This window comes from Tiliqua scincoides, chromosome 10, assembly GCF_035046505.1.
Source record: "Tiliqua scincoides isolate rTilSci1 chromosome 10, rTilSci1.hap2, whole genome shotgun sequence".
Classification (NCBI taxonomy): Eukaryota; Metazoa; Chordata; class Lepidosauria; order Squamata; family Scincidae; genus Tiliqua; species Tiliqua scincoides.
Genome location: NC_089830.1, coordinates 22,673,687 through 22,799,393, shown reverse-complemented (window position 1 = coordinate 22,799,393; position 125,707 = coordinate 22,673,687). Strand labels below are relative to the sequence as shown.

Sequence of the window (125,707 nt, the reverse complement as noted above, 5' to 3'; positions counted from 1 at the left end):
AAGAGGAATTTTGGCAGGTGCAGCTTTTTAAACTCTTCTATGTCGAGCTGCACCTGCCAAAATTCCCTCTCCTATACAATGGTTAAAGGTATGGGCACTCTGTCCCCTTTTGTGTCTGGTAAACCTAGGTATGTGCAGCCTCCTGGTTTTAGAAATAGGCTATCTCAGAATGCCAGATGCAAGGGAGTGGCACCAGGATGCAGGTCTTTTGTTTTCTTGCGTGCTCCCTGAGGCATCTGGGCCAGTGTGGGATACAGGAGGTTGGACTAGATGGGCCTTTGGCCTGATCCAGCAGGGCCCTTCTGATGTTCTTAGGATTCTGTAAAATCTCCCAGAGAGAATTTGCACACAAGATCTTTAGATGACCACCTTTGAACCTCTCTCTTGCGCGAAGCAAGCCAGGGCCCTCTTGCTGCTGCTGCTCCCCCTGTGGGATAAACTAGACTCTGTGGGGATGCTTCTTGCCTGTCGCAATAGCTGATTCCCACCATCACCCAATAAAGGGGACTGGACAAATTTCTGGAGGAAAAAATCCATTACAGGTTACAAGCCATGACATGTATGTGCAGCCTCCTGATTTTAGAAATGGGCTAAGTCAGATGCAAGGGAGGACACCAGGATGCAGGTCTCTTGTTATCTGGTGTGCTCCCTGGGGCATTTGGTGGGCCGCTGTGAGATACAGGAAGCTGGACTAGATGGGCCTATGGCCTGATCCAGTGGGGCTGTTCTTATGTTCTTAACTACAATTCCCAGAAAGCCTTGCAGGTCTCTTGTTATCTGGTGTGCTCCCTGGGGCATTTGGTGGGCCGCTGTGAGATACAGGAAGCTGGACTGGATGGGCCTATGGCCTGATCCAGTGGGGCTGTTCTTATGTTCTTAAACTACAATTCCCAGGAGGCCTTGCAGGTCTTGTCATCTGGTGTGCTCCCTGGGGCATTTGGTGGGCCGCTGTGAGATACAGGAAGCTGGACTAGATGGGCCTATAGCCTGATCCAGTGGGGCTGTTCTTAAACCAATGAGAAGGCTTAAGAGGAGGCAGGTGGAGCAAGGAACTGAAGGCCTCTTTTGCACATCCTCGCATGACCATAGCTATGCAAGGAAGGGGAATTCTCACATATCCGCTGCCCCGTAACCTTCTCCAGTTGGGTCCCGTTGGCAGCGCCCAGCCAAGAAAGCTAAATGGGAGCTGGGCAGTAATTGCACCACCATGACTGTAGTTGCAGGAGGACTTGGCTCTATGTGCTGCCCATTTCCCAATGCTACAGAAGGGAGTAGGCAGGCAGATGCATGCAGTTGCCAAAGCGGGGGGGAGGGGAGGGCAGGGAGCATGCCATTAGGGAACCCTCCCAGTCTTTCCCCCACTCCGCACAAAAAGTGCATGCCACTACTGTTAGCTGCACACATGTATCCAAAGTGCGAGGGAGACACTTTGAACTCAAATAGACCTCCTAGCTTGCCTGCAGCACTGCCATCATTTCTGTCACAGGCAGCAAAGCTTTGTGGCCGGGGAAGCCGGAAGGAAGACTGGGATCCAGATCTCTGGGCAATTTGCAAGTCGATTGGCAGGAATGTCTCTGCCTCTCAGTGGTTTAACAATAGCAATCATGAAAAGGCTTCTCCCCCCTGTCCTTTCTAAATGAGGTTGCTGAAATGAAGCAAGTTTGAAGGGTGGAAACGAGGAATGGATGAATCTGGAGGAAAGGATTGTGAACTTGGTTCTGTGACAGAAAATAAATTCCTAGACTGAGCACCAGTGGTGTAGCTAAAGGGGGCCATGGGGGGATATTGCCCTGGGCACCACACCTTGAGGTGTGTCTTAGGGCAGGGTTTCTCAACCAGTGGCACAGGTACCATCAGTGGTGCTTGAGGCGGTGTCTGGTGGTACTCACAGGGCCCCTGGATACCTGCCACATGGCAGTGAGACCAGCATTGTGATGCAATGAACAGCAATAGGAGGCTTGGCTTTGTGGGTGGAGCGCCAAAGCATGCTTTTCCATGCTCAAAAAGCACACTCCAGAGCCTCTTATTGGTGTTCATTGTGTTGAAATTATGAAAAGTTTAAACCAGTGCTTCTTAAGGTACCTCCTCCACTGTACCATTTCACATGGTCCGCCTATGCGACCTCCAAACCCAGAAGTAATTGGTGATGACATCATCACCAGTTACTTCCAGTCGCACTTCACATAGGTGGACCAAGTGAAGTGGTACAGTGGAGGACAAACCTTGAGAAACACTGTCTTAGAGACCTCCGAAAGGCAATTCCAGTTTTCAGTGTAAACCGGAAGTGCCTTTGGAGGCCTCTATGATGTCATAGGTGGTGTTAAAAATGGGGGAAGGGGTGTTATGAGGGGTTATGGGGTTGTGTTAAAAATTTTTATGCCTCCGGGTCCCAGATGCCTTAGCTATGCCATGCTGAGCATGTGCCCAGAGGAACCCTGGTCTTTGAATGGAGCAGTATACGCCCACTGTCCTGAGTGACTACTTTGAAACTGGCTCGAATGTAGAGGATCGTGGGATTCCAACAGAAAGCAGACCATAAGGCTCAAGTCTGCCCACCTGTGCTTCATGGTGTAACTGGGCAGGAGGAGAAATGTTTGTGGAGTTGGCTAGGAATAGTTGCCTTCTGGAGACTGATGCAGATTCTTGGACACTTGGCCAGTCCTGGAGGGCTGGCAACCCTAAATGTTAGAGAAGGGGCAAGCTAGTCACATAACTAATTACTATATTAGTTGCCCAGGAGATTGGGCTGCATCCTTCACTTTGAAGAAGCATGTGCTTGTTCCTTGTGCACTGTGTCCGCGAGACTCTCCAGATCAGTGATTTTCAACCTTTTTCATCTCACAGCACATTGGAAAAGTGCAAATTTGTCAAGGCACACCATTGGTTTTTGGACAATTGACAAGGCACACCGTGTTGCCAGTGGGGGGGGGGTGTCTCGCATCCCCCAATGGCCCTACTAATAAATGACCCTCCCCCACACTCCCGTGGCGCACCTGCAGACCATTCGTGGCACACCAGTATGCCACAGCCCAGTGGTTGAAAATCACTGCTCTCAGTTCTTTTAGGTGGAGGAGATGGTGGTGGTAGATGGTGTCATGCCCTTCTCCAGTCCTAGCATTGTGTTTGTTTTAGTGCCTTAACCCAAGTGGGTAAAGCTGTGACCTTTGTTGCCAACCTATTACCTTTGGAAAGATTAGCTGGGTAAGCCTTGGAGACACCATAAGGCTTAGGGAGTTAAGACTGGGGATTTGTAGCCCAGTCTCTGGATCCGGAAAATGAAATGGGGAGCGTTTGGAGAACAGGGCTATGTCACATTTTGAGATGATGGTCGCTTTGTTTCAGCAAACCGGGCACAGCTGCCTGGATATCTGTTTTTCCCCCGCTGAAGCAGAAAAAAAAAAGTTGCACAGTATAACAAAAAGTCCAAATCTGAGAGACTTCTGTTAAAAGACCGAACAATATGTTAAGCATGTTGTCCTGATGTCATGCTTGGGGTGCTTTCTAATATGGCCTCCAGCAATGAGTCAATCTGTTTCCGAGCTGTGACCAGGATGCTTTAAACCATTTATACCCATCATGGTCCAGATCTAGATCGGACCCCTGTTTGCTCCTAGGGCAGTCTAGATTAGAACTGTGGCGGGGGAAAGGGTTCAAGCACCCCACGTTGTAGCCCCAAGTGAGATGCCTGGTAACTCCATTTCAGAGGAAAAAACAAAAGCACACCTGCTGTAATGACACACTTAACATAAGTGTGTATTTTTGGCTCTTAGATGGTGCTATCTGACTACGTCGTTGTTTTGCAATGTAAGCTGCAGGAGAGGTTTGGCGTGAAGGAGCTTGCAAGGGAAAGTTTGGCAGTACAGAGAGGTTGGAGCGAGGGGGGGTCTGCTGCTTGAGGAGGGCATGGAGCATCTACAGATGGCCATGCCACTCCAGAGGGAAGCAGGGGATATCGGAAAGAGCCGGTGATGATGGGTTCGCAGTGGGTGCAGCGGCAGGTGGCTGGAAAAGGTTTCATGCAGTAACTTAGCAACCAAACTGTCCTCCCCCCACCCCAGCCCATACAGCTTTGCCACCAGGTCTAGACCTGAATTCTCATCTCTGTAGCATCATAAACTAGACTATCTGTTACTCTTAAACATCCCAGAACATGAAGTTCTGGCATTAGGAACCCAAGTATCAGACCCATGGGGTAGAATATTTTTGGCTCCTTTGTGGATCAGTGCATAGAGACCCCAAACCAGTGCCAGATTTAGGCACAAGTTAAACACACATTTTGGTGTGTTTTGTTTGTTTGTTTGTTTGAACAAGGGGCCTCCAAGCTTTATATAACTTAGGGCAGCAGTTCCCAAATTGTGCGACATGGCACCTGAGGGCACCATGGCAAATGTCCCCAGGGGTCCCTCCTTCCCCTCTCTCCCAGGTGCCACCATCTTGAATCACGCGCGATCCAAGATGGCAGTGCCTGGGAGAGCTTGGAAGAAAAGGCCAATGAGAAAGAAGAGCGCTGTGACCGTGGTAAATTTGAGAACCACTGGCTTAGGGCCTTACCACATCTAAATTCAGGACTGCCCAGAACTGAAGGAAGATGGGAGCAGAAACAGTTCGCAGCGGCGGCAGGGGGGTGTGTGTGTCTGGGGTGGGGAGGGGCAATGTCGATCAATGTGCAACCTGAACTTCCTTCCGATGCAGAGTTCTCTGGGCCTCGCAGAGAGCGTCCTGAAGACTTGTAGCTACCTCCATGGCTTCTATGCCTCTCCCAGCTCATCTCCTTTCGCTTTGAGGCTGATCAAAACGGCCAGCTAGAGGTTGTATAGGAGTATATCAATCGATGTAGGGCACTGAGCCAGAGAGTGCATCATCTTGGAGATAACAGGGAGGGCTAGGAGAATGGGGGCTAGGGGGAAATGGGACAGGCAACCTAGGCTTGGAGTGGCAAAGATGGTAGTGGGAAGAGGTCCAGAATCATTTATTCAAGTTTGCCAAAAATGACCCCGTTTCTCCAGTGTTTTTGTTGTTGTTGTTTTTACCTGCCTGGCAGTGAATAAGATGCCCAAGTTTCATGCAACATTTAGGATTATGGAATGATCTCCTTCTGTTGGAATCGTAGGTTATTTCTGTGTGCCAGGCAGACATTCTTCCTTCCTTTCTTTTCTACCCATCTCACACTCCCTTCGCCACTCTCCGTGAACTCTCACGCTCTTTATTGCTACTTTGGGGTTTGTCGAGCAGGAAAATACTGCCCTCGGTTCACTACTGTCGTTCTCCAGGAGCATGGAAGATCATCCACCAATAGCTCCCTGTTCTGCAGTTCTTTCTGCAAAATGGGCAGAAGGGCCACTGATTGAGCTTTGCCAGCGTGGGCACTCCACAAAGACAGGCTGTTTAGCTGATTCATAGCAACTCTTGAGTGCAGTGTGGTTTAACCATAGCAAGTGCTTCTGTTGTGAGCCCTGAAGGAGATCAAGGATGTACTCCCCACTATTCTTTCAGGGTTGTCTGTTTGCATAACAAAAGCACCATCTCAGAGGCTGCATCAGGGTGATGGCCTTCTCTGATGCATTTTTATCTCATGGCACACTGAGGAGGTGCTAAACCTCGCCCAGGCACACCATCTTTTGGGACCACTGACAAGGCCCATCACACTGCCAACAGGGGGCTCACATCCCCCAGTGGCCCCTACTAATGAATGACCCTCCCCTGAACTTCCACAGCACACCTGCAGACCATTCATGGCGCATCAATGTGCTGTGGCACAGTGGTTGAAAATCGCCCGTCTTACAGGCTCAGGACTGATTCAGGCAAAAAATGCTCATTTTTTGATGACTGCCACATCGAAAGAAGACTTCTCTGGGTGATAATTCAGACCTGACACCCGACCTTACCTTTTAGAGGTCTCTGATTGCCAGATGCAGGGGAGGGCACCAGGATGTAGGCTGTGTCTGTTGTCTTGTGTGCTCCCTGGGGCATTTGGTGGGCCACTGTGAGCTACAGGAAGCTGGACTAGATGGGCCTACGGCCTGATCCAGTAGGGCTCTTCTTATGTTCTTATGACACGACCAGTAGAATATTCTGACATAAGCTGAAAATGCATTGCTGTTTCTATGGAGTTCTCTCTCTCACGCACAGACACAGACACACGTTGAGCTGCACATGATCAAGGGATGCAGCTGTGACCCTCCTATTGACTCAAAGCCCTGAAATGTATTTTTCAGCAGTGTTATGAGTACCTTTGCTTTGGGCTGCCTTTAGAGGGCGGGGAAGCGGTTTAACACCCTCAAGAGGATCCGGCTCTTAAATATATGCAATGTTCACAGCTGTTTAATTGAAGCTGAATTTGAATTTTTAACCAGATTTCATTTTGGTTCTTCTTAATCTGTTGCTACCCCCTCTGAGCCCTCAGGAGAAGGTTGGCTGTACAAGCAGATGTGCCTGCATACAGGAAAAATACCACCACCACCACCCCCCGTGCAATAAATAACTAACAAAATGAGCATGAACCATCTCAAGCCCTGTCTTCTAGTGCCACTGAAATTGGGTGCCTAAATGTCTTGAGTGTCAATGTGGCTGATCAATGAGTAGTTAGTAGTAACACAGCACATGGTAAAGAATCATGCAAGGAGGGAAAAAAAGGAGGAGGGAGCATCCAGGTACTTGAGAGGGTGGAGATCACTGCTGGATGGAAGACTGACCTGCCTCAGGTGGTAGACTGGCAGAGGCCATCAGTCCACCTTCTCTACTCCCTGGATTTGAAAAGGAAGAGGAGAATAGACTGGATAAGAAAGTGTGGAGAAGAGGAGAATGGTGGGTTGGAGCGTCTCCACCTGAGACACTCTAGCCCCGCTGCTCTCTTCTCCTCCCCACTTCCTCATTCACTAGATTCCTGTCTCCCTTTATGGATCCAAGGAGCAGAAAAAGAGGTGTGACAGAGGTGGTTAGTGCACAACCGTGTAAAGGGGGGAGCAGCATTTGGTGTGCCTCCTCATGCACTGGGAGGTCATGGTCCAGCCCTGGGAACTGGTGTGCTCTGTGCTTTCTGTTGGCTGGTCAATCTGTCAGTGTTCATGAAACAATCCTGGCCTTAGCTACCAGTGTTACAAATAGCAGGCGGATTGTAAAGTGGATAGATTTTACATGAGTTTATGATTCTGTTTCACAGCCATACTGGAGATGTCTAAGGAATGCGTATTTGTTAAAGTCTCTGTGTCAACTACATGCAGTGAATTCTCAAAGAAAAAATAATCATTTATCCATGTGCACAAAGTGAGTATCAGCTTAGAGTAGGAGAAATGTCCACATTTGGCAGAGGTAATCAAGTGCTGAGTGATGGGAGCTCAAGTGATGAATGTGCATGTTTATTATTCATGCGTAAGCCATGTTTGAATACGTGGGTGAACAATTTGCAAGCCATTAGTAAATCGTGTGTAGAGCATGAGTCGGCCATGCGCCCGTCATGAGGAAGCCATGTTCCGTTCACGAGTGCATCATAAGCAACATAGTGTAAAGCATGAGGAACCAGTGAGTAAAGCAGGTGTTAACTATGTGTGACATGTAACTTCCTGAACAATTTCATGTAAAAAATGTGTTGATTGCGGTCACTCTCTTCCAAAAAAAAGTCTCATATAGATCACGTGCTACGCATGTGATTATCGGGTACAAATCACATTGAGTCCCTTGGACTGAACATATGTGTAAACCATGTGTCAACCCATGTGTACACCATGTGTAAGTCACATGAAAAATCACATGTAATACATGTCAGTGCTAATGAAAACATACATATGGACACGTGAGTCAGTATATACTCATGGTGTCATTTGAGAGAACACTTATTATGATCCTCTATATGCCTTGTTGTACTGGAACAGCATAGCTTGGCTAGTATCTTAAACCAATGAAAATATTTTAGTTTTCCAGTGTTTATGACAAGACATCCTCAGTCTCTGTGTGAAGCGTTAAGAACACATTATAAAGGTGTGTGGACTGTGCAAGCAACATGTAAAACTACTACTGCCCATGTAAACAAAGAATTGTTTGAGAACAGTTGCAAAACATGTATAAACTCTGTGTAAACAAGGCATAACTCTGTGTAAAGCACTTGTAAACTCTCTGTAAAGTGCATGCCGATGAAAGTGCAAAAACTCATTACTAAGCATATGCAAACTCATTGTAAAGCACAGGCAGAGCAAGGTGTGGACTCCATGTAAATCCTGTGAAAAGAAAAAAAAAAGCAATGTATACACTCTGCATAAAGCATGTGTAAGCAGGGTTGTAGTAACTATTTTCCAAAATGTCTTACACCATGTAAAGTATGTGCAAAAGGGGGGGGGGAGATGTAAATGATTCATGGAGCACACATAAGCCCAGTGTAAAATAGTTGTAGAATGTGTGTGTGCTGCAAGGAGCGGAGAAACTCTTTGCAAATCAGGTGTAAACAATTCATCAAGCATGTGGAAACAGAGTGTAAACTCTCTGAAAAGCATGTGGAAAGCCATTGTTAGCCAGGGTGTGAGAAGATGTTTAAATGTCACACAGGCAGGGATAGCAAGATTATTTTAACCATGTGGCAAAATCTGCATTGTGTGTGTGTGTGTGTGTGTGTGTGTGTGTGTGTAAAACAGGGTGTCCGTTTTGGAGCAAGGGAGCATGAGACCAGAACATACTATTTGCACACACCAAAACTGGATTGGAAGGGACCTCAAAAAATAAGAGGTCTGTCCAGGCTTTACACAGATTTTACACTTTGTCTGCACGTGCTATTCCTGCGCAAGCCAGTAATTAATATGCACCATGTCTGTATTGTAAAATTTGAAAGGGGGGGGGGAATTGATTACATTTTTGTTGGTTTATTTGCTTTCCTAAGGGTAGAGTGTGAGTGAGTTCTGATGGAGTGGGGGCTCTTGGGTTGAGGTCTGTACTACTATGTCATTACGCATGAGTCCGCGATAAAATGAGACATCAGAATAGGGAAGGACTGCTGGATCAGGCCAAAAGGCTCACATCTCGTTCCGCATCCTCTTTGCCACTGTGGAAGCTCACAAGCTGGAGAGAAAGGCAGGGCATTTCTCTTGCCATTGTAGTTCTGGATCTAGAGGCAGTACATGGTCATCGCACCCACTAGCCACCATGCCTTGTTTCATAAGTTCCAATTGTGTTCCCCACTGATTTTCTTTTTCCAAGTGCAAGAACACAGGCTGCTTCTCAGATGGGTGCTGGAGAAGAGACCTGATTTGGGGAAGTGCATCTGCTGCTCTCGGCAGAACGTCTCAACCCTTCAAACCACAGCGCAGGGCAGTTGCGGAATGAGACGCGTCCTCCCTTGGGGGTGGGAGGGAAAGGGCTGTCATTTCGCATCGAGGATGCTGGGCACTTAGCATCTGCCTCGTAGCCATTCAGCATTTCCATGTTCAGAAACAGTGTGTCAGTTGCTAGCTGTTGGGAAGAGACCATAGGAGAGGAGAATTTGCCTGCGAATTTTGCGTGTGGGTTTCCCAGCAAGGTGTGATTCATCCAGTGGCTTCACTAGGGGGGGTGCGGTGGGCGGGCCGCACTGGGTGTCATGCGTGAGGGTGTGACACCACTACTAGCCCAAATTTTTAAAATTTTGGTATTTTTGAATAATACCTTCATGTAATATACCAATCGATGTGTCATTTCATTCGGAATGCAATGAAATAAACCATGTGGAAATACCTCTATTCTATCAAAAGTCATAGCCAAAAAAACAGAGGGGGTGGCGATGGTATATCACCACACCCAATACCTGGGGAGTTACCCCACCTACTGCATGGGAGGAGGTCCATCACAGGGGGTGATATACTGGCCTCCTGCACCGGGGGGGGCGGCACAAACCCTAGTCACTGGCGTAGCTAGAGGGGGGAGGCACTAAGTTTTGCAGGGAGCCCCCCCGCATTGTGCAAGCCGTCCCTCCCCCTCGGGAGCCATTCGCCCCCATCTTGCCCCCTCCCTGCCCAAATGGCTCCAAAGGGGAGGAGAGGGAAGAAGCTGTTTGCACACTGTGGTGATGCTCCCTGCAAAATTTAGTGTGCCGCCCCCCCAGCTGCACCAGTGGCCCTAGTGACTCCACTGGATTCAGCCCTTTGAGAAACAGGATGTCAGAATTTCTAGACTCTTGACCCGATCCAGCAGGGTCTTCCTTACAGTGTTACCTATGTGGATAAAAGTCCAACAGGTTCATGGAGATTCAAAGAAGTCTGACCTGGGGCTACCAGGTCTTTCTGTTTTCCTTCCCACCACTGGCTGATCTCCTGTTCCCTTAATGTGATAGGAACAAACTGGACATGAAGCAGGTCTTATCACTGCACCTGTGGGTTGGAAAAAAGATTCCTCTGCTAGATTTCCTCTTGTCACACAAATGAGGAAAGCGTAGGAGCCTTGCCAGAAAAATCAATCTGGCAACCCTAGTTAGCAACTTCAAAGAAAGAGCACTGTAAGGGGGCATTTAAGCGTCAGGAGCTTGTATGTATGTCAGAAATAGAAGATAATAAAGAAAGAAACGCAGCTTAGAGCAGCATTTCTCAAAGAGTGAGTTGCGTCCTGCTGGTGGGTCGTAACCCAGTTTTGGGTGGGTCGTGGCCCCACCAAGGCCTGGAAGCTGCAGGATAAAATGGTGTATGACCTGCTTCATTGGCTGCCTTGCTGCTTTTCCCAGTCCAAAAATCGGGTCATGATTTGAAAACAGCAGGCGTGATGTGGCCAAGGAAGTGATTTGGTCACCGGAAAATTGGGAAGTGACTTCCGGTTGCACACCATCCTGGTCTTGGCGGGCCCTGGATTCACCTTGGCAGGTCTTGGATGATGCAGTGGGGCATCATGGTAAGAAGAACCCTGGCTTGGAGGGAGAGGAGGCGCAAAGGAGACTAAAACGAGGGTGTCACCTTTTTAACTGACCAAGGCGCTGTTCCTTAAAAATAGCAGCACAGGAAGCAATTGATTTCTGGGAATCCTTTCCCCAGCACAGCTATGCAACAACAAGAGTATGCTAGACTTTCATTCTGGTCAGTTGGCAACTCGAGCAGCCCCCTTTCCCCCCCCCCATTGCTGGCGTTTGCCATGGGACTAGAGAGGCGAAACATGGTTGCCCAGCCTGTTGGGGTCCCCTGTTGAAGGCACAGGTCTCCTTGCAAAGCAGGAGGTAGAATGAAGTGAGGGTTGCAGAAAAAATGGGCAGGATGAAACTAGCAGGCAGGGAGAAGCAGCAGCACCAAAGAGAAAAGGAGGCGGAAGGGAAGTATTAGAAAGTAAAAGGGACGGGGGGGGGGGCTGGTTCAGGTCATGACCACGCTCTCTGGCCAGTCTATGCAGGCAGCAGAATGAAGGGGCAGAGATTGGAGGTGGTAAAATTGCACCACTTTTGACCTCAGCAGGACGATGCCATTTCTGAATGCTCCCCTACGTGGACAATTCCTTGCAAGTAGAAAATATTCCTTGCAAGCAGAAAATAAGCTCCGCAGGGAGTAGGCTGGGCTAGAACCTCTCTCCAACGTGCCATCAGGCTTTTTGTTGTTGTCACGTCCACTGTTTAATTTGCAGGGTTTTCCCCACCTCCCCTGGCGCAAACCGGCCTGCCTCCACTCGCCACACAAAATGGTGTGGCACCTCACGCTGCACCCTCAGGATCTTGCCGCCTTGCTTCGCTGTGTAGATCGGCCCAGGCATTGGTTTCAAAGAAAGACTGGACAGATTCATGGAGACCAGGCCTGCTGCTATGATGAAGCAGCCTGATTTGTGAAAAATAGAGCCTCCATGTTCCAATGCAGGATATCTCAAGTCACCAGAACAGGGGGAGGGGGAGAGGAGATGGCTTTCACCTGCTTTGATGGGGGGGGGGGCTTGGTCTACACATGTGGCAGAATGAAAGAGTGGAATCCTGAGGTGGTCGAGTGGACTATGTACCACTGCAAACCCCGGGAAGGCAGAATGCCATTCTAGAAAGCCCTCCAGCATTAACAGCTTTCTCCAAAATGAAAAATGACAACAGCAACTGGCCATTCAGGGAGAAAAGGATCTAAGTAAACCTGTTCCTCTGGGAACACTTGCATTTCACTTACCAAATTTTGTTCTACGTGGGAGAGCATTCACACCTGCGGTTCCCCCCTCCTGCCCTTAAACCAGGGGCCTCCAAACCCCAGCCCACGGGCTAGATCTGGCATCTCCTGTTCACCCATCTGGGCATGTCGGTGGCAAAACCTGACCATTCGGCACCACAGCCTCCACTGTTCACAGTCACTCTTCATTGCAACATCCCCTACCCCAAATCAGGAGCAGAGCCTCCTGGGATGATAGGCAGTGGAAGAGGCTGCCTGGCGCCGGTTGCGATGAAGACTGGCTGTGACCAACGGAGGCTGCGGTGCCGGGGTCAGGTTTTGCCACTGCCATGCTGTGCCTGGACAGGTTAGTAAGGGACACTGCATGTCAAACCAGTCCTGGTACCATTGCCTGTAGGAAAATGTGTGCGCACGTATAGACTTCTGCCTACCTGTGTAGATGCGTAACAGAATCCATGAAGATGCTTCTTCTGAGGTGCCCAACAGAACCCATGAAGGTGCCCATAACAGATGGTGCCCATAAATTAACCCACGAAGATCTCTCTTTTGGGGTGCCCAGCGGGTGTCAGCACTGAGAGAACAGGGGCTGGAACACATAAGGAAGCCCAGTTCTTCTGGCCTTGTGCCCGTGTGCTAGATGCCACTCCCACAGTCCCAGTAGTGCAAAGGCAGGTACCCCCTCCATCCACCACCTGAGGCGACGGTCTCAGTCGACCTCATGGATGGGCTGGCCTTGGGAACTCACTCATCCGGAATGGGTGGTGGTTTGGGCAGGAGAGAGGTGAGAAAGGCAGAGTCAATGAAAAATAGGACCAGCAGAGAATGCAGAAGGCATAGAGAGAGCAATTGACAGACTAAAGCACACAAGCCGGGTCCTCCCGCTCCATCAATGGTTCCCCACTCCATTACTGTCGCAGAGGTTAGGGGGTGGGGTTGGAGGGCAGCCGGGCAAGGGAGGGGGGCATGTCTGTGGATGCTGTACCTCAACATTTTAAAAAATGACAAAAAAATTGTAAAAAAAAATACACTTTATTGCAAGCAAAACAAACCACCTTGTCTTCCATCTCATGCGGCCCATCAGGGTCACACCCATTGCAGGGGAGCCATGCCCCTCCCCCAAAGAGGTGGGAGGCGGGCTTGCGTCTCGAGGCGCTCAAAGCCCACCTCTGGGAGGAGGCCATGTTTGTGGCTGAATTCCTGATTCTTTGGGTTGTATCTTTTTTAATTTATTTATTGTTTTTTTTGCCAAATCCATGAGAAGAAAAAAAAAATTACAAATTAAAGTACTGAAAAAATAAAAAATAAAAAAATCTTTCTTTTTCCAATAAAATCAAATAAAACCACGAAACGGAGTCACGTGTCTTGTATCGCGTCGGGTGTAGTACCCAGTGACCGAAAACACCGACGGTATCGATTTTTTCAAGGCCCGATTCAAAGGTTCATATTGTGAACCTGACATGTGCCTAGTCTAATGTTACTCTACTCAGGCCCAGAGTGCTGAGAAATGCCCCATTTTTTAAATAGATGGGCCCACCTGGCTGGGCTAACCCTAAGCTGGACTAACTGGAGCCAGTTGGATGGTGGTTCAGGAATCGGACTTAGACCTGGAAGATCCAGGTTCAAATCCCCAACGAGCCATGAAACTTTTAGGGTGACCTTGGACCAGTTACTCTGTCTCAACTTCACCTACCTTGCACGGTTGTTGTGAGGGCAAAAGGAGGGGGAGGAACCATGTACATCACCCGGAGCTCCTTGGAGGAAGTGTGGTCTAAAAATGTGAAAAAATACAACTCCTGAACCCCCACCACAGGAAGGAGTGGTGTAACTAAGGCACATAAATTTTTAACACCCCTCCTGGAGTGTTAACACCCAGAACACCCCTGAAAATCGGAAGGGCCTTTTGCGAAAAATGGAAGTGCCTTTCTAAGGCCCCCAGCGGGCCGTCTGAACCTGAGGAGGCCACATGCTGCTTCCCTGTGCCACAGAAGGTCTCCTGTAGCCTCCTGCTTTCCTCAGGATCCTCCATTGGGCTGGGCAGGTTGGCACCTCCTCACTGCATGTTACATGGGGCAATGTACCCTCCTACCCCCCTTAGCTATGCCACTGAGAAGAAGTGATGGTCATGCCCAATGAACTATTGGGAGATAGATGGAGATGCCACATGAGGCCCAATGTGCCAAGCAACTGGGATGCAGGCCCAGCAAACAATGGGGTTTTGTCTTCTGATAGCAGAGCAATACCTTTGACAATCCCAAAGTTGGCATGATGTATAGCTGTGCTATACTTCTGTGTTGTACAACTGAAGAAGAAAAAAAAAACAATTGGGGGGGGTGGTTGGGGGGTGGTTATAAAGTATTTTATAAATACTGTGATCGAACCATTATTGTCCCCTTAGCAACTCCTGGGATCTGTTCAAGGTGTGTGTGTGTGTGTGTGTGGATACAGATATATCTTGTCTCAAGGCCTACCTAATAGAGCGATGATGGAATTTTCCCATTTATCATCAGGAAGGATCATTACATTTTACACCAAAAAAAGAAATCACACATAAAGCACTCAGCAAAATGAGTTTTTTAAAACTTCCCTTTTAAATCCCCTCCTTTTTTCCTATTAGCTGCTCATAAATTCCTTTTAAGGGGACAAATTAGTTTGGATCGGAAGATTAAGGGGTGGAATGGGATAGGTGGGGGGGGGGTTAAGCTTATGATGCCAACCAAAGGTGCCATTTAAGGGAGGTCACTGCCCCTGTGCCTGAAGGTATCAGACTATGAGTCCAATCCTATGCCTGTCTACTCAGAAGTAAGCCCCGTTATACTCAATGGAGCCTATTCTCAGTGTGGATAGGATTGCAGCCTGTGTGTCATGGAGCCATTCATTTTGATAGCATTTGGGCAGGAGAAACTCCACTTGGATGATATCTCCAGATGGCCCATCTTCTACTCTATGCAGGGCTGACTCCAAGACCACCCAGTACCTGAAGGGGGATCCTAATTGTCACCCTTCCTTACCCTGTGGTATGACAACTGCCACCTCCATTAACCATCCTCCTGGACCCACTCCATGGATTCAAAAACAGAGCCAGCAAGGAAGGCTGGAGGAGAGGGACGGGCTGTGCTGGAATGTCAGCCATGGACAGTGGCATAGCTAAGAGGGGGCAAGAAGGGTACATTGCCCCACATACCACATCTTGGGTCCCTTTTAGGGAGAAGGGCGGGATATAAATAAAGTTTATTATTATTTTATTATTATTTGAGGGGTGTCTTAGAGGCCTCCAAAAGGCACTTCTGGTTTTCACCAAAATCCAGAAGTGCCTTTCAGAGGCCTCTAAGAGACTTACAGGGGTGTCATATGGGGGGGGGGTGTTAATTTTCTTGTGCCCACAGTTCCCAGATGCCTTAGCTACACCACTGGCCCTGGGAGGTAGTGGTTATTCTGGATTTACTGTGTCAGAGTTACAGGGTAGTGTGCATTTATCTGCCTATTACTTCACACAAGGTCACCTTTCAACATGATTATGTCATCTGATCTCGGAAGCTAAGCAGGGTCGGGCCTGGTTAGTACGTGGATGGGAGACCGCCTGGGAATACCGGGTGCTGTAGGCTTCTACCATGATCTCGGAAGCTAAGCAGGGTCAGGCCTGGTTAGTACTTGGATGGGAGACCGCCTGGGAATACCGGGTGCTGCAGGCTTCTACCATAGTCTTTCGAGACTGAAGGTTGCCAACCAACCAGTAAAATGCAAGGCTGTGATTGTGTCTACACAGCGTGTGAGGTATGGCTGGAGCTGTGTGTGGAGAGGAAGAACCCAGGTAGAAGGGCAGGGGATGCCGGGGGTGTGTGTGTGTTTGGGCCTGAAGGCTTCCGAACAAAGCTGCAAGATGATTCCTGTCTAAACCCTATGGGCTCAGCTGCCCATTGTCAATTTCACTTAGTGGCACTGTGTGTGTGTGTTCAGATGCCCTGGGCCAATATTGCGGGGGGAGGGGGGCAAGGCAGTCAGGCAGAAAGGGTGTGAAGGGAATGGCAGCTTCACTCTATGGACAGGGGACAGGCGGGTGGCAGATGGGCGCCGACTGTCAGATCCCATCCCGTCAAACCTGCCTAGCTCTCTCCACTGTGCAGATTTGACCATCAGGAGTTTTGATGGCTCCGTCTGGCCATGAAACAGAACTGCCTATCAAGGAGGACCCACAGGTGGCTCCGATTCTGCCAGGCCCACTTTGGGGCTAGGAGCCATCCCGGGCTTCTGAATCGGTCTGCTGGAAGAAACAGCCTTGGGACTGGATTAATCATTGCCCTAAGCGTGCTGCAGTTTGAGGTCTTGTTATCCTACAAACAGGAAGGAGGGATCCATTGCAACTTTCAAGTGGGATCTTGCATGGGGAGCAGTGGCATAGCTCAGGGGGCCAGGGAGGTACATTGCCACAAGTACCACACCTTGAGGGGACGCAAACCTGCACCCCTGACGGCAGACCCAAGACAAAGAACACGGGTTTTTGAGGCTCGGGAAGATCACGTGCTGCCTCCCTGAGCCTCCTAGAGATCTTCAAAAGGCACTTACAGTTTTTGTGATAAATTTTGTGCCCCTGCGTGCCACAGGTCTTAGCTATGCATTGGTGAGGACCAATGGAAGGTTTTCCAGGAATGGTCTGAGGGGGAAAACCCAGAGTCGGTACATCCTTCAGGTTGACTGAGGCACTGCCTGTCATCCAACTCCACAGCTCCGGATTAGAAAAGGTAGAGGGAATAGTGAACAGGAAGTGTGAAGGAGAACATCTCCGACACTCAAGCCCACCGCTCTCTTCTCCTCCACACTTCCTGTACAGCTGTAGCCACCCTCTTCCTTTCCAAATCCAGGGAGCAGGAGGAGGGGAAGTAGTGGAGGCAGCAGCTAGTGGGTTGGAGCCGGGAAGTCCAAAACTGGGAAAATCCGAAGAAAAACCCTTCCACACTAGTCAGGATAGGGCACAATCTATCCAAAACTTCTGCCGAGTCAACCTCACTGGACTGAATGGGAGTGTTACAAGCCTGCTACAGTTCAGAGCTCGCTGGAGCAAAGGGAGGCAGTTTCCCTTTCTGCTGGGCTCCTGCAGGAGGTTGAGGCAACATCAGCAACACTTATTTTGGGAATGGAAACACGGGGTGTCTCTTGTCCCCCAGGAGTCTGCAGAAGGCACCAGCAAGGACCTCCTGGCACCTGAGCAAGGCGAAAGGTTGAAGGTGGAAGTATAATTTATCATCAAAACTTTTTAGATCAATAGACAAGGAGCAGGCCAAAAGAAAAATTATCAAAGACAAATTCCTTAAATTTATGGCCAATTTAAACCTGGCAAACACTCCAAATCTTGCAATTCCAAGATCGCTGCCTGCCACTGTAGTTTTGGGGTTTGCTGAAACATCCTTGAGAAATTTTTTTGCTGAGTTCTTGTGGGATAGGGCCCATACGTTTGGCGTTCTTTTAAAAATGTAAATAGAAGTTGCACAGGGCCTGATCTGGCTTGGATCGGGGGAGGAGGGGGTTTCAGCCCTTTCCTCTGCCATGGTCCCAATCCAGATCACCCCTCCTCCCCGTGTGGCTGGTATTCATTTCCATGGGGGTGGGGGAAGCTGTGACTGCTATTAAATATTTTGAGTCTGCTTCTTCACAGGACACTTCTGCAAAGAAGCAGACACAGCAATGTAAATGAAAAAGATCACAACTTCAAAGAGATGCTGGTAAATTGCCATTGGAAAAGACACAGTGCCTGGTTGAATAAGGATATCTGCTCTCCCCCTCCCCTCCTCCCAATAAATATTAGACAGATAAATATTCACCCAGTTAGCAGTGGGAAGCTTTCCTTAAGGGCAGATAGCAAATGTAGGGGGCCTGATCCACACCAGGATTGTGTGGCAGGGGGCAATTAACAACCTCCCGCCCATCACAGTCCAAGTCAGCCTCTCAGTCCAAGTCAGTTGCTGTGCAAGAGAAATCAACCTCATCAGGGTCATACTGCATGCTTGACAAAACCATCTGGGGGCACTGACTTGGGACGTCCCATTTGAGGCATTCACCTGGAGGTGAACCGGCGCAAGAAATGCAATCAGAAAACGCAGCCACTCTGAGGGATCTTGTACACAAGATCTCCCAGACTAGCATTCCATTCAAGCTTCATTATTATAATATTTTTTTTCACATATTTATACTGCTGTTCCTCCAAGGAACTCTGGGTGGTGTACATTGTTCTTTCCCTCCTTGTGTCCTCACAACAACCCAGTGAGGTAGGTGAGGTTGAAAGGTGCTAACTCGCCCAAGATCACCCAGGAAACTTGAGGCTGAGAAGGGATTTGAACCTGGATGTTCCAGGTCTAAGTCCAATTCTCAAACCACTTTAACCCCCTCTCCTTTCACCTCTCCTTTCCTTGGGATGTCTGAGGCACACTGGGCAGAGGGAAAATCCAGACCTAGATGCTGGTGAGAGCCTCTTTCCCCAGGGAAGAAAAACAAAGAAAAACAAAACAGGAACAAGCAAAGCCAACCCCCTCTGGAGCCCCAGAGCTGTCCTGTCCACGTGCCAGGGGTGAGCATGACTGTACCATAATATATTCGTTGGGCCCTGAGATATACTTTGAATTGTCACAGAATGTTGCCAGACCAAAACACCTCCTATTATATTCTGTGCTCAAAGCGCTCACGCCATCGTGACTTCCAAGTCCACGGAGGATAGTTAGTGCCGAGGAAATGAATGCATTAATGCCTAATTGGGGAGGGGGAGATGCTTTACAAGGATGTTACAAGATTCTTGGGGTGGGGGGAATAAGGATGTCACAAAGGTATCCTTGTTTCTACCTGTGAGATGTTAGGGAGAGAGAGAGAGAGAGAGCCTAAGAAGAGGTTTATTGATGATCTTACCACGAGTTACCAGACATTCCAGAGGCCGGCCCACAGGATGTGTCATCTTGTCGATGTGACCATCCCTGAAAAAGCAGACAGCTCTGTTGCGGAGGATCTTAGAACCCAGACGATGCACCGAGGCTTCCTGTGCCTTGCTCTGGTGATCAATCCATCTCATTGTGTTCCTTGCAACTGTGTTTTTCAACTTGCATATGCAAATGTCGTCCTCCTGCCACTCCAGAGGGAACGGCGCTGACCTTTGGCAGATGCCACGCAAAGTCTGATGGAGTGACTGACTGCTGGCATGAGGGCCAAGTAAATGCCTCTCCCTCTTCTCAAAATGCTCTCTGTGTGCCACAGGGTGGGAAGGAAAAAGGCCGGGGGAGGGGGCGGGCGAGCACAAACAATGCCAAGCTAGGAGCCATGTCAAAAATGGTGGATCCCCGCTTTAAAATCACATCTATACATAGGATGTTACCTTGTGCTGGGTATAAGAACCTTGGTATAAGAACTTGGTCCATTGCAGTGGTCTTCAACCTCTCTCGTACTACAGCCCACCCACCAAAATAAAGTATGAGTCTGGGGGCCCACCTCTTCCTGGGACCTGATCTGCCCACCCTCTGTCCCCGCTCACCCTGTTTCCCCCTACCTTTTCTCTTCACCACAACCCTGCGAGGTAACAACCTGGGCAGGGCTGGTCTTAGGAGCTGTAGGGCAAGACAGCGAGAAGAGCAAGATTCTATCAAGAATCCTGCTTTGAGAAGGCAGTACCATGACTGGAGTGGATTCAAACCCACTCTTGCACAGGCTTTGAAAGGCTGCTGTGCCCCCATTGGGTTTGTGACCCACCAGGTGAAGAACACTGGTCCGTGGTGCTGTCTGGACTCTTGAGGATTTCGGAAAGGGGTGTTTCACCACCTTTCCTAGAGGTGCCAGAGACTGGGGCTGTCTATTTGCCTGACAGGGACTCAGTCATCAAGCTACAACCCCTCTCCTCACAATTCATAAACACTGGAGATCTTGATTGGCAACCATCAGTCTCGAAAGACTATGGTATATAAGCCTACAGAACCCAGTATTCCCAGGCGGTCTCCCATCCAAGTACTAACCAGGCCTGACCCTGCTTAGCTTCCGAGATCAGACATGTGCAGGGTAACGGTTGCTGCTGGAGATCTTAGGATATTGTTTAATATGGGGGTGCCGCATCTAGCCTGATACGTCCTGGAAATAAATTACTGTGATTGTGAATGCCTCCCCCTGCCCCGTAGGTCTACCCCTCTAAGCCCACCCTTCCTCCCAGGAACACACAGGTTCCTATCAGTTTCCTTGCAGCCCCCCCCCCTCCCAGCTCATCTCCAACCTGACCATTTTTTTTCCCCCCCTGGGCTATCTCCAATCAGAAGAATTGCCCATCATGGAGCTGCTATTCATTTAGCTTTCATCACAGCTCCCATTTAAAGGCAACAAAAATGATTGAAGAGCCAGGAGGGAGCCGGCTATCAGGACAGATTAGCAGGGCTAAATACCAAAAGCTCATCCCAAGATCAAGGTGGAGGGAAAGGGGGGGTGGATATGTGTGGGGGGAGAAGTGAAGGATATACTGTGTTTTGTCATGTGTAGCCACTGTCTTTCTGCTGTTGCAGCAGGTGGATCCCACACCCCTTTGCAACTCTGCTAATACTGGAGAGAGATAAAAAAATATATACAGAAGAGATGGCTAAGAGATGAACAAAAAATCAAGGATGCGTCCTTGGGGATCCCTTATGGGGATCCTACAATCGCTGCCTTGAGCTGCAGGGAGGACAGGCAGGAGATCAACAGGGCAACCAAACCAGCAAGGAATGCATCAAGGGCCCATTCCAGGTCTGAAGGGGCAAAGTGAGATCCTATACAGGTGGGCCCTGGAGGTCGTTTTGACCATGGAGGTCATTTTCCCCCCTGGCTCTCCCACACTGCACCATCTCCATCTGACGAATGGGGACTCTCTCCCAGTGGAACCTGAAAGAATGCCCATTCTGGAGGAAGCTGCTTTGCAGAGAAGGAGTGTGGAAGGCCAAGGCAGAGAAGGCTGGCCTTAGGGCAATTTGGGCCCTGCACCTGGAGGGAACCCGCACTGGGGCAGCAAGCTGAGCCCACAGCCACACCTGGCATCTCGCTCTGTAGCTGGCCCTCTGGCATGAAATCTTCCACACTAAGGCATCAAGAGGAGAGTGCGGCAAGCAGAGCATTGCTGCTGGACAGCCCTCCCTCCAGCCCCCTGGGTCTGATAGGCTCGAAATCAGGGCCGCCAGAAGTAGTTGGTGGTGATGCTTCTTCTGGGTGCCTCAGCACTGTCGCTCATCCTGGTGAGTAGGGGGTCTGCACGGGTGGGGGTCCTTGCAAAAAATGTTCTGCGTTGGACCCCACAGTTCCTAAGGCTGGCCCTGAAGGCAGCTCAGAGCAGACTACAAACTCCATATACATGCACACACATCATGAAGCCCGAGTTAAGAATGGCAATTGACCCATAAAGACACTGCCCTCAAGTTCTCACTGATCAGAAACTGGTGGACAAAAGCTCTGCTGAAGTCAAGCATCACACCTCCCGTTTTCACATCAAGCATCATTTCCCATCTCCCACCTAAAGACTTGCTGCGCTTTACTGTGCATGAAACTAAAACTGCAAGCACAAGGTCAAAAAAAAGCAGCAGCTGCACCTCTCTGCCTGGCCTGCTGCCCTTGCTAAGCCTCTGAGCCACATGACATATGGCGCACTGATTTTGAAGACCGATACCCTGCTGGGCAATTCAGTGGTCTCCCAAAGCAGCTTATGAAGAATCACAACCGTTCAAAGCCCTACTCAGCAGCCCTTGTTCCTGGGCAGAGAATTCTCCCCAGCAGGGGAGGGAGAAGCAGTTTCCTTGCAAATCTTCCTACCGCAGCACTTCTCCAGTTGTCCATGTATCACCTTGCAACAGGCTTAACTAGTCCACAAGGACAGCATCATTTTAAATAACTGGCCATATATTGAATGTGTTTTGGTGCCTATTTTCTGTCGTCGTCCAGCTCGTGCCCTGGGCAAGGATCCCTGTTCCCTTTTAGAGCCAAAATACTTGAAAGCTCCACATTTGGAGCTCCCCAACCTTTCTCTGTGCTTCCAAAAACAGCTGCAGGGGATCCTGATTGGATTAGGTTCCAGGCGACCCAGCACACCAATGTCACACATCTAGCTTGACCCTACATTACATTACTGCAGAGAAAACTCATTAAAAGGGCCTTGCCTCTGCCGTCCAGGAACAAGAAACTCCCATTAACGTCAGCACAAAAGGGATTTGGCGTATGAAAATTAAAACGGTGTTAATATATATTTAATGCAGCTTTAATTTTCTTCCTTATATAGACCCCTTTGCTTTGGCCCTTGGGGTCGGGGGGGGGGAAGGATTCTCATTCGTTTCCAGAACAGCCACACACACACAGAGCATCGCCAGCGAGTTCATTGGATGTGCCACTTTTGTTCCGCGCCGTTTGCTCAAGGGGGTTTGGGTTGGCAATTTTTGACAATGCCGATGTCTTCCTAACAGAATAATTGATATGAATTATTCTGTTAGGAAGAAAATCAGCATTGTTCAAAATTACAGATGGGGGACCAAAAAAAACCGCTCCAACTCATTGTGCAAAGGGAAAATTTTCAACACAAGACACAAATGAACGAGCGGGGAGAACGGAAGGGGATATAATTGCAACGGAAAAGAATGGAAGGAGTCCACTGGACAGAAAGAGCCAGCAAATGTGTCATCCTTCCCATGTGATGGGAACAGAGCATGGTGTTACCCAGATGGGCAAACCCAGCATATATCCCACCCTCTTCCAAAGTTCTTTGGCTCAGGAAATGTTTTCCTTTCCTAACCATCTCCAGGACCTGTCGACTCTAGAAAGGAAGCATCTCTTCCTATACTCTGTCATGTCATCCCAAACCAGGAAGTCACACCTCTCCTTGACGCTACAAGTATTGCTTCCAAACCAGGAAATCAAACCCTTTTTGACTGGGGGGGGGCGGCGCGGGGGAAGCTCCTCTGTCCTTAAAGATCCCCAAAACAGAGGATCCTAGTAGGATTTCAGTCTTGAGTAGGGGGCCTGGTTCCAGTCCTATAGAGAACAGAAATGACTTCCGATAGAGGCATCACTGGGGACCAGGAAAGTGCAGAGGTACATGTGCTGAAAATGTGCTCAATATAAAAGGCACAAGTTGATTTGGCAAAGGAGTGATTTGGCAAAGGGAAACTTCCCTTCTTGGAGTTGCTTTCCAAACACATTTTACCCCCTTCAGCAATGTCCTCTGCTGAAAGGGTAAGCTTAAGAGTTCATAACACGACGTCCATTCAGCACCTTAGTCTCTTGATGCTTTCTTGTTGCGTGCCAAGAACTTGTACTTCAGCACCGATCTCTGTTCCAAGTGATCCCTGGTGCACCTCAGCAGAAATCTTCAAATTCCAGAAATCATTTTTCTTTACGCTATTGCAAATACCCATGTCTGTAAACCTCATAGCTGTGTCCACCCTACACCAAATCTATTCTGCAGGATGTCCATGTCATTTTAGTCCAGTGCTCCTTAAGAAGTCAGGCATCTGAGTCATTCATTGGACTCACATTCCCCATAGCTGTATGGGAAAATCAAGGTTCCCATTCCAGAAAGCCAGATCCCATAGTGCAGGTGCAGTCCCCTTATTGATGTGGCAGAGGGGGCGAAGTTCCCATTTCCAGATGCCTAGGTCCCACATCGATGGCCCCTCTTGGCCGACTGCTTGATTCCAAGTCAAAAGATTCAAGATAGCTCCTTGGAACATCAGACCTGAGTAGCAGTACGTATGTTCTTGGTGCCAGGCTGTGCTGCTGAGGGGCGAACGCCGCTGTTCATGGTACCAGTAGGCTGGAAGGAATGGAGAGGGAGAGAGAACGTGTCAGAAAACCAATCAGAGAGTTTGAGGAGGCTGTTTGGTCCAGTTCACTGCTGGATGGAAAGCATCCTGAGCTAGAGTATCCCCAACAGATAGCTACCCAGTTTCTGCTTGAAGACCTGCAGGGAAGGAGAATGCACCAACTCAGAGGGGAAGCAATGGCTTCCACTGTCAACCTGCCTTGTCATTGAGATGTTTCTCCTAATGTCCAGCTGAAACGTGCACCCCCCCCCCCCGTAACTTCTCAGCCCATTAGGTCTAGTCCTTCCCTCTGGGGTAGCAGAGAACAAGTCTTTGTCCCTGGAGATGCTCCTGGCATCTTCTGCCTGCAGCAGAGGTCACTACCACTGAGCTACAATCCTATATCTCAGAAGGACACCAGGAGGCACTGTAGAAGTGGTAGAACAGGGGAAGGTGCCCTCTGCAGGATTCTGTGCAAGTTGGTGTCTGTTCCAGAGCTTACCAAGGTGGTTGGGACCCCATATTTGGACAGGTGTTTATCATAGGTGATGGCATATATGTCCGAGTCTCCAGCTGACCAGCGAGGATTGCCCCAGGATGGGTCATTTGGCTCCAGCGTGTTGCCATTTGGGAACTGGAAGAGAGAATCAAGAGAGGAAATAACAGGTTCCACTCATGTCTTGCAGGGGCCAGTTCACACATGCACAGTCACGTGGCTCAATGACCATGCCTCTAAAGTGGTGTTATGCATGTGTGAATGAGCCCTCCAAAATCATCCACCTTGCACGGTCTCAAACCTTTTAGCAGCAAACTATGATTCCCGTGTAAACCAGACCCCAAGCCCCCAACAGGCAGGGTTGCCACCTTTTTGTCCCTGACAGAGCTGTATGGCTTTCTAAGAAATCAATAGGAGGCAAAAATTCAACTGGTGTGGCTTATTCTGGCATGGCAGTGCAATGCTGGAAAAGGAATTTCTGCCTGTGGAGAAGCAATTTAAGGCAGGATTTAAGTTGGGGGGAAAAATAGGTGGCAACCAAGCATAAAGGACAGGCAATATTTCTAAGCTGCAATTCCATTCCTTAGGATGTTTTAAATGGTTGGACATAAATACACCATATGATACATGCAGCAGAAACCAATGGTAAAGGTTTGCCTGGACTGTACCATTTCAGTCACAAGTCAAGGGTGGTATAGTTGAGTGAACTCATTCTCCCAATGCTGTATCATCACAAAACCTATGAAAACAGTCCCAGTTAATCCCCCTCCCTAATTCAAGATTGTCCATCCTTTCAGGGATAAACCTCATTCTTTATCAAGTGCCACAAACCTGGAAGGCACTATATGAATAATAATAAAACACATTTTTATTTTATTGGGAAATTAGCACATTTAGGAGAAAACTAGACTAAACCATTGACTTGCCACCAGCTCATAGAGTGCCTTCAGTTCTCTAACCAGAACCAAGCCACACATGATGTTCAAGGCAACAAAGTCCTGCTGGAGGCAGACCTCTGCTCATATATAGCAACCCTGCGAGGACTGCAAGTTGGATCAGGACCACAGTGTGGAGTTAAAAAGTTAAATATCTTCTCCATCCACACTGCAGTCGACCTTGTGGCTCACATAAGGTTTCCACCCATGTGAATGCTTAAGCCCCTGATGACACCACGATGCACTGGGCTCACAAGTACTTTGACTCTTGAGTTCACAATTGCATTTGCTCTCACCTGGCGAGACAGGTAATGTTGCCGATTCTCTGGTGGTGTCGGAGGGACTTTTGTGTCGCGTCCTGAAAGGGGCAAAGATGATATCATTATGTCTGTGCATCATCTTTGCACTCAGAACCAAGTCCTGTGAACCGAAACCAGGAAAGAAGGTGTCCGTTTTGCTTCCTGGGCAGGGAGACTGGAGATAAAAGCCTGTGTTTAATAACCTCTGAGTCTGCACCCAATTGGCAAGAAAATTGTCCCTTGGATGGTGGTGGGAGGGGGGGGGGGAGGATTTTCATTTGTTTCCAGAACTGCCACACACAGAGCATCACCAGTGAGTTCACTGGATGTGCCGTTGGATTGGCAGCTCAATCCTAGGTCTGTCTACTCAGAAATCAGGCTTGAGATCCATGGGACTTCCTCCCAGATAAGTATGTATAGGATTGCAGCCTGAGTGGACATGCATAAGATCACCTGCTCAATTTCTGTTGCACCAACACAAATGCATTAAAGTCTTGTAGCAATTCACTTTCTTGAAACTGGCCTTCCAGCAAAGGATTCTGGGCCTCATTTCGAGCATGGGTCACCTCTTGCTTTGGATCTAATTGCTTCAAGGGAGGCCAATCGCTCACTGTCATTTCTGATTTTATGCTCCTTCTGACTGGTCAGCCTCAGATTAGCAACTCAACCCTTTGGGTTTAGCTGGTTCACAGCAGGGCCTGCTCCTGATCTCTCTCCCCCAGCCTTTTCTCTCTGGTGCGCCACAAGAGGAAACCCCCACCATGCACAACTCACGTCTTAGAAAGCAGAAGATCAACAAGACCAGCAGTGCTATAAGCAGAAGAACCCCACAGATGGAGCCAATCACGATTCCCGCAATGGCACCTGCACTGAGCTGGGAATCTGTGGGGCAGAGAAGAAAATCAAGTTTAGAACTGCAGGAGTCTAATATCTCTTTTGTCTTGAACACAAAGGGCCTTTTGAAAGAGAACCAAGAATCCAAACAACCATTGAGCTACAGCAGCCATTTTCAACCACTGTGCCGTGGCACACTGGTGTGCCGCAAGTGGTCCACAGGTGTGCCACAGGAATTTGGGGGAAGATAATTATTTATTAGTAGGGCCAATGGGGAAGTGAGCCCCCCACTGGCAGCATGGTGTGCCTTGTCAAGTGTCAAAAACCTGACGGTGTGCGTTGACAATTTTAGTGCCTTGTCAGTGTGCCATGAGACAAAAAAGGTTGAAAATCACTGAGCTAGAGGCTTGACAAGCACCTGCTAGAGATGCTCTAGGACAGCTTTTCCCAGGGTTGGGACCCATCAGTGGGCAGCAACCCAATTTTTGGTGGGTTGTGAAACTGACAAGGTAGATTAGGCTATGTGCATCAAGGGTTAAACAACCTTGGGGGAGGGGGGAACTGCTGCCCAAACACCATTATAGCCACAGAGGCTTTGAGCAACTGGTCAAGTGAGACTGTTTTTTAGGTGGGTCTCGATGCCAAAAAGTTTGAGAACCACTGCTTTAGGAGAATTTCCTTCTACAGGCAAGGGGCTGGACTAGATGACCTTTTAGGTACCTTCCAACTCTGTGATTCTCTTATGACCAGGTCCATGTGCTGCCATACAGGGAATGGCATGCAAAATTTTGAGAATTTTTGCATTGGTTGGTCCCAGGTTGCTTCAACTGTAATTGTGGGCGCAACTCTGGATGTTGGGTCAGAGATACGTCAATAAGTTGGTCAGGCTCTGGTTAAATGTTTAAATTGATGCCACGAATTGCCCATTGGAAGGACAGGCTGTTAACAGCAGTGCAGATCTAATCTGAAAATCTTATCGATGTTAGCAGGCCCCACAAAATGGCTGGGGAAGACTAGAGTGGAGTCAAAGGTAATATCCATGGCATCAGAAGTTGAAGGAAGGATAGCTTTGCACCACTTTTTTTTATAAAGCAGGACTAACTTGAATGCGCAGAAAGTTGGGCTCGTCCAAAATGTAGTGCATATTGATGGATGTTGCGATTGTTGAACTGTCCCCCAATTCCCTACCCCTTCTCAAACCATCATCTCCTACGCCTCTTAATGTCAGGAATACACACCTGGTGGCTTGAGGATTTGTACAGAAGAGGAGTTGCCCATCTGGGGTCCTAAAAGAGGCACGATCCGGAAGGCGTATGATGTTTGCGGGTCCAATCCCACAAGGTTCGAGGAACGGTTGGTAGCCCCCGCCTCTTCTACTGTCTTCCATTCCTCGGCAGAATGGCTCTGCTTAGAGTCCTGCATCTGGATCCAGAAGCTGGTCACCGCTGATCCATTTGGAACAGTCCAGGTCACGTATGCAGAACCAGGAGAAGACCCGTGAGACAGAGTCCACTCGGCGATGGAGGGGCCTGCCAAGATAGGAAAGATGTAAAGTGGGTCCAGTGCTACGCAGAGCCTCTGAGAACAGGCCAAGCTATGAAGCCATCTGAGGTGGGGTGCCCACTGCTTTCCTTGGTGGGGGGTACCCGCTGCTTTCCTCAGACACCCTGCCTGCTTCCTCCACTCCTTCTCTTGCTCCCAAGGTTCAAAGAGGAAGTGAGGAGGAGGACAGAGTGGTGCGCTAAACTGCTTCTAAGATGCCTTTTGGTCAGAATTCCTTTAAAGCCTTAAAACCCCATACAGCTTGGGGCCAGAGAGACCACTACATCTGTACAATTCATCTCGTCCCTCAGGTCATCAGAGAAGGCTCTAAGTGCCATCGCCAATGGAGGTGGGAGAGGCGGCAGCAAGAAACAGGGTCTTCCCGGTAGCTGCACCAGCCTAATGGAACTCCCTCCCTCTCCCTCCTTAGATGCTTTCTGGTGGGGCCTGAAGACATTTCTTTTTTAAACAACCCTTCTGAGTTCTTTGCCCTTTAAACAAAGACTTCTGGATTTCACAGGTCCTGTTCTTTCTTACAAAGCTGTATGCTGTTGGTCTTGGGTTTTATTGTAATTGTTTTAAGCTTGATTTTAGGATGAACTATAATTGTTTTAATTGTGATTGTACGATTTTTGCATTTTTCGGTGATTTGACGATCTTTCTGTAAGCCTTTTATGGGAAGGAAAGCGGGACAAAAATCCAATCAATCAGTAAAATTAAAATAAAATTCAAAATGGCAGCTGCAGACAGCCTCAAGCTGGTTCCAACTTGCAGTATGGAGCAGGGAGCTTGCTGATGCTACAAGCCCATAGAAACCGATTTGATTTTCAGAACAGGGATATAGGTCTGTTTTGCACTGGGGAGTGGATCTCACCAATAACTGTGAGGTTGGAATGTTGGGATCCCAGTGGATTGGAACAGTTGACACTGTAGGTCCCCAAGTCCTGTGGGGCAGTGAAGTTCCAGATGGAGAGGTGCATCCCATCGAGGCTCAGCTGATAACGGCCTCCAACAGGAGCGGGGACCAAGGGCTGCCCATCTCGAAACCAGGCCACCTTCACAGGGTTGAAGGTGCCTTGGCAGTGCAGTTCCATGGTGACTGGCCCTCCGGTGACGTTGTAGGCCCTAAAGGAGAGAGAGACCCCTGAAGGGGCTTCTGTGGAAGGAGAGCAAGTTCTGTTTAGGAACCAAACCTTTACAAAATCTAAAAACAGGACAAACGTAGGGCTTGGATTGCACACCAAACAGCACATTACCGTGCCAGAATTTTGCACGGTCAGCTTTACCTAGGACAGTGGTTCCCAAACTTATTAGCACCAGGAGCTACTTTTTAAAACACTCTATCAGGACCCACTTAGGTTTACAAGACTTTCTTTTTTAAAAAAAAAAAAAAGAAAAAAGATCTAGAATTTTTTTAAAAATTATTTACAATAATAATCAGAAAAAAGATGCTCAAACATTTATCTCCCGGTATTTACACACGCATGCAAACTGCAGGAGCTGAGCTCACCTGGAGTGACACTGCAGTTGCCCTGCCCAGTCAAATGGCGTCCCAAACAGGTGATCCTGGTGCCATTGAGTCCAGCTGGGAGTGGAGAAGCAAGCAATCGCTGCAGGCTGGAGGCATTGACCCCCTCCTGGAGCCCCGGGAGCCCCTGGAAAGTCAAAGAGGGAACAGGGGAGCCCCCAAGCCAGGAACAAGAGAAAAACAAAGCCGTGCCATTGCTTGTTGCAGTCATGGAGCAGAGCGGGGCTCCGGCTGGTCGTTCTAAGAGAGGAGGAAAAAAAGGATGCAATTACTATTGTTTTTCAACAGGTAAAAGGAGCAGTGGAGGCAAGTAGGTTGACAGAGATGGGCACCCTCCACCAATCTGCTTCCTGAGGCACTTGCCTAAGTTGGCCTCATGGATGGGCCGGCCCTGCTCAAACCTACAGTTTTGTCCCTGCAGCTCAAAAGACCCGAATCCTGCCAAGTGGAGGACATAGATGCTGCAAATCTGCCCTCAGCCAAAGTCACAATAGCCTAATGCTCATTCCAGGGTTGGTGTGAGGATACGACTGGGAGACGGGGAGAAACTTCTGTGCTGCTTTGAGCCCTACGGAGGAAGGAAGGGGAAAATGCAATAAAATATTTTAAGGCAGAAGACTCAGCTGATGAACCAAGGGTTTTTTCCCCCATGTAATGGCGCAGATGCTCTGTGTACACCTTTGCACATTTTGTAAAGCACAATATAGATCTTATATTGATGTCATCCTTTCAATAACTCTACAAGGTATTGTTATACCCATCATGCAGCTGGGGAAGACTGAGGCAGAGAGGGAGCCAATTGCCTAAAGGCACCCAGTGAGTTCATGGCAGAGGCAAGGCTTGAACGGACTGGCAGCTCAGTCTGTCAGCCTCTGCCCTAGACTAGCTCAGAGGCTTGCAGCACTCTCTGGCATCTGTCATTAGTCAACCCCTGCAGCTCAGAAGCCTGGACCTTTGGCCAGGGCCCAACCTAATTAACCTCTGGCACCATGCCTGGGAGGGGCTGAATTCTCCTAGTGAAACTTGATCAATTTAAACGGATTTTATAGTCATTCCTTCTTCCACGGAACTCTGAGAACCTATAGACTAGCTCAGGGGTTCTCAAACTTCCCCCACTGTGACCCACCTGTTCTGCAATGGAGGGAGCTGTGACCCACCTTTTCTCCAGTGCTGGGTCTCCACAGGTCTCTGGAAACAACCAAAAATAACATTCACAGATATGGAAGTAAACTGGATGTGACTTGATGGTTGCTTCTGAAGGCCTGCGGATATCTGATGCAGCCTCCAATTGTGTCCAGAGGGCTACAATTTGGAGTCAACCAGATGCAAGGGCCCAACCCAGGGTCACAGCCCACAGTTTGAGAAACCCTGGACTAGCTGTTTAGTACCTTTACCAACTGTGCAAACTCACAAGAGCACCACGGGATGTGCACGGCAGCTTCTTACCAACACTCCAGGTGCCACTACCTTGAATCACGCAAGATCTTGTGCAATTCAAGATGGCAGCATCCGGGAGAGACAGGCAGTGTTGCGCCACAATAGGACTCTGTGACCGCTCTAAGTTTGGGAGCCATTGCCCAGGACTCTTTCGAGGAGGCCCCGACATTTCAGCTTATCCAGGCCTCTGTAATGACTTCCCCTTCTCCATTTGCTTGCCCCTGGATTGGAGAGGAGTGCCCCCTACTGGGGAAAGAGGAAGCCCACACCCTACTCAACTTACGCGCCACGACAAGATTGCGAGTGTTGCGGACACTTCGATGGGTGTGCTGGTTGATGGCCAGGCAGGAATATGTCCCAGCCTCGTTCAGTTGCACCCGCTGGAGCTGCAGGACAGGCAAAGAGGGCACGTTGGGGTTTTGGATGTCGGCCACATTCCAGTAGATCGCTGCTGGTGGCAGGGACGGGGCCAGACAGGTGAGGTTGACACTGCTGTTCACCAGGACAAAGTGCCCATCTTCTGGGTCCTGATCTGATGAGGAGGAGATGGTGATTGTCGGAGTCTCAGGGCCATCTGCAAGGAATTTAACCAGCATCCTCAAAGCACAACATAGCAAGTTTCTGGAGGAAAAATCCATTACGGGGTACAAGCCATGATTTTACAAGCACAACCTCCTGATTTTAGAAATGGGCTATGTCAGAATGCCAGATGCAAGGGAGGGCACCAGGATGAGGTCTCTTGTTATCTGGTGTGCCCCCTGGGGCATTTGGTGGGCCACTGTGAGATACAGGAAGCTGGACTAGATGGGCCTATGGCCTGATCCAGTGGGGCTGTTCTTATGTTCTTAGCAACACCTATGTTTCCTAACTCAAAAGCCATGCCTGTCTATTTACCACGTCTGAGTACAGGGACACCACCTCCTCCCACCAGCTTTATCCAGGCCATGACCTGCCTGATGAAGGGAGCCATTCAAATTGATGGAGTAGCCACTTAGTGACAGCACAGCGGCCTTACAGTCTGCTGTTCGGCCAGCCACCTGGAACGCGGAGACGACTCTCCAGGCCGGTTTGCATGACCGCTTCCATTTGTGGTTGGCATGCCATTTCCTTCCTCCCCCACCCTGCACTCATTAGGGGAGAAAGGTACATTGAAAATGCCAGCCACAAACGCTCTAAGGACCTGCTCAAAGCAGTCTGTGGTGTCCCCCTACAATTCTCCAACCCAGCAGCCTTGCTAAAGAATGTCCTCCAATCAGCTTTGATTGACCAAGGATTCAAACCCAGGTCTCTACCCTTCCAACACTCTAACCACTACCCAGCACTGCCTCAGGAAATAAAACAGCAACAAGAACTGCTTGCTTCTGTACTCACAATAGACGGTGAGCCGAGAGTCGGCAGTCCCATTGCCAAAAGGGTTGGAGACCGTGCAGCGGTAGACCCCAGTGTCATTCTGTAATGGCTGGTTGATCTTCAAGGAGCCACCAGAGGTCAGATACCGGGGATTCTCAGGCAGGATCTGCCCATCCTTGGTCCATGAGACAGTACCACGGATCGGGTGGCAGGTCAGGGTTATAGAACCAGTTCCTTCCGTCGCCTCCGCCGAGGGAGGGGACACAGAGACAAGGCCCACCTGCTCTGAGAAAGACACACAGGAATGGAACCCAGGAGTTGTTGTCCCACATACCACTGCTATAACCACTAGTTCCCACTCCCCCCGCTTGGGCAATGCAATCTGTAGGGCCCTGCCTTCTGGCCCCAACCAACACAGTACCATAAGGGAGCTATGCAAGGATCAAGGCAGAAGAGTGGCGGGGTCAAGGAGGCAGCCTCCAAACAGGTGCAAATAAGGTCAATGTTTATTGCAAAGTATTGCTCTTGGTCCAAAACATTTTGGGGTAATGCCTTCTTTTGGGGCACGTACACAAAACCCCTTTCCACAAAAGTGGATTCTTGTGAACGAGGAGGACAGAGTTATTGCGACACACCACAGTGGCAGAGACAGACCGGTCAGATCACTCTGGTGGGCTGGCCCCATGGTCTGGCCTCATTGGGTAACTGCTGAGGGACAAGGCCAATTCCTCTGGGCCCCATCAGCTTTGTGTGGTGGCGGTAATAGATTGACACTCTCAGGGCCCACCGTGGTCAGAGGAGGTCCGTGGAGGGCAATCTGCCAAGGAAAATAAATGCCTTCATTATGGCTGTGCTGACTGACCATTCTTTGCCCGATCAAGGGATTCAAACTCGGTACTCACCATATACCCTAAGAGTGATGTTTCCTGTCTGGAGGGTGCTACTGAGCTGGGACACCTCCACCACGTAGAAGCCAGAGTCGGAGAGATTCACTGCAGTGATATTGAGGTTCCCCCGCACAGGGTCCACGCTGAAGCGAGGCTTGTATTCAGGGGCTATCTCGATGGTGAAGTTGGAGTGTAAGTTGGGGCGTACGCCTTGCGCCACGCTGGTTCCATTCAGCCTCCAGGTAATGCTGGTTTGAAGCTGAGAGGAGGGTAAGGGGAACGGGACGGCGAGGGACACAGAACTTCCCACAAGCACAGGCAGTGGGGCTGGAGACAGAGCTGAGATCACAGGGGCTGGAAATGGAGAAGAAACAGACATGACCATTGTAATCTTGTTTGTCTCCATGGTGTGCAGACGGTCCTATCGTGAGGCAGGGTGGGATGATCTCATGCCGATCCCAAAAAGTGTACGTGACTTAACAAGGGCCGGAAGCAATGAGACAACATTTGGCCGATCACCTCCCATAGCTGGTGGGAAGGGGATAGCATAGCACCCTTACTTGTAGAGATGCCAGCCTCTGCTTCTCCCACTTCTTAGACTGGAAAAGCAGAGGAAGTGTGAAGGAGAGGGAAGGCTAGACTGTTCAAGATACTCTCTAGCTCACTACTTTTTCTCCTCCACCAGCAGTATAACTGGGGGGAGCAGGTACCCAGGCCTGGGTGATGCAATGAGGCCCCTGTGTTATTGCGTCACCCCCCCCCCCGTGCTTGTGACTCCACCTTCCTCCATGCATATGTGCCCCTGATCCCAGAAATAGCTCCGTTTGGAGCTGAACACAGACAAGGGGGACAGGAGGACCGATTTAGCGTTTGCCACATGAAGACAGTAAGCCTTTCACCTCTCCCCCCCCCCCCACCAGCAGAGACAGCGGAAAACTGCCATTCCATCATTGGAAGGCAATGAACCTACACTACTGACCTCCACACTTCTGCCCCGGCCGTTTTCCAATCCAGGAAATCAAAGGAGGTGAGTGGGAGGACAGAGCTGGCTGCCCCCTGCTAATTTGGTGCCTGAGGCGACTGCCTCACTAGACTTCATGGATGGGCCAGCTCTCCAGTGGAGGCTTCCAATCCAGTGAAACTATGTGTTTCCAGGTTGATCAGCCAGTGATCTGTCAAAGACACAGCAGGAGCCTCCCACTAGCCATTAAGGACAGTTAAGAGCCATAGGCTGTCTCACATGGTTGGCAACCTTCAGTCTCGAAAGACTATGGTATAAGCCTACAGCACCCGGTATTCCCAGGCGGTCTCCCATCCAAGTACTAACCAGGCCTGACCCTGCTTAGCTTCCAAGATCACGAGATCAGGCATCTGCAGGGTAACAGTTGCTATCTCACATAGTCTTAGCTTAACTCAAAGCTCACATTGTAGCCTGCAAGAGCAGCTGGTCTAACATCAGTCATAACCACAATATGTTCACCAGGATCATCCACACCTCAGTGGGAGATCACCGGCTTTGTATTCTTGCTTCTCAATGCTTCTCAGACTTTTAAGCGCCAGGACCCACTTTTTAGAATGACAATCTGTCAGGACCCATTGGAAGTGATGTCATTGACCTGGTAATGTCATGGCCAGAAGTGACATCATCAAGCATGCCCCCAATGACAAAATTGTTTATTTATTTATTTAAGTCAATCAAAAGTTTACAATAAGTATAAGTTGTAAAATGTATTTAAAATAAAAAAAAGAATCCTTCTAACCCTCCCATGAAGTTGCTGATCTGTTTAACCCATTCTGCCCAGCCCACAGGTGCACACATTTGCGTTGCATATATGCAATGCTGGGCAGAAATGGCTTTAAAAATTCCCCAAAGGCTGCAATCCTATCCACAGTAAGCCCATTGACTATCACTGTTAAAAGTGCATATATAGTAGCCTGTAAAAAGGACCCATCTGTAACATTTCCCTAAATGCATTCACACACCATGGGAGCATCAAGCCTAATAAAATACACATTGAAATGAATGGGGGGGACCCATCTGAAACTGGCTCATGACCCACTTAGTGGGTCCCAACCCATAGTTTGAAAAACACTGATTATACACACAAGACTCCATTTGGTATTTTCATGGGGTAGAGAAAGGCCTCTGTTTAGAACAGAATATTTCTTTACTCAGCGTTTGGTAAGTCTTGGAACTCCTTGCCGCAGGATGTGGTGACGGCATCTGGCCTGGATGCCTTTAAAAGGGGATTGGACAAGTTTCTGGAGGAAAAATCCATTACGGGTTACAAGCCATGATGTGTATGCGCAACCTCCTGATTTTAGAAATGGGCTATGTCAGAAGGCTAGATGCAAGGGAGGGCACCAGGATGAGGTCTCTTGTTATCTGGTGTGCTCCCTGGGGCATTTGGTGGGCCGCTGTGAGATACAGGAAGCTGTACTAGATGGGCCTATGGCCTGATCCAGTGGGGCTGTTCTTATGTTCTTATGAACACAGACAAGAGCTGCTGCCGGTTGGGTTTGGCAAGACTGACCTAGGCAGACCAACAGCCTGACTCGGACGGCAGTATCTTAAGCTCCATAAAATGCACAAGCTTCAGAGCTTGTTTTTGGGAGGCGGGTGACCTCAACATTCTAGCTTTGCCTTGGGGAAGCTCAAGGTGACGGCTCGACTGCCCCTCTTCCCCATTTAGTGGCTAACAGGGGAAGTGAGGAAGCAAGCAGGCCATTTCAATATTCCAGTCCTCCCCGCTATCATTTCCTGCCACCAGTCCCTTTATTGTCTGTCAACGCCTCTGAGGAGAGGCGACGTGATCAGATTTATTTGCCCAGCCTAATCCAGTCCCTTCCTTCCCATCTCCGGCTCTTTGAAACCATCCATATAACAAACCCCCAAGCCAGCAAGGCCTGTGGGTCTGAGCCCCTTGTAAATTAAAAGCCGAACAACGGCATCGGCCCCACGCCAGGGGCTGCATTAGCGGGAGGCTGAGCGAAGACAGCCAGGAGGCAGTGGGGACGCCGACAAGGGAAGACAGATGAAAATTGGCTCAGTGGGAGCCCAGCAGCCACCACAGGCTGTAATAGATGGGTCGGCTCCCTGCAGGGAAAGAGAGTGGGGCCTGGATGGGAGAGGGCCATAAATCTAACAGGAGGGAGGTGGGGTGGGTACCAAGGCTGCTCTGTTTGGGGCAGGAGGAGGCTGGTAGAAGGTGGCTATCAGGCCTGCTCTGCCTCTTTGGTTAACCCGCAGCGCCAGGCAGAAATCAACAGGTGAAGCTTTTCCTGGAATGGCCATAAGGGGCGTGGGTGGCAACCACAGTCCAGTGAGTCAAAGTGGAAAGTCATTAGAATATTATGCACACTGTTTCCACTGGGGGGGGGGGGAATCTGGTCACCCACTTGTATCCCACCCAGCCTCAGTGGCGTTGCCCTGATTGGGTGGGCTGTGATGTTTGACAAGCCGGGATGGGGGCACTAAGCAAACATTTAAAGCCTTCCCCCCTGCACTTTACAAAAGAGTGAAAAGACCTCGCCCCAAGGAGCTTACAGTCTCGCTAACACCCATCGCACCACGCTGCTACCTGTGCCCAGTAATACCAGCCTTTATAGAGACCGTTGAAAGCACTTCAAAACATTGGCACAGTAAGCTTTACAACAGCCCTTTAAGGTAGGCCAGCACCATTATCTCTTTACTGCCGATGGGAAGTGGAGGCGGAAAGACCAGTGGCTTTTCCAGCACAGGCCCTGAACCGAGACTTTGTGGCTCACACTCTTACAACGCTACCCGAGGCAGGTTTACTCAGAAGCAGGTCACACAGAGATGGATAGGACTCACACCTTAGAAAGCAGGCACTGGAGAGTGAAACCTGCATTTGGTTCTGGCCCAATCAGTATTCTTCACCCATTCACTTCTGGTTTAAGTTTTTTTAAAAAATTCTCTTCTACTTGCTCCTCCCCCTCCCCATTTCTCATTCATCTGCTACAGGGTTCCCCTAGTTGAGGTCATTCAGTAGGTTATCCGAGGGCTTGGCATCCACTTATTTCAGTATTTGTGGGTGTCAAGACTGCGCCGGAGGGCCTTAGAGGATCTCTCGGACACGACTGTTGTGCCTACCCACACCTCCCAGTTACAACTGGGAGGCACTTCTGGTTTGCCAAGTACCCCCCCCCCCCCAGCAATTTCATTATCCGTGGAATCTGAGATCCATGGGGGGGTCCAGGAATAGATACTCACAGACACCGAGGACCCACAGTACACAACAATTTGGCATAACTAGCCTCCATATTGTGATTCTGAGTTTCCCCTCTCTTGAACGTCAGGTTTGAGAACCTGCCGCTGACCTGCCAACTGGATCCTTGCAGGAAAAGAAAGCTACATGGAAACAGTCAGTACTTCCTGCTCTTCTTTCTCTCCCCTCCAATTTAGAATTGACTCCACGCTAGGACAAGTTTGTGGCACCGGAGGCTACAAAGGTCCATCCAAAAGCTTCACCCGAATGGATGCAGTCAGCATCCTTTTAGCCCAGCATTTTTTTAATTAGTGGGGGGGGGGGGGAACCCATCGCAATGCAGAGACAATTATGAAGTTGAAAAATCAGCAAGGTTTTTCATTTCCCCAAACTCAATTCCTTCTTTGAGGAAGGTTATTAGATACGTGTTCAAGGCTGCAAGCGCAGGGCCTCTGGGTGGGCATGCCCCCCCCGTCTCTGATCAGTGAATGCCGGCCCAAAAAGCAGCCCCCTCTCCTCTTCCTTGAGAAAGGAGAGGCTGAAACACAGCCCAAATCAGGAAAAACAGGATTTGCAAGACTTGTCAAGACCACTTGCAACCCACCAAGAGATTGGAAAGTCTTGCATTTTTATGGCCTGCTTAGAATTGTAAAAAAAGGGGGGACCCATTTGGCAGGTCATAAGGCATAGCTGGTGGGTTGCATTTGATCTGGGGAGGCCCTACAGGTCACACAGGTCTGAATGCATAAGGCTGTATAGAAACAAGAGTTTAAAGCGTGCTGCTTCTCCCTTCCTAGTGTTGCCACCAAGGGAGAACTTGCCACCCGACAAAATTTTCCTTCTCACACTAAAGTGCACAAGGTTTATCCCAGGTGGAATCTGACACTTGTAGAGGGACGGATCTGGCACTCTGTCATTTATTTTTTGTTGTCCTATGCTAAAAAAAAAGGGACACATTTTCAGATCAACAGATTTGCTCCTTAGCTCAACCCAGGGTTTCCAGTGCAAATATCAACAAGATTCAACTGGGGTAGGGGGAGAAAATAACCCCCAAAGTACATTTCTGCGACTCACCTAGCAGTAACAGCAGCCAGCCAACCAGGGTGGAAGAGAGACAGGTGCCCAGATGCCTGCAAGCCATGCCAGGCAGGCTCAAGGAGGGTGGTGCGGAGGCGAGATCGAGGCACTTGGCTTGAGGTTCTCCACTGTGTACACCGGGGAAAGGAAAGGGCTCTTGGTGTAGCCGGAAGGCAGGAGTGTCACCAGGTAGCGGAAGGAGCGACCAGGTTGAGGAAGCGACATGATCCTCCCTGGGGGAGTGACGATGACGAGGACAACAGTTATTCGAGTTATGCAGTAGGAGAACCTGTTGGGGAGGAACGCTGCCGGAAGCTGGCCTGAAAAGGTTTCGTGAGCGAGGTTGTGGAGTGGGTTGAGGCTGGCACAGCCTGGTGGGCTGCAGTGAGCTACACTGATGTTTAAAACTAAGTTCCAGTTGCCACTCCCCCACTGATGAAAATCGGAGATGCATTCCTTTGCAGGCAAACACAACTGGCATCAAAGGTTGGGCTCCAGTCTAGGGCTCGTCTCTCTGGGCCCAAGGTTCATGAGATGGGGTGCAGAGATTAATAGTATCTGGGTCCAGGGCTAAAAAAGGGGGCATGGGAGCCAAAGGATGGGAGCAGGAAATTTCCTGGGATCTCGGAAAATGTTTGTATATATTGTGTATACGTGTATATGAAGACCAGCATTCCCATTTGGGGTAGGCCTTCATAGTTCTATATGTCGTAATTCACAGAAATTATGATCCAACAATCGTATGAGATTGTGATCCAATGGAGAAGGAAAGGAGCCCAAAAGAAACTTTTAAACCCCAAATAAGCCCAACAGAAATGTCATAGCACCTGATAAAATTCCTCTCGGAGGTCATGTCCGGACCAATCCTGCCCTTCCCAACAATCTCCTTCTTATTTAAACTTCTCCTGTTAAACCACAACCCAATGGTTTGCCGACTCTGACCCAAAGCAGGACAATGCCTTTATTCAGTGCAATTCAAGCATAACATAGTAAGCAAACTCATAGCACTGCATCGAGATGGATGTTAGCCAAAACCAAAAAGACAGGGGATAGCTCAAGTCGGGTGTGATAGATAGGCTGCCTGGGATGGTTTCAGGCAGAGGTACAGATTGGCTACTGCTGGGTGGGGTCCTCCACTTGATTCCCCTCCCTGCAACAGTTTTCTGGGTATTGCAGGATGCACAGTAGGCTGAATCAACCCAGAACAGTTGTTGCTTATTAGGGACACAATTAGCTAAACTGACCACCAGAGAGCAGTTCTGTAGCAATTCAGCTCAGCTCCCAAGGAGTCTGCTGGGAAATGTAGTTCTTAGTGTGGAAGAGATAGAAGCTGGAGAAGCTTCCTAAAGCAGTTACTGAGATTGGAGTGACCTTATGATCCCCCAATATGTTTTAAAGTGTCATGAATTCAGACAGATACGGTCAACCAGTGGCTTCACTACTAGAGTTTGCGTCACCTGGTGTGGAAGGTCAACGTGTCATCCCCATCATGGACCTCCTCCCATGAAGTAGAAGAGGCAGCGCCCCAGGCAGTAAGCGTGGTGATGAACCATCACTCTGCCCTTACTGGCTTTTTGGCTATAACTTTTGATAGAATAGTTATATTAAAATACTTATTGTTTCATTGCATTTTCCATGAAATTACACATCAATTGATATATATGATGGTATTATTCAAAACTACCAAGAATTTTAAAATTTTTGGCAAGTAGTGGTGTCACCCCCCTCTCGCCCATGTGCGTCGCCTGGTGCGGCCCACACCCCTGTAGCGACGCCACTGTGGTCAACAGTTTTTCGCAACAAATTCAAAAATGTTTAGATCATTGAGAGTGAGGCAGAACATCCTGCTAGGTTTGGGAAAAAGAGGTAGCATTCTGAAAGGCTGATGACAACATCTAGGAAACATGAACCAGAGGCAGCAAGAAAGTCAAGCATCTCACAGAAGCTGCCTTTCATACACAGCTTGTAGCTGGCCTGTGGAATTCCCCACCACAAGACACGATGATGTCAGAGGAGGAAAATCCAAATCGCTCCCTTTAAGATTGTGACAAAACACAACAATGTAATACTCTTATTTGGTTCCCTCTAATATACTGCCTCACTTTCTAAGGATAGGGGCTCCTCCCAATGCCACACAAGAAGCACACCACATCTGGTGTGCACTCAAGTGCACAACTGTTCAAGAACTTTTGCAAAATGCAAGCCGTTAACAGACTGGAATCCAATGCTTACTTCTAAGTAGACATGCATAGGATTGGGCTGTAAGAAAGCTTGAGTATTCCCCCCACCTCTCTGAAACTGGGGGTGTCCCATTGCCTAAGAATCCCCCAAAAAATGAACCATAGAGTTATCATTGAAGCAAATAAATACTGTATTAAAAGGAAGCTTTTGATCTACTATGAATTGCACCTAGGGGTACACAGTTGGGATTGGAACAGCATAAGAACATAAGAACAGCCCCACTGGATCAGGCCATAGGCCCATCTAGTCCAGCTTCCTGTATCTCACAGAGGCCCACCAAATGCCCCAGGGAGCACACCAGATAACAAGAGACCTCATCCTGGTGCCCTCCCTTGCATCTGGCCTTCTGACATAGCCCATTTCTAAAATCAGGAGGTTGCACACACACATCATGGCTTGTACCCCATAATGGATTTTTCCTCCAGAAACTTGTCCAATCCCCTTTTAAAGGCGTCCAGGCCAGATGCCGTCACCACATCCTGTGGCAAGGAGTTCCACAGACCAACCACACGCTGAGTAAAGAAATATTTTCTCTTGTCTGTTCTAACTCTCCCAACACTCAATTTTAGTGGATGTCCCCTGGTTCTGTTGTTATGTGAGACTGTAAAGAGCATCTCCCTATCCGCTCTGTCCATCCCCTGCATAATTTTGTATGTCTCAGTCATGTCCCCCCTCAGGCGTCTCTTTTCTAGGCTGAAGAGGCCCAAAGACAGAAAGTCCCCCTAGCCTCTTTGGCAGTTCTTCCCCCATCCCCAGTTTTTAAAAAGGAACACACACACACCAGGTCAACGCACTCATTCTGTAGTTAGGCCCTCTGAACTGTGGATGGGTAAATTTGCACAATGGATCCACCCACCACACGATCACCATTTTCAGGGTGGAGGGGGTACAGTCCACGAACTGTGTGTGTGAACCAAGTGATGACAGCAGAAGTGGGAGCAATTCCCATGAACCAGCGACACGAGGATGGCTGTGTCACTCTTTGGTTATCATTATTTAAAGAGCGAGCCGAGTTGCACCTTCGAGACCAATTTGAATAGAGCATAAACTTTCATAGGCTGTAACCTACTTCCTCAGACGCTATTACTGCAAATGGCCTTCTGTTGCTTGCTGATAACAGCGAAGGAGCCCAGCTGCAAGCAGGGAGATGCTTGCCCAGGGCCGGCCCTAATGTGACGCTGACTGAGACAGTTGCCTCAGGTGACAGAGCAGTGATGGGGGGGGAGCTACTGTTGGTCTCTGCCGCTGCTCCAGCACTCTGAATTTGAAATGGAGGGGTGAAGAGAGACATTGAGACACTCCTGCCTATTCCTCCCTTCCCTACTCCTTCCGCTCAATTCTTTTTTTAATCCAGGTATGGGGAAGAAGAACAGAAACAGTAGCTGGTGCAGCATCAAGTAAGGAGAGGCAACATTTAACATAGCAAGGAGTGGGGTGGCAGTGGTAGTAAGTGGCATAGAACTTCAGGGCAGGGGTGGCCCTTGGGCAGACTCTGCACCATACGACCTCTGCCTATGAATGGCCTACAACAGTGGTTCCCAAACCTTTTAGGTCTGGGACCCATTTTTTAAAATGACATTCTATCAGGACCCTACCTAGCTTTCTGAGACTTAAAAAAAAAAAAGTTTCATCTGACCAGCTGCTCAAGCTTGTTTATACCTTTTTTATTATGGGGAGGGGCACCTTCTGGAGCATTTACTGAGCTCCACATTCATCAGACCAGATCATTCTTGTGGCCTAGACAGGAGTAGAGGCACATTTGCCTACTCATGAGTAAACATGTACCTGTAGCTTAATTTTGCTTTCTATAGGGCTCTTCTTTCTATTTTGCTTGTGGGGAGGGGACTTTCCTTCTCGAGTGTTTTTGGGACCTGCGTTCATCGCTCTGGAACCATTCTGGTGGCACTGAGTTCCTCTTGGCCTTCCCTTTGGGATGGACTACGTTCTCCTGCTTGCAAATAATTGTATGCACGTGACTCCGTTTCACTTTCCATAGGGATCAACACATTTTTCTTGCTAGTTATCAGCTTGTCAGTTTCATGACCTGCCAACAATCAGGTTGCGACCCACCGGTGGATCACGACTCACAATGGCCTACAAGAAACTCAAACGGAGCCTGAAAGTATGGAGCCTGCAGATCTTAAAAGTGATTTCACAAAGAAAAAAACTGTGCATCCAACTATGGTTGGCAGAACGGAGGAGTTATTCAGATGCCACTTCTACAAAGGATGAGCCATTATGGGCAAAAAATAGACCAACCCAGTGATGCCCAGGGCAGAGTCGTTTACAACAGCAGAGAGGACCAAAGCCATTAATTAGTGACACACAAAGAAAAGCTGGAGAACAAAGCTGGTTTGGAGCACCTCCAAAGATCACAGGACATTTATTGCAAACCGACCCATCATTAATACAGAAAAATAGAATTAGGTTCCCATCCAGCCTTCTCCGGCGGCCAGCTGGGGCTGGAAGGCAGCGTGGTTACAATCTCTGAGAGATCCGGTTCCAGTGAGGCAGGCCAGCACATGTAGGGAGGGGTGTCTCCTCCCTCACCAACCTCGATAGCAGCAGGAGGCCCTCAGCTGTAGATCTGGGTAAGGCTGAAAGGCAGAAGGAGTTCAAGCCCATTAGAATCTCAGATTTCTGAACAATATCGCCAATGACTGAGAAGCTCTTTAAAACTGCAAGCCTGTAAGCAGGGTTCTGTTGTCGTGGTTTAAACTTTTGTACAGCGTCTATGTTAAGAACATAAGAAAAGCCCTGCTGGATCGGGCCAAAGGTTCCACTAGTCCAGCTTCCTGTATCTCACTGTGGCCCATCATATGTCTCAGGGAGCACACAAGACAACAAGAGACCTGCATCCTAGTGCCCTCCCTTGCATCTGGCATTCTGAGGAATCCTACATCTAGAACCAGGAGGTTGCACGTACCCATCACGGCTTGCAACCTGTGATGGACTTTTCCTCCAGAAATTTGTCCAAGTCCCTTTTAAAAGGCATCCAGGTCAGACGCCATCACCACACCCTGCGGCAAGGAGTTCCACAGATTAATTACACATAGACACTTACTAAAAGATTATACTTAGGGCTACAGAATAGGGCATCAAACCATTGATTTGCACACCAGAAGAGCCCTGCTGGATCACGTCAAAGACAAAGTCCAAGTCCCTTTTTTCTACAGTGACTGATCAGATGCCTCTGAGCTGCCCCACAACTGAGCGCCGAAGGCCCCCCTCCCAACCACTGCTCCCCCAGCAAACGGTGCTCGGAGGCCTCTGAACTTGGGGGTATCTGAAATGCATTTTGGTTTCATTTCAGTCTCAAAAACCTCCCTTGCTTTGCTTCAGTCACCTTGAACCGGTTGAAACCAGCACAGATGATCATCATAAACTCTTAAGACTATACTCTACCTGTGTAAGAGTCAAGATTGCATAAAATCGTGTTTAATGCTGCAATATATATTTTATTTTCCTTTTGCACACAAGAACCCCATATCCTTCAGAGCTTTTGCCTCCTTCATACGAGCAAAGTAAGAGACTTAATCTCACCATTCTGAATCCCCCTCCCCCGGAAACTTCAGCTCAAGTTCAAAGCAACAGAAGTTGCTCAGTTTGGTTTCAGTTCTGGATGACTGACAAAAAAAATCTGAATAGGTTTTTGGGGTTCACATGGTTCAACTTCCTGCTCTGAAGAGAGCCCCAGCTGTAGCACCATGGAAGTGTAAATAAATTCCACATTCAGTTATTGGGTGCTTCCAGCAAATCTACACCTGTTTCCCAAAGTTTGGGTATCATTTGCTCTATTTCTGAACTTCAGTCTGCCAAAGAATTTGAAGTTATAATCAGCAGGAACCAGAAAAATGGAGACTAGGAGGGCTGGGAATACTGGCCAGGGAGAAGACAATTCCTTAGGGATAGGATTACAGCTCAGTGGTAAGTACCTGCTTCGTATGCTTGAAACTCTATGTTCAATTGCTGGCAGCAGCACTGAGTAGGGCTGGAAAGGACCCCCTTATGGGAAACTCTGACCAGCTGCTACCAGTCAATGATGACAACACTGAGTAAGAGGAATAGTGATCAGATTCAGCAGAAGCCACCATCCGGAAAAATTTCTGCTCATTTCAAAGCAAACATCAGGGACTTTGTGGCTGCAAAAATAGGTGCTAAGACATTTGTTAAGCAATGTCTGGTTAAATCTTAAAAACTGTGGCTCCTAATCTGTGCATCAAGATGCCCTAGGGTGTTGCAAGACACTTGCCGGGGTGTTGTGGGCCACATGCTGCCAGGCAGCGAGACTGCAACACGAGTCTCCAGACAGCGGCAAGAGCCTCAGTGTGTCGGCGGACAGAGCCTCAGTGTGTATAAACCGTGCGCTGCGAAAAAGCCCTCCAGCCTGCCCTGGCTCGCTTACCACTGTCTGGAGGCTTGCATTAGGCCTCCAAACTCGGAAGTGAATGGTGGTGATGTCACCGCATGATGCATTCTGTGTCACCACCACACACTTCTGGGTTCTGGCGTTACAGCAGTGGCAAGTTTGGGAACTGCTGTTTTAGAAGATTGGGGTGGCAAGGGTGCCATGGCACTGGGCAGCATCAGTGGTGGAGTTGCAGGGCGCTTCCTCACAGCACAAGAGAGGCAGTGTGTTGTGGTGATCAGGCCATACCACAGCTAGACCAAAACAACCTGGGTTCAAATCCCTACCCAAACTTTACTGAGTGGCTTTGGATCGGTCACTATCTCTCTGAGCCGAACCTCCTTACAGGGTTGTTAAGGGGATTAAATGGGGGAGAGGAGCCCCAACACCACCCTGGGCTCCTTCAAGGAAGAACAAATGTAAAACAAAGATATACAAAAGTAGAAGGAACTTTGCCTTTCATGACTTGGACCATCATCCTAAATGCACTTACCAGGGAATAAGTCACGTTGAACTCACTAGGACTTACTTCTGAAGAAACATGCACTGTTATATATGGGGCCGAGTTCATGCCCCATGATCAGCCTCCTTACCAGAACTCTCCAAAGGCTCAGATCCGTCCACTCTCCTTGAGCTTAGCAACCAGATCCTCAACAGTCTCCACCTTGACCCCTGCCTTGCGCTGGGGAGGGTCTTCCACGCTCAGCGTTTTCACCCGTGGGGTAAGGTCCACGCCAAGGTCGGAAGGCTTCACAACCTCAATCTTCTTCTTTTTGGCTTTCTGGGAGGGAACATGAAAAAGGAAGAGCAGACATGAAAGCTGAAAGCTGTACTACCCCCTCCCCCTCCCCCCCGCACTGGGACCAGGGTGGGGGCAACATGGTGGAAGATTTGCCCTTCTGCCAGTTTTCTTATCAGCAAAATGTCACATGGTTGGGGGTTTAAGCCATTTATGCAAATAATCACCAATGCCTGCTAGAGCCTAATGCTTCTAGTCCTCATGGAGGCAAAGGTCACACCCAGCAACTAATGCATTATTTCTCAAATAAAAACCCTGGAGGGGTTCTTAGCCCCAAGACAGTTGCCTGCAGTGACAGCAGAGCCCTGCTGTACTTCAGTTTAGAGCTGTACAGTGTCCAGCAATTAAGAGTTTGCTCTGCCAGTAAACCAACCATCCCAGGAAGCCGTTCGCACCATGATGTTGGGCAGAGTGGCATAGCGCGGCTCATTCAGGCGCAGGTCGGCAGTCACCACAGCGGGAAGCTTCAGGCGCACGGTTTCCAGACCCCCGTCGACTTCACGCTCAACCTTCAAGCAGTCCCCGTCCACGGTGACCTCTGAGGCAAACGTTCCCTGCAAAAGGGAGAGGACGAAAAGGATCAGATTAAAAGCAGGGAAAGGCAGGTATTAGAAGCCAACCAAGTAGAGCTCTGTGAGCAAAAGCGGAACTGTGCTGATCAGTGGAGCACTTTTGTCTCTCCAAAAAGTTGCTTTGGAGCTGTGAAGTTGGTTCTCTTGCAGCCTCAACTATTCCACAGAATCATTGCCAAGAATAAGCACACCCAGACGTTTTCTGTACGCCTTGAACCAAACTACCACGACCGTTGCGCAACTCAGTGCAACAAGAGAGTCAGATCAGATTCATTTCTGGAACCAGCAGTGAGCCAGTGACATCAGCTAGAGTGAGTTTGCAGATGCATGGTCCTCCAGGGAGCCACTAAAAGGACAGTGGCCTGAGATGCTGTCAAGAAGCCAGGGATATGCATGAATTTCTCTAGAAATCTGGCAACTTTCTGTTACTCAGACAGACAGCTCAGTTGCTTCTTTCTTTTTCTGTTGTTAAACAGGGGAGGGGGCATGCACGCATTAGGTATGCACTTGATCCTATGCAGGATTACAACAGATAGCCTAAAGAAGCAGTTCCCAAAGCCCTACTCAAACTCTGGAGCCCTGGTAAGTGTTTGTGGGGTGGGGAGAGCACTGCAGCAATCAAGGCACCAGAGGGACCCAGAGGCTTTCACAGTTACCTGGGGGGTTGTGCTGGCCTCTGTCAGGAGCTCCAATAGGAAACCAGAAATGAACTGCAAGCCTCCCAGAACCTCCCAGTGGCCAATGCAACCTCCTAGATAAGTTAAAGAAAACCTTACTCCCGGCAGTGCCACGATTACTGTGGCCCAGTCAGGGCACCCATTCTTGGGCCCTTAAGGGGGAATGGCCCATTTCAGGTTCCCCGGGTAGGTCACGACCCACCAGTTTGGGAAAGGCCCTAGAGGACTCTTTCCTTTCAATATGATACAGGTAACTGCACCTTACATTAATTTTATTTAAGATATTCCTATCCCACCTGCCCATCAAACTATCCAGCAAGGGGGCTTATATCAAAATTCAAACAAGCTACATTTAAACAAGCAGAACGTTAAAAGCCCAGAGTTAAGAAGCAGGACATTTGTGGTTTAGTTCACTGCCCTGGCTAATCTATTCTCATCTGCATTAAAAGCCACCCCAGAACCGACACCTAAAGAAACGAGGACTGATAATGAATACTGCATTGCCTTGTTGAGTTACTTATTGACTGGGGACGAGAAAACAGCTGTCTGTACGGAACAGGGCAGGAAGATATAGCGGGAAGCCTTAACCTCAGACTTTGTAACCGCACTCTTTGTACCCAGACTTGCTTTTCTCAGGTTACACCCTTGCTATGTATGGAAACGAAGCCCTGGTCTGATGATAACCCTGCCTTGTGGTTAGCCGATAATCTACGTGACAAGCTAGATTGTTTTACAAGCATGACCATGGGCAGTTTCTGAGGAGGTCCACCTCAGGAATCTCCCTTAAGTTATCTATGATGAATCTGCAGGATTGGGGGGGGGGGGGGCAAAGTGCGCCATAACCAATTTCATGCTTTTTTACATTATAGTACAATTTGATTTGTGATTTTATGATTTTTTGGGTATTTGTTTTTTTGTAAGCTACTTTGGGTGAAAGCCAGAGTGAAAGACAAGATAAAAGTGCTGCTAATAAAAAAATGTAGATTGAGAACGCATGCGGTGGTGCCATTTTTCCTCCACAGCAGTGCATGCAAATACCAGAATGATCAATCTTGGGAACACTACCTAGCCTGAAAAGGCTTTATGGTTCTCTCTGAAGGGTTGGTACCCTTTGAATGCCAGAGCTGTGTGTGCAAAGGCATCCTAAGAGCAAGTTATGCATCATGGGATATCTTCCATGGGGATCAAGGGCAAAAAAAAAACCTGCTTGGCAAGTTTACCTACCTCTAACGATTCACCTCAACTGCTATGGCCGCCGATATATTTGTGGTATGAGTAACATTTACACCAGGTCTGAGCTTGTCTATCTTCATTAGGAGGCCAACATCCATTTATTCCACATAACATGCACTCACGCTCCCATATTACCTGAGGCCAGTCAAGAAACGCTGCTGCCATCTGCCCTGTCTGGTTACAGTCGTCGTCAATGGCCTGAAAGATAAGCGAGGGCGATCAAGGGCAAGAAAGAAACAACTGTCTCCTTCAGGGCAAAGCGCACCAGAATGCAAAGAGAGCCAGGATGGTGCAGTGGTTTGGGAGACCTGGAAGACCCAGGTTCAAATCCCCGTTCAGCCATGAAACTTCCTGGGTGACCTTGGGCCAGTCACTGTTTGTCAGCTTCACCTACCTCACAGGGTTGTTGTGAGAAGAAAAGGAGGGAAGGAACCATGTATACCATCCCTGAGCTCAATTTAAAGGCAATTTAAAAATGTGAAAAAATAAATAATAAACCCCTGGCCTGTTGACACTGCAGAGCTTGCAAAGATCAAACCAAGCCTGCGGGAATCAGGCTTTCCAACAAAGACAACCGGAGGGGGGAAACAAAATGGGGTGGGTGGCCATGGCACAGAGCTCTAAAACGCTCTCTTGAGGATGGCCTTCTGGGAATACCTGTCCACAGAGAGGGAAATACGTGGCTCACAAGGGGACAACATGCAGTCAGTTCACCATAATGACACTTGAGCAAAGTTGGAGTTTTCAGGAAGACTCAACAGCGGAAGCATAATTCCAAAATTATGGCCAGCCCTTCACCTCTAGTCTTGCTCACCTGCTTGCCCAGCAGCAGAAGATTGATACCCTCCTTCTTGGCCAGTGCAGCCAGGATCTTTGAAACCTGGAAAGGGCCAAGGCTCTCGTAGTCCTTCGGGGAGATCTCCACGTGCAGCCCGCGGTCAGCCCCCATCGCTAGGGCCGTGCGGATTGTCTCCTGCAGGTATAACAAAGAGTTGAAGAACAACCCAGCTACAGGAGACTCTGGGCCCAATCCTATCCAACTTTCCAGCACTGGTGCAGCTGCAATGCAGCCTTGAGGTAAGGGGGGAAAAAATGTTCTCATACCTTCAAGAGGCCTCTGTGACTGCCTCCCCACCACAGGATGCAGAGCATGCCCCATGGGCACAGCTCCATAGGCAATGGAAAATTGGATAGGATTGGGTCCTCTTTCTGCCTCAGAACTTACAGAAATTCCAACGCAGCTTAGTCTCTGCTATCATTCAATCCCCTCTGCATTCTGATGCAGCTTCTGCAGTCAGTGGACCATGTGCTGTTTTGCTTATTTCATGGTATTTATGAGCTGCTTCATTACAAAAAGGGCATTCAATATTACTGCAAACAACCAATAAAATAGAGACTATCCATTAAATATTGAAACATCACTAAAAAGGCAGCTCCAAGACAGAGAAGATAAAATCAAAGCCCAAGTCTCTGTTGAAATTAATACACCTCAACGGCTCTCTTACAAGAATAGAGGGGGGAAAGTGCTGGATCTCCCCTTGAGGAGGCTGTTCCACAACTGAGGGGCCACCACCAAAAAAAACCATGAACCAAGACCACAACACCAATGGCTATGCAGCTGATCAGGCCAAGCACTGGGCCTCTAAAGGCAACTGAGGGATTTGGGTAGGATTGGATGGGTGAAGGCTATCCTTGGGATGCAGCACATCAAGCCTGGAATTTGGATTGGTAGATTTAGATACATTTGGTCTGTCTGTAAGCCAATGAACTAAACACACCACAGGAACATCAAACTTGTTTCATATAGAGGGCCAAAGTTAGCATTCATGGTGCCTGCTGAAGGCCGTAATTCACATCTTTAAGCAGAAAGTGGCATCATTAAGCAGATGATGGCCAGAAAAAAGCACTCTGAAACTCGTTAGCTGCAAATCAGAAGAGAAAATGTGCAAAACTTGTTTGTGTTTTCAAGATATGAGCCCAATTATCAAGCTGGGAGAGCCGAATTAGTATGGGGGGCAGATAAATTGCTTCCAGGGGCTACATCTGGCCTGTGGGACTTATGTTTTACATCCTGGGACTACCATGCCTGGGAATCCAGGGTGAACAATGAAAGTCGGCATTGTATGGGAGAAGTAGCCACCAGCACTGCTACTCTATCGAAAACAAGACCATTTGGTGGGCATTTTGCTCAAATGGAAGTATTTATTCAGCCCTATGCAGGTCAGGCAATGATAAAGCAACCAAGATAACACTATGTTTTGACAACATAGGATACTGGATGCAGCCATTTGAGATTTCTTTCTGGTTCCACTGATGACAACAGTAGAGTCTATGGGGAAGGGGATACCTGTCCCACTGGGAACAAAGCCAAGAACTCACAAACACCCCCACACACACCAGACATATCAACCATATTCCCATGCCAACTGACTTCCCCATATAACCAGAGGCAGTGATTGGCAGCATGGGGGGACAGGGACAGAAAAGCAACCACAGAGGAAAGTCCCATCTTTCCCCCCAATCACTGAGATTGAGGAATGCCAACTGCCGGCAGAGGGGAAGGAGGTGGAGGGCTGTAAAAAAAGGGGGATTCGTAAGAGCAACCCTGCGAGTGAAGGTCACCGGGAAGCGGGAGCAGCGGTGCAGAAAATAGCTGGTGACGGTGGGGCTGTCAAGAAGCCGCTGCTGACAGAAAATAGAGCAGAGGCAGATCTGGGGAGAGGGGGAGGCGAGAGAGGCATGTCTGGACCGGTTACTGGCACAGGCTAGAGAAGCTCAGGCACACGCACAGAGGGAGCCGGACCTTGAGAGATGCTGCAGCTTGGAGACTGCTCTGCATTGTCTGGATGGAATTCAAGACATCTCTAGGTAGGGCTGGGGAAGACACGCCCCCCCACCTCTCAAATCCCTGCAGTGCTGTCCTAGATGGATCAAGGATCTCACTCATGGTGAGGCAGTTTCCCATGTACGTGATAACTGAATGGAAAGGGTACACCTCGCTACAGGACTGCCACCTTACCAATGATGCTCCACAGGCATGGGGGGGGGGGAGGCTGAGGGCATATGAACAAAACCATGCTGAAGGTAAAAAGACCTTGGTAGCACCTGGACGGGAGACTGCCTGGGAGCCCCACACATACTACATTAAGCCCCACTGTGGAAGAATTAGAGCAACGGCTTTTTTAAGAGGCAGTATGGTTTAGCAGGTAGAGCAGCAATTTTCAACATTTTTCTTCTCATTGACCTCTATGATCTTCTCTATGGTCTTCGCCTCTTGGGATGTCACTGCCGGCGGCTTCCAGGACATTCTTCCAGGTTCTGAGGCTTTGTTTCTCGGCAGCTGTCTCTAGTAACAAATTGTCTGTCCTTCTTTCTCTGTCGGCCTTCAGCGGAACAGAGGGACAGACAATTCATTAGTACAGACAGCTGCCCGAGAAAACACAGAAACAAAGCCACGGAATCCCCAAAGAGTTTTCCAGCAATTTTTAACCGCTGTGCTCCAAACTCCAGCAGCACACCTGCGAGCCTTTCACGGCACCCCAACATGCACGGCACACAAGCTGAAAAGTGTTCAGATCCCACCTCCACCAGGAAGCTCACTAAGTAATCTTGGACCAACCACCATTTCTCAGGCTGACCTAACCTTACGACATTGAAAAGATGGAGGCAAAGAACCATGATTGGTGGTCCGAGTTTCTTGGAGGAAGTGTGGGATAAAAAAAAATGTTAGCAATAGTCCTAGCTTTGGTTGAAAGAGACCCAGATTCCAGCCTGTACTCAGCCCATGCACACTGCAGTCCTGGCTGTGAGCCCCATCGTGCACACTGGGGATTACTTCTGAGTAAACACACACTAGATGATACCATCAGCAGCCTTAAGCAAGTTGTTCTATCCTGGTCTTCTCTCCAACAGGTAGAGAGAATTTTAGCAGACAGATTCTCACCTCTTGAATGAAAAGTTACAACTGCCAACATTCACTTTACTGCAGAACTATTCAAGATGCTGAGAGTCCTTTCCTCCTTTGCCTTTGGTTACTCCAAAGCTACTCAATGGAGCCCCCCATTCTCCTTAAGTACCCAAGCTCTCTCTGAGTTGTGTGCATCAGGCCAGGTAGCCCCCTTCAGTGCATACAGACAAGCCACACAGCAGTGGTTTGTCCCCCAAGAGAGCCTGCACTGCTTCAAACCCCAACAGCTGGAAAGGAACTACGGCCCCTTCAACATGCTGCAACAACCCCCACCCCCTCCATGTCCTGCAGAAACTTCTCTTGCATGCAGCTGGTGCCACCTGGTGGGCAGCCTCCTAAGCAATGGTTAACCCAAACCTAGCACTGTAAAGCACTTGACTTAGTATTCCACGTTTTGAAAGCAAAGTCCGTTCCGTAAGCCAGCAGACAGGAAGGAGCCTCAGCATGTTAAACTTGTGCTTCCAACAGCAACAGAGAGGAGATCAGCAATACCATGAGACAGATTGCTAGCTGGAAGACACCTTGACAGCTCTCTTAAAAGGACAGAGAGGGATTGTGCTGGATTCCTCACCTCACCTCCCCCCCCCCCACCAGCTCTGCTCCTGGAGAGGGTGCTTCAGGGAAGGGCTGCACTTTGCCCTCCTACTGAGGCTGAAACAGTCATAGCCAGCACCTTATTGTAACCTGCTTGTCAGTCACCTTTTGCTACGTAAGCCAATCAGATAAGTTTTGGCTGAACCATGGTTTATTTCATATACCATAAACCATAAACTTGGGAGTTGATCCTGACTGAGAAGTAGAGTATACATAAAATTTAGAAAAGAATAAACTGTGTTCATTTGGTCAAAGCCATCTGCATGCTTCACTTGAAACCTGATTAATGTGGAGCAATTGGGAATCCTTAACGTGCTCATCTGTGCTCATCATGCTGCTAGGGAAGAGACATGGGAGAAGAGGATGAAGCTCAGATCCAGTTTCTCCAGACCAGGGGGGAGGTCTGTGGCTCAGTGGAAGAGGTTCAGTCTCTGCTATCTGCAGGTAGGGAAGAGCACAACCCCTACCTGACACCCTGGAGCACTGGCACACGCCAGCCTGCGCCAACACTACTGACTTGGATGAAATACTGGTCTAACTCCATATAAAGTGGCTTTTGAAGACTCCCTCCCCCTATTTGTGAAAGAACATTCTTAAAAATACATAACAGCCTTGCAGGTCAGGGGTAGTCTAGCATTCTGTTTTCAGCCAGGAATTAAGTTTTATCCTAGATGCCACATTCCTCCCCAAAAAACACCACACACACACACACACACACGCACGCACGAACACACCCCTTTGCATAAAACAAACCATCAAAGGGACTGAAATTGACCTAAGCAGGAGAGAGGTTACGGGTCAGGTGTAAATGCATGCCTGGGAAGAAAATATGGGGTAGGAGAAAGATTAAGTAGCAACAACTGACTGGGATAAAGCAGCAATGACAGAGGAACATATGGAATGATTGTGAGATATTATCAACAGGCAAGGCCACAGACAGATCCCAAGAGACAAAAAGATACTCCTAAACTCTAGTCCTGCTTGATAAGCTTCTCTCCTTTGCCCTGAATTTTAGCCCTGGGGGATAAGAATAGGCCCTCAGTTTGGCTGTACTTGTCGTAAGAGGCGACTAAACAGCCACCGGGTAGATGGGACTCCTCAGCCTGGAAAGGCAGCTCATCTTAGAGAAGGAAAACTCTGATCCCAAACCTCCACTGCCTTGTGGCTACATCCAGTTATGGAAAAGGCTTCAGGAGTCAACCTCAAGGCAAAATTCGGAGCTGGAGTCCCTGAGGCAGTTCATGGCTGAACACACTCACATTCTGGAAACTCCTGTGACGCCGCTGGAACCAACTGTATTGGCCTCTGCCTTTCCATTGGACCATTTCAGCGATGTGGAGAGGGGTGATTTGCTGCATGGGTAACAGTCTATCCTCCATATCTACTTTACCCAGGCTTCGCGTACTGGAGAGGACACTCTGTTCCAGAACCACTATTCAGAGACTGAAGGATGCCAACAGGATTTTCCTGAATGTCTTCTTCTCTCCTCTAGGAGGCAGCACCCTCACCTGACACTGCTGTGGCCCACAGCTGACAGCCACCACCTCGGAGACTATCTTCTTCTCCTTGAGGCGGACAGCCTCTTCCACGGCGATCTCGCAAAAGGGGTTCATAGAGTGCTTGACCCCATCCGTCACCACGCCTGACTTGTCCGGCTTCACCCGCACCTGTGAGAGAGACAGCTCTGTAAGGGAAGTTGCTCCTGGAATTGGGGCACAAACTTACACGGGCTGAAATTCCCACCCTTCTTTTGGGCATGTAAGGAAGTGGCTGGATGCACATAAAACCAGGAGAAGAGTCAATGCCAAGCCAATTGGATATATGAATGACACCAATATATAACTCCTGTAGGAATGAATCTCCTCCCAACACCTCTGTTTTTTGAACAGCCATGACGGTATTCCATGTTTCTGTCATCAGCACAAATGACTTGTCTAAGAGTTGCATTGTAGTAGCTAAGAGACAGAGACACAAATCAGGACTTTCTCAGTTTCAACCTTTCCTCTGCCATACTCAGTAGGTGGGCCATAGGTAAGCCCACCTTCACTGTTCTCCATCTGCAATACAGAGATAATAATGTTGCTTTACCCTGCAGTGTCGTTGTATAGACTGCATCAGGACAACACATGATAAGCACTTTGCGTACTCAGAAAATGGACTATACAACTGTTATGAACTGACAACAGAAAGAATTTTAAGGCTGTGTTATTATCCCCCTGTTGCAGTTGGGAACACTGAGGCCAAGAGAGAATGGCTTATCAAAGGCCACTAATGATTTCATAGCAGAGGTGACATGCAAAATGAGGAAACCCCAATTCACAGTTCAGTCTTACAGCCATTAATTTAGGCCAGCTCAATATATAACCAACACTAAAACCTACACTTCCCCTCACTCCCCCCCCCCAATTTTTAATGGCAATGCAAAAAAAAAAAAGTCAGGGAGGTAGAGCAGGATATAGGATAGAGCGTTGTTTCTCAAACTGTGAGCCAATTTCAGGTGGGTTTCATTCCAATATTTTATTTTAAATATATTAGACTTGATGCTTCCATGGTATGTAACTGCATTTGGGGAAACATTACAGATCTGTACTTTTAAAAGACTACTATGTATATACTTTTGATAGTAAATGGGACTTACTCCTGAGTAAGTGTGGGTAGCATTGCAGCCTAGGTTGGTTAAAAATTTTCCTGCTTGATGATGTCACTTCCAGTCATGACATCACTTCCGGTAGGTCCTTACAGTTTCTCATTCTAAAAACTGTGCCCTGGTGCTAAAAGTGTGAGAACCACTGGACTAGAGAAACCTTTACCCAGCACGTAATGAGTCTGTGGAACTCCTTGCCACAGGATGTAGTGATGGGGTCCGGCCTAGATGCTTTAAAAGGGGATTTGCCCACAGGATGTGGTGATGGGGTCTGGCCTGGATGCTATAAAAGTGGATTTACCCAGCGCGTAATGAGTCTGTGGAACTCCTTGCCACGGGATGTGGTAATGGGGTATGACCTGGATGCTTTTAAAGGGAATTTGCCAAGCATGTCGTGAGTCTGTGGAACCCCTTGCCACAGGATGTGGTGGTGGGGTCTGGCCTGGATGCTTTAAAAGGGGATTCACCCAGCATGTCATGAGTCTGTGGAACTCCTTGCCATGGGATGTGGTCTGACCTGGATGCCTTTAAAGGGGGATTAAAGGAGGGAAAATCCATCACAGGTGACAGGAAGCTGGACCAGATGGGCCCCCTTCGGCCTGCCCCAGCAGGGAGGGAGGGGGGCCCTTCTCAGGGCCTCATGCCACCTTCCCTCAGTGAACACAGCACCCAAGGTGCCACTCAAGGGCAGGTCGCTCCCCCTGCCGGGGCTGGCCAAGCACCTCCAAGGAGCCCACACAGCAGAGGGTTAAAGAAAGGCCATAAAACCCCAAGGTTTGGTGTTTCAAGGTAGACTGCTCCTGCACATGCAGGCTCAGGAGCCCACGTGGGCCCTCGGTGACGTCAGCACGCAGGAAGTGGACTGTGCGTCATGATGTCACTGTAACGTCAGGGGTCGAAAAGACCGCTGGGGGGGCGAGCGAGGATGAGAAGGGCAACAGGGAAGGAGCCTCAGGGTGGGAGGTGGGGAGGACCCAGTAGTCCGAGAGGGACGCACCTTCACCGCGTAGTCAATCACCCGCTTCACTCCCACCATCGCCCTCAGCCCGGCCGCCGCCATCTTGCGTCCCGTTCACGGTCACCCTTACCCAGCCAATCAGAAGCCGAGGAGAAGAGTCCAGCCAATCAGATGCCAAGCGGAAGAAGCCGTCTTCCAATCAGAGGGCAGAGTTCATCTAGAGAGGCGTGCCCGCATCGTCCAATCGGGAGCCGGCTTCCAATTTTCAACAGCCAATCACAACAGCGCAGGGGACGGGGCGTTCAGCAACAGGGCGGAGTGATGCTGGCATGTCTTTTTGTAGTTCATCGCATTGAAAGGCAGACTAAAAAAACGCTAGAGTCACGTAGCTGCTGTGGAAGGGGGATTCCGGGTTCGGTTTTGTAGTAATTTTTTCACTGCTTCCAAGTAATGGTAACAAGTTTAATAATGATAGGCATTTTTTTTTTAAGTGGGAGGGGGTGACAGCGACCCTTAGAAATCTATGGAGGGACTCAGGATTTTAGCACAGCTTCAATGAGCATTAAAATTGCATTGCACTTTGTTTCCCAAACTGTGGGTTGGGACACACCAGTGGGTCCTGAACCGATTTTTGGTGGGTCACAAAAACATTTAAAAAAACACTTTGCAAGCAGCCTTGCTTGGCCTGCAGAAGAAGCTGGAATGCTAACCTGTGGCATGTGGTCATCTTCATACCCCCAAATTAAAACATCACATTTTCCTATTTCTTTTCTAGTACAGTAATTCCCAAACTATGGATTGGGACCCACTGGTGGGTCGCAGCCTGATTTTTGGTGGATCGCCAAAGGGTGATGGAAAGATCACATAAGTAATTGCCTCAAGCCCTGAAGCTATTTCAGAAATCAGATGTTATAGTCTCTATAATTACCCTGCAAACAAGGATCTGTTTTTAAACAGGATTTGAACTGGATTCGTACCCTACATGGTATTTGCCAGGACTCAGTGTTTAAATGGGAGCTAGTATCTACCCCACAGTGCAATTGCGGGTTTTCCCACCAAACCATATACCACATTGTGTCTGGCTGCAAACTGAGGGCGTATACTGGCCCATGGCCTGACTTTTTCAATGAAGGTAACTATGTCCTTGAATGGCTGGACACACTGGACATTGATATTTGATCTAGTTTAATGGTTTTATAAGTCAATGTATAATATGCCATACGCTAAATAAATAAACCCTGCAAAGAGCTCAGCTTCTGCAGTTTGCAAGCATGTGTAAATATAGAGAGAGAAAGTTTGAGGGTCTTTTCCTGGTTATTATTACTTAATTAATAAATAAAAATATTTCTTTCTAGGCCTCCCTTTTTGAAGTCTGCTGAACCTAGGTGGGTCCTGATAAAGTGTCATTTTAAAAAGTGACATTTTCCCTGCCGTGCACTTTGGGCATCAGGATAAGAAAGGGGCAAGAATTCTCCAATAACTCTCCAGACAAATGAAAGACATAAGATGAGCATATCAGAAAAGTTTATTAAGGGGTAACAAAGAAAAGATGAAAAAAAGACAGTACACAAACCCAAGGAAACATCAGAGGCTGCATTCTCTACTGGGAGTTCTCTCCTTCCTCTTCTCCTGACGAGAACGACGCCACCATACTCTGATGTCATCGCTCGTCACTTTTCACCTGAGAAAAACAGACTGTGCCACCCGGTGCAGGAACCTGAACATAGAGTGATGTCTGACGTCTGATCTCTGCCAGGGAGATGAGCTGCGGCACCGAATCCTGTCGCTACATCTCTTTTATCCTGATTTCCAAGGCTGGCATCCCATTGGGTCTGGAGGGCACATACGGTGCGTACGTATTCGCTTGCCAATGCTTGTATATCCGGCTGCTGAATTCACACGACTGGAGTTGGCACTGGAACTTCTTTCTTCAATTTAGGGTGTCCATAGTTTGCTGAAGCCCCTGCCATGTCCTCTTCCAATGTGTACAGAGTCGTGCAGGTGGGAAATGTGTCTGCAAACATCTCCTCCTCCCATCTCTTTGCCACAAAGTGACATGCTCCTACAAAGCAAAAGAAAACTGGTTGTAGCTGGAGGGGGGAGCCCCCCCCATGTCCAAATAAATCAGTCTCCTAGGAGCTGCAGTGGGCTGAGTCATCAGAGGCCTGACCCTCCCTGTCTCTATTCCGTCACTCTGAAGCTGGGGGATGCTGTTTCCAGATAAAGGGTGAATTGATGTGCTTCAGCATTCCTGGATCCCAACGCTGATATTTTCCTTAGCCATGGCCCCCTGCTTTCCCTAGATTCAGCGCTTGACAGGGCTAGCCTAAGATCACCTGGCTCTCAAAGAGGTGTGCCAGACACCCACCCTCATCCTTCTCCTGCTCTTTGAAAAGAAAGGGGAGAACAGTGGAAGAGGATGTACAGAGTGGTGAGCCAGAGTGTCTCTGACACTGTAGCCCACAGTCTTCCCTCCTCCACACCTCCCCTTCTGCTTCATTCTTTTTCCTTTTGAAGTCAGAAGAAGGATGGGGATAGGGAACAGATGGTGATGGATAGCAGGTACCCCCTGCCAGTATACCACCCTGAAGCAAACATCTCAGTCAATCTCCTGGGCAGGTGGACCCTGGTAATTGTCAGAGAAGGACAACGCTAAACCTGGGGGCACTTCCTCATAATTTCTAAGTGAAGCATACTTGAGTATAGCTCTGCATTCCTCAGACAAAGTGCTAAGCCTGGGGCCAGCCCAAATGAAATTAGTGAGACTCTAATAGTCTCTAACATGGGTACAGTATTCAGCTGTCTGAGACCCTCAGTTTCATGTTAGGGAGCGTGGAAAGATAGTAAGTTTCTAGCCCAGAAGAAGACTGCATAAGACTAGCAGTAATTGAGGGTGAAGCTGCAGTGTCTTGCCTTTTCTCTGGGCCTTACACAACCAGAGTAACGGAGGTATGAAAATTAGGACAAAATTATGCAATGTTGTCTAATGGACACTGTGCCCAGGTAGCAGAATTCTGCTCTGTTTGGCTTGGAATTTGGGTCGTGACCTGTGCAGAAAATTTGATTTTCGGTTTTGTGTGGTATACACACTAAACACACACAATGGCAAGTTACACTGTTGTTGCGCTTCAAGGCTGGGTGTGTTGCTATTTTTGGGAAATTTGCTTTCAGCAGGGTCAACCTGTATGTGAGGCCAATTGAGGCTAGCGCCTCAGGTTGCAGATTGGGGAGGGGCTTGCCTGCCATATACCCAGTACTACTGCTGCGAAGATAGAGCTGACATGGAGCCCCATCCTTAGCCTTCCTCAACCTGGATTCAGGAAGGTCTCCCTTTTGTCAGTTTTGTTTGTACCCACCCCTCCATTGTGTTGAATGTTGCATCTCATACCTGCCAAAGAAACCACAAAGACAGAGAGCCACCCTGGTGCCAGAGACCACCCGAGGAACGTGCTGGGCTCCTGGGTCGCGGATCTCATGTAATTGAAGAGGCCCATCCCTCCTGAGAAGCCTGAAGGACAAGAGCCAGTGAGAGAGGGAGAGTGGGAAGGAGAAGGGGTTAGGTCTGTGTCCACTGGTTTCCAAAGAGGTCAGAGAGTTTCTCTTTTCCTTGACCCATCTTCTCCCCAGAATCTGGCGCAATGGCCAGCCATGCTTGAAGAGCAACAACAGTGTAAATGCACCTCAAAACAGGAGAGGGAGAAAAGCCTGGGAAGATGAGCATGGAAGGGGGGGGGCTCACATATATGTTTACACATACATCACCCAATCTCTCCTTGCTTCGTTACCCAAAGCTCATCTGAAACATTCATGCTGGGGCAGAAACGGGCAACCAAAATTATCAGGTTACTCGTCACAAAGGCCACAACGGATGGGGCTTTTTAGTTTGTCTGCATGTTGTCTAGTTACCTTGTGGTTTCTTCCTAGCCACACTTAGCAATGCCAGGGATTGAAGCTTTCCCCATGCAAACATGTGCTCTCTCCTTGAGCTGTGATCCCTCCCCTTCCTAGCAATCGAATGCAATCAAGTTGTCATGAATGGAGCACAAAAATATCCAATGTACAATGCCCTGTTTTGTGCTCATCATAAAGAAAGCAACCACAGATAAATGCTGTTTGGGCTGTGTTACTCTGAAGAGAGCTAGGTGGCCATGCTCCAAGGTGTTTTCAGCAAGAAATGGTAAGTCATATAAAAGGTCTTCTTACCCGAGATGAAACAGAAGGTAATGGTTAGATATGACCATGATGGCTTCCTTGGTTGTGGGAGGGGCGTGAGACTGAGTGTTCCAGTGATCACGGACCCATAGGCAGTCATAGCAGAAATCATCATGAAGATGATAGACCCAATGATGTAGACTGTGGAGGAGGAAGAGAAAGGCAATGACACATGAAAGCTCATCCTAGCTTCTCTTTCTGCTCATTGCCCCACTCCCTTACTTCTCATCTCAGCTTCTCCCCAAACCAGTTGTTCCCGAATCATTCTCCAAGATGCTCTCAAACATCTGAAGTTTACTATATGTGGCTCTTACATTAATTAAGCAAGTTTGGTCACCCCTGGCCTGGAGCAAACTTTGACTCTGGGCTGACAGCTGTGAAGATTTTATTGAAAAGTGGCAGAGACCCTATCTGTGCCAATCGAGAGCCATGGCCAACAGTAACCCACCCTGAAGCCCTGGAGTACCTCTACCAGTCAGTGCCAGCAATTCTGAGCTTGACAAACCAATGGCTTAACATGTTAGGAGGCAGCTCCCCTGTTTATATGGTCTTATGGCAGCTTTTGATTGAGTACCAGAAGCTCAGGCTATGAATGCCACTCTAGCCTTTGCAACTGGCCGAGGAGACCAAGGTCTACCTTGTGCTTGTCTTTTTATTTAGACAGTTCTACATGGAGCCACTGGAACTAAAATACACCAGATTTGTGTCATCACAGGGACAGTGGAGTCTTGTGGCTTTGTGCTGAGTTTCTTTGTACCCTTTAAGGCTGGTGATGTCCCAGAATCCTCTGCAAGGTGCAGGGGGTTTGGTGACAGATGCCCAGGCCGTCCCCATCAGAAAAGGCCATGTGAAAAAGTTTCCCTGAAGAATGAAAGTTTAAGAACATCAGACCCATAAGACTGACCTGCAAAAGGACTTATGGAACATTAACATCTGCAGTGACTCAAATCGTTGCTTTCTCTAGCCAACCACTATCTAATCCTCAAATGTGTATATACATATGGGTGCAAGGGACACATGGTCGTCCTTTCCCCTGATGAAGACTGGTCAAAATCTGGGGTCTTCTTCTATAGTCAAGTCTATTCCCTGAAATGTTATGCATTTGCCAGTAGATGGAGCAGAAGACTCATTCAAAATTAAGTAAGAACCTGGATTTGAATGCAGGGAACTAACTGTCCAAGGCTTGGTTCTGGGAAACTGAATGAACTGAAATGATATGAAGAGCAACCACAGTAGTTTGTCCACTGTTTGTCCACTGATGTGAGCCTAGTTTCGCACACTAAGGGCGCAATCCAAACCTGTGCTGGAGCAGGCAAGCCAGGAGGCATGTGCTGCATCCAACACAGGTTTGTTGGCTGCAGTGGCTCAGCCAGGGGCAAGGGGAAGCTCTTCCCCTTACCCCTGGGTAAGGGCTGCTCAACCCAATGGGTCTCCTCGGACCTGAGCCACCTCTGAAGGTGGCGCAAGTCTGAGGAGAGTGGAACGGCTTGAAGCCGCTCCGTTCTCCCTGGGGACGGGGGGGTTGGGATCTAGCATAACTGCCGGGTCCCAGCCCCACCCCCGGCTCCCCATGCGCCTGCCCCCAGGGCCGCCCATCACCCGCCCTCCCCCCGCCCAGAAACGTCTCCCTCCCGCCTCCTCCACGCTCCCCCCATGCCTACCTTTGCCACTTGTGTTGGCACGGGTGCACTGGCACAAGCGGCGGTGAGGAAGCCACTGCGGAGGCTTCCGCTGGCACCTGTGCACCGGCGCATCTAGATGCGCCAATGCAGCTTCCTCCCATGGAGGCTCAAACGTGCTTTATGGCACGTTTGCAACCTTCCCGGGGCACCCATGCTGGCATAAGTGCCGGTTAGGATTGCACCCTAATTCTAGATATGCATACAGCCAGAAACTTGAATGCCTGCTCTGTCCCTTCCCCTCCCCTTATATAACTGGAGTGCTGTCAGCTTTTCTATAAAGCAGCACATTATTCATGGGTAGGCGTACCCTTTACAACAGTTGTGAAAACCAGGTTCCGGTATCTGGGATGTGAGGAGTTTTGTTGATAGCATGGACTCTAGCCAATAGGTGACTTCCACCACCAGTTTTTCCCCCACACACACCATTCAAGAACTACTTTGAAACCTGCAGAACTGATTTGTTTGTTCGTTTTCCCCAGAGCTCATTGCCAGAAAGGGGGGGGGGAATATATTATTTACAGAAAAAACTATCAAATTGCCTTCGCCACTCCTGAAACGTTACATGGGTCTTCACTCTCACTGGGAGTAAATCCAGGGACTCCTCGCTACAGAAACTAAATCACGGCCTTGACAGTGCCTCTTGTTTGATGTTCTGAGGATTCTGTGGCCCTTACGTGGCACATTTGTAAGCTGGGTGCACTGCCCCAAGTGGCAGGCTCTCCACAGTCCCCGATACACAAAGGTTCCCCGGACAAATTGCTTGACCCAAAATTCCGTTGTGATCGTGATCATTGACAGACAAGTAGCTATGCAAGAGAGGATGACGCCACTCAGACGGAGCCTCCCAATCTGGCCTAGGCTGGTGAACCATTCGATCAGACTGAACTTGGCCATGGCAGACTTGAAGCGCTGCCAACACGTGGGTGACTTGGCGGGCTTGTCTGCCATCTTCTTCAAGATTTGGGACTCACTGCCCTTGGAAGAAATTGAATTGAATGTCTATGAGGCCTCCTGACTTTTCAGGCTGCTGGGATCTACCCCAAAGCTCTATTGATGAGGAACGGAAGGACAGTGCTCCCATAGTAACTCCAGCATTCCAGAACCCTGTGGATTCCTGGCCAGCCTCCCCTTCCATATAAAGAGGCCCCGGCCCCATTTTTTTATCAGTGTCATGTTCTCAGTCTAGGTCTGCTGAAATACAAGCAAGATCTCACCCAGAGTGGATTCCTTCATCCATAGTCCACACAATTGTGGTCTGTCAGCTTCTGTTTAAAGGCAATGTACGCATGCTTTGGACTAATAGTGCGTGAGTTCAAATAGCAGCATTTGAAATTCAAAAAGTCAAAGTTGGAGCCTAAAATATAGTTTCTCCTTTTTTTGGTCTTTTTTTCTTTGTTTTTAATTTGCACAAAATTGAATTTTGGTTTAAGTATAATACAGTTGAGACCTTGGTATCCACTGATTTGGCATCCACTGATTTGACTCACCACTGATACAGGGGTGCCCCTTTAAATGCCTTGTAACAAGGGGGGAAAAAAGCATCAAAATCCTATTTCCTGCCTTCATGCTGTTAAACCACATGGGTTGCAAGCTTGTCGGGGTTGAAGATAGCTTTAAAGATCCACTTCCAGGTTTCTTGCTACTCCACTGTTGCCCCGGAATGCATCAGTATGCACTGAGATATATGAGGACTGCCGCTGAAACCCTAAACCTCTTCAGATGTTCGCTCCCTGTGAACACGTGAGGGACTCCCGGGATGGGTTCACAGCCCCACTGTCTACCAATGATGCATGTGAGTTAGCTCTGCTGGTCAAACATTCATTAATTATCTGCAGGACAAATGTCAAGTGCAAGGAGGGTTAGAGCCCAATCCCAGCCTACTTCCCAGCACTGATACAGCTGTGCCAAGGGGTTTGTGCTGTATCCTGCAGTGGGGGAGCAGTCACAGAGGCCTCCTCTAGGTAAGGGAATGTTTGTTCTCTTACATCGGGGCTGCAATGCGGCTGCTTTGACACTGGAAATTTAGATAGGATTGGGCACTTAGTCATGCCACAATGTTCTAGAGCAAGGGTCTCCAAACCCTGGCCCAGGGGCCAGATGTGACCCACAGCAAGCATCTTTCAGTCCCAATCAGTCCATTGCCTCAGCCTCACCAGGACTAGACACTCAGTCATATAGTATTTAGGATAATTTTATTCTGTTTTTTTCAAAGCATTTGAAGGTTCTATTAAGCACGGTATAGGGTGAAAGAAGAGAATGGAGGACATAGAAAGATGTGGTGCCTGGTGGTGACTACAGGAAGAAGTGAATAGTGACCAAAAGAGAGAGCAATGGCACAGTTGAAATCCTAGTGGCCAAACCATTAACCAGTGAAGTCCTTTTCAAGACATCCCTACTTCTGAGCCTTTGCAGTGCAACAGCCAGTCACTCTCAAGGTCTTCTGTTATGGCCGAGAGGACCTCAAAGTTGCTTTAAAATAAAAAGCACGAGTAGAAATGCAGGTATAAAATTGTGTGTTAGATGACAGATTCTTTGTGGTCCATTTCAGGGTGACAGGGTATATACAAGACCCTCTGGATCTGTTCTGTCTGGGGGGTGCGAGGTCAGAGACCTGCATTCCCATCATCCTAGTGCTCCACCTGAGACAATCGCCTCAGTTGGCTTCATGAATTGAACCAGCCCCCAAAGCCTTCACTCTGCAATGTTAGTTTTCAAACTATGTGCCTGGGAGCTCTGGGGTTCTTAGAAGCTTATTAGGGGTCCTCAGTGAGAAGATCAGCAATGATAAACAGACTTTCAAGAAAGAAAGCTTGCCTAGCCTTTCCCTTCAGCAACAGAGATAAGTGCTAGGGGATCGTTTCAGCACTTGCAAGGTGAATGTGTCTGCTTGAACCCATGCATGTTAGTTCTAGCAGATATCCCAGAATCCTGTGCAGTCCACAGGGGTTCTGGGTGGAAAGGATTCCTTGAAAGCAGACAATCTCGGCATCATTGCCGAAAGTGCGTTTCGGAAGGGGCAGAACTGTTGTCGGCACAGCTGGGAGAGTGGTGGAGGGGGATTCCGTGTGCATGGGTGAATCGGGGAAGCTCCTTTTGGTGTGCAGTGTCCCCATGGTGAGACTTCCTGCTTCTTTGAATCCAGGGGCTCACACACTCTCATAGTCACGGCGTGGGGAGTACAGGTGGACCAGCAGGCTGAATATACCTGCAAGGGGGAGAAACAAACATAAGAGGGATGGCCTTATAAGAAGTGGTCTTATATTGATTTAAGCCATTGGTTCAGCTGGCCCAGTATTTTCTACATCCCAGGCTAGAAAGGCCAGCAATGCATGCCTCTAACATGGGACTACCTGGTACTGGAACCTTATGCATGCCCCTAACATGTAACTGTACCACTCCTCATGAAGTTAGAGCCCATTTTGTGTTACATTCACCCATTTTATTTTTTTCCTAGCTTCTGGCCTCTAGGGCTTGAATACCTCTGAGCCAAACAGAAATCTTTTTTTGAACAGGCAGAAATCTTTTTGTATTTAAAAAAAACTCATGAGAGACTTCCTAGACCCCCGTTCTTCACTCCTCTCCACTTTCTCTTCCACAACGTTCCCCTCTTTGATTCCAAGGAGAGGGAGGAGGAGGAACAGCAGTGAATATGCGGCTGGGCAAGAGGGATGGCATTTGGTAGTCATAGAACTCAGGGGAAGTTAGAAGAGGTTCCCAGGCAGTTGTCTTCCTTGCCATGTATCCTTCTCCATCACCCTGTGCACTCACCAGCCAACAAGAGCATTGGAAACGCTGCCCAGGCTAGGTAGAATGACCACTGGAAAGTGAGCTGGGTGTTTGATTCCTTATTCTTCCCCCAGGATTCAGCTGTGAACACAACTACAGCTACAAAAGTGCAGAGTCCTACAAGACAGGGCAGAAGACAATCAATTAAGGGGCTGGCTCACTTGCGTGCCTGTCACTTGCTGACTGTGGCCAGCACAACTGGGTAAGAGTTGGTGATGGGACATGGCACACTGAATCAAGGTCAGCCTTGTTTCTTACCCCCTCACTCAGGCCTCAGGCCACACCAGATCTCTTCAGCTGATGATACATGCTGGTCCCATTCTGCACCCTCCCCATGCAGCCAACCTCTTTCCCCTTTAACCAATGGACCCTTACCTCCTATGAAGGCGGCAACGGCAGCAACAAAGGAGCCGGTTATGCTGCCCTGGTCACAAGGAGTGAAGGAAACAGCAACAGAAAGGACAGAGATGGTCGCAGCCAGGGAGGCCATGATCAGGAATGTGCATGTGGCTTGGATGTAATCTGCAAGTGAAGCAAGTAACACAAAGGGTTAACTGGAGATTTTCTTCTCTTCTCCAATTAAATTCACACAACAGAACCCAAATAGCTTCAATGACATGCCTGCCTTTTACATGAAGCCCCCCCTCCCAAAATCAGCCCCTTACGCCTGTTAAACAGCAACAGCTAAACTCCTATGCGCCCTTCCTCTGGTGCATGAATACAAACACACCATGCAGTGCACACATGTGCTGCAGCAGCAACAACCTGTTGTAGGACCATTTCAGGGTGTGTGTGTCTTTTTTGGCACACCTTAGGCAAATGGCCACATAAGAGTGAAAAATCAGATCCCTGCCTCAAGCAGCTTATAATTCCAGTATGGACACATGGGAAACAACAGAGTGGGGAATGAAGGGGAATGGAGCATGGGCAAATGGGAAGCATATGTGATTGTTTCAGTCACGCATACATAGCTTATGGCCTAATTCTAAGGAATTGCTGTACCAGTGGACCATGTATGTGCTATCATAAAAGAGCCATAAAGCACTTTGCAACAGTGCTTGTAGATAGCACACCAGTGGGAAGGCTAGAGCCTTCCTGTGTGCACCAGCTGTCACAGGGATGGTCACTGGACCAGGTGAATCCAGCGCAGGGGAGGAGGGAGGGGAAGGAGGGGTGGACCAGGGTGGGGGGGGGGAGGATAGAGTGGGTGGATTGGGCCTAGGAAGAGGATGGGATTGGTGGCACCAGTGCATGCCATATTGTATCCCCCTTCCTGGGCCCAATCCATCTGCATGAATCAACTCAGACTTGTGCTAGTTATATCATTGGCACAGGTTCAAGTTGACCCATACTGGCTGCTGGGGCTATGTTCCCTTACTCCGAGGAGACCTCCAGCAGCCAAAATTCCGCCATGGGATATAGCATAGTCCATGCCAGCACCACTGTATCATTGCCCAAGAATTTAATGAGGATTGGGCTGTTAAGTGACAGTGAAGAATTTAGACTAAGATCAAGTGCTAAAGGCTTCATGGGAAGCTGAGCTTTCGGGTGGGGTGGGGGGGGGGACAGGCTCAGACAATCATCTCAGCTTGGTCCAGGTCTGTGAATAAATAGCCACTCAGGTGGTCGCCTGTGATGAATAAGAATTGCCTCCAAGCAACCACACTTTGAAAATGTGGTTCCTCCTTTTCTTTCTGGTCATTGATGTCCCACAGATGACTGGCATATGTATGCACATGTACAGGTGAGTTAGAAATCATTTGCAGGGGCTAGTAACTAGTTGCAGGGGCTAGTAACCAGTTGGGGGGGCTATTAGCAATGTTTTACCCACCGCCCCCACTAGAATAATTTTGCTGTGTTTGGTGTCATGGTGCTGCATTCCTTACCGTAAATCTCAGATGGCACAAAACACTTCCCATCTCGGCAGACTTGCCAGAGGCCACTGTGTGTTATGTCCCTCGGACCGTAGGCCACGAGCCAGTAATCTGTAGTCAGAGCCATCAACAGAAAGACAATGCTGACGGAAGCTACCAGCATGCTGAAAAATTTATAGGCTCTCATCCTCTTGACGGTACAGCTGAGTTTCACCAGTGACGTTTCAATTGGCTGTCTGCCTGGTACCATAATGGAAAAAGTGAAAGGGTGGGATTTAATGTATGGAGGGGGGATGTTCTGACATTACAATGGGTGCAAATCCAAGGGGGTATGAACAATGTGGGAGGTGCTAGTTGATCCAGTCACTCTAGGCCAGGGATGTCAAATGTATTTCATACTGAGGGCCAAAGTTAGCATTCATGGTGCCTGCTGAGGGACCCAGGTAACATCATGAAGCAGGAAATGACATCGTTTAGCAGATGATGGCCAGAAATAAGCACTTTGTTCCCATATAGAAACTCATTTAGCTGCAAATGAAATGACAGAAGAGAAAATGCGCAAATCTTGTTCATATTTTCAAGAGATAGATAGATAGATAGATAGATAGATAGATAGATAGATAGATAGATAGATAGATAGATAGATAGATAGATAGATAGATAGATTAAGCAGGGCTGTATCCAGGGGTTACAGCAGTTAGCAGACAAGCAGTGTGCTTCACCTCAAGCCACTTCCTGGAGCTTTTGTTCACGCCTTTGATGTCTCCATGATCTCAACGGAAGCCTGGTCTACGTGCAGCAGAACTGAACACAAGAAACCGATGCTCCCTGAGTCAGGCTCCTGGTCTGTCTCACTAATCATGGCCACCCCAGGCTGGCAGCAGAGTTTCAGACAGGGGAGTTTCTTTCTTTCCCAGCCCTACTTGGAGATTTCAGAGACCGAAGTCAGGACTTTTGGGACTTTTCCCTAGACCTCACCACTTTAAACAGCAGGTGGAGGGGAATCCCATTTTGGATTGCTCCCTTTGTGTGTATGGCTCCCAGCAAGCAGTAAACCAGCATAGCAGGCAAAGATCTCTTGTGAATTGATCTTTAGCCTTCAGTGCCTTGCATACCGCCTTGCCCTATCCAGGGGTCATTCTCTTTAGTCCACCTGCTTTTATGGTCATCCTCCTTCAAAGACCCTGCATTTCTTTTCCTCTTGGACTCTGTTTGAAACTTCACCCTGGAATACTGCCAGATAGGGCTGAAAGAGGCAGGTGGCAGGCACTTAAATGCTGAGCACCAGGTTGCCAGTTTACAACCCAGAGAACCGTTCTGGCAGCCCTGCAGCTAGAGAAAAGGATAGAGACAACCACGTCTCCTTCCCCACTCCCCCTCAAGTCCAGTCACCCTCCTCCTATCTATTGGGGGGGGGGGATGGCAATGCTGTCTGCTCCTGTAGGTAAGAGCAAAAGATGGGAGGCAGATGGAAAGGAGGTTCAATGCAGATTGCTCATTGCAACAGGGGCAGTTGATGAGACACCTCCCAGGCATGACACCCCCAGTCCCCCTTAGCTACACTAGTGCTCTGTTGCATCTGAGATTATATGGGGAATCTGGCAAGCAGAGCTTCTCTCCCTTCTGAAGACAAGCTGCCTGCAGACGTTGTATAGTTCTTGTACACAGCTATTAAACATGGAACAGCCCTGTCCTCCTTTATGTCTGATCACCTGGGGGGGGGGGGGAAGAGATGGCATGGCTGTATTTTTCTTCATGACTGCAGGGCTGCTGAAGATAGAAGAGAATCTTCCCGAATACAATCTGGGAACCCTGGTCAATAACATTGTGAGTATGCAAAACATTTCCTTGTTGTAATCCTTACAAGAACCCTGTGTGGTAAGCATTTAATGTTCCCATACTGCAGATGAGGAAGACTGAGGCAGAGTGTTTCTGATTCAAACCAGGGATTCAAGCTAGGGAAGTTCTGTTTCGTAGTGCAATCTCTCAACCAATTCACTACACCAGCTGTCACACCTGAGCTCAGTATCAGGAATCAGGCATACATACTTGTCATTATGCCCTAGTTCATCCCAAGCGGATTGCTGACATGGAGTTTTCCCACCCCCAGCATCTGTCTGTCCTAGAGGAGGACCAGCATGTTTCCATCCTTACCTGGATCCCTCTGCAGAAAGAGTCAGATGCTGACACTGCGAGCCTTAGAGCAGGAAGTTGCGTGTGGGGAGCAAGTAGTCTTTGCAGAAGAAAGGGGTGGTCTTTGGGGGGGGGCAGGACACAGTTGTGGTTGCAGAAGATGAAACAGAAGGTGCGAGTGAGGCTTGGTTTAGCCTCCACAATGCCAGTTGACCTTCTTGTCCAATCTATCTCAGCTTTTATTTTAGTTGTTCTCTGCAGACTCTTTCTTTTGCCTCTTCTTCCTGTGGTTGGCTCCCCCCTCCTGCCACGTCATTCTGCCCCACTACTGCAGCCTTTTTCGAAATACCTATCCCCAAAAAACATGAGGGGCAGATGTATGTGCCTGTGGCTTCTGTGGGATGAAGCTGTTATCTCACATCTTCTTGTCAAAGATAACTGCCTGTTCCTGCAGCCAGAGTTGCCAACTTTTTTTACAGGCCATGTTTCTATACCTTTAGCAGTCACCTGGCACCCTGACTGACATGGAAACAGGAAGAATGTCACCAGCTCAGTGTCAGGGTCTCTTGAAGGTGTAGGAGTGGAAGCAGTCTGAAAATCTCTTCAGTGGCCATTGGCAAACTTGCATTCATGTGATGGGGTAAACTGGTGCATGTAGTGGCTAGAGTGTTGGACTAGGTTCAAAGAGTCAAAGAGACCCAAGCTTAAAGTTTCCTCTTAGCTAGGAATCCCAAGTCCCCTAAAAGCAGAGTTACCAGAAGAGTTTTTCAGCTATTTCCAATTGCTGTTCCCCAAATTCCCACAGCACACCTGTGGACCTTTCGTGGCACACCAATGTGCTGCAGCACACCAGTTGAAAATTGCTGTTCCAAATGCTGAAGTTTCAAGTTTTTCATTATCTGTTGAAAAATAACAGACCTTTATGAATATCTGCAAACAGAAACCTTCAATGTTATGTTTTCATTGTGTTATGGGCTGGGGGATCTCAAGGGTGGACAGAAGAGGGTGTGGGGCCAGCCCCTCCTGACATATGAGACAGCATGCTAACTGCTAACATGTGCCATCCTCTGCTTCTCCCATGTTCCAATACTCTCTAGCTCAGCCATTTTCAACCACTGTGCCGTGGCACACTGGTGTGCCACGACTAATCTGCAGGTGTGATGCATACGTTCGAGGGACGGTCATATCTTAGTTGAGCCAATGGGGATATAAGCTCCCCATCAGCAGCATGGTGTGCCTTGTCAATTGTCAAAAAACTGATGGTGTGCCTTGATAATTTTAATAACTTGTCAGTGTGCCATGATATGAAAATAGCTGCTCTAGCTCATCACTCTCCTCCCCTCCACATTTCCTCTTCCTCTGTGCCCCCTCTTCTTTTTTCAATCCAAGAAGTGGAAGGAACTGTGGAGGTAAATAGAAGGACAGAGATAGGTGCCCCCACTAATCTCTGAGGCAACCATTTTAGTTGCCTCAGGCCAGCCCTGAGAGAGCACCCCATTATGGGCAAACATGGGGGGTATCAATCTTTTTAATCCACCAGTCATTTAGGACTCCAGCATACCCTTGCTGGGTGGCCTCTTTGTTTGTTTGTGAAACAGCCATTGCTTCCTGTCTCCTTTACTTGATCCTGGGAATACTTCTCAGTAATCCCAAAAAAGAGGGGGGGGGGGAGGAGAAGAAGACAGTACCACAAACCAGACATGGAAAATTTGATATGAATTTATTACAACCATTGGAATTTTCAAGAGAGGGAGGGAGGGAGAGAGAAACTTTCAGAAAACTTTTTCTTTCAACACAAGGAAAACTCTGGGATAGAGAACTCTACAAATGGATAGTACAATACAGAAGGAAAGGAAACGGCTGTGGTGGTAAAATGGAGGTTGCCCCCAGCTTTCTTTATTAGAAACATAAAGGAGCACTGCTAGGCAGGAGGCAACCTCCAAAGCCCACATGGAATGCTGCACACCTCATTTTGCAACTGTTTCTGCGTGGAAACAAACAGATGTCAATCTCACAGGAAACCACTGTTATCGTCGATACCACGTCCAGCAAGTCATTGCTCAGACACTGGAAGTGACCTATTTCTTTATATGGACATTGGACAGCTGTAGGGAGAGATTAAGCTAAGAAGGTTGGTCCTGGGCAGACAGAGACCTGGACCCAGTTTGTAAGGCAAGGGAGTTGGAAGTGGTTAGGAGATTGCCACCCTTGCCCACAGCATTTGCTTTCTTTTTGCTTGTCCCACTATCATCACTAGCAAAACAAGTTCTGCAGGTTTTGGAAACTCAAAAACCAAACAAACAAAACCTACAAAATCTGTTTGGCCAGTGATGTGGGATATTAGTTCACCTTCATTCAACTCTCTGGAACACAACACTTAGGCCCTGATCCTATGCCCAGCCAGTGCCAGTGGCCATTGCGCTGCCCCAGCAACTGCCATCACAAAAGTGCCACAACGCACTCTGGCACCAGTGGTAAGGATGCTGGGCTGGGGCTGAGGCCAGCACCAGTCAGTGCTGGACCTCGGTGCCGGGACGATGCCTCCTCTGAATGGCCAGTGGTAAGTTGCAAGGTGGCAAGGCTTTTGGGGGCAGGGGAGAGCAGGGGGAGGGTGACACTGAGTGGAGCCCGAGGGGAGAATTGGGCCCAGGGGGGTAGGGATGGCAACATAATATGCTGCCTAATCCTATGCCCCCTCCTGTGCCCAGAAGCCCAACATGGGCCTCCTTGGTTCTGCAGCAGCTCAAGAGCAGCTCAAGAGCAGTTCAGGAGCTGGCACAGTTCTGAGGAGATTCATTGGGGCCACTAGGGGCCCTTTACTCAGGAGACTCCAGCAGCTACCCCAGGCCCATGGGATACAGCGCAGCCACTTCTGCGCCACTGTACTGCTGGGTGTTGGAGCAGCTTAAGATTGGGCTAACAGCTTTTGAAGCTCTACTAAGAAAAGTGGGAAAAAATGCACACTCCAGGTTTCTTATCCCAACAGGCAGCTGCAAGAAAGTATACAGTATATATATGTTTATATAGATACACACACATACAGCAGCAATGCAATCAGAACTCAGAGAGAGGTTTTGTTGAAACAGATGGAAGCGGACGGCAAGCGATTTCTTGCAGGGCTGGCAGCTGCTTCCGGGGGCAAGGAGACCGACAGCCCCACAGCAGCACTGTCTCCAGCTGCGGCCTCTGGCAATCCCCCTTCTAGGGAGGTTTCGGCGCTTTGCCATTCGTTTCTGCGTGCCAGATACAAGAGGTGCATAATGAGACTGAGGAAACCTGTAGGAAGAAAAAGAGAAGGCAAGAGGCTCTGACATTTTGGTCCTCACCTTTCCTTTCCAAAGCTCCGTGGGGCAGCATGTACATCCCCATCATTTATTGCCATGACTATTCTGAGAGGAGGTAAGTCAGGAGATATGATGACTGGGGCTGAGGGCTTAGGAAGGATTCATTTGTAGTTTGTGCTGAATTTTCCTTGCCAGTTTGTGTGCAAAAAGTGCTCCTGGGCCAAAATGCCTCCACCCAGATAGCTGTTCTGGGGTTGCAAAGACCACTTCCAGTCCACTTCCTTCTATAATCTCACCTGTTTGTGACTGGGTGACATGGGGACAGGGAGAGGTGCTAATCCAAATCTCCCTTCACTAACATTAAAAATATGAGCATTTAGATAACACATGTAGGTGATATTCATGGATCAAATTTGGCAGGCCAGTATTGTGCTGGCTTTAGGAGAGAAGGATGGCTAGGAAGCTGCCACTCCCACTGCCACCTGGAGTGATTGACTTAACTCATTTCACCTTGCCACATGGTGTGGGAAAACATCCCTCTGGCATATGCCCCACGGTTAAGGTTCATCTTACCATCCTTGCTGGTTCCCAAAATCTGCCCCCCTCAAGCATCCGATTCAACTTGCATTACAGGCGAGATTGTCCCTGAGAGCATGAAAACTCACCATTTGTGATATAGAGGGTGAAGACCAAGCAAGCGAGGCCGAAACTCCACATGACACGAAGGTGTCCAGCAGAGCTCATCTCTTTCTGACCCATGTCCACCATGGTGGACAAGGCAATGGTGGCGAATCCGAGGGCACCTGTTGCGGATGAACACAAGTGCATGCTGAGTTTCATGTTTTATTCCTCCATTGACAGGTTTTTAGTGCCTAATCCTCTCTCATTCCAATACTCTTCCCAGAGGAAGACCGCATACCTGTGGTGAAACTTGCTGCCGAGGAAACCAACATGCCAGAGAATCCTTTGTAGGGGCTGAAGCATGGACTGGAGACAAACAAGGAGATTGCAGCGATGAAGCCAGCCAGAATTAGAAGGATTCTTGCAGCTGCCATGTAATCTGCCAGGGAGATAGACTGTGTTATTGATTTTGATAATTGTTTAGCCTGCTCCATCAGGAGGGTGTCAATCCTGATGACCCAATCAGGAAAACAAGCCAGTGGAAAAGACAAGTTAAAAGGCTGAAATATGGACATTGGAAAACCAACCCAAATTACATTGTCTTTCTGGAAATACCAAGGGCTGCACATGAATCACATAGTCGTCTGTGGAATTCATTGTCACAAGATGTGAATGGCTTTAAAAGGGGATGAGACAAAGTCATGGAGTACCAGCAACATACCTGGGGGAGCTCACAAGTGCAAATGACCCCAGGTGGCAGGGCTGGGGGGCAGTGCTCCCCAGATGTGCCACCCCAAGGGTCACCTACACCTGCTGCCTCCCCATCTGGAGGTTTTCTGAGGGCTGGAGAGGCTGTACGTGGCCTCCCCAGCCCTCAGAAGATCTTCTAAGACCTCCAGTAGGCCTTTAAACATCATTTCCTGTTTTCTCCAAGAAACCAGAAGTGGAATTTTAAGGCCTCTGGACATGACCAGTGGGGGACATTATCTTTGGTTGGGTGGGGCAGCATTTTGTGGTCCTGACCCCAGGTGACACAGGGAGCAGGGTTGCCACTGTGGAGGACTGATCTGTCATGGCTACTAGTCATGTGCTACCTCTGGGTTCAGCAGTAGCAGTATGCCTCTGAGTACCAGCTGCAGGGGAGCAATAGTGGGAGAAAAATGTGCAGCCTTCTCCAGCTGTGGGATTCCCAGAGGCAACTGATGGGCCACTGTGGGAAACAGGATGCTGAACTACGTACATGGGCCTTTGGCTTGAACCAGCAGGGATGTTCTAATGCAGGGGTGTCAAACATAAGGCCCGCAGGCCAAATGCAGCCCCCGGAAGCAATTTAGCCAGGCTCCATTATAATTGGTCTCTCTCAGCTTGATATTTGGGCTCTCCCATATCTTGAAAATATGAACAAGATTTGCACATTTTCTCTTCTGTCATTTTCAACTAATGAGTTTCTTTGTGAGATCAAAGTTGGCTTATTTATGGCTATTGTCTGCTTAATGACATCACTTTCTGCTTAATGATGTCACTTGGGGCCCTTGGCAGGCACCGTGAATGCTAACTTTGGTTCTCTGTATGAAACGAATTTGACATCCCTGTTCTAATGTTCACTGTAGACCTGCTAGGGCTGGGCTGTGGACAGCAGCAGCCACAGAAGTTCAAAGGTTGAGACCAGGAGAATCAGGAACGAAAGCCCAGAATCAAAGCAGGAACCAAGATGGACAAGAAAGCAAGGGTCAGACATCCAAACCAGGAGTCAGTGAAGGGTGAGTAAAGAGGCAAGGAGACCTGGTTGCTCAGGCCCTGGCCAGACAAGAAGCCCTTATGGCCCTTTCTGCCCAGCAGGGTTGGGGTAATATAACCAGTGGCATCACTAGGGTTTGCATTACCCTGTGCCGGAAGCCAGCGCATCACCCCCATGATGGACCTCCTCCCATTGGAGTGGGTGGGGCAATACTCCTGGCGGTGGGCATGGTGATGCACCATTGCCCTGCTCCTGTGCATTTTTTGGCTATAACTTTTGATAGAATAGATATATTTCAATGTGGTTTATTTAATTGGATTCTACATGAAATTACACATCAATTGATATATAACATGATGGTATTATTCAAAAATACCAAGATTTTAAAAATTTTGACCAATAATGGTGTCACCCCCATGTGTATCACCCAGTGTGGCCTGCACCCCCCCCCAGTGATGTTGCTAACTATAACTGAGCCAAGCCAGGAATGTGAGTGTGTCTGGGTGGGTGGGGGGAAGAGGGCCAGGAGCCCAGCACTCTGGTGGCCCTTACTAGTGTCATGGCTCAGCTGACTGCAGGCAAGCTGGTTGCAATGCCTTCCTTCGGGGCTAATCATCATGCCGGTCTCTGGGATGATGATTTCCAGCCAGGAGGGGCTAAGCAGGGAGATGGCCAGGAGCAAGAAGCTGATGAAGTTGCAGGCCACTATGGCAGCTCTGTAGGGTGTTTTCCTTTGGATCCACTGGGAGGTGTGGGATGAATACATCTTGGCTGAGAGAGAGAGAAGATCTTGCAGGCAACTACCAGGAGGAAATCAACAACCCCTTTGCTCCCCACATGCTTGCGTGATTGGAAGCTGTTCGCCTCTGAAACAGTGACCAAAGAAATGGACTGAGACCTGTGGCCCCCCCAAGTCACTTTACAACCATTCAGACAGCCAATATCTCCATAAAACTGCTAGAATGTTCTGACATGGAAACTTCCTTTCTTCATCTATGCTTGGGGAGTGGTACAGTGTGTGTGGCATGGAAAAGTCACACACCTGTTTGACCCCTCTGTTAAAATACATTAAAACATAGTGCCTGTGGGCCAAATGTGACCCCCCGAAGCAATTTATCTGCCCCCCCCATTTTAATTGGGCTCTCCCAGCTTAATAAATGGGCTCCTCATATTCTGAAAATATGTACAACATTTGCACATTTTCTCTTGTCATTTGCAGCGAATGAATTTCGATGTGAGAACAAAAGTGCTTATTTCTGGCCATCATCTGTTTAGTGATGTCACTTTCTGCTTAATGATGTCACTTTCTGCTTAATGATGTCACTTCCCGCACTCAGCAGTCTCCATGAATGCTAACTTTGGCCCTCTGTATGAAATGAGTTTGACACCCCTGTGTTAAAAAGTTTTGAGGCCAGTCATGGGTGCCAAAGAGCAGAGATTTTCAATCTTTTTTTAAGCTCATGGCACACTGACAAGGCACACCATCAGGTTTTTGACAGTGGACAAGGCACACCATGCTACCAAGGGGGGGGCTCACATCCCGCATTGGCCCTACTAATAAATGATCTTCTCCCGAATTCCTGTGGCACACCTGTGGACCACTTGCGGCACACCAATGTGCCACAGCGCAGTGGCTGAAAATGGGTGCCAAAGAGGGAAGGGGGAGTTGTCCCTCCTTGTGCTTCAGCTTATGTGCAGTTATTCCTCAGGAGCACCTCTATGTTAGTATAGGATTTAGAGTTCCTCTTGTGAAGGAACCTGAGGTAAAATATTTTCAGCAGAGACAATACAACATGTTATCTATATGTTCAGACATGTTAATTGTTAAAATCTCCTCAGACACTCTGTGAAAAATCAGTTTACAAGGCGGGATTTTGAGCTCCCCTGGTGAAGGAACCTGAGGTAAAATGGTTTCAGCAGAGACAATACAACATCATACCACATTATCTATATGTTCAGATGCATTCATGGTTAAAACATCCTCAGACACCCTGTGAAAAGTCAGTGTATGAGGGGGGGATTTATTGCTGCCCTTGTGAAGGAACCTAAGATGGTTTCAGCAGAGACACTACAGCATTACACCATGTTATCTATATGTTCAGACGTGTTAATGGTTAAAAACTCCTCAGATACCCTGTGAAAAATCAGTGTATGAGGGGGGATTTAGTGCTCCCCTTATGAAGGAACCTAAGATGGTGTCAGCAGAGACACTACAGCATTACACCATGTTATCTATATGTTCAGACGTGTTAATGGTTAAAATCTCCTCAGACAGCCTGTGAAAAATCAGTGTATGAGGGGGAGAGGTCCCTTGTAAAGGAACCTGAGGTAAAATGGTTTCAGCAGAGACACTACAACATCAGTGTATGAGGGGGAGAGGTCCCTTGTAAAGGAACCTGAGGTAAAATGGTTTCAGCAGAGACACTACAACATTATACCATGTTATCTATATGTTCAGATGTGCATGGTTAAAATCTCCTCAAACATCCTGTGAAAAATAAAAGGGGGGGGGATACTGGTGCATAAAAGATTTAATCTGCTTCATGAAGGTTTCCTGCTTAAAGTCAACTGGAAGAGTGGCCATATTTGGACATAGTAGCTTCTGAGGGCAGGGTATAAACGGCAGAAAGAGGATAAGGTCAGGGTCTCAGAGTCCATTCCTATGCATGTCTACTCAGAAGTAAGTCTCATTATAGTCAATGGGGCTTACTCCCAGGGAAGCGTGGATAGGATTGTAAGTCTGTCTAAAAGCCTCTCGAGGTGTTCCAGGTATTTCCGTAACCAGAATCTTTCACATTCCGTGAAAAAGGACAGAGTGACATGACAAGATGGTGTAAATGGCTAATAGATTTTCTGAACAGACAAGACAGTGTTAGCCAAATTGCTAAAGCCTATAGGGCAAGGGTGTCAAATTTGTTTCATACAGAGGTCCCAAGTTATCATTCATGGTGTCTGCTAAGGTCCGGTAGTGACATCATTAAACAGAACGTGACATCATTAAGCAGAAAATGACATCATTAAGCAGATGATGGCCAGAAATAAGCACTTTTGCTTTCATATCGAAACTTATTTGCTGCAAATGGCAGAAAAGAAAATATGTAAATAATGTACACATTTTTGAGATATGAGACAGCCCATATATCAAGCTGAGAGAGCCCAATTATAATGGCGGCTGGATGAATTCTGAGAGTCACATTCTGCTCACATGCCTTATGTTTGACACCCCTGCTGTAGGGAGCTTGTGGTTCATCCTGGTGCAACAAAATAAAAAATAAAAAAATGTAACAGGTTTGAATTTTAGAACACATCCACATTTATTCTGCAGGGGACAATATTGCACAATGGGCAAGCAAGCAGGCTTCTGCCCCTTCTGGGGCAAGGCTTCAGTATTTATACAGTGAGGCATGCAAGCAAGCAAGGTCCTGCCCCCTTGGGGCATGCATCATGGTGCTAATGTTCCTGTGGGGCAAGAAACCAGGGTCAATCTCACAGGCAACTACTGTTATCATTCATACCATGTCCAGCAAGTCATTGCTCAGACACAGGAGGTGACATATTTCTTTATATGGACATTGCACAGCACTAGGAAGAGATCAAGCTAAGAAGGCAGCAATTTTCAACCTTTTCCATCTTGTGGCTCACTGACAGGGCACTAAAATTTTCAAGGCATACCATCAGGTTTCTGACAATTCATAAGGCACACCATGCTGTCAGTGGGCTCATATCCCCCATTGTCCCTACTAATAAATGACCTTGCCCCAAATTTGTGTGGCACACCTGTGGACCACTCGTGGCACATCAATGTGCCATGGCACAATGGTTGAAAATGGATCCAGACCAAAGGGTGTGAACTGCAGACCTGGGTTTTGATAGAAGAACTGTGTGGTGTATTGAAAGTCAATAAGCCGCCATCATTGGTGACAGTGGCCATGTGCCCAAGGTTCTGTCCTTGAAAAAGAGCCCTGTGATCAGCCGCTAACACAGTAACCTGTCTCTATCTACAATGTAGAACACCAATAGCCATGTCACAGCCCGATCCTATCCACGCTTTCCTGGGAGTAAGCCTCATTGACTCAAATGGGACTTTCTTCTAAGTTGACATGCACAGAATTGGGCTCTTAGTTTCATTGTAAATATACTGAATTCCAGACCGGATCCAATAAGTTGTGATTGAGACATGGCCAGTGAACTTTTACTGTATAACAATTTCAAACCCATCAAAATACAGTGAACATCAGAGAATCAATATATGTGTACAGTGACCAAAGTGGATGCTTGTGGGATGGGAAGATGTGACATTTCGTGCATGCTTCAGACAATTTGGTCAGAACCCTGGAAATTGCTCTTCTTTTCTTTTCCTCCATGTTGTCTGTTCTTCCCATGTTATTGCTTCTCTCCATGGCACACAGACTGGGGAAGGCCTGCTTTTTCCATTGTTCATAAGTCTTCAAAAGAACATCTGAACCTTGTGTTACTTCCACCAGGTATCACACTGTGGAATTTGTTGCATTCCAGGCAAAGGAGGTTTGAGAAGGGTTTCATAGGAAGTTTAAAGGAACAACAACAACAACAACAAGAAGTTCGCTGGTTTCAATCCTGAAAATCTTCTGACCTTTTTTCTCCTCTGCTCCACAGGAAATCCACAGACAAAGATCAACACACAGTGGATATGTTTGACATGGTTACACATTCCTAAGGGAAGTTGTTAGGTAAACTATAATATTGCACACACACACACATCATCATCATCAATTATGTTCCTTCAATTTCAGACCCCTAAGAAATGAACCTGATTCACTCCGTCCACATAAGCATAAAACAGGCAAGAGCCCTCTCTGTTGTCTTCAGATGTGCAACACCCCAAATCTTCTCTCATCACCCTGTGCCACTGACTGCTTTCCTTCATCCTCTGGATTGGATGATGAGCCACTTATGGAGCCACTTATGGTTGACAGGCTCATACTTTCATTATCGGAAAAGCTGAGTCTCTGTATCGGCGAATGAGAATGTGCCATCAGCCCGAGGAGACCTGTAGGGAGAGGACAGAGTGGATTTAAAGGGCTATGCAACATATTTAGTGCCTAATCCTGAAGGGTGGCCCAACTATGAGGCTGTCTGAGACTGCTGCCTTAGGCAGAATTGCTTGGAGATTCTTCCCACTTGTCTTCCATTCCACCTCCTCCTCCTCCTCCTCCTCCTCCTCTCACTCCCTGGGTTGAAAAAAGAAGAGGGGAATGGAAGAGAAAAGGGCATGTGGTGGATTGGAGAGTGGGACATGTGAAAGGGAGGTCAAGGGGGTAATTTGTACCTGGGCCCAGGGTCATAAAGGGGGTCCAGGAGCCAAAGGAGGGGGGCACAGATATTTTCTGGGATCTTACATTTTCTCATCTCACCCAAACTCACTGACTTGTGGAATGCCGGGCGCGCAGTGGCAGTTGCTGCCACAAGCTATATCTGCTGTTATATGGTAGTGTTTTTGTGTGAACAGCCTATTGTGTTATTCCTGCTTCAGGCAGGGATGGGAGCCAGAGATAACAGCCCCCATCAAGACATAATACACTGTCTTCCGACTAGGCTCCATCCCCTACCAAACTGCCCGTAGCATTCCTCATTCTCACCACTTAAAATGAAGAAGGGGCACGAAGACCAGGCGAAGTAGAAAGCCCAATGGTATGTGATCCGGGTTGTTTTGGTATTTCCATGCATGGCAACGCGAATGGTGTAAACGCTCATTGCTAAAAACACCAAGGAGGCTGGGGAAGACAGTAAAAGACCATCAGTGCACCCCTTCTGGAAGGTGCATGAAAGAAAGCAGAGGTTCACAGGCTCTGCCAACTAGGCTGCATCCCCTACCAAGCTGCCCACAGCATTCCTACTTAAAATGAGGAAGGGGAACAAAGGCAAGGGTGGCACAACCCAAGAATGCCACCTGAAGCCATCTTAAATCTTCTGCCTTGTGCTACAAAAAGAAACAAACCAAAATCTTTATACCATGCTCCTTGCACACTGCCACCGAACATGGAAGTGCGGGACTTTGAGTTTCATTTACAGGAACAGCACAATGTGTGACATAGCATGGGTCTATTCTGTAGGATTTTTGAATGCTACAGTTGTACCTGTGAGAAATGAGCCCATTGCAGAAACCAGGTACCGATACACTGCGTATCTGGAGAAGTAGCGGTAGGTGAAGATCATGAATGAAGACGCGACAAAGGCACAGAAGAGGGCAAGAACGAGCAGGGCTTTGGCACTCCGAACATTGGCTGTTGTGAGGGAGTAAACAAAGATTTTTCTTAGGAGCCAAGGTGGTGGTGGTGGTGGTGGTGCCCCTCCCCTCACAAAGACTTATTGGCTTCTAATGTGTGCTTGGAATGCCACTTCCAACAGGGGGGTTCAGGGGCATCTAAAGGGATGGCAGACATAAATGAGGGCAGGTGTCTCTCACGTGAGATGGCAATGATGCTGGTGCACATCAGCTTGGTACAGACTTTCCAGATGCCACTGAAGTAGTTCTGATTGCGTGCTTCCACAAAAATCCAGTGGTGGTCCATGACAGCTGTAATAAGCGTCAAAAGACTGAAGATTGTCATCCACGTGGCTGCAACTTCACTCCACCCCATTGCTCAGTCCAAAGGTTTGGGCCTCCTCTTGTTTATGGTGGCTTCTCTTACAGAAAGCCCATTTTACATGCTGAAGATCAGCGGCCGTCCCATGAGGTCTCCAGAATCCCACCCACCCTGGAACGTAAACCGTAAAACATGTAGTCAGTTCAGAACTTGTTCAGAACCCCCAAATCTCTCCTCTCTGACTCTTCTGTCCATTCCGAGTTCCATCAGCTGATTCTTGATGACAGGTCACTGCCACAGACCATTCTGCAGTCAACAATAGGGAAGCTGTTGGCTAGGCAAGGCCTGTCTTGGTCAAACAAGTAGAGCTGAAGAGAAAGGGTTCAAATGTCTGAAATATCACAGATTTTCCCATTTTGCCACTCAGATTCCAAATGGGAGATTTTAAAATGTTTAGGAAAGAAATCTAGGGAGATTTTGGAGAGGGAACTCATTTTGGTTCTACTGTAGAGGCTGTCAGGAGCTCTATGCCTGATTTAGGATCTCACACAGATTCTGGCATGGCCAGGTCCCCATGTGAACAAAGAACACACTCCAGAATGTGTTCCAATGGCTTTTGGGATACATCCACAGTTTATATAGAAATATCAGTCCTGTGCCCACTGAGGACAACAAAACAAATATCATCCAACCCTCTCCCCCAGGACCCTTGAGCCAGTTGTAGAGCCAGAATAATTGGGGTCCAGTCCAACCATCACTAGGGCTGCCAAGTGATGAATACATTTAAAACCTTGAGATTTCTGAAGTGGAGCTTGATGATGTCACACGGGAGGACAATTTACAGGGAGGAATCTGCTATGGGAGCAGAATCCAGTGGCAAAGAGGCAGAGCTCAGAGTACCCCTCCCCCATGGCTTAAGATTGATTGTTTAAAGAATTTCTACCCTGCCTTTCTCCTGGGAAGGACAATCAAGGTGACTAGATTAAACATTATGTCCTGTCTGACAAAGAAAATCCTGGAGCAACAGAGTAATTGACAGTAACCTGGCAATTACTGCTGCCATAAGGCTGGTGATTTCCCCCTCAGTCCCCTTCAACACACATGTCAGTAGGAGTTAAGTCCTTCCTTGATCACCACTTTTGTGTATTTTCAAGGGAAACGGCACAATTTATGTGCTTTAGTGCTGAAGCCACATGGATGTATTTTGGGAATCTGCTCTTCCCTTGATACTTGGATAAATGGAAGCCCACACACCAGATTACACAGGTCTACAAAATTGAGGATCGGAAAAGTTTTTCCCAAACTTTATGATGGTTTGATATGAATTTAGGGTGCCGATTCCAAAAATGGCATCTGTTTTGCCCTATCAAGTCATGGTGGAGGCTTCCTCATTAGGAAGCTGCTTGAATCATTCACTAATGAGGCTAATCTCCAAAACTAGACTTGATAGGGCAAAACAGATGCCATTTTTGGAATCGGCACCCCAAATATACCCAGGAATTGGTGTAATGTTTAAGGAAGCAAAATGTGTGTTGGCCTGTGTTATTGGCCTCCAGTTATGCAAACAAGATCCTGGAGTTCTGTCTGAACTAGACTGCGTAATTGATGTTTCCGTACCAGTAGGACACAAGATTAAATTAGCTGTAGGGTGCTGTGGACACTGATGCCACCGTATGAATAAATGAATGAATGCAACACCTACTGCGACTTGGTGTCACATGCATAGAATTAAGAATTAAGTGCAGGATTACCTTTTATGCCTGCTGAGCTGGGTTTGCATCTGCCTCCAGAGACCAGTGCTTCCTCTCCCAGTGGCGCAAAAGTGCTTTACAGAACTCTTGCAACACTGGTGGGCCAGCACAAGGGACTTGCACCAGCCCATTCTACTCTCTCGATCGCTCCCATAATTTTATAAACATCCACCATGTCCCCATTCCCACACTTTCAGTTGTCTTTTTTTCTTGTTCTAAACTAAAGAGCCCCTAAATGCTTTAGCTTTTTTGTCATGAGAAAATGATCATTCTTCTGGATAATGTTGGGTGCCCTTTTCCCTCTGCCCCTCAAGGGGACACAGTTTTGAAACCTCCACGTTTCTGGTGTGGTTCTTGTACCCTCATGCCTTATATTAAGTGAACCAACTTTCTTTTGTCTCTTTTCAAAATCAATACAAGGCAAGCCAAGACTTGTAAATATGGAACAAATCAATATATTATAGGCAGAGAAAATATCAGGACAACTTTTCAACTTATGCATCAGCATAAGAAACATCTATCAGTGGAAGCCGAGGGATTGTGCAATGGAAGGCATCTCCTTGGCAAATTGCTGTTTTCAGCCTCTTTGGTTGATGACAAGACCCTTTGGCAGCATGTTGGAAAGGCAGGAGTGTGTTGAGTTGTGGCACCAAAAAATTGCATCCAAAAAAGACATCCTGTTGGCATCCATGTCCTTTCCTTTTCATGCCGTTTTTATCCCTCCTCCCCTTCCATCCAAGGAGAGCGCTATGGTCCCACATATCCACAGAGGAACAAAATCAGAAATCCATGGGGATTTGACACGTTGACATAATAGATTTTACATGGATTCCTTTGCGGGTATTTCCTTTGGGACAGTCTTGTATTTGAATCCTTGTACACGCACCCACTACTCGGGTACCACCTGCTTTATAAAGTCTGTGTTCCCACTCACAGTTAAGGACCGTTCCTTCTTCACCTGGCCCATGTGACACTTGGAACGTACCTTGATGGTACCATTAAGTGATATCAAGACATACAGGAGTCCTGCCAGGAAAAACCAAGCTATTAGTATAGACGGGAAGAATCTCAGCTCCAGCTTGAGATACAGATGGGTTCTGGAATGCATAGGATTGGGCTGCAAGCCCCATTAACTATCATGGTTAAAAGCATATACATAGTAGCCTGTTAAAAGTACAGATCTATCATATTTCCCCAAATGCAGTCACATACGATGGAGCTTGAAGTCTAATATATTAAAAATAGAATATACGAGGGTCGCCCAGAAAGTAATGCACCACATTTTTTTCCTCAGCCTACAGTAATGGTACAAATGCGAAACTTTAGATATACATTATTTGAATTTTCAGGAGTGCGCACACAAATTTTTGGTTTCTTCAGACAGATAGCGTAGCTGCAGCAGTGTTTCGAAATGGCTAAGTGATGTACGTTACAAGCAGCGTGTCGTCATTGAATTTCTCACTGTGGAGAAAGAAACTGTTGGGAACATTCACAAACGTTTGTGCACAGTTTATGGAGAATCTGCAGTCGACAGAAGTACGGTTAGTCGCTGGGCACAGAGGGTGAGGCCATTAGAAGGCGGTTCGGCAGAGCTCCAAGATTTGCAGCGTTCGGGGCGGCCATCCATGGCTGTCACACCTGACAAGACGCAGCTTGCTGATGTGCTCATTCGTGAGGACCGACGCATAACGACTAGGCAGTTGGTGCTGAAGCTGTCAATCAGCAAAGGAAGTGTGGATGCAATCATCCATGCTCTTGATTACTCAAAAGTGTGTGCGCGATGGGTTCCGCGCTGTCTTATGGCGGACCACAAATCTCTCAGAAAAAACATTTCTTCTGAGTTGCTGAAACGTTTTGAAGATGAGGGGGAAGCGTTCTTGTCCAGGATTGTGACAGGTGATGAAACCTGGGTTCACCATTTTGAGCCCGAAACAAAACGACAGTCGATGGAATGGCGTCATCCTCAATCTCCACAGAAGAAAAAATTCAAAGCAACTGCTTCTGCCGGTAAGGTCATGATCACTGTGTTTTGGGACTGTGAGGGCGTCATACTCATTGATGTGATGCCAAGAGGCAGCACCATTAATTCTGAAGCTTATGTGAAGACATTAACCAAACTCAAGAAGCGCTTCCAGTGACTTTGACGCCATAACAACCCAGGTGAATGTTTGATTCAACATGATAACGCTCGGCCTCACACAAGTTTGAGGACTTCGGAACACATCACTAAACAGGGTTACCCCATCCACCCTACAGCCCTGACCTAGCTCCCTCAGACTTCCACTTGTTTGGGCCATTAAAGGATGCCATTCGCAGAAGACATTTTGAGGATGACGAAGAAATGATTCGCACAGTGCAGAAATGGCTTTGTGACCAGAACAAGGAGTGGTACCGACAGGGCATACATGCCCTTGTGTCTCGCTGGAGGAAGGCCATAGAACTGGACGGAGATTACGTGGAAAAATAGGGAGTGTAGAAGAAACATTATTCTTTCTTGTGTGTAAGTTTCATTGTGTTCAATAAATAATTGTTGAAGAAAAAAAAATGTGGTGCATTACTTTCTGGGCGATCCTCGTACATGGAAATGAATGGGGGGACCTGCCTGAAATTGGCTCACGACCCACCTAGTGGGTATCATCCCACAGTTTGAGAAACACTGGAATAATAAATAAGAAGCTGGTTTGTGTGTGTGTGCGTGTGTGTGTGTGCGTGTGCATGCGTGCGTGTGCGTGTGTGTGTGTTTAATTGGGTTGGGGCACTGAGCTAAGCCATCACTGCATCTTTCACTTATCCCCAAATAATGCCTTCCCCTATTCTGACCAACAGTGAGTTTTGCTAGAAGGGAACAACACAACACTGTTCCGAAGGACCATGGCCTATCGGTTCAATGGTTTGTTTCCATGTTCCCACAGTATCACTGTAGTGTATCTATGCACCTCTTTTCCCTCAATGATGGACAATGAAGGGATGATGTTATCACTGTAGGGCTCCACTGGGACCAGGGGCTGCTGCACATCAACCCCTGACATAATATCAATGTGTCCCAATTTCTCCATATATTATTTTCACATTCTCCCCTCTCCTGTTGTCCTTCCCTCCAAGTCACATATCAATTCCTTCCAATGCCCATTTGCCATTCATCATTTCCACTCATGCACCCATCTGCCCTCTCCCCCCATTCTACAGAGAGAGGAACTCACTCCCCTTAGATTTATAGATGAAAATCTTAAAGTTCTGACTTGGAGAAGAACTTGGGGGCAGTTGAGACTTGAACTTCCGAACCCCCAAAGTTCTTCTCCAACCATGAGTCTGGAAATACTCAGAGGCACTGCAAAGCCAGGATGGTGGTTTGGGAGTTGAACTTAGATCCAGATGATCCAGGTTCCAATCCCCACTCAGCCATAAAAACTTCCTGAGTGAGTTGAAGCCAGTCACTCTCTCTCAGCCTCAGCTATATCACAGGTTTGTTGTGAGGACAAAAGAAGGGGAGGAATCATGAACCACCCTGAGCTCCTTGGAGGAAAGGTAGTAAAAAAAATGGGAGAGAAGGATGGAGATCATTTCCTCATTGCTGCAAGTTGAGCATAAGAGAGCTTGCCAGCTATTAGCTCCTATTGTCATCAACCATCCAGCCCCACCTGCTGTGCTTATCTTCAGTTCCACCTACCTCCATTTCCATCTCCTGCCCTTATGCCCTCTTTCTTGCCCACCCTGTATGGAGGAGACTGCATCCACTCACCACTCATTAGGAAAAGGGCGGTAGCAAGGCAGCCCAACCAGTAAGCCCAGTTGAATCGGTCTGGATGTCGAGAGCTGGGAGTAGAACTTCCATTTGTGTCTTTAGAATGTTTTGTTAGACCAAACACCAGCATGGTGGCCAGAGATATCAATCCTATGGATGCAGGAGGCAAGGGAATCATCAAAAGGACTTGCAGAAATCCTTGTCTTTGAAAAACGCATCAGTTGTCTCTCCTTGGAAGGAATTGTGACATTCACTTTGCACTTTGCACTTTGTTTTTCAAAGTAGCAGTCCTCTACTGCCATTCCCAAAACTTTCCTCTTTTTAACTGGAGATGCCAGAGACTGAGCATTGCTAAGACCATGGGAATGGTCAAAACACATAGACGAACAGGCCTTGCTGAGGGAGAGTCAGCATGGCTTCTGTAAGGGTAAGTCTTGCCTCACGAACCTTATAGAATTCTTTGAAAAGGTCAACAGGCATGTGGATGCGGCAGAACCCATGGACATTATATATCTGGACTTTCAGAAGGTGTTCGACACGGTCCCTCACCAAAGGCTACTGAAAAAACTCCACAATCAGGGAATTAGAGGACAGGTCCTCTCATGGATTGAGAACTGGTTGGAGGCCAGGAAGCAGAGAGTGGGTGTCAATGGGCAATTTTCACAATGGAGAGAGGTGAAAAGTGGTGTGCCTCAAGGATCTGTCCTGGGACTGGTGCTTTTCAACCTCTTCATAAATGACCTGGAGACAGGGTTGAGCAGTGAAGTGGCTAAGTTTGCAGACGACACCAAACTTTTCCGAATGGTAAAGACCAGAAGTGATTGTGAGGAGCTCCAGAAGGATCTCTCCAGACTGGCAGAATGGGCAGCAAAATGGCAGATGCGCTTCAATGTCAGTAAATGTAAAGTCATGCACATTGGGGCAAAAAATCAAAACTTTAGATATAGGCTGATGGGTTCTGAGCTGTCTGTGACAGATCAGGAGAGAGATCTTGGGGTGGTGGTGGACAGGTCGATGAAAGTGTCGACCCAATGTGCGGCGGCAGTGAAGAAGGCCAATTCTATGCTTGGGATCATTAGGAAGGGTATTGAGAACAAAACGGCTAGTATTATAATGCCGTTGTACAAATCTATGGTAAGGCCACACCTGGAGTATTGTGTCCCGTTCTGGTCGCCGCATCTCAAAAAAGACATAGTGGAAATGGAAAAGGTGCAAAAGAGAGCGACTAAGATGATTATGGGGCTGGGGCACCTTCCTTATGAGGAAAGGCTACGGCGTTTGGGCCTCTTCAGCCTAGAAAAGAGACGCTTGAGGGGGGACATGATTGAGACATACAAAATTATGCAGGGGGTGGACAGAGTGGATAGGGAGATGCTCTTTACACTCTCACATAATACCAGAACCAGGGGACATCCACTAAAATTGAGTGTTGGGCGGGTTAGGACAGACAAAAGAAAATATTTCTTACTCAGCGTGTGGTCGGTCTGTGGAACTCCTTGCCACAGGATGTGGTGCTGGCGTCTAGCCTAGACGCCTTTAAAAGGGGATTGGATGAGTTTCTGGAGGAAAAAATCCATTATGGGGTACAAGCCACGATGTGTATGCGCAACCTCCTGATTTTAGAAATGGGTTAAGTCAGAATGCCAGATGTAGGGGAGGGCACCAGGATGAGGTCTCTTGTTATCTGGTGTGCTCCCTGGGGCATTTGGTGGGCCGCTGTGAGATACAGGAAGCTGGACTATATGGGCCTATGGCCTGATCCAGTGGGGCTGTTCTTATGTTCTTATGTAATGTAGGATAACGATATGCACTCTGTCAATGAACAATGGCTCTGGTACTTTGGGCAACCCACACCTTTGGATCCAGTCACAAATATCATTCAGTCTGGGGAAAGGGCTGGAGCCTCTCCTGTTCCCTTGATTTGAAAAGGCCATGGGGGCGTGGGATAGAAAAGGAAGTGTGGAGGACAGGAAGGCAGGGTGGTGGGCTGTTTCAAGTCTGTTTCAGAGCTGTACCTGTGGCAAAGTTGGAGATCATAGGCCACTTGACTTTGTTCCTGCTGGTGTTGGTAAGGAATGCCAAGGAAACTGACACCACTCCAGAGGCCACAGAGATGGACATCAAAATCCGAACAGTCCGGATCAGATCTGGAGGAATCAGATTAGTGATGATGAGAGAAGTACATATGAGAGTTCATGAATACTTAGAATGATGCAGTTTCAAAAAAAATAAAAATACCAGGACACAACACTCCTACATATGCTGGGAGATAGGCATCAGATCTCTCCAAACCGGGGCTCTCCAGAATGGGCAGCAAAATGCCAGATGCGTTTCAAAGTCATGCACATTGGGGCAAAAAATCAAAACTTCACATATAGGCTGATGGGTTCTGAGCTGTCTGTGACAGATGAGGAGAGAGATCTTAGGGTGGTGGTGGAGAAGTTGATGAAAGTGTTGACCCAATGTGCGGTGTCAGTGAAGAAGGCCAATTCTATGCTTGGGATCATTAGAAAAGGTATTGAGAACAAAACAGCTAATATTGTAATGCCGTTGTACAAATCAATGGCAAGGCCACATCTGGAGTATTGTGTCCAGTTCTGGTCACCACATCTCAAAAAGGATATAGTGAAAATGGAAAAGGTGCAAAAGAGAGTGACTAAGATGATTACTGGGCTGGGGCACCTTCCCTATGAGGAAAGGCTACGGCATTTGGGCCTCTTCAGCCTAGAAAAGAGACGCCTGAGGGGAAACATGATTGAGACATACAAAATTGTGCATGGGAAGGATAAAGTGGATAGAGAGATACTCTTTACACTCTCACATAACTCCAGAACTAGGGGACATCCACTAAAATTGAGTGTTGGGAGAGTTAGGACAGACAAAAGAAAATATTTCTTTACGCAGCGTGTGGTTGGTCTGTGGAACTCCTTGCCACAGGATGTGGTGACGGCATCTGGCCTAGGTGACTTTAAAAGGGGATTGGACAAGTTTCTGGAGGAAAAATCCATTATTGGTCACAAGCCATGGTGTATATGTGCAACCTCCTGATTTTAGAAATGGGCTATGTCAGATGCAAGGGAGGGCACCAGGATGAGGTCTCTTGTGATCTGGTGTGCTCCCTGGGGCATTTGGTGGGCCGCTGTGAGATATAGGAAGCTGGACTAGATGGGCCTATGGCCTGATTCAGTGGGGCTGTTCTTATGTTCTTAGATGACTACAAACACTCCATTACTGTGAAATGGGGGCTGGCATGAAGGAGGGTTCACATCTACCTCTTGCCCAGTTCCTGACCCTGACGGGCACCTGGCATGGACACATGCATTTCAAAACATGGGGGAGTGCACCATTTGAGAGGGCACAACATTTGCCCCAAGACCCCCCAAAATCAGGAGAGTGAAGTAACATTGTTGAACAAAATGAAGGGGAGGGGGCTTCATTACCTGAGGCCCTCACTATTTCTCTGCAGGATTTTTTCGTGCAAGTACTCCAGAGACCCATGTTCATCGGAGTGGGATGACTGATTGTGATCCAGTACGGAGCAACATGAGAGGTAAACAGAAGCACAAGACCTAAACTGCAGCAGATTCGGCTGAAGAACCCATACTGAAAGACCATATGACGTTCTTCGCAATGCCGTCCACCTGGGAGAAGGGAAGAGGAGGGGAGGATGTATTGAAGGCATGTTTGTACCTCCTCCCCAGAGCCAGCCCATCCATGAGACCAACTGAAGCAGATCAGGGAGCAGGTGGGGGGGGGGTGCCTATCTTTGTCTGCCTACATGGCTCTACTGCACCTCCTCCTTCTTCCTGGGTTGGAAAAAGAAGGGAAGGAAATGTGGAAATGTGGGAGGAGAGCATGAGCTAGAACCCTGGTGAGTGGGAGGAGCAGAGGTTGGCACATCATCAGGTAAGGGGGCAGCATTTGGCATGTTTCCTCAGCATCAGGCAGTCTCAGGCCACCCCCGTCCCTCCTTTCCACAAGCTTAAGGCAGCTCACAGCACTGCATAAGCACACAAGACATTAAAATATTATTGAAAGCCAAAATGAAAGCACCCCAATGAAACCATGTGCAGACATAATATCAAAAGCATCTGCATCATTAAATCAGCGACACACCCTGACTTCCTAAATGTCCTCACCATCAGTTACCAAAGGTTTTCTGGAAAAAAAAAAAGAGAAGCATTATCTGCTTCTTCTATTGGAGCAATAGAGAGGTGTTCAGTAAACCTTTCCCAGAAGTCTGCTTTGTAATCCTGGGGTTGTGGCAATAAAGGTCACATCAAGGAACAGGAAACCAGAATTCAAGGAAGCATGGATTCCTGGAACAATCAAGGAAGGCACTGAGGGATATCTCCCACCCCTACACCCCTGTTCCCATATACAACACAGCCACATGTAGAGAGGGACCTGTTCCCATATAGGCAACACAGCCACATAGTAGGGGTGACCAAACTGCGGCTCTTTGACATATAACGTGCAGCTCACAGAAATATGTTGGCTGAGCTCCTTTTTTGCATCACAATTAACATTAAAGGTAAATTTTAAAAAGTCAAGCTTTGTATTGATTTATAGACTGATTTATAAAACCGACAGTGCAGTCCTATGCGTGTCTACTCAGAAGAAAGTCTAATTGTGTTCAATGAGGCTTACTCCCAGGAAGTGGGTGTAGGATTGCAGCTTGAGTTAACTGGATTAAAACATAAGTTTATTGTTCATGGTGAGTAAATATATTTAAGAATTTAAATGCTTCTTAGGTATTGTGATGCTTAAATATCACTCTTGCAACTCTCAAACATTTGACGTTTATTGCATGTGTCTCTTAGGTTAAGCAGGTTAGGCCACCCCTGCTGTATAGAATTAGTGCAGCGGAAAAAGGTTAAACCCTGCTCTCCCTGCTCCATGGTCCTAATCTGACCTCCACCCCCACTATTGTGTCTAACAATAATTCGAAGAGGTGGGAGATTCTAATCAAGGATCCCTGTCATCTTCATTATTTGCCCCTCTGCATAATCTTTCCCCCATGCGAGAAAGGACTGGGAAAAATTTTATGGACTTACCCTGGCTCAGGAAATGCATCTTGGCGTCATGGAAAAGAGGCACAGCTATCAAAAAGACTTTGTCGAAGTGACAGCCATCAGAAAAACACTACAGGGAGGTTATATCCACAGAAAAAGCACCATTAACATACAATGAAGGAATTCAACACTAGATCAAAATATTTTTGTTTTTTATCACATTTTCATACCACCCTTCCTCTGAGGAGCCTCTAGATGCCAGTCACTGGGACACCAAAATGAGATGTGGCCTTGACCTTCTTGCCCAGCTCTGGGCTTCCACAGTGCGGGGTGGGGGGGTATGATAGATTTCTTTGGTTGGTGATTCCTCCACTCACCAGTCCCCTTGTCTCTCACTGTTTCCCAGACACCTGGCTGGCTTTGCTTGTTAGATCCTTCCTTTCATGAATGAGCAAGTTCCCCCAGCCAGCAGGTCTTCCCACTGGCTCTGTGGACCTTTCTTCCCTGGAACCTCTCCAGTCCTCCAGCTCCAAAGTCCAAAGTCCTGCAGGCTGGCTCAAAATGGCTCTAACTGTCATGGAAACTTTTCCACTTGGCCTAGAAAGAACACCTCCAAGTTGCACTTTTGCTGCTCTCTTTTTTGCACCCTGGTCTATGGCAGGGGTTTCCAAACTTTTCAGTATGAGAACCACATCATTGCCACATGGTATATTTTATACACCTTCTTGGGCCCCCCAAAAATGTCAGTTTTATGAATGAATGAATGAATGAAACTTAAATGAATGAATAAGTTTCATTTGGATCATTTTTGTAAGCATGGTAGGATTCAGAACAAAAGACAAATGTGACAATTACAAAGAAATAAAGCCATGCTTAATCTGAGAAATTATATATAATGAGTAAAAATGTTAGCAAATACTCTGACAAAAAAGATGAGGGTCGGGTAAAATCTGGTCATGGGTTGGATATGGCCCTCGGGCTGCAGTTTGGAAACCATCTCAGATTGCCTTTGCTCCTGGGCATGACTCCTGGGCTTTGATCATATCCATGCAACTATGCAGAAATTCAACAGGCGTAGCCTTCAGTAACATGGGCATGGGGTGACAAGGGAAACACTTTGCCTGTTGAATTCCTGTCACTCTGGAGCTGTGAACAGTGCATGGGCCTTGCCTAAAGGTGGGCACAAAATTCTGACCATCAGCAGAATTCATTGCTTGGAGAACCTTGGGGAGGAATACCCTCCCTACAGAGGAGAACGAAAGAGGGGTCTAGAACAGCCCTGCATGACTTCCATGAGCTTTTGTGGGGGGAACCTGAAAAATGTCACCCGTTACCTTTTCAGTGATACCAAGTGTGTGATCCAAGGAGTAAAAGAAGGAATCCCAATAAGGTGAGCTGTGGTGGTCCCCCTCCTTGGAGTTCCTACTGAAGGGAAGATTCCATGGCAGTTGGAAGCCCAACCTCTTGAGAATCAAGTCTCAGTTGTGGTTGGGTCAAAGCCGAAGAGGAGAGTAAATGAGGAGGAGGTGAGCATGAAGAGCTTAGGGGATGGTTGGAGCATTTGTGCGTAAGGTTGAATTGCACCAAACTCAGAAGCAAGAAGGTGACAGCATATCTTATTCCCCTCCCCCCCCCCATCTCCAGTTTAGGATCCTGGGCCACAAGGAACACAGATCAACTCAGTGTTGATCCTCATTCACATAGCGTCCTTGCATCGTTCAGTGGCAGCCGTTGGGTGGGAAAAGAACATGAACTGGCACCGTTTACTTACACCCCTCCTCACCCACTGGGCTCTGGAAGGAAGGTGCCATGTTTCAGGGGAGAGTTTGAGGTGGGTCCCAGCTCTTGCTAAGCAGAAGACCTCTGGGCTAGTGTGATGCATTCCACCAGGGTTTGCTTTTAGAAAAGTTTTGGAAGTTGCCACTCCTTCAGAATACAGTGGCCAGACTACTGGTGGGAGACTACAACACAGATCCTGTGACACTGTGGTTATTCTATCTATTAGGCTCCCATTTCCTGGGGACTGGGGATAAGAATAGGCCCTCAGTTTGGCTGTACTTGTCGTAAGAGGCGACTAAACAGCCACCGGGTAGATGGGGCTCGTCAGCTGGGAAGGCAGCTCATCTGAGAGAAGGAAAACTCTGATCCCAAACCTCCGCTGCCTTGTGGCTACATCCAGTTATGGAAAAGGCTTCAGGAGTCAACCTCGAGGCAAAATCCGGAGCCGGAGTCCCTGAGGCAGTTCATGGCTGAACACAGTCACGCTCTGGCAACTCCTGCGACGCCGCTGGAACCAACCGTATTGGCCTCTGCCTTTCCATTGGACCATTTCAGCGACATGGAGAGGGGGGATTTGCTGCATGGGTAACAGCTTATCCTCCATACCTACTTTACCCAGGCTTCGCGCACTGGAGAAGACACTCTGTTCCAGAACCACCATTCAGAGCGTGACACCATAGTCTTCCGAGACTGAAGGATGCCAACTCAGGCTCCCATTTTACACATGTGCTTAATTCACAGTGCTGGCCATTGTAATATTGAAGCCCTCCATCCTTTGGGACTGAAGCATTTAAAAGGTTGCCTTTGATCAGCCAAGTCTCCCCTCCCCTGTTGTACCCTGTGTTGTACTTTGTGTTGTACCCTGAGCTTTGTGTTGTACCCTGAGGTTAACATTGCACTTCATCCGTGTAAACAGTGTGGGCTTATTTCTCCAGTCCGCATTTCTGTCTGTAAGATTGGCAGCTGCGCATTCTGAAACTGAACTGTTCGCATGCTTCAGAGAATGCAAGGTTTTTTTTCTGAACATAAAAAAGCAGCTGTACAGATGCAACACGTTTGCTCCTCAATGGGGTGCTCTCTTAAAAATGCACACAAACCCACAATCATTCATCAGTTTATTTCACTTGTTGCAGAAGATGGACAGATCGGGGACACAAGGCGGTTCACGGCGGTTTCAAGGCTGTCATGACTGTATTCAGGTAAAACATCTTTATTTATTTATTTATTCTCATTTTCATACCACATTTTTTCCTCCAAGGAGCTCAGGGTGGTGTCAGTGGCATCAGAAACTCTGGTGTCACCTGGTGTAGGACCCAGAAGAAATTGCTGTTGACATGATGATGTCACTGCCAATTATTTCTGGCTTGCCCAAGACACCGAGCAGCTGAAGAAAGAAAAGCAATGGGGGTGTCAACTCTCTTGCTTGGCTGTGTTGGTAGTTCTGCTTTGTGAAGAAGCAATTCACCTTCGGCTCAGAGGTGAAGCTGCTGCCCCCAATGAGGGGTGACCTGGAGAGGGATGACATCCTTGCTTGGCTCTTTCAGACTTCTCTGAGCCACTTCTTTGTGTTCTCATGAGCTTTGCTTGCAAGAACAGAACGAAGCAACTCATAGTGGCCAAAGAAGACCTCTGAGCCTGTGTGATACAGCTGCTGTTGTGCGTCTCCTCAGTTGGTGTCACTTGATTTGCCCCGCACCAACAGTAACCCCATGGCGATGCCCCTGGTTGGTGTACATAGTTCCTTCCCTCCTTCTGTTCTCACAACAACCCTGTGAGGTAGGTGAGGCTGAGATATTGTGACTGGCCCAAGGTCACCCAGGAAGGCACATGCCTGAATGGGGATTGGAACCTGGACCTTCGAAGTCTAAGACTTGAGTTTCACTCTTTGGGTTCTTGGGAACATGGTAGCCCTACAACAAAAATCCCAAATGAACCACCTGGCTCCATTTGCCTTTCACGCATTGGCAGCTCTGAGACATCCCCTACATACCCCATTAGATCCCTTGTCCCCTGGAGTTTCACCCTGTGGGATCCTGGGAACATGGAAACCCTACAACAAAAGTCCAATTGCAAAGCTACCTTTTGAAAGGATGAGTGTACTTTTGGTATCTGGATTGTGTCCAGTTCTGGTCACCGCATCTCAAAAAAGACACAGTGGAAATGGAAAAGGTGCAAAAGAGAGCGACTAAGATGATTACTGGGCTGGGGCACCTTCCTTATGAGGAAAGGCTATGGCATTTGTGCCTCTTCAGCCTAGAAAAGCAGCACCTGAGGGGAAACATGATTGAGACATACAAAATTATGCAGGGGATGGACAGAGTGGATAGAGAGATGCTCTTTACACTCTCACATAACACCAGAACCAGAGGACATCCACTAAAATTGAGTGTTGGGAGAGTTAGAAAATATTTCTTTACTCAGCATGTGGTTGGTCTGTGGAACTGCCACAGGATGTGGTGATGGCGTCTGGCCTGGACGCCTTTAAAAGGGGATTGACAAGTTTCTGGAGTAAAAATCCATTATGGGTTACAAGCCATGATGTGTGTGTGCAACCTCCTGATTTTAGAAATGGGCTATGTCAGAATGCCAGATGCAAGGGAGGGCACCAGGATGCAGGCCTCTTGTTATCTGGTGTGCTCCCTGGGGTGTTTGGTGGGCTGCTGTGAGATACAGGAAGCTGGACTAGATGGGCCTATGGCCTGATCCAGTGGGGCTGTTCTTATGTTCTTAAGCAACTCCCCCTCCATCAGATTTTGGAACAGGGGCACCTGTGGCAGTTTTGCCAAGGTTTCCCAGGTTTAAAACCCTATGCCTTTTTCTGCAGAATCTCACCAGGAAGTGGCCAAAGCTGTTCAACAAATGGACCTTTCGCCTCTTAACCTGCATCAACTTTGTGCTGACCGTCTTTGTCACCACAACACCCTTCTGGACTGCTGAGCTTATACAGAACAGCTTCACCTTTATGGGATTGTGGTCCATTTGCCATCCCAAATCCTGCAATAAAATTAAAGTTTCCGATGGTAAGAGAGACAATAGGTTTAGAATTGCATCTGCAGCCATCGAAACAGAGGGGTTGGGAGGAGCAGGAGGCAGTGGTGTTTTTAGGGTTGGCCGCACAAAATGCATCCATGTTCTCTCCGCAGCTGTCAAGTGCCATTTTCTTTCCCAGCACTCCTTTAGAATGTGATTATGTCAGTGGTGCCCTTGGGCACCCCAGCGTACTCACCAAGATGTTTCCAGTGGCCTGTTCTTACCAGCTCTCCCAGGTGCCACCATCTTGAATTGCACAAGATCTCATGCAATTAAAGATGGTGGCACCTGGGCGAACCGGGCTTTAGCACCACCGTGGCAGGACTCTGTGACTTCAGGGCACCATGACCATGGTAAGTTTGAGAACCTCTGGGTTATATGATGCTGTGGGATCGGTCCAAGAGGGAGTCTGGAAGAACAAAATTGACAGCTGCAAGCCTACGCAAAGAACACTGGGAACCGGGCGAATTTCATGCCTGTTTCAGTGAATTGAATCTTACCACCCACCCACCCAACCCCAAAATTGATGGGGGTCTTTCTGTGCCTGAATTTTGAGGTGACTCCAGAATTTGGAGGGGGATGTATTGGGGGAGAGAGGCAATGGATTCAGTGGTAGTCATTGGATCCTATCCCCATGGATCATTGGATCCCTGTGTTCATTGGATCCTATCCCCATTTCTTGGCCTGTCCAACCCCCTGACTCCCTTCGGGCGTACTGTAGTTGTATAGTTGGCATATGTCTGAAGAGACATATAGGCCATCAGGGGGACTACCTTACCAATTGTAGGCTCCCTGACCACCTCACCACCACCACCATAGCTTGCAGCGCTTGCCTCCATGGTATGCCTGCATGCTGCAACATGGCAGGGGATAGGATTGGGTTGTTAGTCAGAGATATGCCAGGATGTAATTGTTCTCTTCTGATTTCCAATAGATATGCTGAAGATAATGAGGATTCTTACGCTAATAACCCTTGCATCCTGTTTTGTTAGCCTGCTTGCTGCATGGGATCTCTTATCCCGCCTTACAGGAAAGAAAACAGTAGAAAATGTTATTTCTGCTGTGACTAACTTCCTTGCAGGTAATCCAGACCTTTGCTTATACAGGCGTGTGCCACTTAACAGCCGTTCGCTTAATGACAAACCACATATATGACGGTGTTCAAAACACAATAAAGACACTCTTAATGAGGCAATCACATCTCCCATAGCCTATAGCAGAGTGTCTGTTTACACAACAGAGAGGCTGTTATTGCAATGAAGAGACAATCTCTCTCCAGTAACCCGTGCAGCCAGCTAGTGTCTGGCAGGGAGTGTCTGCTTACACAACAAAGGCAACAGATTGGACTGAATGTTCACTTAATGACCTAATCACATAACAATGGGGATTGGAGAACGTATCCCGTCGTCAAGTGGCGCACACCTGTAGCTGAATTCTTCTGTATTGCGTAATGATGACAACATCCCAAATTATGGATGGTAGGAAAGCAACACATTCTTTTATTCGGGTCGACGAAACATTCCAAAGCAATGAGCTGGCTTTTGAGTTTGGCAGAATGTTTCACCAGGGTTGTGGTTAAACCAAAAAGTGGGAGGCTCTAGATTCTGGGTGATGGCATTACAGTATTTTTAAAAAATGAGATGAGGAGGAGGAAGAGGAGGATGAGGAATTACACCAGTGGTAGACCCCTGAGGGGTGTCCTCAGCACTACCGGCACTTACTGTTACGCCAGGAAGTCAACCTTTCCTGTCATCAATCTCCCCCAAACTGCAATCCAGAAATCCAGGCACAGTGGCTTCAGGAGCTATGGAACCCGGAAGCAGTGGGCTAGAGCTCCATTTGGGGGCAATCAGTGGCAGGTAAGGATGGCTCCCCCATGGAACGGTAGGTGCCATTCACACAAGGGAGGGAAAAGGAAGGATGCTGGGTCCAACCTGCGGGCCAGAGTCTGGAGAGCCCTGACTTACACCATTGGTTTTTGGTTCCTTAGTGATTTTCAGTGCTTTTCTTCACATTGACTTATATTGTCTTCTCTCTGGTCCTTGCCTCTTGTGATGTCACTTCTGGTTTCTGGAAGGCTCTTCTGGGTTCTGTGGCTCCGTTTCTAGGGCAGCCGTCTGTAGTGATGAATTGCCTGTCCCTCTTCCTCCACTGGCTCCAATTTGTTACTGCTGACAGTTGCCTTAGAAATAGAGCCTCATAACCCAGAAGAGATTCCCAGCAATTTTCAACCACTGTGCTCCAAACTCGTGTAGCTCACCCGTGGTCCCTTCACGGCACATCAATGTGCCATGGCACACCGGTTGAAAATCGCTGCTCTGCACAGCTGGAAAGGCAACATCAACAGTCCCTCCCCCAAGGCTTTTTCAATCTAAAATAGATAATGCTGAAAATCACACACACACACAGAGAGAAACAGACCAGGGTATAGAGGGAAGAATGCCGGAAAATGAAGGAAGAGGTCACATATAGGACAGACACATACACTTAATGCAAATGCTTTCATTTTTGCCTCCAGGAATTTGCATGAACGGTGCTCTTCTGGCTGTACTTATTCACAGTGAGGAACATGTATTCTTGAATTTCTACCTAGGCAATTTTATTTCTTCATTGGCCATTTTGTTAGGTAAGTACAACTTGTGGGACCGGACGGGGAGGAGGCTTTGATACGCCGGCTGGCAGGCCCAGACAGACTGGATCAGGCTGGGTCACAGTCTGAAAGTGATCTTTGTGCACAGCAAGGCACAAATCAGCACTGAGCAGTCAAAGGGTTGAGACTAGCCAAGTCCATGGGGCAGGTGGGTGGGGCAGCCAGGCTGGAGGAGGTGACTGATGGGTGCAGGACACCCCACACCAGCTTGCCACCTCCTTGGAAACACAAAATACTAAATTGCAAGAATGCAAAGCGAAAAACACAACCTGCTGCTGATTTGAAAAGCATGCCTTGTGGGCTTTTAAATAAATATGTTCTCCCAAACCCATTCAGGATCTATAGGCACACCTTTCTTGGGAAGGAAGTGTAATCTGCTCTGTATGGGTCACTAAGGGGCACTATGCACAGAGTTCAATTATTGGAGGCTGCAGGTGTCAAACACAGTTTCACTTTTCCTTCCACTCACTGCCAGTGGCCTTTCGCTTGCTGCCCATCCTTGGAAGACTTTTCTCCTCTGTCTTCAAATGGGCTTTGGTGGTGCTTTTGGCCCCCTCCAGACTAATCCCTGCCCTGCCTCCTTTCCTTTCCAGCTATTTATTTTTCACATTTTTATACTGTCCTTCCTGTAAGTTGCTCAGGGTGGTGTACGTGGGTCCTTCCCTCCTTTCGTCCCCACAACAACCCTGTGAGGTAGGTGGGGGGAGAGAGACAGAGAGAGAGACTAACCTCAGGTTACCCAGAAAGGCACATGGCTGAGCGGGGGATTTAAACCTCAATCTTCCAGGTCTTAGTCCAACTCCCAAACCACTACACCATCCTGGCTCTCACTTCTGTATAGCCGAGCTCAAGATTCTTCAACCTCTCCTTACTTCTCACATTCCTTTCCAGGAATTATCAGCGTCATGAAGATCTTCTACTGGATCTATTCAAAGAAAAGGCTGAGCATGCCGGACAACACCATGGAGGGGACATAGGCATAAGTGTGAGTCCCTGCGGAGCATCCCGTGCAAATCCTGGAACCTGATGGAACAATGGACTTTCTAAATAGCAATGTCACTCAAGCATGAGCCATTGGGGATGCCGGTTTGAAGACATGCTCCTTCCTGAAAATCTTTCAACCTGAACATCTCTCTTGGAACAACTGAGCTATCCTATCACTTGGATATAGTCTCTACTTCAGTCTTTAACATCTCCTTGCTTTTACTACAGAGAGAATACCCCTGAAAATACTGCTCTTTTCAGGGCAATTATCACATCCCCTTGGCATAGCACCATTAAAAAGAAATCTCTTGCTGAAAGCCTGGCTCTCAGTCCTCTGTGGGTGCATAATGATCATGGGGCTATTTGATGTCTCTTGGGGAAACAAAGCATTATCACAAGTTCAAAAATGCCTCCAGATTTTCTCTTCTTTTTCACTCTGAGCTACTTTCCCTCTGGAGAATTTGTCAGTTGTTGGACTTCATAAGTTGCTTTTCCAGGGCCGCGACTAGCAGTTGTGTTCAGCTCTATGCTGCTACCCAAATACTGAATTGGGGGGGGGGGGGATTCAGCTGCCCTGACTTTGCCTGTATTGGCCTGTATTGGTCTTCAGTTAGTTCATCTTGCAACAAAGCCACTGTAGGTATGTGTAGCACCATGTGGCCCTTGTGGTTTTGGGTGCTCCAGGTGGTTACTACTAGGGTGCAAAATACTGGCTCTGACATGGCAGTAGATGCAGGTGTCTGGTTGAGGGCCCAATCCTATTCAACTTTCCAGCACCAGTGCAGCGGTGCCAATGGGGCGTGCACCGCATCCTTTGGTGGGGTGGCAGTCACAGAGGCCTCCTCCAGGCTGCACTACAGCTGTACCAGTGCTGGAAAGTTGGATAGGATTGGGCCTTGAGTCTGCTGAGAATCAATAAGGGCAATGTTTATCGGTGCTGAACCAAGCAGTCTTGAATTCTCCTCGAAGCAAAGTGGGGTAAGTTCCATTTTCCAGATGTGTGTTCCCAGAGGGTGAAGGCACTCTGCTCATCCTCAGAAGCAGAGGCATTGCTTGCTTGCTTGTTTTCAAAAAAGGACCTTGGAGACTGGTTCAATTTTCCAACTGTGTTGTCACAGAGGGCAAACACACTCTGCACATTCTCTGCACAAGAGCCTTATTGGAACATAGGGTACTGCCTTATGTGGAGTCAGATTATCTTGCTCAACATTGTCTGCATTGCATGGACTGGCAAAGGTTCTCCGAGGTGTCAGGCAGTTGTCTTTACCAGGTGTACTTGGTGACTCTGGGAATCCAACCCAAGGCCTGTTAAAGGCAATGCAGGGGCTCTATCAGTGAACCACAGCCCCATCCCCAAAATGTCACAAACCCCATTTAAAAAAAAAAGAAAACCAAGGAATTTTCCTTGGAGAAATGGCACTCTGCATGTGCTCAGGAAACCCAGTGCAAAGATGCTAGAAAACAAACATTTGCATCTCCTGCTGGGTGCAGCCTGCTTTTCTTTCCTCCTTATGCTTTGGTGGGGAAGGTTCCGTGGCAGTTGGAATGGGCTGGGTGGGATGTAGGCCACTGACTTTGGAGCCTGGGCTCGTTGAAAAAGGTCTCTACAGCAATAGTTAAGGGAGCGGGTTCAGGCCCATGACCCAGTCTAGTGGAAGACTAGAGTAAGAGATCAAACTGTTCTCAAAGGCAAAGGAGGTGGTCAACTTGAGTTCTTTTCTGGACAGTTATGGACAGTTTAGCCACCAAGTTGGCTAACGTCTAGTGCCGCCGAGCTTCCAGGGTTGGCCTGGAGTCTCCAAGAATCAACATCACTCTCCAGGTAACTCCTGAAAACTGTTCTAAGGATCTGAACAGGGAACCAGAGACATTTCTAATATCACATTATGTGGGAAAGGGGGAGGGAACTCTCCAGGAATAGCTTCAGTTCCAGATGGCATGGAGGGCTTGTCTCAAAGAGAGGTCAATTTCAGTTTTGCTAGTCCATGGCAGATGCCATATAGCCAATTTTGGCAGCTAATTTCTAAGAGGGTCCTAATTGGTCCGGAGTAAGTGCTGAAGGCTCAGACATGTTGATTAGGCTCATGGATGTCAGACTCTCACACCTGCGTGGAGAGTGGGGAAAATAGGAAGAGGGGGGAAATCCACTAAGAGGGCACAATGGATAATTGCAAAGCAACTAGAGTGAAGAAAAGGTTTCAGGGTCTTTTTTTCCAAGGAGAGAGGACCAAGGAGAAGCGGGCTCTGCAACAGAAAAGCCCTATCCTCTGCCAATATGGGGCAGAAATGGGACTGAACTTGGCAGAAGGTGAATAGCTGCTGCTGCTGAAAAGGGTAGCTTGTGTCTCTTCTTCTCCAGTCTCCCCCTGGAATGTCAAGCACACGGGCCATGAGAGGGGGCAGCTATGATGCTTTCAACAGCAATCAAGACACAGTTGCCCTTAGCATGGATTCAAAAGGTCTTTTCCTATCTACTTAAGACTGTAGCTATGCATCCCCCCATTCATGACATGGGCATCTCTTGGGGTTTCTTCAGTTCTTCGGTCGGGGTTGGCAATCCCTGGGGCAGCTGTTGAGAGCCTGGACTCCATGCCAATTCCTGAGATTGTGTCCCTTTAAGAACTGTACCGAGGGGGTTCCTTCACCTACCGTTCTCGGCAAACCTAGGGCTGGCCATGCCTGGTTCTTTATTTTATTTGTGATTAAATTTTAGCATGTCCTCTGGTGGAATCAAGAAAGGCAAGTCATCTCTCAAAGGGCATCAGATTGATAGTTTAAAATCCACTTCCCCTCCTTTGATTGATCCAGCCACCCCTGAAGAAGAAGGAGGAGGAGGAGGAGGAGGAGGAGTTTAGACTGACTCTGAAATGTCCACTGTAAATAGAATTCTGCCATACGAAAAACCACAGGAATTCTCAAACTGGTGTAGCGAATTGGCCAAGCACCTAAGCAATTGCTTAGAGAGTCATGAGTTCAAATCTTGCTTTGTTTAGGAACCTCCATCCCCTAACTCCTTGCATTTGACAAATGGGGAAAATAATTATTGTCTAACAACTTATTCATACTTTTAACTCTCCAAAGTAAATGTCAGCTATTTTTCTTGGTTTGTTTGATCCTGGGCCTCTCTCTCTCTCTCTCTCTCTCTCTCTCTCTCTCTCTCTCTCTCTCTCTCATTCTGCAGATCTTTGCCTAACTTCACCCAATGAATGCCCAGAGAAAAGTCTACTGTGCCTTGTCTGGCCTCAACTTGGCACTGCTCAGCTTGATCACCGCAACCCCAATATGGCAGTACTACTATACCCGCAAAACCTATTATTCCGAGGAGTCTTTTTTCATCGTGGGACTGTGGGCTGTGTGTGAATCTAATCGGTGCTACACCCTTTATGCCATCGATGGTAAGAGTTAGCATTGCTTGCCTTCAGGCATTGGCATGGGGCCAGGGCAGTGTCACTGGGCTCTTGAGGATGAGGAGGGGAGAAGCCCAGGAGGAAAGGTGGTGGGGAAGTGGGGTGGGGAGGTTCATAGAGATCACGCTTCCCAATCCCATGGCTGCTGTGAGCTCTGTTGTTACTTGGGGGGAGGAAGCCCCATTGAATGACTGGCTGCAGTGGGACTACTTCTGAGCAGAGTTGCAAAGGATCTGGTCATTCCAGTAAGCCTCACAGTTGCTGCATGTGACCCTCTTGCCACTTGTGTCCCCGCTCTCTCACATTCCATCCCAGCCCTCCCACTTTGTTTACAGAGGGGATGAGGACAGCAGAGGAGTATTAAAGGGGAACTCTGACACACACACACACACACACTGCCAGTAGCCCTCCTTTTTTCTGCACCTGGCACATGTATCAAAAAGATTCATGACTCCTTTTCAAGTTGTGAAAACACCCCAGGTGACTTGGAAAGTCCTCTTGTTATGACTTGTTTTCGAGTTGAGTCGCAGGGGGGGAGACTCATGATGCAACTTGAGTCAAGCCACGCTGGATTTGCCCATTCCTCGAATGAACTGGTAGCGCAACCCATGAAAAAGCCGATTCAGACGTAACAGTTCTTTTCTGATTTCCTCTAGTGTATATGAAAACCATTCGGGTCCTTGTGGTCGTTGCTCTCGTTTGTTCTTTCTTTGCCTTCATGTCATCATGGGAACTTCTTGCACACCTGACGAGGAGGGAGATGCTGGAAGGCATGGTCTCTTTTGGAGGCCATTTCTGTGCAGGTATTGTGGAAGCCCCATTACTTCAAATCGTAGAAGAGCAACAAGACTGCCTTTGTTAGCCAATGACTAAGCAGTGAGCAAGTTTTTGAGTGTCTCAGGACCAGGGCTGTATTAACCCATGGCCAAGTCCCTAGGCTTTCAGCACTAGGGCCCCCTTCAGCACTTCAATCTTTTACCCCACTACAGCTGACAGCCTGACCCTAGGTACTAGAGTGCAGCACATAACCCTATATATTTTGAAGGTCTCCTGATGAATTCTACTCATATTTTTTTAAAAAATATATTTTTATTGCACGAGTAGAACTCTTCAGGAATGCACATTTTGGGGGGGGGATATAATTGTTCAATACTGTTATATTTTGAAGTGAATAAAATTTTCATTATTTATTAAAACATATAACTTATGAATAATTGTTTTAATAGAAGAGAAAAAGATGGGCCCCTTGTCCCTGCGGAGCCCCTAGGCTTCAGCCTAGTCAGCCTTATGGCCCTGCACAGGATGCTTCTTCATATTCGATCAAAAGTGGGGGAGAAGTACACAGTACTAGCTGCAGGCAGGAGTCTGGTCTAGAGGGTAGAGCCTCCATTTGCCTGAAGATAACATCCACAGGTCGCCAGTTCGAGGCCACCGGCACCGTGCGACCTTGAAGCAGCTGGCAAGCTGAGCCGAGTTATTCCATCTGCTCTGAGCATGGGAGGATGGAGGCCAGAATGTGAAACCAGATCAGAGTGAAACATCTGAATGTTGTGGTTCTTGGAAGATAGAACCTTCTTTCAATTGTAAAAATCCCTACGGGGATTTAAATACCCTGCCTATGTAAACCGCCTTGAATAAAGTCTTGAATAAAGACCAAGAAAGGCGGTATATAAATACCTGTATTATTATTTTTATTATTTAGCTGGAAGTGGGCACCGTTGAACCCCCTCCCGTTGGAATATGTTATGGTCTTAATAACATGATTTAGGACACATTAGGGGTGTCAGACTTGTTTCACACAGCGGGCTGAGTAGCATTCATGCAGGGTGACCAGATACAAAGGGGGACAGAGTGTCTATACCTTTAACCATTGCATAGAAGAGGGAATTTTAGCAGATTTTCAAACCCTTCCATGCTGAGCTGCACCTGCCCAAATTTCCTCTTCTGTAAATGATTAAAGGTATAGGCACTGTGTCTATTGTGTACCATTGTATCCGGTCACCCTGCATTCACGGGGCCTGCTGAGTGTTGGAAGTGATGTCATTAAGTAAGAAGTGACATTATTAAGCAGCTGATGGGCAGAAATTAGCTCTTTTTTCCTCATCAGCTGCAAAAGACAGAAGAGAAAGTATGCAAAACTTGATCATATTTTCAAGATGGGGAGAACCCAATTATCATGGGGGCCAGATAAAGAGCTTCCGTGGGTCATATTTGGCCCGTGGGCCTTATGCTCTGACACCCTTGATTTAGGAAACTCTTGGTGTGGAGTTACATGGAGCACAGGATGAAAGATCACAGTTTGTAAAAAAGTGTGGTGGTATATGGAAGAAGTGAGTGGTCTCCTTCTAGAAAGATAAATGCCTATAGCGATTTGAATCAAACATTTAATGGAGTTTAGGGGTCTTATTTGAAAGGTGGTAAAGAAGGAGGGAGGCTGAAGACCAGGGAGTAGTCTTGCCTAGATGCCTTTAAAAGGGAATTGGACAGATTGATGGAGCCCATGAGAAGTTATAAGTCATGATGGGCACATGCAACCTCCTGGTTTTAGAAGCAGGCTGTCTCTGAATACCAGGTGCTAGGGAGTGGCAACAAGGTGCAGGTCTCATGTACTTTCTGAGTCATCTGTGAGGATAACAGGATGCTGGACTAGACGGACTCTGGGCCCGATCCTGTGGGACTCTGCTGATGTTCTTATGTTCTTACTAGGCCAAAAGATGCAAGAGAGACACTCAACCCTCATACTCTCTTCCTCGCCCACAGGAACCTGCTTGATGATTGCCTTACTGATAACATTCGTCAGACCGACAGTATTCGGAATCACAGTCTATTACCTGCTACCCCACTTGGGCTTCTACCTTGGGTGTGTGGTCTGTTTGCTGTCTTTTGGCTTAGGTAAGTAAGATCAGGGCTGGGCAGGGAGGAGCAATAAAACTGGTCAACTGGGTCCCAGTCTGAAAGAGGCAGACATGCACAGCAAGCTGGAAGCCAACATTGGGTGGCTCAAGGGAAGCCTGTCCAGAAATGGGTACCAGGACAAGAGTCAACAGGTCCTAAAAACCTACTCTTGGATAAATGCAAAGCTGAATTGTTGTTGCTGTGTTTGTTTGTTTTTTAAGCTACTTATTTGGCAAGCATTTCTTTTTTTCTTTTCTTAAAAAAAACAAAAACAACAGACATTCTGCAAGTAATTTGCATTATTATCAGGCCAGGATCAGCGGAGCATCTCTTACTTTTAAGATAGACATGCTGAGCTGAGGTTGACATCAAAATACATATTGTAAAATGGGTGATTCCTTTAAAAAAAAAAAAATCACTTCTGCCCCAGGTCTGAGCGCCCTGTTTCCTTTCTTTATTAAGAGGCTAAATTGCAGGGCAAACCCGAGCAGCAGCTTTACAGGATTGGTCTACTTGCTTTTCCCTTTCTGTTCCAGGCACAGTTCGCATGTTGTGGTATCACCCTGTGAACTTTGGACAGGAAAGGGCACAGGTGAGCCTGCAAGGGGGCAACCATGTCACAGAGCTCTTAGCCTTAGAGGAGTAGCAAGCCATTGAATATCAATTGCTGGGGGCAGACAGTGAGGAAGGTTTTCATTTTGCTTTCATGCTTTACTGGTGGTTCTTCTGGAATGCTCTGTCCACCTTGTAAAAGAGGCTGCCAGAGTATGAAAAACTTAGCCATACCCACCCACCCCCCCCCCACAACTCAGGTCATCAGAGAAGTACGCTAGGTTAAAATCCACCTCCCTTATTTTTCTCAGTCCTGCTAGGGACTGGGGGCTGGGGACCAGAATAGCCCCTCAGTTTGGCTGGACTTGTCCTAAGAGGCGACTAAACAGCCACTGGGTAGATGGGACTCCTTAGCCTGGGAAGGCAGCTCATCTGAGAGAAGGAAAACTCTGATCCCAAACCTCCACTGCCTTGCGGCTACATCCAGTTATGGAAAAGGCTTCAGGAGCCAACCTCAAGGCAAAATCCGGAGCCGGAGTCCCTGAGGCAGTTCATGGCTGAACACAGTCACGCTCTGGCAACTCCTGCGACGCCGCTGGAACCAGCCGTATTGGCTTCTCCATTGGACCATTTCAGCGACCTGGAGAGGGGGGATTTGCTGCATGGGAAACAGTCCATATCTACTTTACCCAGGTTTTGTGCACTGGAGAGGACACTCTGTTCCAGAACCACCATTCAGAACGCGATACCGTGGTCTTCCAAGACTGAAGGATGCCAACAGCTATTTCCTAAAACAGTGGTTCCCAAATGGTGAGCTGTGGATCCCTGAAGAGCTGCAGAAACCAGCCAGGGGAGCCCTGGAATCCCCATGAAAACCCAGCTGCCCTAGACAATGTATAAGATTGTAGCCCTAATGGGGAGCTGCGGCCTATGGCCCAGTATGTCAAGGGAGCCATCAGTTGACAACGTTTGGGAACCACTGTCCTAAATGAATCCTGCCTCCATAAGATCTTCAGTCTTTGTTCAATCCCTGTTTAGCACAGGTGGCAAGAGATGTTGATCCGTAGGTGATCCTTAGGAAGGTGTTCCTTAGGAAGTCATGAATCTGAAGCTTTTTTTTTTTTTTAACAAACATACTTGGTGACCTGAGACAAGCTATCTCCTTGCATCCACAGACCCTAACCCCCTGCATGTATCATACAGGTGAAAATAACCCTGGCTTGCTATTTAAAGTTATAGTAAGAATTACTGACGAAATTCATGTGAAGTGCTTGACACCCTCTAAAATACGAGGGTGTATAAATGCCAAGGGTTATTCTTAGAACGTTTGATGCTGGCCTTTCTTTTCTCTCTCTCTTTCTCTCTCCTTCTGCAGATCTTCCCCTGGATTTTTCCCCTGAATTTCTACCGCAACATATTCTATGTCGTGGCCTGCATCCATTTTATACTGGTTGTCTTTATCACGGTCACGCCTTTCTGGTTGAGGATGGAAAAAAATGGCATGGAAGTGATCATGGGGTTCTGGGCTGTTTGCTATCAGTTAAAATGTCACCCTTTTGGAAACATCTCACGTAAGAGTCCTAGACCAAATAGGCTGTCATTGGATACATTTCACACCAAGTAAATGAATTGGGAACAAATTATAGAATCATAGAGTTGGAAGGTACCCACAAGGCCATCTAGTCCAACCCCTTACCTGTTGCACAAAATCCTCCTAGAGCATCTCCAGTAGGTGCCTTTCAAACCTCTGCTTGAAGATCTCCAGTGAGGGAGAGTTCACCACCTCTCTCGGCATTCTGTTCCACTGCTATCCAACCAGAATCTCCTCTCTTGAACTTTGTACCCACCGACCACCTAACTAATGGTTAGTATTAGTGGCTGGTATGTCAACCACCTAACTAATGCACATGGATTCTTCTTCTTCTTCTTCTTCTTTTTTAAATTAGTTTGACAGAAGTTTTAAGTGAATTAGACCAAAAGAGGTCTATTTAGGTGCATTTATTTTTAAGGCTGCTGAAGGGGTCAAAATAGGCTCGCACTTTGTTTTGAAATAGCTCCTAGTTTTGGGAGGGGGGCCCTGCGGTGCTTCATCTGATGATCCCTACTTGGCAGCCACCCTGGACATCCTCGTCTTCTGCTGAGCTCAGACTTACCTCCGGAGGCAAGAGGAGCAGAACTCCCCTCCCTCTGGGAAGGGTTGCTGCCAGACTGTGGGGGTGGGTGTTCACCTGTATTTGCGGTTTCAGGTATCCACAGATACCTGATAATAACAGACCATGACAACCCACAGGAGTTCTGATAGCCTGGCTCAGGAGAAGGGAATCTCACATATGCCTGTTCTTTTTCTGATTTCCTCTAGGAGCACTTAACGTTTTTCAGTCACTTCTGATAGGGGCCTGTATCAGTCTTCTCATTGTTTTGGTTCCTGCCCGGAATATACTTAATCACTATAGGAGAAGGAAGATCCTAGAATCCAAAATTGCTTTTATAGCTGAATTCTGTGCAGGTATTGTGTAAGCCACAAAACTATCCATAACAGAAGTGAAATGCAATTTTTTTTAAATTAAGACCATCTTACAATGTCAATGGTACATGCACGTGTAAGCCACATTGTGTTCAATAAGAACATAAGAACAGCCCCACTGGATCAGGCCATAGGCCCATAGGCCCATACAGGATAGCTTCCTGTATCTCACAGCGGCCCACCAAATGCCCCAGGGAGCACACCAGATAACAAGAGACCTGCATCCTGGTGCCCTCCCTTGCAGAGTGATAGGTGCAATTAGTCTGTGGAACTCCTTGCCACAGGATGCACATAAGAACAACAGAAGAGCCCCGCTGGGTCAGGCCATAGGCCCATCTAGTCCAGCTTCCTGTATCTCTCAGCGGCTCACCAGATGGCCCAGGGAGCACACAAGACAACAAGAGACCTCATCCTGGTGCCCTCCCTTGCATCTGGCATTCTGACATAGCCCATTTCTAAAATCAGGAGGTTGCACATACACATCATGGCTTGTAACCTGTAATGGATTTGCTTGCTCCCATGTGGATGGAGTAAAGGATGGAGTTTTGTGACCTATGGTTTATTGAGTCTTTTGTTTATTACAATTTGTGCCTTGTTATCCACTGGGGTTCCGTTCTAGAACCCCCAGTGGATAAAAAAAAAAAATCAATGGGTACCTAATCAGTGGAAATATACCTTTAGGTCCCACTTCTAGGTTTCTTGCTCCTCTATTGTTGCCCCAAATTGCATTTGTATAGACCAGTGATGGCGAACCTTTTAGAGACCGAGTGCCCAAACTGCAACCCAAAACCCACTTATTTATCGCAAAGTGCCAGCCCAGCAGTTTAACCTGAATACTGAGATTTTAGTTTAAGAAAAACAACTCATACATTAACATTTTTTTTTAGATTGTGAGCCCTTTTGGGACAGGGAGCCACTAGTTGTTTGATTTTTCTCTGTAAACCGCTTTGTGAACTTTTAGTTGAAAAGCGGTATATAAATACTGTTAATAATAATAATAATAATAATAATAATAATAATAATAATAATAATAATAATAATAATAACAACAACAACAACAACATCTTTTACCTACTATTACTTGTAACTCATAATGAACTTTTCCTCTAGAACAGGGGTGCCCAAACCCCAGTCCTGGGGCCACTTGCGGCCCTCAAGGACTCCCAATCCGGCCCGCAGGGGGCCCCCAGTCTCCAATAAGCCTCTGACCCTCCAGAGACTTGCTGGAGCCCACGCTGGCCTGACACAACTGCTCTCAGCATGATGGCCAACTGTTCAGCCTCTTGTGTGAGCTGTGGGACGAGGGCTCCCTCCACTACTTGCTGTTTATGTCTGTGATACAGCAGTGGCAGAGAAGGAAAGGCCAGTCTTGCTTTGTGCAAGGCCTTTTATAGGCCTTGGGTTATTGCAAGACCTTCATTCATTCATATAAGTTCCATCTCTAATATATTCATTTATGTAAATTTATTCAAATTTGAAATGTAAATTAATTATTTTTCCCCCGGCCTCTCCGACACAGTGTCAGAGAGATGATGTGGCCCTTTTGCCAAAATGGTTGAGGAGATGAGGCTGCAGGAGGGTACTCACGATTGGCTGGTGGTCAGCCAGTGAACTGCCCTGAGCCATTCGGGAGCAAAACACGGAACTTAGCCGAGCAGAGTGGGCAAAATTCAAAAGGAAAAGAAAACATGGAGCAGGTGGGGCAGCAACGGAGCGATGGGAGAGGAGGGCAGTGAGCTCAGCAGGCAGAGGGAAGCAGCCCGCCCTCCCCAACACACGGAGGCTCGGGAAAAAATTTCCATTTTATTTAAAGTAACACGCTGGGGGGGACTGCAGCTTCAGCGCCCCTCGCCAGGCTGCCTGGCTCAGCGCCTGGGGGTTTTGACCCATCTGCCCCATGCCCAGGTCCGTTCCATAGGTTCCATAGGTTCCACGTGCCATAGGTTCGCCACCACTGGTATAGACACTATACCGCATTCAGCCACTAAATGGGGTGAATAATGGAATCTAATGGAATGAAATTATAATTATTTAACAGCGCAAAGCATAAGAACAGCCCCACAGATGCTTTATTTCCTTTTTACAATGAATTTAAAGGTGAACCTTGGTATCAGTCGTGAGTCAAATCAGTGGATACCTTCTTTCAGGGTGAGCCATAATAATAGTCTCTTCCCTGCCTGCAGGAGCCTGTCTGGTGTTACCTGTAGTGATCACAAGCCTCCCTTTGGAACCCAGCAACAAAGCCATGCAAATATTCCCACACTGGAATTTCTACATTGGTTGCTTCTCCTGTGTGTTGTGCTTTGTTCTAGGTCAGTTGGCTCTGCGGTGGGGGTGGGGGGTTGGAGGTGGGAGGGAGCAAGTAGCAGTGCTGAGAAGGTGGGTCAGCAACTCAAAGGAGAGCCATTGACAAGGTAAGATGGTGCCAAAGCTGGGAGGCCAAGGGGAGCCAGCCTGGTCAGGGTGATGTTTGGCAAGGACCCTTCTTGGATTTGGACAAGCAGAGGCATATCTAATGGCCCCCAGCATCTGGGGTAGTGACATCACACCATGTGATATTGTAATGTCACTTCCTGCTTTGTCCAGAGAAGGTACTAGTGGTGGCCCCTTTGTGATCTGGTTGCTGCCCCCATTCCCTTTGCCCATGCCCCTTCAAGAGGGCGCTTCTATAGGATAAGGAACGGAGGGGGCAGCCAGATTGCGAAGTGGCCGCCAACAGCACCTCCTCCTTCTCCAGAGAACCCAGAAGTCAGGAGGAGGAAGACCAGCAGAGGAAAAAAACTGCAGCCCCTCCCCTTGGTGTAGCATCCAAGGCAGATGCCCCTCAGGCTCCACCCTTATTATGCCTCTGTGTGCAATGCTCCATTGCAGGTAAATGCCTCATGGTGCTGCCTATTGACATTCCTAGTTCAGAAGAGGGAATTTTAAGGAGTGCAGCTTTTCCCATGCCCCACATGACAAGTTGCATCCGCCTGGTTTTGCAGATCAGGGGACCAGCTCAGAGCGTGCATCTCCATCACATCATTTTACTTCTGGTTCAGGAATCACCTAACCAAGGAGAGTGTGAAGGATCTGTGAAGTGACAAGGGAAGGAGGTCAGAGTAGCTTTGCCATGCTTCAAGGGACATTCGTCTGGGCTGTATCCCCAGCAAGGGATTTGCATTGTATGGGCAAGTGCATAGCAGATAAGATGCCAGCAGATCAAATCAACCACAGCAAACCTGTACTAGTTGGGGCCCATGAAGCTGATTGCGGTCTTAGATTATCTCTATCACACCCCTTGGCCTTGCTAGCTAGTAGCCGACATGAAGAATCCTGTGTAGTAGATTTGGTCAAGGTCCACTTTCTTTTCCAGGTATACTCAATGCGGCCTGGCATGTGCATGTCAGAGAGATGGTGATGATCACTCAGATTGTCCCAACAATGGGAAGACTGCCACCAGCACCAGGCCCCGAGGAGACCCCTCTGTAATCCGTAGGACATGCCCACAGCCACGGGCACTCTCCAGCTTGAACCAAATTTGGGTTCCTGCCGCCTGATGTCTGTGGCCAACAGACATTCTAAGCAGTGACATCACTCAAGCAAGAGCCACTTTGGATCTCGAAGGGCTTCTGTGAGATGTAAGTTGTGGGCAACTTGGCAACTTGTCGCTTTTCCGAACTCCACCAGAGCCATCCTTTTGGATCTATAGAATCATCACATCCATGACCCCAGTACATCTTTTTCAGCAAAATGGAACAAATCCCCATTGCTATTCAAAAAAGAATAGCTGTCTCCATGGCTGGGGCAAAGAGCTCATTTCCACCTTACTTTTCTAGAACACTCTTAAAAATAAAGATCTTAACACAATGATGATTTTGTCAGTCACATGATGGAGGGTGCTGTAGACCAGCAATTCTCAGCATTTGTCTTCTCATGCCACACTGACCTGTCCTACCCCTGCCCAGAAGGGCAGCGCCAGTTCGGTAGACAGGGTGGATTCTGTCCAGTGCCGCTGAGGCCGAATAAGCAGACACTGAAAGGTGGAAGGCTTTGAAGGTTCTTTATTGTTCAACAGACATGTCTGTGACCTTTGAGAGTTTGCACACTCGGATTCAAAGGCAATGTCAAAAGGGTGGGACCCTCCTTTTATACATTTCAGTTGTCATTCAAAACACAGTCCCCCAAGAAGGGTGTTAACCTTCCCTGGTAACTTCCACTGACCTTCTCATGCCCTCGTTTCCCCCGCCCTTCTTCACTGTCCTCCTCATGGCTTTTGCCCCCCACCTTCCAACAGGGAAGTAGTCTGGTATCGGTCTGCCTGTTCAACATGTCAGCTGTCAGCAGGGGTTTTTTACTGGCATTAGGCACCTTTGGTTAACTTGTCAGCAAAAAGGAAGGGGGGGGGGTCTGTTAATTATAGAATTTGCAAGGCAGTTAGTCTGGAGCTTTCCCCCCTAAGTTCATACTTTGTCCGTCTTCGTTCTGCACCCCCTCCCCCTGTCCTGTATTGATGGTTGTTACAGGTTACTCTGGGAGGAAAGAAGGGGGTCCAAGACAGGTAATTACGTAACAGACCTCTATAGTCTTCTCCATAGTCTTTGCATCTTGTGCTATGACTTTCTGTTTCCGGGAGACTCTTCCAGCTCTATTTCTAGGGCAACTGTCTGTAGCAGGGGAGTCAAACATAAGGCCCATGGGCCAAATGTGGCCCCCAGAAGCTCTTTATCTGGCCCTGGGCTCTTCCACCACCATCATCTGCTGCTCTCAGCTGCTGAGCTGTGCTGAGATGTCACTGCGGAAAGGGCAGCCCTTGTGATAATTGGGCTCCCCCACATCTTAAAAATGATCGTATTTGATCTTGCACATTTTTTCTTCTGTCATTTGCAGTTAATGAATGCCTAAGGGCGAAAAAAATAGTGCTTTTTCTGGTCACGGCCTGCTTAATGACATCACTTATGGCTCTATGACATCACTCCCAGCCTTCATCAGGCATCATGAATGCTCTTCAGCCCGCTGTATAAAATGAGTTTGACATCCCCGGTTTATAATAACAAATTGCCTCTCTTCCTCTGCTGGCTCTAAGGTGTTTGGGGGGGGGGGGCTATGCACTGATAAGGGCCAGCCCCATTCATGAGGCCAACTGAAGTGGTCGCCTCCGGCAGCACTTTGGTGCGGGGTGGGGTTATGCACTGATAGGGCCGGCCCCATTCATGAAGTGGTCGTGTCAGGCAGCGGTTTGGGAGGGTTATGCACTTATAGAGCCTGCCCCGTTAATGAGGCCGACTGCTGCAGTCGCATCAGGCAGCAGTTTGGTGGGAGAAAGGACCAACCATCTCTGTCCACCTACGTACCTCCTTCCATTCCCTGGTTTGGAAAAGGAAGAGGGGGGCAGACAGGAAGTGTGGAGGAGAAGAGAGTGCTGAGTCTGAACATTGGGGAGTGGGAGGAGAAGAGGCTGGTGCATTGAGTCAGTGGGCAGCACCGCCTGGCACATATCGCCTGCTTGCCGATGCACTGAATATCTGGCTACGGCCTGGTTGTTGCACAACTGCTGGGCTGTTGGAACGGTAGCAGGCCTTTGCAAGCAGATTCCCCAAGCAGGTGAGCTGCTGCTGCTGCTGTGGGCCTCGCCCCTGCAGGGTTCTGTGGCAGTTGGAAGCCGAGGTCTGCAGAAGTCGGGTCACCGTAGCCCGGGTTGCAGACCGAGAGGAGAGCCAACAAAGCGGAGGTGGGTCAGGTGCGTTCGGGGATTAGGGGGCGGTGGAAGTGTCAGGGTTTAAGGGTGGGTTGCACTGAATTACACTGCTTGAGTTGAAGGCTTGGATTGCGCTGAACTCACAAGTAAGTCTCACACCGGGTATTCACAAGTAACTCACAAGTGCCACCCACCCCGCAGCAAAGTGTGGTCCTAAGAACAGGGAATTTGGACACCTTCTGGATCATAACCAGGACATCGAGGTTCCCCCCTAGAAGCTCTATCCAACCCCCCACATCACTGTGTCAAACATGGGCCTGATGTGCCCCCCAGAAGCTTTGTCATCCCCCCCAAATATAAGTGTCAAATATAAGAGACGTGGGCTAGATGTGGCCCCCCAGAAGCTCTATTCGCCCCCCCCAAATTACAGTGTCAAACATAAGGGCTGTGGATGAGATGTGCTCCCCCCAGAATCTCACTCCACCCCCCTAAATTACTTTCAAACATAAGGGCCATGGAGCAGATGTGGGCCTCCCAGAAGCTCTATCCGCTCCCCTAAATTACAAACATAAGGGCTGTGGGGCAGATGTGGGCCCCCCAGAAATTCTATCTGCCCCCTTAAATTACAGTGTCAGACATAAGGGCTGTGGGGCAGATTTGGGCCTCCCAGAAGCTCTATCTGCCCCCCTAAATTACAAACATAAGGACCATGGGGCAGATAGGGATCCCCCATATCAAGTTCTATTCACCCCCCTAAATTACAATGTCAAACATAAGGGCCGTGGGGCAGATGTGGGCCCCCCAGAAGCTCTATCCGCCCCCCTAAATTACAAACATAAGGACCATGGGGCAGATATGGATCCCCCAGAAATTCTATCCACCCCCCTAAATTACAATGTCAAACATAAGGGCCGTGGGGCAGATGTGGGCCCCCCAGAAGTTCTAACCACCCCCCTAAATTACAGTGTCAAACATAAGGGCCGTGGGGCAGATGTGGGCCCCCCAGAAGCTCTATCCGCCCCCCTAAATTACAAACATAAGGGCCGTGGGGCAGATGTGGGCCCCCCAGAAGTTCTATCCACCCCCCTAAATTACAGTGTCAAACATACGGGCCGTGGGGCAGATGTGGGCCCCCCAGAAATTCTATCTGCCCCCTTAAATTACAGTGTCAGACATAAGGGCCGTAGGGCAGATTTGGGCCTCCCAGAAGCTCTATCTGCCCCCCTAAATTACAAACATAAGGGCCGTGGGGCAGATGTGGGCCCCCCAGAAGTTCTATCCACCCCCCTAAATTACAATGTCAAACATAAGGGCCGTGGGGCAGATGTGGGCCCAGCAGAAGTTCTATCCACCCCCCCTAAATTACAGTGTCAAGCATAGGGCCGTGGGGCAGATATGGGCCCCCCAGAAGTTCTATCCACCCCCTTAAATTACTTTCAAACATAAGGGCCATAGAGCAGATGTGGGCCTCCCAGAAGCTCTATCCGTCCCCCTAAATTACAAACATAAGGGACGTGGGGCAGATGTGGGCCCCCCAGAAGCTCTATCCGCCCCCCTAAATTACAAACATAAGGGCCGTGGGGCAGATTTGGGCCTCCCAGAAGCTCTATCTGCCCCCCTAAATTACAAACATAAGGACCATGGGGCAGATATGGATCCCCCAGATGTTCTGTCCACCCCCCTAAATTACAATGTCAAACATAAGGGCCGTGGGGCAGATGTGGGCCCAGCAGAAATTCTATCCACCCCCCTAAATTACAATGTCAAACATAAGGGCCGTGGGGCAGATGTGGGCCCCCCAGAAGTTCTATCCACCCCCCTAAATTACAGTGTCAAACATACGGGCCGTGGAGCAGATGTGGGCCTCCCAGAAGTTCTTTATACCCCCCCCCCATTATAATAGGGTCTCCCACAGTCACCCTTTCGCCAGTGCAGCTTCTCCCAAGGTAGGGCCTCTGAGAGGAATTTTATCAGAAGTACAGGGTTTCTTTGAGCCCCTTTATGGGGGTACAGATTTTCTCTGGGGCCGGAGTGACCAGATGTCAAAACTGCAAAAGAGGACCAGGCACCCCAAAATGTAGGACATTCAGGAAAAATGTTGGACATGACAGAATAAGAGCTAAAAACACTTGTCTATTTAGTTTAAACACTGTTTTACTTATTATTAAATTTAAAACCATGTTACGTATAATTTATTGCCTATAATTTATTAATTGCAGGAAGGCTATGCGCTGCCTGCTCACAGGGAAAAGGAGGATTTTAAAGTTACTTTTTCAGGACATGAGACTGAAAAAGAGGACATGTCCTGGAAAACGAGGATGTCTGGTCGCCCTGTTTGGGGTCCCTTCCCCTTCTCCATTGGATCATGATTTCAGACAATCATTGATCGGATCATCAAAAGAAATGTAAGAAGAAATCAAAAGAAATCAAAAGAAAGGCAAAAGAAATGTAAGAAGGTGATACGGGAGGCCAAGCGAGAATATGAGGAACGCATGGCCAGCAACATTAAGGGGAATAATAAAAGCTTCTTCAAATATGTTAGAAGCAGGAAACCCGCCAGAGAAGCGGTTGGCCCTCTGGATGGTGAGGGAGGGAAAGGGGAGATAAAAGGAGACTTAGAGATGGCAGAGAAATTAAATGAGTTCTTTGCATCTGTCTTCACGGCAGAAGACCTCCGGCAGATACCGCTGCCCAAACGGCCCCTCCTGACCGAGGAGTTAAGTCAGATAGAGGTTAAAAGAGAAGATGTTTCAGACCTCATTGATAAATTAAAGATCAATAAGTCACCGGGCCCTGATGGCATACGCCCAAGGGTTATTAAGGAATTGAAGAATGAAGTTGCAGATCTCTTGACTAAGGTATGCAACTTCTCCCTCAAAACGGCCACGGTACCAGAAGATTGGAGGATAGCAAATGTCACGCCTATTTTTAAAAAGGGAAAGAGGGGGGACCCGGGAAACTATAGGCCGGTCAGCCTAACATCCATACCGGGTAAGATGGTGGAATGCCTCATCAAAGATAGGATCTCAAAACACATAGACGAACAGGCCTTGCTGAGGGAGAGTCAGCATGGCTTCTGTAAGGGTAAGTCTTGCCTCACGAACCTTATAGAATTCTTTGAAAAGGTCAACAGGCATGTGGATGCGGGAGAACCCGTGGACATTATATATCTGGACTTTCAGAAGGCGTTTGACACGGTCCCTCACCAAAGGCTACTGAAAAAACTCCACAGTCAGGGAATTAGAGGACAGGTCCTCTCCTGGATTGAGAACTGGTTGGAGGCCAGGAAGCAGAGAGTGGGTGTCAATGGGCAGTTTTCACAATGGAGAGAGGTGAAAAGCGGTGTGCCCCAAGGATCTGTCCTGGGACTGGTGCTTTTCAACCTCTTCATAAATTACCTGGAGACAGGGTTGAGCAGTGAAGTGGCCAAGTTTGCAGACGACACCAAACTTTTCCGAGTGGTAAAGACCAGAAGTGATTGTGAGGAGCTCCAGAAGGATCTCTCCAGACTGGTAGAATGGGCAGCAAAATTGCAGATGCGCTTCAATGTCAGTAAGTGTAAAGTCATGCACATTGGGGCAAAAAATCAAAACTTTAGATATAGGCTGATGGGTTCTGAGCTGTCTGTGACAGATCAGGAGAGAGATCTTGGGGTGGTGGTGGACAGAACATAAGAACATAAGAACAGCCCCACTGGATCAGGCCATAGGCCCATCTAGTCCAGCTTCCTGTATCTCACAGCGGCCCACCAAATGCCCCAGGGAGCACACCAGATAACAAGAGACCTCATCCTGGTGCTCTCCCCTACATCTGGCATTCTGACTTAACCCATTCCTAAAATCAGGAGTTTGCGCATACACATCATGGCTTGTACCCCATAATGGATTTTTCCTCCAGAAACCCGTCCAATCCCCTTTTAAAGGCGCCTAGGCTAGACGCCAGCACCACATCCTGTGGTAAGGAGTTCCACAGACCGACCACGCGCTGAGTAAAGAAATATTTTCTTTTGTCTGTCCTAACTCGCCCAACACTCAATTTTAGTGGATGTCCCCTGGTTCTGGTATTATGTGAGAGTGTAAAGAGCATCTCCCTATCCACTCTGTCCATCCCCTGCATAATTTTGTATGTCTCAATCATGTCCCCCCTCAAGCGTCTCTTTTCTAGGCTGAAGAGGCCCAAACGCCGTAGCCTTTCCTCATAAGGAAGGTGCCCCGGGCCCGTAATCATCTTAGTCGCTCTCTTTTGCACCTTTTCCATTTCCACTATGTCTTTTTTGAGATGCGGCGACCAGAACTGGACACAATACTCCAGGTGTGGCCTTACCATAGATTTGTACAACGGCATTATAATACTAACCGTTTTGTTCTCAATACCCTTCCTAATGATCCCAAGCATAGAATTGGCCTTCTTCACTGCCGCCGCACATTGGGTCGACACTTTCATCGACCTGTCCACCACCACCCCAAGATCTTTCTCCTGATCTGTCACAGACAGCTCAGAACCCATCAGCCTATATCTAAAGTTTTGAAGTTTTCCCTTTTTAAAAATAGGCATGACATTTGCTATCCTCCAATCTTCTGGTACCGTGGCCGTTTTGAGGGACAAGTTGCATACCTTAGTCAAGAGATCTGCAACTTCATTCTTCAATTCCTTAATAACCCTTGGGTGTATGCCATCAGGGCCCGGTGACTTATTGATCTTTAATTTATCAATGAGGTCTGAAACATCTTCTCTTTTAACCTCTATCTGACTTAACTCCTCGGTCAGGAGGGGCCATTCGGGCAGCGGTATCTGCCCGAGGTCTTCAGCCGTGAAGACAGATGCAAAGAACTCATTTAATTTCTCTGCCATCTCTAAGTCTCCTTTTATCTCCCCTTTCCCTCCCTCACCATCCAGAGGGCCAACCGCTTCTCTGGCGGGTTTCCTGCTTCTAACATATTTGAAGAAGCTTTTATTATTCCCCTTAATGTTGCTGGCCATGCGTTCCTCATAGTCTCGCTTGGCCTCCCCTATCACCTTCTTACATTTCTTTTGCCACAGTTTATGTTCCTTTTTATTCTCTTCATTAGGGCAAGACTTCCATTTACGGAAGGAAGCTTCCTTGCCCTTCACAGCCTCTCTAACTTGGCTGGTTAGCCAAGCGGGCACCCTCCTGGATTTAGTGGAACCCTTCTTTCTTTGCAGTATACACCTCTGCTGGGCCTCTATTACTGTTGTTTTAAGCAGCCTCCATGCACTCTGGAGAGACTGGACTATTTTTACCCTCCCTTTCAACCTCCCTTTCAGTCCGCCCGTCGGAAGTCAAGGGTTTTTGTTAGAGATTTGCCTGGTATTCTTCCCCCAACGTGCACGTCAAAACGGATCGCAGCATGATCACTGTTCCTCAATGGCTCAGTAACGTTTACATCTCTAACCAGGTCCTGCGTACCGCACAAAATTAAATCCAGAGTCACCTGTCCTCTGGTGGGCTCCGTGACTAGCTGATCTAAGCCACAGTCATTTAGCACGTCAAGAAATCCGGTTTCCTTATCGTGACCAGAACACAAATTGACCCAGTCAATATGAGGATAATTGAAGTCCCCCATGATTACAACCCTGTCCTTCCTTGTCACCTCCCTGATCTGTTTCCTCATTTCAAGGTCCCCATCAGATTTCTGGTCTGGAGGACGATAGCACGCCCCCAGTATTACATTGCTGCACAAGCCTGGTAATTTAACCCACAGAGATTCTACGGTGGAGTCGGACCCACCTTCAGTCTCTACTTTGCTGGATTCTATCCCTTCCTTAACATAAAGGGCCACCCCACCTCCAACACGCCCCTGCCTGTCCCTCCTGTAGAGTTTATAGCCCGGGATTGCGGTATCCCACTGATTCTCCGCATTCCACCAGGTTTCCGTTATGCCCACTATGTCAATATTTTCCCTTGTCACCAGACATTCCAGTTCTCCCACCTTTGCTCGTAGACTTCGGGCATTCACATAAAAGCATTTATACGGTGCCAGAAGATTGGAGGATAGCAAATGTCACACCTATCTTTAAAAAGGGAAAGAGGGGGGACCCGGGAAACTATAGGCCGGTCAGCCTAACATCTATACCGGGTAAGATGGTGGAATGCCTCATCAAAGATAGGATCTCAAAACACATACACGAACAGGCCTTGCTGAGGGAGAATCAGCATGGCTTCTGTAAGGGTAAGTCTTGCCTCATGAACCTTATCAAATTCTTTGAAAAGGTCAACAGGCATGTGGATGTGGGAGAACCCATGGACATTATATATCTGGACTTTCAGAAGGCGCTTGACACGGTCCCTCACCAAAGGCTACTGAAAAAACTCCACAGTCAGGGAATTAGAGGACAGGTCCTCTCCTGGATTGAGAACTGGTTGGAGGCCAGGAAGCAGAGAGTGGGTGTCAATGGGCAGTTTTCACAATGGAGAGAGGTGAAAAGCGGTGTGCCCCAAGGATCTGTCCTGGGACCGGTGCTTTTCAACCTCTTCATAAATGATCTGGAGACAGGGTTAGCAGTGAAGTGGCTAAGTTTGCAGATGACACCAAACTTTTCCGAGTGGTGAAGACCAGAAGTGATTGTGAGGAGCTCCAGAAAGATCTCTCCAGACTGGCAGAATGGGCAGCAAAATAGCAGATGCGCTTCAATGTCAGTAAGTGTAAAGTCATGCACATTGGGGCAAAAAATCAAAACTTTAGATATAGGCTGATGGGTTCTGAGCTGTCTGTGACAGATCAGGAGAGAGATCTTGGGGTGGTGGTGGACAGGTCGATGAAAGTGTCAACCCAATGTGCAGCAGCAGTGAAGAAGGCCAATTCTATGCTTGGGATCATTAGGAAGGGTATTGAGAACAAAACGGCTAGTATTATAATGCCGTTGTACAAATCTATGGTAAGGCCACACCTGGAGTATTGTGTCCAGTTCTGGTCGCCACATCTCAAAAAGGACATAGTGGAAATGGAAAAGGTGCAAAAGAGAGTGACTAAGATGATTACGGGCCCGGGGCACCTTCCTTATGAGGAAAGGCTACGGCGTTTGGGCCTCTTCAGCCTAGAAAAGAGACGCCTGAGGGGGGACATGATTGGGACATACAAAATTATGCAGGGGATGGACAGAGTGGATAGGGAGATGCTCTTTACACTCTCACATAACACCAGGACCAGGGAACATCCACTAAAACGGAGTGTTGGGAGAGTTAGAACAGACAAAAGAAAATATTTCTTTACTCAGCGTGTGGTCGGTCTGTGGAACTCCTTGCCACAGGATGTGGTGCTGGCGTCTAACCTAGACGCCTTTAAAAGAGGATTGGACAAGTTTCTGGAGGAAAAATCCATTACGGGGTACAAGCCATGATGTGTATGCGCAACCTCCTGATTTTAGAAATGGGTTATGTCAGAATGCCAGATGCAAGGGAGGGCACCAGGATGAGGTCTCTTGTTATCTGGTGTGCTCCCTGGGGCATTTGGTGGGCCGCTGTGAGATACAGGAAGCTGGACTAGATGGGCCTATGGCCTGATCCAGTGGGGCTGTTCTTATGTTCTTATCATTCCTACAAATGGCAGCATGTAAAATTATGTAGGTTGACACCAAAGGAGAATGCCTGTCCTCCCACAGCATATATGCCAATGATTTCTGAGATCCCAGGAAATTTCTTGCTCCCCTCCCTTATTTATTTGGAGGGCATCTTGACCCACTTCTACAACTACCTTGTTGAAGACTTGCCACAGGATGTGGTGATGGCGACTGGCCTGGACACCTTTAAAAGGGGATTGGACAAGTTTCTGGAGGAAAAATCCATTACGGGGTACAAGCCATGATGTGTATGCGCAACCTCCTGATTTTAGAAATGGGTTATGTCAGAATGCCAGATGCAAGGGAGGGCACCAGGATGAGGTCTCTTGTTATCTGGTGTGCTCCCTGGGGCATTTGGTGGGCCGCTGTGAGATCCAGGAAGCTGGACTAGATGGGCCTATGGCCTGATCCAGTGGGGCTGTTCTTATGTTCTTAAGACTTCTGCTCTAACCCGCACATGCCAAGCTGGTATACCTGACAGTGGGTTTTTCTCTTTGCAGATCCTCAGTCGACATTTGCTCAATGTCTGTCTACCAAAGGGTATACCGAGGCTACTGCTGCCTCAACATTGCGCTTCTCATCTTTGTCAACGCAACCCCCTTATGGTTCTCTTACTATTACTCAAATGAGCATTACCTCATGGGCTTGTGGGTCATATGCAGTTCGAAGAAGTGTCAGCAATTCGCTGGGGGAGGTAAGAGACTTCCTGGGATACAGTCTGTTCAGAGGCTGTGGAACTGGGAGGCATAGATGTTTTGCAGTGGCTGGTGGGGGGGTGCACAAAACGCAACAGGTGCCCATTGGAAGCTATTTTCTTTTCCAGAAGCCCTGTAGAATGACACTGGGTGGAGATCACGTAGCATGACTTTGGCAGTGGCTTTTGGGAGGGGTGGGGAACAGTGGTGACCGATCACTTCAGATGGGCTCTGGTTTTGTGCATTCCACCATTCCCCCACACAATTGAATTCCATGTCAATTTCATCCCGCCTGCAACAGTTAGGGGTTTCATCCCCCTTTCGCTTCCTCCCCTGTCCTCATTTTGACATGAAAGTTATCCCAACTCTCCAGGGATGGGAACTCATGACTTGTAGACTCAACTTGAGTCATGAAAACGTGTTTTTCGCAACTCGTGGGGTCTCGAGTCACTCATGTCCAGGACTTGGGCACTGACCTGGGACTTGGGGGTTTTACGCTAAAAGAGCAAAGACTCAAATAGACTTGAGTCACGGAGACTTGTTATTTTTAGCCAAATGTGTGTGTGTGTGTTTACTTTTTTCCCCCCACTGCTTCAGCAACATGACTTGCTTCTTGAAAAGACTCAGACTCAAGTCAACATGACTCGAAAAATGCCTCTGAACAAGTTGCAGTGGTGCCCTTTGTGACTTGAGTCAAGGGGGGTGGAGGCTTGGGACTTGACTCTGGACCCGGGGCTGTGACTGACTCCGGCACTACTCTCCTCTCTCTCTCTCTCTCTCTCTCTCTCTCTCTCTCTCTCTCTCTCTCTCTCTCTCTCTCTCTGATGTAATTATTTATGGATGGAATTTCATGATTTCTCCTAGTATATCCGAACGCGATCAGGGCCCTTGCCCTCTCAGCCGTGATACCTTGCCTTCTTGCCATGCTTTCATCGTGGGATCTTCTTACTCACTACACGAGTCATCAGTTACCTGAAATTCTGATCTCTTCT

At 48.1% G+C, this 125,707-nt stretch overlaps 3 protein-coding genes across 3 annotated transcripts; all 3 read right to left on the bottom strand.

Annotated features, from left to right (window-relative positions):
* Positions 1-23,694: 23,694 nt before the first annotated feature.
* Positions 23,695-33,547, bottom strand: VSIG10L (V-set and immunoglobulin domain containing 10 like). Its single transcript, XM_066638042.1, has 10 exons — positions 33,157-33,547; positions 32,276-32,539; positions 31,188-31,478; positions 29,450-29,707; positions 28,814-29,095; positions 27,636-27,926; positions 26,338-26,445; positions 25,561-25,622; positions 24,336-24,467; positions 23,695-23,844 (listed from the first exon to the last, which is right to left on the bottom strand). The coding sequence occupies exons 1-10, from the start codon at positions 33,545-33,547 to the stop codon at positions 23,761-23,763; spliced, it is 2,163 nt and encodes a 720-aa protein (XP_066494139.1). The 3' UTR covers positions 23,695-23,760.
* Positions 33,548-43,038: 9,491 nt separating this feature from the next.
* On the bottom strand, positions 43,039-56,666 carry ETFB (electron transfer flavoprotein subunit beta). The gene is made up of 7 exons (XM_066638869.1): positions 56,580-56,666; positions 54,447-54,605; positions 49,192-49,350; positions 48,513-48,575; positions 46,291-46,449; positions 45,690-45,877; positions 43,039-43,285 (listed from the first exon to the last, which is right to left on the bottom strand). The coding sequence occupies exons 1-6, from the start codon at positions 56,640-56,642 to the stop codon at positions 45,707-45,709; spliced, it is 774 nt and encodes a 257-aa protein (XP_066494966.1). The 5' UTR covers positions 56,643-56,666; the 3' UTR covers positions 43,039-43,285; positions 45,690-45,706.
* A 7,943-nt stretch (positions 56,667-64,609) lies between these two features.
* Positions 64,610-70,435, bottom strand: LOC136661663 (protein NKG7-like). Its single transcript, XM_066639030.1, has 5 exons — positions 70,249-70,435; positions 68,107-68,334; positions 66,596-66,742; positions 66,203-66,337; positions 64,610-65,639 (listed from the first exon to the last, which is right to left on the bottom strand). Exons 2-5 carry the CDS (start codon positions 68,279-68,281, stop codon positions 65,581-65,583), a joined length of 516 nt encoding a protein of 171 aa, XP_066495127.1. The 5' UTR covers positions 68,282-68,334; positions 70,249-70,435; the 3' UTR covers positions 64,610-65,580.
* Between the last annotated feature and the right edge of the window lie 55,272 nt (positions 70,436-125,707).

Coding starts and splice junctions, on each gene's coding strand:
- ETFB (XM_066638869.1), bottom strand. CDS start 56,642: ATGGCGGCGGCCGGGCTGAGGGCGATGGTGGGAGTGAAGCGGGTGATT. Junction 48,576..49,191: donor TTCTGCTGCTGGGCAAGCAG/GTGAGCAAGACT, acceptor CTTATCTTTCAG/GCCATTGACGACGACTGTAA. Junction 46,450..48,512: donor CGTTTCTTGACTGGCCTCAG/GTAATATGGGAG, acceptor TCCCTTTTGCAG/GGAACGTTTGCCTCAGAGGT.
- VSIG10L (XM_066638042.1), bottom strand. CDS start 33,547: ATGGAGACAAACAAGATTACAATGGTCATGTCTGTTTCTTCTCCATTT. Junction 32,540..33,156: donor CATCACTCTTAGGGTATATG/GTGAGTACCGAG, acceptor TGTCTTTCTCAG/AGCAGGTGGGCCTTGTCTCT. Junction 25,623..26,337: donor GATCTTCTGCTTTCTAAGAC/GTGAGTTGTGCA, acceptor TGCCCCTTTCAG/GACGCGACACAAAAGTCCCT.
- LOC136661663 (XM_066639030.1), bottom strand. CDS start 68,281: ATGAGAGCCTATAAATTTTTCAGCATGCTGGTAGCTTCCGTCAGCATT. Junction 66,743..68,106: donor TGTGCCATCTGAGATTTACG/GTAAGGAATGCA, acceptor CTTCACTTGCAG/ATTACATCCAAGCCACATGC. Junction 65,640..66,202: donor TCCAATGCTCTTGTTGGCTG/GTGAGTGCACAG, acceptor TCCCCCTTGCAG/GTATATTCAGCCTGCTGGTC.